Source organism: Puma concolor, chromosome A3 (assembly GCF_028749965.1).
Source record: "Puma concolor isolate L17-30 chromosome A3, mPumCon1.1.hap2, whole genome shotgun sequence".
Taxonomy (NCBI): domain Eukaryota; kingdom Metazoa; phylum Chordata; class Mammalia; order Carnivora; family Felidae; genus Puma; species Puma concolor.
The window spans coordinates 6362639-6473958 of NC_141669.1; the positions used below are offsets into that span (position 1 = coordinate 6362639).

Sequence of the window (111320 nt, forward strand, 5' to 3'; positions counted from 1 at the left end):
CCAATTAGGAGTGGTCGCTAACAGGGGTCTAGCTTCTTGCAACTACCAGGCCCCACCCCGGGGGGCGGGAACCTTCCAGCACCACATCCTTCCACATTCAAATACAAGGAAAAGCAGCCAGGGGGTGCTGTTGGCTCTGTGCCAGGAGGAAGAAAGTTCAAAGAATCCATAGCAACAGAAAGTTGGGCAGATTCTGGATGATCTGGGAGTCTTTGGATAGAAAAGAATTCTAGGGAAGGTGAAACATTATTCTTTTCCCATTTGTAACCTTGCTTAATTCTCCCTGCAATTTGCTCCACGTTAGAAATCTGTTAAATTTATTGGATGCACAGAAAGAACTGGCTAACTGAAAACCAACCTCCCCTAAAATCCTTCTAGGTGAGGTGTTATAATTTTAACAGACTTCTCTACCAGAAGGAAAACCACATACAAAGTAAATTTTAAAAGAGATGTCAACAAAAAGAACTAACTGCTGTTAACGTTGAAAACAAGATGAGTCACAGTATTTAACCTGCCACAGATAATCCACATCAAGTACCGAAGTAGAAAAGACTCCCACATGCTCACCAAAATGTTGGCTCTTTGTGCAGAGCAGAAACAGTTCACCTAACTCCCAGCCTCCCTTGTGGCTGAGTGCTACCACATGACTTAGGAAGGCCAACGGAAGTGGCCTGGCCTGGATGGAGCTCACTGCTGGTGTGCAGTCCTCCTCCCTCCTGGCCTGGATGGAGCTCACTGCTGGTGTGCAGTCCTCCTCCCTCTCTGCTCTCGCGTGTCCAAGGAACGTGGGAGATGGACAGAGGACTCTGAAGCCTTGGAACCTGGTGACGCCACAGATGAAGGGGCGTGAGTCTCCGAGGCTCTATGCCAACTTAGATGACAGTGAACTGTCACAGGAGTAAGAAGAAATAAACCTCAACGGTATTGAGTCCAGGAGATTTGGGGGTTGTTATAGCGGTTAGCCTACTTTCCTGAAAAAATCTTCAAACACATGATGGCCGGCTCGTGTATAAAGTATTCAGGATAGGATCCCAGAATAACATGCTCATTGTTGGTCACACTTAGGCCCCCCGAGACAGAGACACGGACGGCAGAGAGCGATGACGGGTGGCCAGGGAACACAGTAAAGAATCCTCCCGAAAGAAAGGCTGGAAGACCAAGCTGTAGTGGGTAAGCCTACATACCAGAGTCTCTGAGATGGCTCTCAGAGCAAGGTCCTCATTATAATGATGTGGTCCCACGGGGCTCAGAGAAAACACGTGCGTGCTAAGTTACACCTGAAAATATTTCCAACGTCCTAAAGTAAAATGTAGAATGAAGCATTTTAATCTGACTCCACAATGATGTTAATTTATACGATGGGCATCTCCACCAAGGGCTAAACAAAGGGCTTGAGAGGATTAAAAATACATCCACATGGAACTGCAGCCTAGCACCGTAAAGGGGTGGCGCTTATCAAGATGGGCTGTGGAGATCCTTCCCTGGGAGTCTTTAACAGAGCCTGGTGAAAATGTCCTGGCAGACTCCCAGAGTCACAAACAGAAAAGCCTAGGGGCCAGACGGGTAGCGGGCGGCATACAGGGAGGGGAGAGTGGGTGGGGGCTGCAAGGACCGCAGCACAAGCGGCGGCATAGAAGCAATTCCAATTCAGTTTTTTAATTATTTTTTTATGTTTATTTATTTTGGGGGGGGGGAGGGGCGGAGAGAGGGAGACAGAGGATCCGAAGCAGGCTCTGTGCTGACAGCACAGAGCCCGACGTGGGGCTCAAACTCACGAACCGTAAGATCATGACCTGAGCTGAAAGTCGGACACTTAACCAACTAAGCCACCCAGGCGCCCCCCAATTCAGTATTTTTAAGACAGTGTAGGATGTGTGGGCACTCTCCCAGGTTACGGCAGACTTTATTCACTCACGTCACAAGTGCTGACTGAATGTCCGCTGGCTGTCTGAAATCCAAGGTTTGGTCTAAAAGGTAATGAGGGTCTTTCCCGATCTGCTGCTCTAAGGAACGCTTTTTGGTAAAATAGGATGAATGTAGAACAATGTAAACACAACGGCAACAACAACAAAAACGACTTAAGACAAAAAAAAAAAAAAAAGAGTGAAAAGAACTCAGGTAAAAAGTAGAGGAAGAAAAACACAAAGAACTCAAAAAGAAAATAATTTTTTAAAAAACACAAAGAGTTTAATATGCATTAACCGTAACAATATGCTGTGTGTGAATTCTCAGAAGCATAGCTAAAAAGGTACTAGTGTCAGGAGCTATAATTTTGAAAATAACAATCTAACGTTTACTAGCTACTTGACCAAGAAGATGCTACGAGACATGAAATGTTAGGTTATGTTGAATCCATTCACATGCTTTTTGCTACACGTTTGGGCTCTTATCTAAAATTGCATAAATGGAACACTTCATTGAAACGACTTCAAATTTTACAACTGCTAGCCACAAAGAAAACTGGTGGAGGTGAGCCAGTCTCTCTTCTCCAGCGAGCGGGTGGCAGGATTACTGAGTGGTAATCGGTAGCGTCTTCGTTACCCCTTATGTTTGGCGAGGAGCCGACTGTGAGAAGCTACCCGAATTGCCACGAGATAGGGTCTACGGGCAGGACACTTAAGATCTAGAGCCCCTGTTGCCTTGAAAGAAAACAAGGTAAATCAGTACAAATTCCATGTTAGGATTAGAAAACGATAGCGGGAAATCGAGGCGATCTTACTTACTTCAAACAGGTTCTTGATTTGAATATGGAGCATACAGTGCCATATTCTTTTTTAAAAGTAAATTTTCATTTATTCCAGTTTCAATTATTCAGTTTAAGTATTATTTCATGTTTTGTTAAATCTCGGCAAAACTGAGAAAGGACTCCTGGTGTCTATCGCTAGCGTAAAGGGCACTACAAAAACTAGATTTAGCCTCCGAAAACGCAGGACCTAAGTGTGTTCTTGGTAAACAAATGACGGCTGATCATACTCCACAGGCACATTAAGAACAGTTTGTGTGCTTTAAAGCAATCCACTGCCTTTAGCGTACAATATTATGTAATTCATGTTTTTTCCAACTTTTGTCTTCACTCCAGTGAGATCAAATCATTGACATTTTTACTGACTTCTGACACAAGTCTGGAAATAATCTCCTCCCTCTCCATGCACCCTTTTATTCTTATAAATTCTTTGTTTTCTTAATGCCTCACTGTAACTGGAAATTCAGGATGGAGCTAATCATATAAGCCACCCAAGTTCCATTCAGGAAGTCCTCTCCACCCAAGTGAGACTAGGGCCGTGTTAATGAGCTCTTTCGGCCACCACGTGAACCTGGGCACATCACACTCGTGATGGTGTAAACCAAGGCTGTGCTTTACTAGGAGTTTTACTTTAAAAAGCTTTGGCCTCGTAGGGGACAGCGGATGCTTTCCAGCGATGGCTTTAAATGTGTCTTACTTAACCCAGTTTCTTAAAGCAGGAAGAATATAAATTCTCTAACTGGTGAGAATTGTTTGCAACCGCTGGCTTAAAACTAGTTGAATTTGAAAACTAATTTTTTACATACCTTAGTTTAAATTGGATCCTCTGAAGATGTATCTATCTCAAGGGCAGCGTTTTCTTCCTAGACATGAAAGGGTTTAAAATCATGTAAGATTTTAGCTTCTCTTTCTAGTTAATCAGTCTCAACCAAGGATTCTCAACCTTTCTGAAGTGATGAACCATTAAAAGATCATCCAGTGTGGGCTCACTGTTATATATAAATTTCTACATTTCAATTAATTTGCACAATGATGGCCTATGCTTGAAACTATGGGGTAGGGAAATGTAGGGGGCACCACAACCTGGAAATTAAAAATGCAATCATTTCAAATAGCCCACCCCAGGTGAGCCAGCCCTCAGCCCTACCCCAGGCAAGAAAGTTTCCCCGTTTCTCCCCTCCTGCCAGATGTCAGCGTACGTGTAGAAGGGCAGGTGGGAAGTAAAGGAGCGGAGACGTTCAGTCCCAAGTGTTTGCCAAAGAAGTTGATTTTATCGCACCTTCCCTTTCACCTGCTTTTCCCTCAGTGTCACTCATCCATAAAGTAAAGGGAAACAGTGCTGTCTAGTTCTCCCTTTTCTGGGTAGGTCTGTTGATTACCTCAAGAGTGAGCCAGGAATTCAGAGATTTTAAAATTGTAAGATACTTCTAAATAGGCTGAGAATTCCTGGTGTAACCAAAAACTATGAAGTCTTAAAACCTTTTAAGTTTAGTATTTTAGCCAGAAAAATAATTTCATTCAAACAATATTTCCTAATGGTTAGTATTTGTAAGAAAAAAAAAATCATGATTACAAATATATTTTACTGCAGCACTGCGACATGCAAATGATCTAAAAGAGTTCTCAAGTTGAGAATTTCAGCAAATAAATTTCTAAAATTATTTGGCTAGTCCACTAAAAGTATTGACTGCTATCTAAAACTCACATAAGTAAAAGAGAACACAAAAACAGATTTTCCTGTCAATTTTGGAAATGCTGGTTCAGTTCCAAACGCTTCAATCTCCCAGAATTTGGGAGCTGACTCTTAAACACTCAGCACTGTAAGAAGTATATTGAGAGAAAGCAATAGTTTGCTTCCATTTCCAGTCTCCTGCGGAACGGCTATGCCCCTGCATACCACTCCACACGTCCAAGGTGAATGGTCTGCCTTCACATTCTGCTACGTGAACAGAACTATCTGTGGCTTAAAGTGAAGGTAGAGTGGTTTATAAAATATGGTAAAACTCTAAATGATGCAGAATCGAAGGGACGAGCAAGATCAAAACACCAATTTTCTTATCATTTTCCACCCAGCTTAAAGCAGAGCTTCACATTTGTGAGAATCAGACTGAGCTGTATCTTATAGATACACACACACACACACACACACACACACACACAGACAGACAGACACACACACAGAGACACAGATTCAAAGGAATGATGGTATGACTCAATAACCCATCTGGTTTGTCAATTTCTGTTAAGAGTATGAAAAAGAAAACTTTTCCATAATGTTCACAGAACAATGAAATTGACATCTTCCCAGGACCTGGACAACCTAGTTCTTCCAGCTACAGAAACGCACAGTACAGAGTTGTGCTACTGGGCAGCAATGCTTCAGTAAAGCACCGTTCAGGCAACAGGGACCTAGGAGCCACGCTCTCTCCAGAAGACTCGTGGGGAGCCCAGAAGGTGTCTGCCAGATGTGCGACTGCTCCATGAACCTGAACGCCTTTCACAAACTTCGCACACATACGACAAAACAGACACACAAATTACTCTTTCATTTGTAATCAAAATGTGAATCATCACTGTAGTGAATAAAAATTCATGAGTCAGAATAACATGCAATTTTTTTTATTGTTTTCTAAATCTAGTGGTACACTTAACACTCTAGTAGTAACTTCACAAACAGCGTAAAGAACGTACTACAGTGATCTTAGGCTGCATTTACTCACCGGAAAAAGAACAAAATGTTGCCTCTGAAATAATTACGAATTATACAATATTGCAAACCAATAAGCACTATTAATACTAAAATGTTAACATTTCAATATATAATGTCAATAACATCCTGCCTTTTAAAAACTGGTTAAAAACATTTGTTAAAGTCATGCGAAATGAACACCTTAAGAAAATGTTAGGTTATACTTCCACATCAAGGCCATAAAACCCCCAAACAGCAACTATTTAGTGCAGTGACTGGTCAACTAAGTAATTTATTCAGTATATTAATAAAAATCTATTCAGTGAAAACCATCACAAATGCAACACTAAATTTGGGCAATGGCACACCTACGATCTATGATCTTATCTGTGACTGCGGATATACTGCCAAAATTAATTCTACATAAATAAGCTATGTCAAAACAACAACAAAAATACTCAATGCATGATGACAAGGTCCATTTCTTGTACGATACTTAAATGTGATCATTCTCTTAACCCCGCTAACAATAAATGGAAAATCTCACTGGTTTTATCTGCTTTTTACCCTTGTCTTGTTACGTTTTTAAACTTTTTAAAGAAGTGTATCCTTTTTTCTGGTCCTCCCCCTGCTCCCCGGGATTAGCATGCTAATTTAGGAATAGATGAAGTAGATACTTAATCTACACTCTGCCTGGAGAGAAGGCAGTAATTTAGTTTTACCTAATTAAATATTTCCTTGTCATCTGTCAAGTGACACCGACCTTTCTGACATAAGTATTTCCTCATTCTCTCGTTCCATGAATATTTATTAGTGCCTCTATATTACCCATGCCTCCCTGATTCTCCAGAGAAAGAATTCATGTTTCTCCCTCTCACCGCTAGGCTACGAAAAATTGGGCACACAACTGAAAAGAGTCACAGAAAAGACCAGCATGAGTCCTCAAGCAGGTGGATGGTGCTTGTAGCCAGGTCTGGGATTTGGAGGAGAGGGTCCAGGTCCTGGGGAGGTTCCTGGCCCCTCCCCGCAGGCCACTCTCCTAGCAGCTCATAAAGGTCTCGTCACTGGGGCTCCATTTTGAGCACTGTTCATCATCTTCTTATTAATTTTTAAAGCCCTTGTTAAACCATTTATCTATCATATAGAACACCGGTTCTCAATTTATAGAGCATTTACCTTTAGTCTCTGGGCTACTCCATAACCTATAAATTCTTGTCTCTTACCCTCTAAGAGCAAAAGTTGCTTCTGGTTCATCTAACGTCATGTCTTCCTTTGAATGTTTGATGAGGGGATGCTGTAGAAAAGGAGTCTCTAGCTTTCATTTTCTTTGGCAAACCACACCCTTTGTGTCTAATAAAATATTTCCGACCTATCTTTATACTTAGATCTTGTCACGAGAAATTTTATGGGGCTGTGTGCCAATGAAAGGTTCAATAACAACGGTGGGTTTTTAAGCTTCTAATTACAAAGACAGTGGAGGGTGAGTGATGAACCATCCTTTCTTACACTTTCCTCTGTGGTATAGTGTATGTTTCTTTCACCAAAGACCTTCCCATGCGTTAATTATTTGTGAGTGAAACGTACAAAGATGACATACATGGATGGATTCACTATAAAAACGGGTCAACTTTGTCACAGGGGTACAGTAATCCTACTCTGCTCTCGCTTGTTTTTCTTAAAGAATGCTTTCTCTTTCCTCTCCAAAGCCTGTGGTATCAGAGGAGGCCACTGCATGGAGCTCTGAAGAATCCTTGGAGAGTCTTGTGTAACTTGAACGCTGGCTTCGCTTATGCGTCATGCTTTTTAGGTTTTCATTCTGAAGAGCAGTTGGGTTGGAACTAGAACCGGGCCTCAGAATGACTTGGGAAGTCTCCCTCATTCCTTCCATTTCATCAAAACTCTGATTAGATCTGTTAGCTGGTGCACTGTTGTTGTTCAGAGTGACAGTACTGGGTGTTCGGTTCAGATTGTAGGGTTTCTGACACGCTGGCCAGTTTTCCTCAGGGCTGCTGGCTATCAAGCTACATTCGGAAGGGCTTTTCTTGTCTTCGGAACAAATGGACATCCGAGCTATGATTGGATCTTGCAGGCCACTCAAGCTGTGCGGTATTCCCCGTTTTCCACTGTGGCTATCATCTTCAAGCTCGATGAGATTCGCCTTTTCAAGCTGGGAATCATCAGCCCCTTCATTGTGAAGAGAGTGATTGGGAGAACTTTCGCTGGATCTGACTCCTGAATCGGATGAGTCCTTTTTGTCAAGGAGAGCATCTGACAAATATTCTTTCGCTTTAATGAAGGTTCTAATCGGCTCTGCAGTGTGTTCTGGAGACTTTGATACTCTCTCTACCTTCCCTTCAACTTTTTTATCTTTATCATCTTTGAGCAATGGAGTATTATCTGATTCTTCTGTTCCAGATTCATCTTCATCACTTGGAAGTTTCTGGTAGCGCAGTCCACCTCCCTTAAGCTTCAAATCTGTCTGGAAGAGACTTGACCTTTCTGAGGACTTCTTGCCTGGGAGAAGCTTACTGCCAGACTGGTCAGATTTCTCATCTTCTTCAGTGATAGGATCCAGGGGTGAGGCATCATTGGTGGAAACCCCTGATGAAGAATAATCTATAACATCTCCCCTCTTCATTAAAAATGACTTCCTTCCATCATCTTGCTTTGGTTCACTATCCTTCCCTTTTTCTGGTTCTAGATTAGAATGAATGGAGCCCCCTGATGAGCTCTGACCCAGATAATATGTGCTATGTGGAGAAGATCTGCCACTAATTGTTGTAGAACCTGTACCCCCTTCTAACTGAGACATCTGAGCAATATATTCTCTATAGGCATCTCTATACTCGGCCTGCACCTTATCAGTAAGCTTTGAAATTTCAATACTGGAATCCTGGGAATTGAGACTCGAAAGACTTGGGGTTCTGCGAGTTTGTGACTGTGAAGACAGAAAAAAATAAATTTAAGAATTCAAGTAAGCAAAAAAAAAAAATAAATAAAAAGGCATAAATATCAACTTAGGAAATATATATGTACACGCAGAATTTTTAGTGTCCTCAAAATACCAAATTCCTTTAAAAGAATTGTACATAACACAGTTTAATAAAAGCTGGGAACTTATGGATAATTTTACTGTTATTAGAAAGCTTTATATAATTTTAATAAAATTAGTTTATTATTAATCTTCTAAAGTATAATTAAAGGTTATATTAGCAAATAATCTTAGCATTTGTTTTTAGAACATCAAACTTTTAACTTTTATTTAAGGTAAAAATCACCTTCATTGATATAACATAAAAATTCCTCTTAGGGAAGACAAAGAAGATTAGGGTTAACATATATCTCAAAAACAAAATACTCAAGTCTTCAATGTATCTTAAAAAGAAACTTTCTCTGATGAGCACCGAGTGTTGTATGAAAGTGTTGAGTCACTATATTGTACACCTGTAACTAATATTACACTGAATGCTAGCTAACTGGAATTAAAAAAAAAATTTTAATAGGAAAAAAAGAATTATTTGCTAAATACCCTTGAAATTAAAAAAAAAAAGAACCTTTACCTAATTTGTATGACGTAAAGTTACTGCCAAATTTCAGTTAAGAAAATGTACTGTAAATGCCAAGCAATAACAATAATAATTTTAAAGGATTAAAGCATAGAGTGCAATAGAAAAGACAAACACAGGATCCAAATGAACAGAAATGGAAGCCATGAGGCCAACAGTCAGATCCCAGTAAACAGAGAAATGAGGTATTTTTAAAAGTTTGATTTCCAATGTGAAGTTTTAGGATTAGAATTGCTTTAGATCTCAGAAAAGCTAGTAAATAAGGAGTAAAGACTACAGATTAGGAAAAAGAGGAGGGAAATTGAAGAAAAAGAATCAAGGAAGTCTTAGAAGGGACAAGAGCAAAGGCTGGAGCCATGAAGCAGAAACAAGGAGAGGAGTCTTCAACAGGGAGGAAATGACCCATCTCCTTGAGAAGGGCCCCTGCCGGTGGATTGAGACCATAAGGAGAGCACCCTTCTCCGCTCTCACATGCGCACTGTGTCCACAAGGCTTCAGGAATCCATGAGGTCTAAACAACTCCCAAAAGAACGTCCTATGACGATGCCAGCTGTCTCTCACTCTCGGTCCCACAACGGTGTCCAGCGGGCCTTCCAGAGGCTCCATGACACGTGAGGCCACAAGAGATTTAATGCAGAAGCAGATATGGGGGTCTGGTTGCCTTCTGCTGAGCCAGGCATTAAAGAGATTTGCAAAACAATCCCATTTTCACTAAAGTTTGCTTTGTTTGGGAAATATTGTCATTTCGCATGAAAATGTTATTTATGTTAACATGTAATGTGTTTATTTTTAAATAAATTCATAAATATTTCTAAAGTTTCTCCGTTTTTATTTCTAACATGGTAAATACTGACAGACACAAGTCACATAAACAAAAGCTATCCGGGGTCTTGGGTAATTCTGAAAAGTGCAAAGCGACTCTGAGATTACGGCAAAGTTTGAGAGCCGCCGCATTAATGGGAAGGCCATGGGTTTCCAGGTCACGGTAGGAAATGCCAAGTATGGAAAAGCAGAGAATGAGGATCTCTTAAGGAATGCTAAAAGGAATTCCAGGGAAAAGAAAGGAAGCACTGTTGGTAGAAACACAGGGACAAAAGGGTCAAGTGTGAACACATCTTCTCATGAAAGAAGGGAATTTCTATCTCAGTCAGTACCCGGTTATAAGATGGTTTCCCAACATAAAGAAAAAGGTTCCGGTATATATTAAAAGATAACAGCAGCAGCAGCAACAGCAGCAGCAGCAACAACAACAACAACAAAATGTGTTTACTACCAGACTAAACCAAACCCTCTTAAAAATGGCAGACCTACCAGGTACTGCTTTTCCTAAATACACTCACTCCCTCTCAGAACGGCTTCTTGTGGTGGCTGTTTACTGCTTTTCCTCCCTGGCCTGTCCTCTCTTCTGCATCCTGCTCTGTTTTCGCCTAGTTTCTTTTTCTTATCTTCTCCTCACTCCATCGCATGTGTCTCTCACGGTCCTCTTTATTCCTGATTCTCACCTGGCCTCTCTCGGCTGAGAACACCGGAAAGTGGAACTCACCCATTGCTCACCTCAGATGACAGAAAGAAAACGAGGATCCCTACACACTGGGCATGTGTACTGAAAACCAAATTATGCTGTTCAAAGGGGTAATATGTGGCAATTTTCCAACAGAGATGTATCTTAGCCCCTGACTACTGACTTTCACAGGAAAATAGCAAGCGAAGCCTGAACTCTATCGACCAGCCCAACCAAAGTAGCCCGGTTCCCATTTACTCTCTATGCTGTTACCCTAGTGCACTGTTTTAACAGTTCTTACCCATTTCCAAAATGATCTTATTTCTCCTTTATTTTACTGACTGTCCCCTCCAGAAAAGTAGTTTCTTGAAAATAGGGAGCCCTCTGTCTTGTTCACCGAGGTACTCATTAAATATTTTCCGAATGACTACATCAACGCACCAAGATATTCTCAGTGAATTAAATATCGCCCTCCCTCTTCAGTAATGTGAAAAATGACATTTAATAAATACCTGCCAACTTAGATTACTGTGACGTGGGGCACCTTCATCTAGGCCAAGGGTATTCAGCTCCTCAAAGCTGAAGTTCAGTGTGTAGGGGGTCTGACTGGAAAGCTCAGTATGAGGCAGTTCGTTGTGGGAGGAGCGCCGAGCAGACTCGCCGTGGGGAACCGGGCCGCTGCTGTTCTCACTGAGTAAACGCGAGTCTTCGGGGACCGCTTGGTTTTCTGCACTTCTCATTTCTAGTACCTTAACGGAAGGAAAAAGAACATCAATATCCACACTGACAAATCACAGTTTAGGAGCTTTAAAAATTATTAAAAAAAAATAAAACACTATAAAGTTACTGTAATGAAAATGAAAAGGCAGACTTCTTGTGAGTTCCTAATGGATTTGAAATATATCTGCTTATCTTTCACTTCAATGACACTAAAAGAAGTAGTGGCAAAATCATCACGTGTACATCATGCGCTAATCTGGCCATTGTGTTATTATTACTTTAGTTTAAAATTTAACTTGACTCCGATGTTATTACTACTTTAGTTCAAAATTCAGTTTATATTGTGTTAACATTTAACAAACAGAATGCAACTGTTGTGTGCCAAAGAGAAGCAGAGCCAGAGAGTAGCTGATACGGTGAAACAGATTCTAATCAGCAACTATTGCAACCGGGGAAAAGAGAGCTCAAGACAGCACTGAGCCCAATCCGGAAAGCAGTGTGGACAAGCGAGGAGTGGGGTGGGGGTCGGCGGGTGGAAAATCTCTAAGAGGAAACACCAAGGTCAAGGGAATTCTGGCCAAACTAACTTGACAGGACTCTCCGAAAGGCAGGCCAGGGTGATCAGATATCATCTAGGGGGTGATGGGGAACGAGGGGTTTGATCGGGTACCAAAGGCTATCAGATAGCGCGGGTGGGAGTCCTTTCTAAACCGACTTCACGTGATCCTTGCTAACACTGGGCGATGCAGGCCTGGCAAGGACAGACACTGAGGCTGAGGCCTAGAGGCACAGAGAGCCTGGCTAGAGGCAGGTCAAAGAAAAAAGGTTTCGTCAGTGAAAGCGTGGAGAATTGGCAGGTTGCCTCTTCCCCAAATTTCCGAGTGAAATGTCCGAAAGACAAAGGTTACCACACACTGCTGTGGATATTCTGCCTACGAGAATACAGAAAAACAGCCGTTTAGGCCAGTGCTGATCAGCGCTTGCCTTATACACTACTGTAAATAATTCCATAAATATAAGATATCTTACCGTGCTTCTAAAAAGATGCCAGTCCCCAAAATTCATATTCATCTCTTTCTTCAGCTCATCAATGTTACACTGAGCTAACACACGGCCATTTATGTTTGCCTGAATGAAAACAAATGCAAGTAGAAAAACAAAGAAAATATGAGATATTCTGAAACAGTAGCGATTAAAACGTACCTTTCCACTAGCACTAAAAAAAGTCATTACAGACTAGAAAACACTGACCTAAAAAAGGTTATTAGCCTATGTAATAATATAATACACAAGCTGACTTTGATCAATATCCACCACTCCGTATTTTTGCCAAGTGTCTTAACACGCAAGTAATACAAATCACTCTTCAGGGACCAACCCGAGACCTAACCCTCCCAACTATTTCCCAAACTACCTACACCCTGTCATGAGCAATAAACACAAGTGTTAGTTCGTCTCTTCTAATCTTGTAACATATGAATACGAACCGCAGCTTCTGGGAGGGGCAGAGTCATCTGTCCTTGTTAGTGTGTCAGTCACAGACTAAGTTCCAAGTGAGGTAAGTTCTGACAAGCTTGTTTATCAGCTATGTTAGATAACTTCAGCCATGAAGAATGTCCACCCACTAATTTCCCAATTTATTGAATTCACAAAAAATGACTGTATCACATTGGGTCTCTGTAATTCTAGTTTCCCCCAAAGAACGGATGAAATTTTCTTTATTAATAATAGGTACCTTGGCTGATTTTACAAAATACAAAGCCTGGTTTTATTAACTGTGGTAAAATTACGGACTACTTGTGTTTAAAACCGACAGAATGAGGGCGCCTGGGTGACGCAGTCACTTGAGCGTCTGACTCCTGATCGCAGCTCAGGTCATGATCTCACGGTTCGTGGGATTGAGCCCAGCATGGGGCTCTGTGCTGACAGTGCAGAGCCTGCTTGGGATCCTCTCTCCCTCTCTCTGCCCCTCCTCTGCTCACTCAAGTTAATTGTGAAGACACAAGTGCACAGAGCAAGCCCATGACAGAGGTCCTGCTGCAGAAATGCAAAGCAGTTCGCAGCACTTAAAAAACCAGGGCTAAGATGGGCCTCAGAAGCCAGGGCTGTCAGTAAAGAGCTGAGTGGAAAGAAAATGCTGTCAAGATGGAAACAAAATTGCCCACGATTCAAGTTGGAGGCCTCATCCTCTCCTGATACTACCCAAGTGGCCCCGAGGAGAGAGTCAGGTTTGTACCTTGAGAAGGCAATGCTTGATGCTTTTGCAAACAGGCATCAGCACTAACTAGACCTGTAAGGAAACTGACATTATCTGAAACCTTTCCGACTAAACGTAAGTTAGGATTAGTAAAATGGTATCTCATTTTACATGCTCATCATTCTTTACAAAACTTTTTTAGATGCCATTCTTTCAAGTAGAGGCTTGTAACTAATGTTCTACTCTACTGTAGTAAAAGAAAAAGTGTAACTTAGTGCAAATATCCACTCTAACAGGGACGCAGGCTTGTATAATATGGGAAGCCTCCCCTGAATCCCAGGCATCACTGTCCACCTTTGCGGTGGCCGGGAGAGTAGGAAGAATAGGACATAGGAGGAATAAACTTCCTCATGCATGTGAGCCTCGCACACCAAACCTATGAGGGTTCATCAAATGGGACATACTCCTAAGTCCTATTAACACATAAAAGTGAGAACTTGGGGAAAATGAAGCAAGTGTGGTTTACTCTGATAATTATTAAGTCACAAATAATACAAAGAAAATATAACAGAACATTATATTGTTTAAATGTTCTGTGTTGCATATTGGAGACATGAGTTACTGTTTATCTAAATGTGAAGTTCCTCAGAGCTTTGTATTTCTCATCAAGGCATTTTTACTTATATTCGATCATTTAAAAAATAACATTGCGGGGCGCCTGGGTGGCTCAGCTGGTTAAGCATCTGACTTCAAATCAGGTCATGATCTCACAGTTAGTGCGTTCGAGCCCCGCGTCGGGCTCTGTGCTGACAGCTCGGAGCCTGGAGCCGGCTTCGGATTCTATGTCTCCCTCTCTCTCTGCCCCTCCCCTGCTTGTGCTCTGTCACTCTCTCTCTCTCTCTCTCTCTCTTAAAAATAAACATTAAAAAAAATTAAAACAATAACACTGTAATACAGCTACTGTCTTTTATCCACCTATAAACTAAGGACCAGTAGAGCAATTTTAGGATACAAAAGAGCGAGAATCACGTTTCCATTTGGAGCTTTCCCATTGCAACAGAGAATGCATCTTTGAGCTGCTGGAACTGAAGCGTTCATTGTCCACAGAGCCCGTCCCCGCACCCTCAGTCCTGCTTTGAGTCAGCAGGTCAGTGTGCACATCACCTTTTTGATTGTTGCACAATACTGAGGCAGCATACTCTGGTCCAGCCCCTCTATTTGCTTCAGTTTCTCACATACCGCATCCACATTCATTGAATTCAGTGATACCACTGCTCCTGAGGCTGGGCCTGACCCCTAGATAAGCCATGGAAAAATACATGTGTGAATAGCATTTCATGCCAGATGCATGTAGCGCATGACAGAGAAACTCTCATGAAGTTACATTAAGAAGTACTCCAATTAATAACAAATTTTCAAACGAAGGTTAAAAACAACAAATATGTGTAATATGGGAAAATGCCATTAGGGAACAGATTTAGCTACTGTTCTAGTTTAATGAGCAGCTTGTATTCTAGCAAATACAGCCTGATCAAAACGACTTTTCTATGAAGATAGAGCATTCCGTGAATGAAGCCTAGGCCAACTTCTCAAATGTTTACAGCCTGACCGCAGAAAAGTAGGGTACAGCCCTTAATCACAGGAAGGACAGGGGGTTAAAAAAAAGGAAAGAAAAAAAAGGAACAAAGAGGGAAAATTCAGATGACTGTATTATAAAAATACAAAAGGTAAATGTATGAAATAATTTTTTAAATGCCTATACTGAACAGCTTTAAATGTCTCTACATACTAGCTTGATAGTCTATGAGAGCTGAAGTTTTCACACCTTGACCAGATTTTACATCCAAGGAATTTAAAACTTCCCTTTAAGAATCTATACAATAAGCACGTAAATATAAAACAGAAATATTACTTCTTAACACAGGTAAAAGTAAATACAATCCATTAAAATGTGGTTTCATTTAAAAGAAAAATCACAATAATAAATAATTCTAGTACTTACTTAGAAGAAAAACAACTTCTGAATGTGGTGACGTACTAAAGAAGTGTTTGCCCTGTGGTCAATTATATATGGATCTCCTCAATTATAGGTGTGGACACTGAGGTCTAAACAGGTTAAGTTTTGACTTCAAAGTCACAGAACAAACAGCTAGTTAGTAGCAGATTTGTACCAGAACCCTAACTTATCAGGTCTTACAACTTCCTATTTCCCTTGTTCCAACGGACTATTTTTGAAGAATTTAAAGAAACTAGGGGGCACCTGGGTGGCTCAGTCGGTTAAGCGTCCGACTTCAGCTCAGGTCATGATCTCTCAGTTTGAGAGTTCAAGCCCCGAGTCGGGCTCTGTGCTGACAGCTCAGAGCCTGGAGCCTGCTTCGCATTCTGTGTCTCCTCCTGTCTCTGCCCCTCCTATGCTCATGCTCTGTCTCTCTCTCTCTCTCTGTCTCTTGATAATAAATAAACATTTAAAAATTTTTAAAAAAGAAAAAAATTTAAAGAAACTATAACCACAATAAAGAAAAGACAAACCAACTAGTATAGCAGATAAAGACAACGTTCAAATGATCTGCCCTGTATACCACTCAATCTAATTTAATAATATCCTATCCTCAAGGATGTGTAAACATATTTTCTACTGCCTCTTCTACCATTATCAGGACAAAAATACACGATAACACAGCCCAAACTGCCTATTAACCGGTTGCTAAACGTTATTTGTAATGTGAGAGCACATACACACAAACAGCATATACACAGCACATATCTTTATTATATATAAATATAGCTAGGGAATGAGACCATATTGAACAGGGAGTTGGAGTATTAATTTATGACAGTTAGGGAATCTCTGCAAGTTAACAAGTATGAGACGGACCCATAAAAGTTTGGAAGTTAATGACTTGGAATATACTGCACCAAACATGTTTACTCAGAGTTTGTTTTTAATTAAATGTAAATTTGAAACATGCATATATTATACGGTCCGAGGTACAACTGCTTCAAAAAATACTAACAGCAAAACACTAGTATTTCCATAATTTGGTTTTCCTATCTCTATACATAGTTCTATTTTCTGCCTGGATGAGTATAGCCAATATTCAACATGCTAATTATCCAATATCTACTATAGAAATTTAAAATGCTTTTTATGAATTCTTAATAACCATATTGGTTTTATCTTCCTTTCCTTTTAAACAGCTTTATCGAGATATAATTCACATACCATACAATTCTCCCTTTAAAAGTGGATGATTCAGTGGTTTTTACTATACTTGCATAGTTGTAAAACCATTACCACAATCCATTTTGCGACATTTTCATATCCCTAAAAAGAAATCCCTGTACCCGTTAGTAGTCATTCTCCACCCTTCAACATCCATTCCCAACCCCTGTCAACTACTAATCTTTCTGTCTCTAGACCTGCCTATCCAGGACTTTTTATATAAATGGAGCCACACAACATGTGACCCTTTGTGTCTGGCTTCCTTCAGTTAGGATCATGTTTTCAAGGTTCATCCGTGTCACGGCGTGCGTAGGCACTTTATTGTTTTTACTGGTGAATGACATTCATCTTTTAAATGGTCTTCATTGCTGCCTTCCAAACATTTTTATTCCTCAACCTGTCTCTTCTCTCTGGATGCATTTATGCTTTACATATTCTTGGTTCAAAAGTCACACCTTGATCAACAAAATAATTATCATAATGGATTATAACTTACTCTGTATAGAATGAGTCCTTACTGCTATAAAGGAACAACTGAATAAGTGAAATAATTAAGTGAAAATAAGTAACTGAATAAATAATTGAGGAATAAAAAGACAGCTTTTCCTAATAGAATTGAATTAATAATTGTAGAAGAAAGAAAGAGAAAGTTACCATTAAGAAAGCACCACAACAAGAGTGGTTGTATCTAAGATGCATCCATGTGTACTGAACTTAATGGGCAAAAGTATAAGTAGAAACAGGATATTTGCAGAGTATCAAAGTATCTCTCCCAAGATATTTATTCGTCAAAAAGGGGAAAATACAACTTTACAGTGTTGAGACCTGGCAGAGGCCGCCTTACCCAAGCGATTAAGGTTAGCATTAGCAACAGTAAGACTCCGGCCCAGCACAGACCCTCTAACAGGATGCGCTGAGAAGCATGGCACCACCCGTGTGGGTCTCTTACCAGAGACATATAACCTCCAGCTGACAAACCCAAACAGAGGGACAGTCTGTAAAATACCTGACTGGTATTCTTCAGAAGCGATAATCAAGGTCATGAAAGATAAGGAAGGACCAAGGAACTGTCACAGATCAGAGAACTCTAAGGAGAAATATAAACAAACACAACTAGATTGGCTCTTGGGCCAGAACAACGACATTAGTGGAAAACCGGTGAAATTCAAAGTCTGTAGGTAGTTAACAGTATCGTACCGATTTTAACTTCTGCTCTTAAACAGTATGCTACAGTCATGAAAGATGTTAACACGAAGGGAATACTATTTTTATACCTTTTCTTTAAGTCTAAAATTATTTTAAAGTAAAAAGTTTTTTTAATCCCCCCAAAACTCTATTTCTGACTATGCTAAAAAGGAAAAGTATCATAGACATGGAACAAATTAACTCTGTCAGCTCGGGGGGAAACGTAAACTTTTAGAGTATCTTATTTCCACAGAGAATCTGGGAGCTCAGCGATAGAGCAATGCTGATAGATAGCACTGTTGTCCTTCGAAAAAACAAAGTTCCACATAATTTTACTTTTATGTACCTTTAAAACGTTTGCATTTTATCAATTATTTTAAAACATAATTTCTGTATCACTGGGGATGATGCAGAAAATATACACTCTCTGAATGACTTTTAGAAGCTTTATAAGAAAAGATAAACACACACATGATCATAAGATCCCAAAGCCAGAGTCTGACTCCTGGTTATATGTAGGTAGGACTTTTTCAAGATGAGGAGTAAATTATCAATGAATTAAAATATGTTACATTGGAGAAATGGTAATTACCTGCCAGGTCTTTTCTAAAATAATCACATATAGGGGCGTGTGGGTGCTCAGTCAGTTAAGGATCCAACCCTTAATTTCCGCTCAGGTCGTGATCTCACAGGTTTGTGAGATCGAGCCCCATGTGGGGCTCCATGCTAACCGTGTGGAGCCTGCTTGAGATTCTCTCTTTCCCTCTCTCTCTGACCCTCCTCGCCGCACAGGTACAGGCATATGCGCTCTCTCTCCAAATAAATAAACATACATTTAAAATAATCACATATAATACAATTATTTTGAAACCAAATGAGTCTTAGTAATCAAAATAATGATTTTTGGATGGAAACCTCATAAAAGGACAAAGAGTACCAAAGTGATAAGGAAAAAGAGTACTTAATAATTCAACAGGTAAATGAATAGAAAACTAATTATATTACTTTGACAAAATACAGAATGGTAATATTCTAAAGTTTATCATGCATTCTTATTTGAAATATATCAGCTATCAGTCTGGAACAGATCATTTCACAACATATATCACAATTTATTTTTAAAAAATTTCTAATGCAGATATTTGAATACAAAAGATGTTAGTTTGTTTAAACTGTTAAATATAAACTTCAAAATGCACACAAGTCAGAATTTCTTTAGGGAAAAGTAAAGCTAACAAAACAGACTGAAATTGCCTTGATGCAACTATATTATCTTATATTGTAAGTAGATTAAAACTACACTCTGAAACACTATCGTTTTGGTAAATTTATTAAATAAGCTTAGAAGTGATTAGCCAGAATGAGTGCCATGCAAAGGCTAAAAGCGGCTATTAAAATAAACTCGGGCACTGAAATAAGCAGAGATGTATCAACAGCCCAGCGTGAGGGTGCCAATGGTTGCTTCTAATAGTCTAATAAGAAAAGTGAGTAAGAAGATTTCACTGAAAGTTTCTGTACCTGTCTTTGTTTGTTAAACCCAGAGTCACACGGCTTTAAGGAAGGAATAAAACAGAATGAAGGACACGAGCTTAAGTAAAACATCAAATAGGCACATGTAATAAACACAGGCAGCACGCTTGTCACCCCTCAGACACCTCTGCAGCAGCACCAGGCAAGGAACACACATGCGCAGTTGCACACACGCGCACACACGCACACACACAGGTTAGTGTGATGTCATTAACATGCTCTTGGTAACATTAAAACTGTACTCTCAGAACATATAGTCTTTCTATTAAAAGAATAAATCATGGGCCATACATTCAACAGGAGAACCAGGTAAATAAAATTTGCTGTGAAAAGTCAATATTCCTACCACCTACCAGTATAAAATTAATATTTAGATATTCTAATTAAAAACTGCAACTGAAGAGAACCACTTTACTAATAAGATTTAAGCACTTGGAATTCACGTGAGCACCTCATAAAATGAAATATTATGTAGCCACACTATGCTTAATGTTCAGAAATCTACTTTTCAGATTTGGGGTTTGTTTCACTGGGCATCTGGCACATGATCGATGCACTAAAATACCATTTGAAAAGAAAGCCTTAAGAGCCTTATGGCTCAAGAAATCCTAAACGTAAGGCAGAAAGTATCTGCATACTGTGATTAAGAGAACGATTTCAGTGATGTAGATTTTTTAAAACTTCCATTGAAAGCCGATGCCACTGTTACTGATTATTCTTCTATACCCACTAGGGTGGTAGTAAAAATTGTTAAATAGTGAAAATAATCTACAGATGACTGACAATACTGATTCAAAGTTAACTTACAACATTGTTTTAATAAAGGGCAGGGCCCTGCTAGCCTGATGTCAATGTTGTCCTTTTAACACATTCAGTATCTGCAACACCTAATGGGAATCTTTTCTTCTAATTTACATATCTACCTTATAAACAGGATTTTCAGAAAGTTACTATATATGTTAATTATACATAAATGTATTATATATTATATAACATATATATGTATATATATATATTGCTCATATATATATTGCGCATATATATTATATATTATATAACATATATATGTATATATATATATTGCGCATATATATATATATGCGCAATATATATATATACACATGGAGACTTGAAAAAAGAAATGCTAATGAAATTAGCTTAGTATAAGATACCCAAAACACAAAAGAAAGCTGTTGTTGACCTAGCTGGAAAATATAACTCACTCTTCAGATTGCATGAGAAATAATGAGGTGAGAGTTGACAGATAAGGCTTAACACTACATTTTAAGGGCAGCCTTTTAAAAAAAGTACCAAAAACTGCAATGAACACGATTTCATGTTTTAACTTCTAACCGTACACCAGAGTTTCAATGATATCATTACTGCAGTATATTTCAGTGGAAATATCTCCACCAATTTTGTGGCAGTTTATTAATTGCTTAGGGAAAGAAAGTTTTCTTGGGTCGAAGTCTGGCACAAAGACTTTGGAGCCTGAGGTGAATGCAATTTTTCACTATATTATTAAAGGAAAAATAAGTGAATACTTTTCCATACTGGAACAGAATAAAAATGCACTTCTAAATCACTTTACAAAGCAGGAATGACCCCGACAGAAGCCACTGAGAGGTGACAGGTGCCTGCACTCTACGTAAAACCTAAAACATGCCCACTCCTTACCCATGGCGTCTTTAGCTTTCTTGTCCAAGTCTGCTCCTGAACAATGAGAGACAGCTTGATTTGGACATATACTTGTTTGAAAACAGGTTTAAGTTCTAAGCCAGTGGTGGAAATAAAAATTATCTACTATCAAGCCCCATCTTTTTTTACTTTTTACTGAGTTACTCCCACTGGATCCAGTTTAATGAAAACCAAGACCTCATTTTTAATGCCTGTATTAATTCCACCATTTTCATCAATCTCTAACGGCACGCTGGAAATAAGGATACTGTTCTCGACACTGCCTTTGCAGTTCTGAAGCTCTTCACAATTATACTTTGTACTATTTATCTTCATGCCTTTTCAATGTGGTATAAAAGTGATCTAAATAAAGCTGTCTAAAGGTATCGAGTAAACCCTGTGGCAGAGAAGGCTGAGAAGGAATGACCTCAGAGTCCTGATAATTCCTGCGGCAGCCTTCAAACCTAGAAGCTCGATGCGGGTAGGAGTTCCATCAGTTTTCTTCACTGCTGCATCCCACTAGAATAGTGCCTGGGAGATGCTCAAGTTTGTGCAGCCAGTGAGTGATCACACAGGCATCGGTAGTAGTCCGTGCTAAATAATTCAAGGGAGGATAAAAGGGTAAAGAGAGGCTGTACCATTCCTTCTTTCGAAAGACTGCTTTTCAGTGAAATACAGCTTCCGCCACGAGCAGCATGCCTTAAATAAAAAGACTGAATACTCCTATGAGCAACCCGAAATACCGCAACAAAATGCCCCGAGGAGGCCTGGCATGAGATAAGCCCTCCCCTATTGGGTCCTTCCCTTCATGGTCCCAGGATGCTCGGATGCCACTATTTCCTAGTGGGAATCGGACTGAGAGAAAGTAAAGGCACCGAGTAAATTCCCTAGAAGGCTGTCAAAATCTAAAAGTATTCAGAGCACTCAACCCAGAAATCCTTCTAAATTCTAAGAAAACAAACTGATGGACACCTTTCGGGCCACAGAAGCATCAACAGATAAAAGACTGAGTTAATCTACACTGAATGGTGTATTTGTACACTGCTCCCACTATTGAGACACAGGTCATTTAATTTAACATGGAACAGTTTTAGTTTCTGAGTCTTTAAAGCTCCATGAAATTTGCCTTTGGTGTAGTAATAATAATCACTAAGTACTTAAAGTATGCTAAGGCTGAGTAATCCTTAAGTCAGACCTATGGGGTAGGCCTGCATTTTCCAGATGAGGAAGTTGGGTATCCAAGATGTTAAGTAGTTTGTCCAAGGCAAAGAGCTAACCACCAGGGTCTATTTGACTTAAGATCAAATACCTGGCTAAGTCATGCTTAGTATTAACAGGAGCAAAGAAGGCAGCATGTCTGAGGACTGGGTTGTGACACAGGCCACATGGATCCTCGTCATACATCTATCTGGCGCTCCCCTCCAGTAAACCTCAGGGAAATCTCCCAGACCCAGTCTTGAACGTTCTTCTGTACCATGAAGCCGAACGAGGCCACAGGGACTAGAGTTCTTGAGGATCCTCAAGAGGCAGGGTAAGTCCAAGGTGGGGACCAGAGTTCTGCTTTTATTGGTTTTAGGAACCAGAGTCCTGATTAATATTTCATTTCTGAAAAGAACTTCTCTGCCTTAAAAGCTCCTTTCTAGCTGTGATATTCTGGGGAACATATATCTTGGGTCCAATGTTAATTTTTTGCCCAGTTTTATAAGATTTGGCATATATTTTCTCTAGTATAAAATTATTTTTTAAAGTTAGCATAGAGTCTTGTATTTTACATCTTCACTTTTGTGAAACACTTGGACATACCAATAACCTGCCTGGTAAGTCCTTGACTGTCCTTCGCAAGCAAGCTATAATCATTACAGTGTTCCTTTAATGTGAGAAAACTCAATTGTTTTCATAAGGCTCTACTTTATAAAGGTTTATCAAAATTCCTTACGGTAAAAAAAGATGGGACCACTTACACTGAAAATCCCAGTTGGTTAACTCTTTACAGTCTTGCTTTATTGGTGGTATTCTATATTTATTTTTACTCATCATTCTGTGTCCGTAATGACAAGACAATTTGTCCCAAGATGTTTGTGTAGCTCCTGACTTATCTATAAGCGCCTCTTGTCATCACCTCCTGCATACAGGGGGACAGCTGAATGAGCAGACGGACTCAATCCACAGGCCTGTTATCTCAGAAATCTACCATTTTCTACTACAGGACTGGAAAGCCATATGAGCCATGAAGAGCTAGCTATTTTTTACATTAACTACTGCTATGTTGATTCAGCTCTAAAGATCCCAGACAAGGTTCCCATGTACAGATACTTCTCCACATTTCCACCACTGCTTTTAATTTGGCTTTGAACTACGTGTCTACTTTTACTAGTCTTCTACCAAACAAATTTTACATGCTATTGTCATTGTTAATTTCTTAAAAGCAAAAAAAGCGTGATAAGCATTTATTATTCACTGGGCCAATCACAAAACTACCTTTTAATGTTAAAAGAACAGCAAATAGTATGGTTATTTTACTAAACAAAGGCACTAACGTAGGCAGAGCACCTTTCTGCTTTGTTATTGGGTTTCTAAACACATCGCAAGAATTGCATTATTTCCCCTTCCCCAAAAACCCATTTCCAATTTGCTTGATGCTCCTTCACTGGTCCCTGAAAGAAACTACAGACATCTTTTAATTATAAGTCTTTGTCCACACACTCAAGCATGGGAATAGCGACTATTTCAGCATGTCTGTGTCATTAAGACCATCAAATTCTTCACAGTATCTGATTTTCATCAAAAGTTTGCTAAGGAATTTTAGCTTAGAGAATTGCATTACATGCACGAAGGTATGTATGAAAGGCTCTCTGACTAAACTAAAAGTCATTCTTGCATACAGTGGCAATGATCCACGGATAAAAGATTCCCCCAACACCCAAATAGAATTATAGTGGTTTATTGTGTCTATTATTCCTGGATAATTGGAGTCACTCAAACACTTCAGCTGAAACATTAATGACTTAAAAAGAATCATCAGCTCCTCAGTGAAAACACCAAGATGGTTCTTTCTCTTAGAGAAACCCCAAGAAACTCAAAGTTTCTCAAAGAAAAACTCAAAGAAAATTAAAGTTAAAGAACTATTGCCTACCCAAATGCATGTTTTAAGTTAAAAATTGTGGGTAAGCTCAGGATGTAGTATTTCCCCACATTAATTCTAACCGTCATGCCGCATTTTAGCACAGCTCTAGATTAAACTGATCATGTTTACACGGGCATAACATTCTGTAAATTAATCAGTAGACATTAAAATACAGAGTGGGTTCCTAAATTCCACACTGAGTAAATGAAGATTTTCAGGCTCATCACATTAAACAAATCTCTTATTAAATACAAAGTCTTGAATGAATGATAAATATATGAAATGATTTCCTATACAGTTTTTTAAAAGAAACTCGCTTTAAGGCGTTAGCCAAAAAAAGGTTTAAAAAATTCCAGTTATATAATGAACCACCTGCTTATCTAAAAATTTTATTTTAATAAATATACAGATAAAGAAAAATAGTACATTCACGCTAAGGTTTCACAAACTGTAGACACCTAGATTAAGAATGAGGCACTACAGATCCGTTTTGGTCTACACCATCTAGCTGATAATGTGCTTTTGTGCCCTCAAGGGGGATTTGGGAAACTTTCAGAAGTGTTCCATGCGTGCAGTACCAACTGCAGGCCGAAGAACACCGCCAGTCAAAGGTGAAAACAGCTCAATATCAAGGAACAAATACCACCAACTGACTGCTCCTGGTGGCTGCTGTAAAAAACAAAGCCCATCCTGGTGTCATTGAAAAAGGGGAAAAAGAGTTGAGTGAATAGAGGGTAAAGTTAAGCATTAGCTTTTAAATGAATCCGTGAGCTCTCATTATTAGTATTCAGCTACTCTACAGGAGCAGCCATCACAGCACAGAGGCAGAGTTAGGGAACTGCTGTCACCACAACTAAGACAGTCGTTCCTGCTGCAGAAGCGATGACAGGCCCGTGTTCCCAGCACAAGGCTACGCCGTTACCCTCAAGGAGTCTGTGGGTGAAGGAAGCCCCTCAGCAGCATCCTCCTTGATAACCTCCTAACAACACAAAACAAGAGTGTGGGTGAAAGGTGAGGGGGGCCGAGCCGTAGGGTGATGAATGAACATGGCACTAACACGACCACAGACAACACCGAAACCTGCGCGTGATTGGAGCGTCCCTCGGCGACACTTAAATTTTAAATCAACAGTTGAAGTTCTACGGCTTTTATCTTCTCACTTATAAAAATATGTTAACGGGAAATCTCTTTTTTTTTCCCATTGTTAAACTGACCATTAGGAACACCTGGTAATTTACAATGTATTTTGTTTTGGATTGGATTCAATCACACATTTGAATAATTCCCTATCCTATTTAATTTCTGCCATTAGATTAAAATGCTCCTCCAATATATCCTTGAACTTTTATACCATGGGGCTAGCATATATACGTGTACATGTGCATATATATACAGATACCATGTATGTATGTTTTCTTAAAAAGATATTAGAAATGAGCAGATGTAAAGGTTTAGTTTTTAAAGTTTTGGTAACAAACACTGCATTATAAGCCAGAAACTCTGGTTGTAAACAACTCAACATTTATTCACTGAGGCTGCTAGTCATTTTCCTTCCATAGACATTTACCAGAAATAAAAACAAAACACATTTTATGTTAGTAATAGCTTATGTGTCTTAACGCTATTTATTAAATAAGTTGCATTCTTTTGCTACAGAAAGGAAATAACCAAACTACTAGTGCTGTCTATGTGTCTTATTAGATTAATACTTTAGTTACCCTTTTTTATACTTACTAGGCCATTGCTTTGATCTCTGGGCAAATTCGTTTTTACTGATGGACGTGAGATGAGGTGTTGGGAGCCGCCAGGGTAATACCTTGGCGTGTAAAGGTAGGGGGCAAAGAATGGCTATGGAAAAAACACGTAACAAAAGAAGGGGATAAACAATTACAGAAATCAAAGTGTGATGAGATTTATCAAATGAAACTAACCAACAAAACACAACTCCAAATTTTGAATAATGCAAGTGACAAAACAAAAGAAAAAGTACCTTACTCACAGTCTGTCAGATATTAAACCCAAAGTTAAGACCAGTATTTAAAATTTCATATTGTTGATTTAATATAAGGTTTGTAAGCAACTGAAGTTTTGCACCTTACAATCTGACACAAGAGTCTCTTTTTAACATTTTTACGGGCTTCCATATGTCAGTTTCTAAGTGATTTACAAATATTAACTCACAATCTCTTTAAAAAAGCAGAATGGACTTTTAATAGAATACTGTTCTTTACAAAAAAAGATGAGCTTTAAGTAAGACCAAAAAAAACGTCTCAACGTATACAAGAACACCTAGCATGGATTCCAAGAATATTACTCCTAGAGCTTACTTTATATCCTATAGTTTAGAGTTTATCTCTTAAATAAGGTGTATTTATTAATGGGGAATCCATTGTTTAGTGAGATTTGTAACTACTGCCTTTATTTGTAGCCAACTTCACATAAACAGGAGACAGCAAATTATATGGGCTAAACATAAAGATTAAAACTCATTAAGCTTCATTACACTGAAATAACATCCTCCCCTACCTTTTAACTGCTGCCATTTAAGAAAATTGTTCTGCTTTTAACTTTTAGACTGGAAACCTCAGATAACTAGAACAAATAATAACTAGATCTAAAAACATGAGAAAATTTTAAGTGTTTTTAAAATGATAAAATGCTATTAAAGCATCACGTCAGCCTAGATGGCATGGTAAATTAAAAAAATAAATAAATTTCTTGGTTTCAAAACCTCAATTGTCATCGACCGATCAATGAGCCATTTTATGTGAAACTACAGCAGATTTTAAGACTGCTAAATAAAAAACCTGCATTTCAACACTGTTACCCCACAGTTAACTTTTGTAAACATGGACTACATTATAAAATGCTACTGATCTACCTTTTTCTCCCTGTCTGAATGAAAGAGTAGAATAACATTATTCACAGGACCTCTGTGAATAGTGCCCCTAATTACAGTTGAGCTTGAACAACACAGGGGTTAGGAGTGCTGACCCTCCGAGTAGTCAAAAGTCTACGCATAACTTTTGACTTCCCCAAAACTTAACTACTAATAGCCTACTGGTGACCAGAACAATCAAATAACACATATTTTGCATGTTGTATGCATTATATACTGTTTTCTTATAATAAAGTAAGCTAGAGAAAAAAGTCATAAGGAAGAGAAGATACATTTACAGTACTGTATTGTATTTATCAAAAAACAAAACGAAACAAAACACCAAAACCCTCTTGGTATAAGTGGATTCACACAGCTCAAACCCGTGTTGTTCAAGGGTCAACTGTACTTAGATGGCCAACATTTTTCAAAAACTGAAATTTTAATTTAAATTCTGGAACTCCTTCTTTGCCACATTTATTCTAAACTTCACTTTCTTCCTAGCTCACGTGGAATTTATTTAGGCATGCAGTTGTTGGCTCCTATGAATACTAGCCTCTATGTTTTTCTCAAATTAAACTAAAGAGGGAGACAACAAAAATAAGAAACTGTGACGGACCTTAGAGTATGGTTCCAGAAAGTACACAAGGAGGGTTCAATGCTCCCTTTTCCAGTAGGAAATCTTCGTATTTAAGATACTAAGGTGGGTGTAGCTTGGGCTACTAACCTTGACAGGGTCTGTACAGCACTGATACTTGTGCTTTCATCTTTTTAAGTAGAAAATTATCATATTTGTACTAAGTAAACAATTATACATGGCTGCCAAAACTTGAAATATAACTTTAGAAATGGGCCACCGGGCTGCTATTTGGCAATAACACCTGAATCCTACAAGCAGCATCTGCCATCATTATCTCACGCTTAAAAGCTGTAACACACATTAAATATGGGTTTACTAAACTACTGTGGAAATTCAAGTTCACCATTGTTATTAAATGCCAATGTAATTACACAAAACATAACAAATGCAGCATTTCTTTATGAACAAATAGAGAAACAGCTCCCTTCGTAGCACAGGACAGTCACTGATGACCCTGTGGAGTTCACTTTCTTACAAAAACAAAAAGCATCTCTAACATTCAGACTCCATTGAGATCTAGAACCCGTCCAAGTGAAAAATTCTTTTGATTTTTAAAAAATCATGTACTTTAAATTCCACCTTAACATTTTTCCTATTTTAAAGCTAAAGTGCCATTTCAAAACAATAATAGAATCCACAGCAGAAAACTTCTGATATTTCCCCCAAACAAGTTCTTAAAATTGAGGATTCCCAGCACTCTCTTACCCTGTTGTAGAATGGATGCTGGGGTCCTGTCATCCCACTGTAATAGCTGCTGTGAGGCTGTGGAGACACGACCCCACCTCCAAACGGTCCGTTGAAGGAAGTAGAAGAAGAACAGACAGACGGAGGCTGACTGTAGCCTGACGGTGGCCTTGGAGGAGCTTCGTGTAAAGGCAGCGGGGGGTATGCAAGTCCGCCGATATTAATCTGGTCCCTCGCAGCACGAACATCTAAAAGATTAAATGATACCCCAGAAGGCAAAAGAAAACAGGACTTTAGTAATTAGTCCAACTATCACCTCCTTCTTCGGTTACCAGACAGAGACATGCTTTTTTCACTTGCCAAGAATTCCAACTGGCTTAAAGGAGACAGGAAATCTTGGCTCGGAAAACCTTGTCCATAGTCATTCCAGAGAGGAAAAACCCAACTAGTTTGCATTAAAGCTTTTGTCACCATTTGAAAAGTCACCATCTGGATTCTTCTCTTCAGTTACCAGAGCAATAATTTTTTCTTTGACTTTTTAAGGTACTTGTGCTATTCTAACAATTGTTTATGATCCATTAAGTGTTACTATTAATAATTCACACCTGTCTGATATTAATAAATACAATGATCGCTAAGCTGTGGGCTTGCAAAGTATATGACTCATCCATCTCTGAACAACCACAACCAATTCCATGGCCACACAACACACCTTGACATCAGCCTTATAACTAGTACCTAAAAAAAGAATGTACAAGTAGTTTCAGGCTCTCTCTTCATAACTCCCGGAAAACTCAAAGGCGGGTCAGCAGTGCCACACCAAAGATAATGTGTCTCAGTAAAGATTTTGTGTGTGTGCATGTGCACGTAGTGGTGCCTCAAGGACAAGTGAAATTATTCTAAAACTTCAACGTCACTATCCTCAATTTCCAGTCCACAAATTTAAGTTAAAATTTAGATAACCATATTTTGCCCCCTTGGATAAAGACTCCTATATTAAGCTTGGTCACAGAAAAATTACAATGGGCTGACATCTTAATTTTTTTTTTTTACATTTATTTATTTTTAGAGACAGAGAGAAACAGAGCACAAGTGGGGGAGGGGCAGAGAGAGAAGACGACACGGAATCCGAAGCAGGCTCCAGGCTCTGAGCTGTCAGCACAGAGCTGGACGCAGGGCTCGAACTCACAAACCGTGAGATCATGCCCTGAGTCGAAGTCAGATGCCTAACCGACTGAGCTACCCAGGCGCCCCATAATGGGCTGACATCTTAAAATGGTGACTATATCTCAAAATTTGACTCTAAAGCAGTTAAGTCAGGTGTGTGGGTTCTCATGAAAAATATTAGAATAAAGTGAATTTAATAAATAACATTACTTAACATTTTCTAAGGAATGTCAAGATTCTTAATCCTCAATTCCACAAATTCTCCTGTGTAGTGCTTGGTTCAGTATTTCCTGGTATCTCATGGAGCAAGAGAAACTTACATCGCTAAGTTAGAAATGGGAAACATTTTGAGGACTTCAGATAAGAAAAATTAAACTTACTACCAATACCCACCTGCAATAATTTCCCGTAGTTTGGGGTCTAGGTTTACAGTGCATGGCAAAAAGGTTTTTACGTCTCGAGCCACAAGAACTGGGGTCCTTGAAGACAAGAACACTTCAAAGTTTCTTATATCTCCATCTATTTCAAGCAGTGGCTCAACATCTTTAGTTGTTGGAATATTCTTTGATATCCTTAAACCAGAAACAAATGGAAAAGGTCATTAATGTCACTATTAGAAAGGAAAATTCTACATGTAACTTAAAATCTATTCATAAAAATAAACATCACATTACACATCATAAAAAAATTTTAAGGACAAAAAAATTTGCAGTTACAAAATGACTAAACAAGTGTGAGGTCAGAATTAGAACGCCTTTGGCCACAGGCAGGACTCGGGCTAGGGAACAGGAAAGAAAGCAGGTTTTTCAGGCTCTTCACATGTGGATGAGGACCTTTCGGTGAAGGTCAAAGGAGTTACCATTTTACACACAGCAGAGCAAGCCTCAGACAAATGAGCCAGCCTGCCCAAAGCCATGCAACTGGGCAAGAGAAGTTGACCAGCTCTCAACCCCACATTTATTATGGAATACCACCGTCCTTAGCTTGCAAAGAAAAGAAGTAAATGGTAATTTTTAAATAAATTACATACACTAGAAAAAAGTTAGTACAGGTTTTTCCTGTTTCAAAAAAGGTTTTATTTTCTATTCCTTTACTGCTCAGACCCAATCCTGGGCTAGTAGCCAAATATTAAAAGCCATCCGAGGGAAAGCCCAGGGAACAAAATTAGCAAACAAGAAAAGACAGGGTGCTGGTGAGGACACAAGGACAAGGATTTTGTGTTAATGAGCCTCAGGGAGTCCCTTGCATGGACTCACGCACACCTGCACAAAACAGAAGAACCCTCTGATGGGATTACTTTTTAATAAATTAAAATGGCATTCAAACTGATCAGTGATATATTTTAAATGAAATGAAAAACCTAGGAGAATGGTTACAAAGACTCATTTGCAGAAGTGGCCAAGATTTCAGAGTTTAAACAGTTAAAAAGGTAGTTCATCTGTTTCAGGAGTGGAACATAAAATACTAAGAAGGGAAGCTAGAAAGATTTAGATAAAAACACACAGCTGACAAGTCACATGAAACAAATTAACTGAATTTTAATGCCAGCTCTGCTTAAACTTGAATGTGAACAGTGTTCTCAATATGATGAACAATACTGCTGTTCACAAGCCAACAGTCTACTGCTGGTTTCCAGATTGAAGTCTCGATTCTAACCTTTTGAGCTCAATACGTTAAACTCTTCCACTGAAAGAGATATTTATGTAAATGATAATCTTTTGGCAATGGGCCACTAAAATCATATGTGTCTTTATTTTTCAGATATTTTTCCAAAGGTTAGTATTTAAAGAATTTAAGTAACTTCACTTTTCAATTAAGAGTGAATTTGAATTTCCAGTATTATGAATCATGTGAATTAAAGTTGCCAGCAGTTAAATGGCCCACAGAAAGCATTATAAAGCCTCAGGCATCAATGAGCTCCTAGTAAGTTTAAATGTAATTTCTTTCTATGCTACCAATCTAGCAATACTTGTTAACGCCAACGGCAATGTAAGTTAAAGGCATTTTGATTACAAATGACAGTGGTTTATAGAAAGTCCGTATTAATTCCCTGGCAGAAATTACATAAGCCATTCAAATCACTTGCATTCAAAATGAGGTCTTAAATTACATGGGGGAAAAAAAATTTCTATTTTGAATCAAAATATAAACAGGTTCTAAAAGCATAATTTATGAAGAAGGCATGATTTGTCACACTTTATCTAAAAGTAGCTGCCTGATAATGTCATTATTTAATCCTAGAAGGTTAAAAAGAAGACAAAATTCCTTCAAAAACTTAGAGAACACTCTTAACTGCCTCACAATTTTATTACCTTAAGACAAATTCAACCCCTACTGGGCTCAAATACATTCGATCAGTGAATGCCCATTTATTAAATAACACTCTATGCACAGAGCACTTTTGAGATTCCGGGATGGAGATGGAACACAGACAGAAAACAGCTCCTCAGCACCACCGCCAATGGGTGTGAAACAAAAGATGAAGTGAAGTCCACATGTGTGGAAAGACCACTGAAAACCCAGAACGCCTCAGGAGCTAACTACGCTCTCTTGTTCGGTCTTGACCCAGCTAATTCCTACTCCCTCTTTGTCTCGACCCAAATCCCCGCCTCTTCAAGCAAGTCTTTCCCAAGAGCAGACCCTCGTAGCACATTTACTTTCCTGCACACCACATATCCCAACCGGAATTTGATAATCATTAGTGGAATTATTTTGTTGATGTCTATTCCCCTTCTAGACCGTAAGTTCCTTTAAAGCTTGGAAGAGGTTCAGTTTTGTTCACTATTGTATCTCCAGAGCCTAGAGCAGAATAGTGTCACATCACTTTTGCTTAATAAATATTTGTAGAACGAATACAAAGAAAAAATGCATTGTTCCCAAAGAGCTCTATTCTTCTGTAATAATTTTCACTGTAATTACACTTTCTGATATTGAAAAGAGATTTACACTTGGAAAAAAGCAGGTTGATCCACTTAAGAGTTCATTTTCGTACGTGGTGTGAAATGGGGGTCCAACTTCATTCTTTGGCACGTAGAGATCTAGTCGTCCCAGCACCATTTGTGGAAGAAACCATTCTTTCCCCCATGAAATGGGCTTGGCACCCTCGTCAAAGCTCAAGCAGCCCACAGATGTATCAGTGTATTTCTGAATGTTCAATTTTATTTCATTGGTCTATCTCCCCATTCTTAGGCCAGTGCCTCATTGTTTTGATCACCGTAGGTCTGTAGTAAGTTTTGAAATTGAGAAGTGTGAGTCCTCCAACTTTCTTCTTTTTCAAGAAGAATCTTTTCAAGATTGTTTTGGCTATTTGGGATGCTTTGCAATTTCATGTGAATCTGAGAATCAGGTTTCCATTTCTGCAAAACAAGGCTATTTTGGTAGGGATTGTATTAAATCTGTAGATCACTTTGGGTAGTTCTGACATCTTAATATTCAGTCTTCCCATTGATGAACATGAGATATATTTCCATTTAGATTTTTTTAGATCTTTAATTTAGCAATTCATAGTTTTCATTGTACAAGCTTTAACCTTGTTGGTTAAATTTATTCCTGGGCGTGGGGGCAGGGGCGCCTGGGTGGCTCAGTCGGTTGAGCGTCCAACTTCGGCTCAGGTCATGATCTCACAGTTTGTGGGTTTGAGCCCCACGTGGGGCTCTGTGCTGACAGCTCAGAGCCTGGAGCCTGCTTCGGATTCTGTGTCTCCCTCTCTCTCTGCCCCTCCCCTGCTCATGCTCTGTCTCTCTCTGTCTCTCAAAAATAAATAAACATTAAAAATATTTTTCTTAATTATTTCTGGGTATTTTATTCTTTTAGATGCAAGAGTAAATTTAATTGCTTTCTTCTTCTTCTTCTTCTTCTTCTTCTTCTTCTTCTGCTTCTGCTTCTGCTTCTTCTTTTTTAGTAGGCTCCACACCCAGTGTGGTGTCCAACACAGGGCTTGAACTCACAGACCCTGAGACCAAGACCTGAGCTGAGATCAAGAGTTGGATGCTTAACCAAGTGAGCCCCCAGGTACCCCTAGAATTGCTTTCTTAATTTCCTTTCAGATAGTTCACTGCAGAGGTACAGAAACACAAATGATATTGTGTTGATCTGTAGCCTGCAACTTTGTTGAACTTATTAGCTCTAGCAGCTTTCTTGTGGATTCCTTGAGATTTTCTATATACAGGATCACATCATTTGCGATTGGAGATAGTGTTATTTCTTCCTTTCCAATTTGGATCCTTTTCCTCCTGCTTTTTGTCCAATTGCACTCACTAGATCTTCCAGTATAATAGTGAACAGTGGTAGTGAAAGTGGGTGTCTGAGTCAGCTACAGGCTGCTATACCAAAATATCATAGACTGGGTGATTTAAAAAACATTTATTTCTTACAGTTCTTGGAGTATGGAAGTCTGAGATCATGGTGCCAGCAGTCAGGTTCTGATGAGAACCCTCTCCCTGGTTTGCAGCTAACGGTCTCTTCTTGTAAGGACACTAATCCCAGGACTCTACCCTCATGACCTCATCTGAACCTACTTACCTCCCAGAGCCCCCACCTCCAATATGATCACATTGAGGAATAGGGTTTCAACATATGAACTTGGGAGAGACACATGCAGCCCACAGCAGCAGGGGTCCTTATCACGTTCTGTCTTAGTGGGGAAACTTGCAGTGTTTCGCCATGGAGAATGAGGTTAGCAGTGGGTTTTTTTACAAACGCCTTTTCATGTTGAGTAAGCTCCTTTGTATTCTCAGTTTTCTATGTGTTTCTATTGTGAAAGGATGCTGGATTTTGTCAAATGCCTTTTCTGCGCCTACTGAATATTCTCTTGCAGTTCTTTTTATTCTTGTATGATTGGTGGTAGTACCGTCACTTTCTGATTTTAGTTATTTGTGTGTTCTTTTTTCCTTTGCCAGTGTAGTAGAAGGTTTGTCAATTTTGTCGATCTTTTTCAAAGAAACAACTTTTGGTTTGGTCATTTCTATAGTTATTCTAATCTTTTATCTCGGCTCTAATCTTTATTTTTTCCTTCCTTCTGCTAGCTTTGAAACCTTAAAAATGTGTTCTTTTTTCCCTAGTTAATCAAGGTATAAAGTTAAGCTATGAAGGTCTTTCTTCCTCCTTAACATCGGCATTTACGGCTATACATTTCCCTCTGAGGCACTGCCTTTGCTGCATCGCTTAAATTTCAATCACTCCTACGATTCTTATAAAAGTACCATGATAACAATTCCAGGAGTCACCTTTCATATCATATTGGAAAGGCCACTAGCCTAGGGCGTCTATAGCTAAAGTAACAAAAGTAGCAAAGTAACAGGAACTACAACTGCCCACAAGCACAAGGCTGTGTTGAGCCCAGTACACTCAGCGCAGCAAAGGGAAGAGGGGCGCCTGCATGCAGTGGTCAGAGCCCATTCTCAAAACAATAGTGCGGGGTCCAATGTTCTCATTAGCACCTACTTTTCAAAGCTTACAAAAGTAATGCTGCATCTTAAAGGCATCCTATTCGGTAACCGCACTAGAAAACAACAAAGCACTTGTGTATGTGGCACGGTGAATACGTAATCATGCCAAGCCTTCAGGTTTGTTAGTTTCTGGTTTCAAGCATTTAATGTGTTTGACTTATGTGTTTAAGGACGATCCAATTAGGATTATATAATGCTAACCGTGAAAGTACTTGTCTAAATTTCCAAATAAATCACTGGGAGAGCTAAACAATGTTACTCTTTTGCTTAGCAGAACACCTTCCTCTACATTTTAAAAAGATTATTTCCCACCGAAGGCATATATATTTTCAAGACAGTGTGTATTTCCTATCTGGTCAGAATATTAAGGCCCCCTATCTGGTCAGAATATTAAGGCCCAAGATTACTTTTTTACACTGGAAGAAACATGTAGTAATGTAATTTAAAGAAAATTTTAGGGGCGCCTGAGTGGCTCAGTCGGCTGAGCATCCGACTTCGGCTCAGGTTGTGATCTCATGGTTCATGAGTTCGAGTCCCACGTTGGGCTCTGTGCTGACAGCTCAGGGCCTGGATGGAGCCCGCTTCGGATTCTGTGTCTCCCTCTGTCTGCCCCTCCGCCGCTTGCACTCTGTCTCTCGCATTGTCTCAAAAATAAATAAACATTTAAAAAAATTTTTTTAAGTGCTCAATATGCGAACTCAGTAGACTATCATTAAGACTGCAATTTGCATAACTGCAGCTGGACTTCAGCTAGGACTCACATGGACAGCACAAGACACGACCTTGGTGGCAGAGATGCCACCACACCCAGGACCTCACGTGACACAGCTCCCCCTTATCCAAGTTACTTCTTTACAAGTCGGTGCTGCCGGCCACGTCTTGTTCATATGTTGCGGCCATCCTTGCTTCTTTCTTTGAGCTTGAATAGCAAATGTAGTCAGAAACTGAAAAATGAACTAGGACTAGAAATAAAGGAAAATTTTATGACCATAAAAATATCCTCGGGATAAGGGCACACTTATGAGCACTGAGAGTTGTGGAATCACTAAATTGTACACCTGTGGCTAATGTAACACTGTACATTAATTATAGTGGAATTTAAAAAATCTCCTTATCCCTTTTTTTTAAAGCATTGAATTATTTTGACACAGAAGCATTTACACTCGAAAAGAAACGCAGCTTAATACTCTCCAGCAAGGATTCCATTCGATCCAGTGATGAACAGCAGTGCGTTCAACAGCCAAGGAAATAGTATAACCAACGTCTGGGGTAAAAGTCTCCCTTTGAAGCTATTGTATAAACTTACTACCTATTTACGTGTTAGATGCTTTCCATTACAGGCTGTCATTTCTGGGAATACAGACCTACACTGCACCCCGGCTGGGCTCTGAAAGGATAGAACAGGGTACTTACTGTGGCACCTATCCTTAAATCCAGACTTCACCAGCTCAGGTTAAGTCAGAATAAGGCTATAATGTTTGACAAGTGAAAGTAACGAGATGAACTATTTAAAAGGTGTAACAAAATTAACTTAAGCGACCCCTGGGTGGCTCAGTCGGTTGAGCGGTTGAGCGTCCGGCTTCGGCTCAGGTCATGACCTCCTGGTTCGTGAATTCGAGCCCCGCGTCGGGCTCTGTGCTGACGGCTCAGTGCCTAGAGCCTGCTTTGGATTCTGTGTCTCCCTCTGTGTCTGCCCCTCCTCTGCTCATGCTCTGTTGCTCTCTGTCTCTCTCTCTCACACTAAGATAAATATTAAAAAAAAAAAAAAATTAATTTACTTGAAAGGCTGGGTCACTGGGTAACTGTGTGATTTGGGCCAAGTCCTGTAACCTCTCTCAATTCCAGTTTCCTTATTTCAGAGGGCTGAAGTAGATCTCTTCCATCTTGTGGACGGCCCTGTGGATGCTTCCCACACCCACCATGTGGGAGCTGTTCTCTCTCTCAAAGTAATGAAGGAAAGCCCTGGCCTATGCCGTCCCTTCCACATCTGAGCTCCCTTGGTTTTGGTGTAAAAATGACACCGGAAGCATAACTTAACTTGGCTTTAAGGTTGCAAGTTTAGTAACTACAGGGATGAGAAAGGATCGACAAACAGGAAGGGTAAAATACAAAAGCTCAAAGAGGTATCTGCACTGGCTCATGTACATTACAGATAAGGCACCGCCTTCATTTCTGTGTGTTGTGTAAGATGCTGTGAAGAACACACATGTAAATTACGTGTGTTCTTACATGTAATCTGACAGCAAAAATATATTCGAAGGTTATAAGGAATTGCGAAGAAAATTTTTTAAAGTACTAGTATTTGTTTTTCTTTTGTTTTTTTTTTTTAATTTTTTTTTCAACGTTTATTTATTTTTGGGACAGAGAGAGACAGAGCATGAGCAGGGGAGGGGCAGAGAGAGAGGGAGACACAGAATCTGAAGCAGGCTCCAGGCTCTGACCTGTCAGCACAGAGCCTGACGTGGGGCCCGAACTCACAGACTGCGAGATCATGACCTAAGCCAAAGTCAGACGCTCAACCGACTGAGCCACCCAGGCGCCCCTAAAGTACTAGTATTTGTATACGAACATCTACAGCCTGCCATTCTCTGAGCCAGGTGTTTTCTCTAGTTTACCTAATTTCCATCTCCCAAACATTCCATGAGGTACCATTTCAACTTTTAACATGAGGAAACCGAGCCTCAGAGATGTGAAGCAACTGGCCTGACGTCACCTCCGATGTAAGTGGCAGAGCTGGTGCCCATCCGGCCTGATTCAAAAGCCTGTGCCCCGTTCCCTGCACTGGCTCAAACTGGGGGCCACAGACAGGGTTCAGAGTTCTTAAGTAATGACTTACATATTTTTAACTCCTTAAAATATAAGGAGTTAAAGATAGAACACTGTTACATATTAAATTTTAATGCATTGAAGAAGACCAACATATAAGCCTCAGGTCATCCTGATTTTTTGTTTTAATTTTTTGCAGACTTTGAAATAAGGTTTTTCCTCCATTTTCAGGTGCAGATATAAATTCCTTTTTTTTTTTTTTTTAATTAATCCAGTCCAGCACTTTCCTCTTCATAAAGTTAGGCAAGCGAGTGCACTACTCCACCTGATGTGCCCAAGTCAGAGCGTAATAAACAGTTCAGAAATCAGTGCTAGTTTATGACATGACTCAGGTGACAGGACCTTGTCAGAGAAGCAGCACCCAGCACTTCAACCAATTAGAAGAAATGTGAGCAGCTGTCACATAAGCCTGGTGACCGACCGATGAAGCCAAATTAATTGAAAACATCCTGCCACTGCAAAGCACGTTTAAAAATTGGTAACATTTGAATCTACCTAGGATTCAGAATTTTCTTGATATTATATTACCAAACCTAAGTACAGAAACAAAGAGAGGTTTATGCCAAGGTAAGCATGCAGGGATCATCCACATGTTTCAATTAAAAAAAAAATTTTTAATGTTTATTTATTTTGACAGAGAGAGAGAGAGACAGAGCATGAGCAGGGGAGGGGCAGAGAGAGAGGGAGACACAGAATCTGAAGCAGGCTCCAGGCTCTGACCTGTTACATGTTTCAATTTTAATATGTTCTTCAGAACAGCTCATTTTTCTAACTGAATTTATTAGGAAACATTCTAATTTGAGTCAATTAATTTATATTCATTCTGCTTTATTTACCGGGGTTGTGCATAAGATTTAATTTGCAAAAAGGTTTCCACGGGGGGGGGGGGGGGGGGGGGAAGCCTGAGAAACCACGTACTACAGCCCAATGCCTACCCAGTTGCTGCCACGCAAGTGATCAGATAATACCAGTTCAGATGATAAAACAATAGTTTCAAGCTAGGGTAATAACAGAAGACTTCGGTAAAGAGGTTAAGAGAGGCAAAATAATTGCAACTGACTCAATATGAAAATACTATCTATCATAAAAATGTAAAGCCCATTGTCCCATATCAAGAGTTTGTACTAAGATGTATTAAAAAAATATTCTGATAAAAGTAAATGAGATCCGATTTTCATAGCTGCTTGAGGAACACTACTAATATTGGGAGGTGCTACCAAACAGTAAGAGATGTTCCTATTATTGTTTCCTTTTGGAATTCTTAAAGATTCTTCCATTAACCATCTAGAGGAAGCAAATGTTTTGAAATAAAACTCTGAAAAGGAGGTATACAGAATGAAGGTTCTGAAATCAAAGCTTGTCTATGAATATGCCTCAGATTAAAACAAAACCTTTAGGGGCGCCTGGGTGGCTCAGTCGGTTAAGCGGCTGACTTCAGCTCAGATCATGATCTCGCCGTCCGTGAGTTCGAGCCCCGTGTCAGGCTCTGTGCTGACAGCTCAGAGCCTGGAGCCTGTTTCCGATTCTGTGTCTCCCTCTCTCTGACCCTCCCCTGTTCATACTCTGTCTCTTCCTGTCTCAAAAATAAATAAAACGTTAAAAAAAATTTTTTTTTAAAAAACAAAACCTTTATTAGATAAGCTATCTTAAAGATTTAATGTTTAATAAGAATAGAACCCAAGTTCTACAATGTTTAGAATTTAATACTTTTAATCTAATACAAATCTTTGTAAAGACCAATTTTATTTATTTATATCTTTCAAATACTCCCCTTTTTTCATACCCACCCTTTTCACAAAAGCTCATTTAAAAGAATTTGAGGAGGAAAAGGTAGTACTAAACTTAATAAAGACTATGCCATAAAATCAGATAACCACTCATTTGCCTGTGATCAAGAGTCTCAGTACTTACGAACGTCCTGTGAAGCCATTTTTAAAAAACAGGCATGGAAATTAAACTTTAAAGTGTCAGATATTCATATTTAAACTTAAGTGCTTTCCTTGTTTTCCTGCTCTGGAAAGGGAAGAGCAAAATGAAGTAGGGCTTATTTCTTGGCTGAACATGCTAATAATGTCTCTAGTGAAATACTCCCCCCTTGTGGACTTCCTGGATATTGCTACCAGGAGCTGCTGGAGGCAGAGCTCTACAGCGGCCACTCCCTTTACCTGTTTCGGTTACCCAGCACTTTTGTTGTTTATTCTCCTATTTCAAAGAGTCTTAAAAATATTTTGACTTGAAGTTCTAAAATCATAAACGTCTGTTGAAAAAAATAACTTCATATAGATGATAGACAGACAAATAGACAGTCTGGTGGCAAATGTGAATCCTTCAGTAATCAGACTTGGGTGTTTTAAAATGTAAATGTGCATAATACTCGTACCGTATTATAATATAAATTATGTTAATATAATTATTACCTGCATAAGTAATATTTTTGTTTTACATATCAAAACATACACATTAGAGAAGTTGAGTTTTTTATTTCAGATTTCAAACATCCTCAGTTAATATACTTTTTTCATGTTGGAGTTAGAAATGCACAACTTTGGAACATTTAAAATTCTTTCTTTGTTCTTTTTATTTTTATTTTATTTCCATAAAATTACTGAACATGGCATCATGAGTTTAAATGAGAAACTATTTTTAAAATCAATTTTATCCTATTTAAAGCAAATGAAAAGCTACTGAAAAGCTACCTAAAAAAATTACAGCCACCTAATGCATATAAAAATGATATAAAGGCTTAAAAAACAGAGGTACCAGCTGTTTAAGTGTCAAATATCACAAGTGATTTTTTTAAGCATTCCCTACAGAACCTATTGCAGTTACTAGACACAATTAGAACTGAATAAAGCATTTATTTGGGGTTTTACATAAGTTGGTAAGAGTCCGCATTTTTTTAATAGAGCAGAAATTCAATCCTCTGGAAAATTTCCTATCTACCGTTGATACATAATAATATTCCCATTGATATATAATAAATAATTCTAAATACTCATTTGAAAATGAATAAAATATATCTGGAAATCAAAATAAAATTAGTATAGTTCTGTATTTGTAATTCTCTCAGATCTGCTGCCTTGCTATGTAGTTACAGATCATCTCCTGGCTTCCAGAAATAGGTCTGGGGAAGCTCCAGCAGTAGTAGCTGTGTGATCCCAAGTAACTCCCACTCTTCGCCTCCCAGAGTTAGCATTAAATTAAAAAATCCATGCAAACTGCTTAATCCAACGTGGGGCATATACTGAAGACTCAAGTAATACTAACCAGTACTTTTATTAGCATATGCCCAATACATAAAAGACTCCATAAATATTTGCCAATGAATGAACCCGATCAAAATGTTTAGCATAACAAAATTGGGAGTCCAGCTAACTCATAAGGCCTTTTTAACAACACTGACAATAGCCTGTTGGTAGGAGCTGAAGTGGGAGGGGCCTGTCTAAAGGTGGGCCAATATGAAGTAATTCCAAACCATGGCATTCATAAAAGGATTATAAATGCAAGAAACCTTAGAAATGTGGTGAACTCACAGTTACAAGGAAATGACTATGAAATACATTGTTTTGATTCTGTTGTATCACCCAACAAAAGGTGGAAACTACTAGGTACTGACTGAAATATGTAATTACCATTCAATTGCTATGTACTGAGAACTTACTATGTGCCTAACCCAGGGAACTACTAGTATAATAACAAAGGAAACATTTTACCCACATTTAGAACCAAAGATCAGGTGTCTTTATGAATAGTATTCTCTTCAAGATAAAATGTGGCTTCTCATTTACCACCTTCCCCTAATCCATACTTTGCTCGATCCAAATGTCATCATCATATTTCTTTATTCTCTCAGAAATAATCACTACTGCCTACTCTATACCAAGAACGTCTAAAGTGAGGAATTCAGCAAGGTTTAAGGAAGTTACAGTCGTGGAGTTAACAGTCTAGTTCAGGAAACAAATATTAAGGAGAAATGCAAATATTTATAGAAAGGTAACTATGTTAAGTGCTATGAAGGAACATACCAGTATATATGGAACACATCTAGTAAAATCTTGGAGAATGGGGTATGCCGGTCACAAAAGGATTCTTGAGGCTGTGGCATTTAAGATGTGACCAGAAGAATAAGGTGGGGGAGGAAGGATGGGCCACAGAGAAGTGCAGGTGGAAAGGTAAAAAGCAAGAGGGATAAAGCATGAGAATGGGCTGGAGAGCCAGGCTAGGCCTGTTCAGAACTCCAGATAAACTTGATGCTTGTACATTGAATTTGGACCAATTATTTTTTCTTTATCTGTAGAGCCCAAGTTGACACGCAATGACCATCATTTCCATCTTATAGTACTCATAGATCAAATTAATATTACTGTACAAGCAACTCATTAGTTGCCCTCTACACCACTGACCTATCAGCCAATGCTACAGAAACCACCTTTCATTCACTCTCAACCAGGGGCTTAAATGTGGGGCTTGAGGGACAAACCATGCAGCTGGCAAGTCCAAAGGAAAGAAGGTAATTTAAAAAATGATCCAAAAAGTAGGCTTCTAAGTCCAACATTTTACTAGAAAATAAAGAATAAAATCATCTTAAGAAACAAGAAATTATTACAACAGGAAAGACATACAGGGAAATTAGTCATAAATTAATGGAGATGTTTAGAGATAACCAGTTTTCTTCACTACACCGCAACAGACTGTCTACACATGTTGTTCACTTCTTAGCTTTCTCATTTTCATGGCACGCTGTTAAGTGCCATTCTCTATCATTCATTTCATCTTTACTGTGGGATCCCCACCTACTCTGCACAACTTCTCATTTACCCTAATGTTCCCACCAAGATCCACTCCCATCCCCTTCGCAACACAGGATTCTCAAAATACGCTCCCTTCGGTCAATAGGATTCCCTAACTTACGCCAAGTTACACTGATAGAGCCAAATAATAGGCACCTTAGAGCATACAGGGTACGGATACAATTTTTTCAAACCCCTGCAATGGATCTCCATTTTACTTAGGGTGAAAGCCAAAACCTTTACAACGATCTTCCACGTTCCACACCTTCCTGACCTCACCTCCCACCCCGTCGCTTTACTGAATCCTCTCGAGCCACACCAAATCCCTTGTCCTTGCTGTTACGGAAACATTCCAGGTACTCTCTGGTCTTACAACCTTTGTCCACACTGTTCCTTCTGCCCAGAAATGCTTTCCCTAGATATCTAGTTGGCCAATTCTCCTGCTTCCTTCAAGTCTTTGCTCAGCTTTTCCCTTCTCAACAAGAACTACCCTGAATAAAGTATTTACGTGATACATATTCAGGGAAAGTGTGTTTTGAGAAAAAAGATGGAAACAAAAATTATATACAAGACAGTAATTTAATAAATGTTGAATGGTGACAACATCAACACATGCAGAGAAGTCACATCATATCAAAAAGATAGAATTTCATTAAGATTCTACACTATATATAAAAAGCACCAAAAGTACCATGCATGAAACAGTGTTTGGCATAAATATTCCTAGTATCTCAAAATCAAAATTAGGAGAAATATCACCAGTACAAAGGATGTACTTTGTACTACAAAGGAGATGAGACAACTTCTTCACAAATCTAAACTATTATCCAGTTTTTCATGCTATTGAAATTCACGACTTAAATCCACATGCGACAGAAATAGACATGTGCATAATCTGGGTCACATGATGGAGGAGGGACAACAAATAATATAAAAGAAAGAGGAAGGAGGTCAGTGAGAGCTAAGGGAGGCAGGAGATAACCAGAAATGAGCAAGTTAAACTTAGGAAAATTTTGGCTGAGTATCAGGTATGAACATCATAAGATATGAGATTTTATTATGAAAAATGCCAAGTACAGAAACACCACTACCTGAATAATTTAAAGATGCTGAATTGAGCATAAAGGTATAAGTTAGATGCATACAGTGCCTACTCAGCAAATAGCTATTCCAATGAATGGAACATGGCTACCATTCTAAGGCTCTCAAAACTTGTTTTAAATAATTAAGAGTATGGCATTATCCTTATCACAAAACTATTCTGACCATATCATCCTGAGTAAAAGATTGCGTGAGTAGTGTCAAAACAAAAATTTAAAACATTACCTTCATGAAACTACTTAAATTGATCTTTTAAAAACTTCTATCATTGCTTAAAATGCTTACTGAAAAACACCAGAAATAAAGTTTTATACTAACATATTTCAATGGTTGTCTAAAACGTTGTAATAAAAAGTAGACAGAAAATCTTTATCTATAGTTTTTATTTTACTCCCTTTCTTCTTCCTAAATGTATGTTAACAAAAAAAACCCTCAAATGATCTAGACAAAAGCTTTTAGCTCAACACATAATTGCAAGAAAATTACAATAATTGTACCAATTAAAATAATCTTGAATGAACAGTATGTCATCTTAATGTTCCAATGGTTTATAGAGGGATCTACTTAATTAGCTGAAATTGCTTTCTAGTGTTAGTATCAAATGTCATTTGTTAAAAGTTGAACAATTTAGAAAATAATTTAACAAAGCAATTTTACCAAACACCAAGAACCAACATTTTCTTTTTCAGCTGAATAAAGAAGCAGATGTGTCATCAAATTGCTATAAAAATAAATGAGGCTTTTTATGGATTAAAAAATAAATTTTACTACTAGCGTTAAAAATACTATTTTCTGATTGTTTTTATCAAATCAGATTTCTTTAATAAAATAAATGAATATCAATTATATACTGCTGCTTTTGTCTGCTGTAAATAAAACTTTTTATTATTCAAATGACAAGCAATGGAATCAAAGAACTCAACTATGGGTAACTAGAAATAGTCAGCTAAATTATTCTAACATATTCCAATATATGATCTTTCAATATGTTAATCAAATTGTCTTCCTATAGTTTTTCATTCCAAATCATCTTAAAGTCAATTATTAAGTCAACTCCTTAATGAAGTCTCGAAGATTCTTACTACATTGTCTTTTTCTCTTTTCCTTAGACTAGCTACAAAATATTCTTTGTGTTTGTAGGCATATAAAACACACTTTTTTCTAAAAAAAAAAAAAAAAAAATCTAAAAATCCCCCGGAATCCAACCCATTAATGGATGGCAGGCCCACCTAGTGCTGAAGTCTAAAATAATGGATTAATTTAATAGCAAAACAAAGTTCTAATTATCTCATTACATCTCCAATATAGAATTGGAGATATATATTTACTTGAACAAAATATTCCCCCTACAAAAACTCACTCCAAGTTATTTTTATTATATGATGAAAAATACTCCATCAAAAACATTTCTTTGTGGGAATGCAAGCTGGTGCGGCCACTCTGGAAAACAGTATGGAGGTTCTTCAAAAAACTAAAAATAGAACTCCCCTACGACCCAGCAATTGCACTACTAGGCATTTATCCACGGGATACAGGTGTGCTGTTTCGAAGGGACACATGCACCCCCATGTTTATAGCAGCATGATCAACAATAGCCAAAGTATGGAAAGAGCCCAAATGTCCATTGATGGATGAATGGATAAAGAAGATATGGTATATATATGCAATGGAGTATTACTCGGCAATCAAAAAGAATAAAACCTTGCCATTTGCAACTACGTGGATGGACCTGGAGGGTATTATGCTAAGTGAAATTAGTCAGAGAAAGACAAAAATCATATGACTTCACTCACAGGAGGAGTTTAAGAGACAAAACAGATGAACCTAAGGGAAGGGAAACAATAATATAAAAACAGGGAGGGGGACAAAACAGAAGAGACTCATAAATATGGAGAACAAACTGAGGGTTACAGGAGGGGTTGTGGGAGGGGGGATGGGATAAACGGGTAAGGGGCACTTATCCCTCTTTTCTTATACAAACAGTATCATGTTGTACACTCTTACACATTTTGCTATTTTCACTTACTATATCCTAGAAATTCCTCCATGTAAATCACAGAGTTTTTCTTCATTCTTTCCTACAGTTACAAAATACCCTATCATGGTGCTTCAACCAATGTTCTTATGTAAATGTTTATTTATTTATTTTTGAGAAAAAGAGGGGGAAAAAACACAAGTGGGGGAAGGGCAGAGAGAGAGAGGGAGACACAGAATCCAAAGCAGTCTCGAGGCTCTGGCTGTCAGCACAGAGCCCGACATGGGGCTCGAACTCACAAACCGTGAGATCATGACCTGAGCTGAAGTCGGATGCTTAACCGACTGAGCCACCGAGGGGCCCCCCCAATGTTCTTATATAAATGCACACTTAAGTTGCACAACTTCTTGTTTGTGGAGGTGTACATTCAAAGTAAATGACTGCTGCATTGAAAGTAAATATACGGGTACTTGTTCACAACTGTACCTCCGGCATCCAGAAGCAGGACCCACAAATAATAAACACTTAATATATTTTTGTTGGATTGAACCGAAAGATAAATTTCTGAGGGCTTTAAAGACCTTTTATTCATTTGCACAACCCTCGTGCTTCCGTCTCCCGGGGACCCAGACTTTAACCACTCCCTACCTCCGTCACAGGACATGCAGAGGACCCAGTGGCTGGGGGCTTCAAGCCTGCAGCCGTTCAAATGTGAAAAGTTGATCAGTGTTTCTGTAATCCTGAGATACAGTGTACTTCTAAGCAATATACTCAACTAAAGGAAGACAAAGAGACTGACTTGAGTCCTCTTCTGTACCCAAACCAAAAACTGACATGAACTATATTTACTCTTTTACTGGGGGTGGGGTGCTGAAAAATGTAACAACTGTTTTTACGAAGGTAAAGGAAACTTGTAGAAAAAAAATAACGTATTACAGCAATGCCTGCTTAATAGATCCGTTGTCACTGCAGTAAATGAGACAATTTGTATCAACTATCTTACGTGTTAAATAGAATATTCGTATCTTGTGAAATTCTAGAAAGAAATGGAGAACACAGAAACGTAAAAACTTGAGACACCTCATCTTCATCATAAGATGTCAGTGCCTTACATACTCCAGACAACGCTGCAGCTGAAGAAAACACAGATGACCCTACCGTGTTGTGCGGGGCAGTACCCTTCGCACGTGACTCTGGAGCCAGGGACCCGGCTCTACCACTCAGTGGCTGTGAGACATTCGCTACGTGACTTGCCTTCTCTGGGCTTCAATTTTCTCATGTGTAAAACACGAACAATAACACTACTCCACAGACTGTGAGAATAAAAGGTGTCAAAACGCAAAGTGTTTAGAACAGTGGCGGGCACAGAAGCGCTCTGTGGACTCTGAGAGACCTGGACTGAAATACCTCTGCTACTCACGAGCTAAGCGACTTTGGGATGTTAAACTTTCCGAACCACAATCTTCCCTGTTGAGGACGTGGAGCCGCCCAGCCACCTGAGCTTCACAGAGCGTCGCGAGCACTAAGGCTCCTGGCGGAGAACCCGGCACTTGAGGAAGGAAGGCTGGAGACACAGACACCAAAAGGAGAAAATGCTCACGATGAGCAGTCTCTCCTCCTTCCATGAGGGCCCTGTGACACAAGCAGCTCTCCTGCGGCCACAAGTTCAAACTTCCCGAAACCAAATACGTGCTCCAGGAACAATACCGATTCAGACAGGCTCTAAGAACCCTGTTTCTAGTCCCTAAATGAAGGCTTATTCTTTCCTCAGACATATTTTTATTGACACACAAATAATCACCATTGCTCAAGGATAAGACGAAGTCCCAAAGGACTACCTGTCCATGCTAACTGGCGCTTTGGGTGAAAAATACACCAAGTGAAAAATAAACCCCATTACATTGGGATGAGTTGTTAGTAAGAAGTTAGAGAGTTTCCAAACTTAAATTTTAACTGTTTAACAATAACTGTGCTCATCTAGCCAACACTCGTTACACATTACACGACACCTGTTACGATGTAAAACTTACTCACGAAATAAAACAACTGTTTTACTGCACAACCAAGGGAAAAACCAATCTTGTGTCTTAGGGGAAGAAGATACTCTCTCAGATACCAGAGAGCAGATACGATTCCATGCCACTTCTCCACAGCCGGCAGTAATTATGTGTCACTGCCACCTACTGGAACACCTACTTGATACAGCACACGGTTTACACAACTACTTGAATTTAGTGTAAATTAAACAGCAAAAGCAGGAAGACCTCAAATCTGTACACTAACACTACAGCCATCCTCCATAAGCCTAAAGCTAGTTATTTACCTCAGAAAACATTAAATAAAATATCTACATGAACAATGGGGAAGAAAAACAAAGGAAAACTAACTGCATGCTGACAATACTTCAAGAAAAATTTTTTGTAACCTTAAAAGTTTTAATATATGAACTATACACTAAATGCTTCATTAGTGTTTCAATTATATTTAAAATAATCGTTTCAGTTATACCAAGATTTGTGAAACTGTATAGTTTCTTTCTACCACCTTTTTTCTAACAGATAGCTTACTTGAGCAGCTCTTGGAAACTCTGAAGGTATGTTCTGGTGAACAAAAAGGATTACAATTTCATTTGTGAATCTGACAAGAAATTGTCAACTCTTATATCTTTACATGCCTGACATTTCACTGAGCCTAAACTTCACGTCTTTCAAGAAAAAATTAATCAGGGGCGCCTGGGTGGCGCAGTCGGTTAAGCGTCCGACTTCAGCCAGGTCACGATCTCGCGGTCCGTGAGTTCGAGCCCCGCGTCAGGCTCTGGGCTGATGGCTCAGAGCCTGGAGTCTGTTTCCGATTCTGTGTCTCCCTCTCTCTCTCTGCCCCTCCCCCGTTCATGCTCTGTCTCTCTCTGTCCCAAAAATAAATAAACGTTGAAAAAAAAAAATTTAAAAAAAAAAAAAAAAAAGAAAAAATTAATCAATTTCTTATCAGAAGTAAAAACTTCAGAAGTACTTCAAATGACTGACTATAAAGGAACAATAAATTCCTTTATTGTTTAACGCAAAGAATGTTTTCCAGCCCGTATTCACAGTTTCAAAAACTCTCCAGACCCAAAACTGAAAATACCTGCACTAATGATTTGAAAATGGAACCTCCTTAGTATTCAATGAAGACTCTTAGAATAAAAAATAAAATGGAAACAAATAATAACATTTCACAGTTTGTATTTCATATGTATAAATACATAAAACTAATAGGACTATTAAACTTCTTTTACTGTGTAAGTTACACTGCAAAGGGGAGAATATACTCAACTACCTAAGTTATAAATTTTACATGAGATATATACCTGTGCTAATACAACTCCAAAATTATAATGGAATTAATGAGAATGGTTAGTTGAATCCAGAAGTATACATTTCATGTATATTATTTTGTATTCATTTTGCTTTATTTGCATTAACTTTTTTCTGAAAAGTCAAGTTATTCTAAGATAAAGTGAAACATAAAGAGGTCGGACAACGTACCTTTCATAGATGGTTTTCAGTGTCATTTGATCTGGAATCCCTTCAGTCTCTTCCAAATATAATATGAGCCATGAAGTTCGGTATGGCCACTGCTCAGTAAGATTGATCCAGCTAGCAAGCCTGTCCCAGTTGAAACTAATCTGATTGGCTCTCAGTAATCGCCCTTTAAAAAGTATGAAAACAGTTTTTTAAATTCACAGATGTGTAATATTATACTAAGCAAAACATTTAGCATATTCACAAATAATTTAAATCTTTAAACACTGCAATTTAATTTACACCACAAATTTCAACCTAGTATTTATATGGCTTCTGTAATCCAAAGAGCTGTACTGGAAAACTCCTAGGGATTAAACACAATTCTGTTTAATCCTAAAGTAATTTTTGCTGTGTCATTTGCCACCAGTGCTATATACTGCTTTGACCACATACCTGTAGGCAAAATCTTTCAGAACTATGTGTCAGTCTCAACAATCAGACAACAGAACATCAATGAACCCATGATGGACCTCATCCTCTAAAGAACTGTCTAAGTTGGTAGGTATATGACATAGTGTATTAAAAGGTGATCAGTTCTATGGGGTAAATTAATAAAGCAAGGAGTGTCAAAGAAAGAAGTGTAATTTTATCTAAGACGAAAAAGGAAGGTCTCGTTGAAAAGCTGACATTTAAGCAAAGAGTTAAGACAAGACAAGAAAGCCCATGATGCATCTCTCCAAAGAAAGATCATTACAGGCAGAAGCAGAAGCCCTTAGGCAGGAGCATGCCTGACATTTTCAGGGAACGGCAAAGAGGTCTGTTAGGGATGGAACAGGAGAGTAGAAGATAAGGTCAGAGGTCGGGAAAGAGGTGGAGAGAGAGAGATCAAAAGGGCCTTGTAAGAAACTGTAAGGACTTAAGATTTTTATTTTCAACAAAATGGAAACATAATAGAGTTCTTAGCAGAGAAACAAGATGATTGGTTTCTATTTCAAAAGGTCACTGTGGCCGCCACATGGAGAATAGACCACAGAGGAAAAAGTAGCAGCAGGGAGATGAGTTAGGCTACTGCTACAATTAATACAGATGAGACATAATGATGCGTTGGATAAGGGTAGTATGTTACAAATGGTGAGAAGTGGTCAGATTCTGGATTTAGTATGAAAATAGAGCTAAAGGGGCGCCTGGGTGGCGCAGTCGGTTAAGCGTCCGACTTCAGCCAGGTCACGATCTCGCGGTCCGTGAGTTCGAGCCCCGCGTCAGGCTCTGGGCTGATGGCTCAGAGCCTGGAGCCTGTTTCCGATTCTGTGTCTCCCTCTCTCTCTGCCCCTCCCCCGTTCATGCTCTGTCTCTCTCTCTCCCAAAAATAAATAAACGTTGAAAAAAAAAATTAAAAAAAAAAAAAAGAAAATAGAGCTAAAGAACATACTACAGATTGGAGGTGGTATATAGAAAAAACATATCAAGGGTTTTTTTTGCCCAAGGAACTGGAAAAAGAGTTGGATTAACTGAGATGGGAGTCTATGGGCAGATTAAGTTTGGGGCAGATGATCAAAAGTTCAATTTTGGACATATTAAGTATCAGACGAATATAAGACACCACTAGATATCAAGTAGGCAACTGGAAAGCAACAAGGATGAAGACATGCGTTTGAGAATCATATGTAGATGGTATATAAACCTTTGGGACTCCATGAGATCACCAAAGGAATTGGTTTAGATTGAAAAGCAAAGAAGCAATGACTGCACCAGGGGTATTCCAAAGCTAAATGGTAAGGGAAGATGAGGTTTTTATGGCACTTATTGTTACGTGACTTTTTATATCTTTCTGTCTTCGCCAATAAGTCAAGAACTTTACCTTGTTTGCTGCTTATCTCCATAATACCCAGGCCAATTTCTGGCATATCTAGACACTCACCATATATTTGTTAAATAAGTACATAAATATTATTGAGAATACACTAGAACATTTCCATTGTAGAACATAATCAACTTAATAAGGTTTGAGACCTCACTTAAAGGGATTTAATTACCAAAATTATTGTACATATATTAGACACAATCTCACTTGCAATTTAGTTCAGAGCATGTACCCCAACCTTAGCATAAAAGCAAATTCCAGTGTAACTATCGTAACAGAGTGAACACTAGCCAATATTACCAAGTACTATTCAATGTCATGCCAAGAAAGAAATACATACTTACAAACTAAATTATAAGTATTTACATTTACATGTAAGCATTAACATGGTGAAGAGCAGAATTCCTTGCAAAGAATTCAGTCACAGGGCAATAATCTTCAATTTTATTGTCAATATTTTTTATTTAAAATATCACTTGGGGGCACCTGGGTGGCTCATCAGTTAGGCATCTGACTCTTGATTTTGGCTTAGGTCATGATCTCACAGTTTGTGGGACGGAGCTCCACATCAGGCTCTGTACTGACAGCATGGAACCTGCTTGGGATTCTCTCTCTCTCTCTCTCTCTCTCTCTCTCTCTGCCCCTCTCCCACTTGCATGTGCACATGCACATACTCTCTCTCTCTCTCTCTCTCAAAATAAATAAACGTTTAAAATAAAATGTCATTTGAAAACTAAAACAATAGACACATGTAAAATCTGAATTTCAACATTTTAAATTATAATTTTTTTTTTTAATGTTTATTTATTTTTTGGGGACAGAGAGAGACAGAGCATGAACGGGGGAGGGGCAGAGAGAGAGGGAGACACAGAATCAGAAACAGGCTCCAGGCTCTGAGCCATCAGCCCAGAGCCCGACGCAGGGCTCGAACTCACGGACCGGGAGATCGTGACCTGGCTGAAGTCGGACGCTTAACCGACTGCGCCACCCAGGCGCCCCAACATTTTAAATTATAATTAAGACATCCCATGTTCATGGATTGGAAGACTTAATTTTGTTAAAATAGCAACATTACCCAAAGTCATCTACAGATTCAATGCAATCACTGTCAAAACTCCAATGACTTTTTTTTTTTTGCAGAAATAGAAAAATCCATCCTAAAATTCATATGGAATCTCAAGAGACACTGTAGAACCAAAACAATCCTTAAAAAGAAGTATGAAACTGGAGGACTCACACTTCCTTATTTCAAATCTTACTACAAAGCTACAGTAATGAAAACAATGTGGACTGGCATAAAGACAGGCATACAGACCAGTAGAATTGAATAGAATAGCCCAGAAATAAATCCTCATATGTATGGTCAAGTGATTTTTGACAAGGGTGCCAAGACCATTAGGTGGGGAAAGGACAGTCTTTTCAATAAATGGTGCTATGAAAACATGCAAAAGAATGAAGTTGAACCCTCTACCTAACACCATATATAAAAATTAACTCAAAAGGGATCAATGTAACTTAAAACAATAAAACACTTAGAAGAAAACATAGGTCAAAAACTTCTCAACATTGGATTTGGCAGTGATTTCTTGAATATGACACCAAAGGCATGCAAACAAAAAGCAGACAAACTGATCTTCATGAAAATTTTTAAATTTTGTATGTGAAAGGACACTATCCACAGGGGAAAATACAACCCACAGAATGGAAGAAAATAATTAAAAAACACATATCTGATAAGGGATCAATAGATCAATATCTACAATATACAGAGAACTCCTAAAACTCAACAATAAAAAACCTAAACAACCCAATTCAAAATGGACAAAGGATTTGAATAAACAATTCTCCGAAGAAGATATAGGAATGGCCAACAAGCATATGCAAAAATGTTCAACATTGTTAATTAGGGAAATGCAAATCCAAACTACAATGAGATACTACTTCTCATGTATTAGGATGGCTACTATCAAAAAAAAAAAAAAAAATAGAAAGAAACAAGTGCTAGCAAGGATGTAGAAAAATTGGAACCTTTGTGCATTGTTGGTGGGAATGTAAAATGGTACAGCCATGAAAACAAAATGAAGGTTCCTCAAAAAATTAAACATAGAAATACCATGTGACCCAGCAATTCTACTTCTGGGTATATATTCAAAAGAACTGAAGGCAGGGTCTCAAAAGATATTACGATATATTCATGTTCATAAGAGCATTATTCACAATAGCTAAAACATGGAAACATGGAAGCAACCTACATGTCCATCAACAGGTGAATGGATACGCCAAGATGTGGTATAGACATACAATGGAATATTATTCAGTCTTAAAAAGGACTCTACGTGCTACATGCGACAACATGGTGAACCTTAAAGGCGTTGTATTAAGTGAAATAAGCCAATCGCAAAAAGACAAATACTGTATGATTCCACGTATATGAGGTACTTCAGGTAGTCAAATTCTGTAGAGACAAAGAAAATAGTGGCCGCAAGGAGCTGGGGGAGGGAGGAAAGTGGGCAATTATATAACAGGTATAGAGTTTCAGTTTTGGAAAATAAAAACAATTACGAAGATGGATGGAGGTGATGGCTGCCCAAAAACATGAATGTATGTACCACCACCAAAGTGTACCCACAAAAATGGTCAGGACAGTAAATTGTTATATGTATTATATTTAACACAATAAAAAAGAAAATATAATTGAAAATAAAACAGAAGAGCAGCATACAAAATCTGAATGTCAACATTTAAATTATAAGTTGATTATATTCAGTCATACAAATTAGCATAAAATTACCTTCGTACAAAGAGAAAAATTAAACCTGAGGTGAAATAAAAATTTTTTAAATCAAGTTTTAAAAATAACAGTGCACAACTGATGATTGATTTGCATTGTCAAAATGTAATATAGGTTTTATTAGGTACACTCAATGCAAATGAAAGTGCTAGACAGCGGTGTAAACGTATGAACACAGTACACCCTTCTGTTTCTGAAACTGAATTGCTCTGCGAATGTGTTAAAGTTTATTACCTACCAGAAGACAGGAAGAAAAGTTACCTGTCACAGAAACAATATTAAGCAATCTTCTCATAGTCTGAGGACTTATGTCACTGAACCAGTCCTCAGTAACCAGCAGTTTCGTAAGATCGAAGGACATCTGCCGAGTGATGGTCCTCTGCATCTGCCTTCTTCGGTAAGTATCCTGAAGGAGTATATCACGAGGAGAATGAACCAATACTTGTCTGAGAACTTAAGGCCTTTCGAGAAATTAGTATATGTGTATGATGACAACAGAAATAATCCAAAGGGGAAGCTTGTACAGTAATAGTAGGCATTATTATTATTATTCTGAGGCAGAATCTTCACAGAACAGTTATAAAGTAATATCAGCAGCAACTGCATCAAATGCTGTGTGTTAGCTTCAGATGTATTTTGATTTATGGTTGTACAGTTACAGAAAATCAAATGCCTTACAGATTTGCAATAACCAGAATTATGTAAAGAGAATTCAATCAAACTTACAGAAGTTCCATCTTACTCAGAGTTCCTGTAGGAACCCGGAAATAATAAAGCAAACAACCTTCTGTCTAGTTTTAAGGATTCAGCATTTTCATGTTGAGGTAACGTGTGGCAACTACCTTCACATCTGCGTAAGAATTAAAGGCACCAAGGTGGGCAGAGTGGGGTAGAGAATCCCTTCTAATTCGAGGAGGAACGCGCACAACAGAAGCGAGCCCTCCTCTGAGGTCAGGAAACAAGGCAATGGTGGATGCGAGCACACGCAGCCCAGACGGCCAGACTCCCAGGAGACAAATTCAAAATGCTAAACTATACCCTCCTCTTAATTTGGTGCTATCAATTGTCATTCATGTTCATTTTGTATTCATACTTGTGTAGGGGAGAGACATGAAATCAAAACATCAAAATACCACTGAAGACACATTTTTTTCTATAAAATGTCCCAAACTGTGGATTTGGATTTTTCTCTTCAGAAAAAGAAAACGGTGCCAGCGCTAGCCCAGCTCAGCCATCCTTCAGCGGCACTATCGCTGTAAGTTACTGCAAGCGGACATCTTCCTGTGATACTCCCTCGATCTGTACAAAAGAGGGTTCTAGAAATGGGGCAGGACAGGGAAAACAAGAGCGTTCGAGGAGAAACCCAAGGTGGCCGGGCAGGACACAAAATCACTACGTGGGTGGAAAGAAAGGGTCACACGTCACAGACCCTTGGGAAGGAGGAAGGCCAAGAGGAGGAGCACGGGGCGCTTCCTCCCGGACAGCGATGGTGGCAACAAGCACCCGGGACGGACACAGCCTGATGTGGAACGAAACCCTGGAGGAGATCATCTGGGGAGCTTTCAAATCTCACTGAGAGATCCTGATTCCGCGGGCCGGAGGTCCGGAAGGGCAGCTGGGGACAGGTTAGGAGAGGACAGGGGCTGCTGCACGCTGCACAGCTGTGATGGGCTCCAGGGTCAGGCATTTCCTCAAAAACACCTGAAGCCGAAAGGAAACTCAATAATCCAATGTATCTGCCGAGCTGAATGCACTATCTACAGAAGATAATTTAAGCAGCATCACCCTAGTTCTATTTGAACAACAGCAGCACAAACATTTGGCTCAAAACAAATGGCATCTTACCCGTCTATTAAGGGCTGTCTTGCTACCAAGTTTAGTCATCTCTCCAAGGCTGTTTTGTGAAACTCTTCTGTCAGCATCTTCCTGTATCCCTTAAAGAATTTGTTGAGAGAGCATCATTTGTACCAAAATTCTGTTGTACGTGATATTTAAAGAGAAGTGAAATACTAACAATACTTTTCAAGGTAAAAGGCGAGTCACCACAAAAACTACATAACTACTTCAAACCCGAAGTACCTGAGGAACTTGATCTTTACCTGCAGTATCTGGGCACGGAATGTCCCCATTTGTTGTTGAAGTTACAAGAAATTTTCTTGCATTGCTCAGTCCACGACTATTAAGGAAAACGGGTAAATGAACTATATTGCGCATATAGTCGTGTCCGTTTATGTTTGAGTCACGAAGCACGCTATTCAGGTTCTGGTTAATTGCTTTTATAATAATATGTGGATCACTTGCAAAAATGGCAATGAATGGGCCTTTTGAAAACAGAACTCGGACCTGTGGTAGAAGAAATGTGTATTTATGACATAAATTTCATACTATCCAAAGTAACAAAAAGTCTCTTCCAGATCTATCCTTTAGTGACTATATTTTTAAATACTAATTGTTTATTAAAATATTATTCCATATGAAAACAAATTTCATTGAAGTCTTAATGTGATTTTTTACCATCTGACAATTTCTCACCATCTGACCGTGATAAAACCTTCAAAGAAAATAATTAACCCTGTCCTATTTTAAAATATTTATGGTCTACATAAAAGGAAAGAGCAACATACATGAGAAACAGTTGTGAAAACACATGAGGTGCTGGCCACACTGGCTCTCTCCGCAGTCATGCACCTCACAGAGCCACTGATGTGCCCTACTTTACCATAAACTACAAGTTCTGTGGGCTCCCTACTGTTGTCTCTGATTCTAACCGCAACTGGAGTCACACCATGGACTTTACAGCTACTCTCTTCATGGTCTCACACAGCCATTAGGCCAAAATTGTTTAAATCTGTTTGTGATGAAACACTGACTGGCTATGCTTCTACCCTAAAAAAAGGTTGTTTTTACAAAAGAAAAAGTACTATTCAAATTCCATTTGAGAAATTCACGAAGTCATTCAGCTGCTACGTATGTGACAATCAGGAGTTTGAAGATGACCACGACATACAGTATCCAGCATCTGGAGCACTTTGTCCTGCTCACAGGCATCTAGTCCGTCGATGATGACCACCAGCCTTGTCTGGTTCTGAGTGAAGCTGTCGATGGTCTTCGCCATCCTGGCCATCAATTCCACTTCACACTTAAGAACCTGCAGGAAAGAAAGGATAGAAGCACTGAAGTTATGAGAAATTTAAGCACATTTCTTAAAAACACTGATAGAAACTCACCTGACAGGAAGAAAAGAAATCCCAGGTCCTCGCTGCCAGTTGTGGCTCCACTGAAACTGCAGCGAGTGCCTCACAATTCATCAAGTGACTTTACATAAATTAGAGCATTTCACTCTTACAAGGGACATGGTCACATCCACTTTAAAAGGACAAACTGGGTTGAGTGACTTGCTTGCCAAGATCACATGCTCTGAAAGTCAAAAGACTAGGAACTGAATGCAAATTCAAAGGATTCACACTACACTTGGCTCCTGATAGCAAGTGACCTTGATGACAGGAAGGGGATACAGACATTGTACAAAGTCCCTTTTGGTTCTAAAAGTATGGTCCTATTTTATTTGTTTAATTATTTTATTAAAAAAAAATTTTTTTAATCAGGGAACCTGGGTGGCTCAGTCGGTTGAGCGTCCAACTTCAGCTCAGGTCATGATCTCACAGTTTGTGGGTTTGAGCCCCACGTGGGGCTCTGTGCTGACAGCTCAGAGCCCGGAGCCTGTTTCAGATTCTGTGTCTCCCTCTCTCTCTGCCCCTCCCCGACTGGTGTATGCACATATTCTCCCTCAAAAATAAATAAATAAATACATACGTACGTGAATTTTTTTTTTAATTTCTTTTTGAGAGAGTGAATTCGTGCAAGCACATGAGCCAGGGAGGGGCAGAGAGAGGCAGGGGACAGAGGATCCCGAGCAGGCTCTGCACTGACAGCACAGAGCCCAGTGTGGGGCTTGTACTCATGAACCATGAGATCGTGACCTAAGCTGAAGTCAGACACTGAACTGACTGAGCCACCCAGGCGCCCCTTTATTTTCTATGTTTTAGTGGTGCTTGCTTCCTCTACCAGGCTCTGGGGAGCCCATATCATCAGGCAGGACACTTGTTACTATTGGGCAGGTGACCTGTAGAGCAATCTCCTAACTCCTAGGAGTATCTTATACAAGTCTATTTTATAAAAATCTGTATTGTTTTCATTTTTTCCACTTTAAATGTACATTTCCATAGGGCAAATCAGGAATAAACCTAAAAACAAGTGCACCACTGTGACCCTTAGAGAGCCCACTCCCTAAAGCCCCACCATCATGGTTAGGGGAGCACACTCACACTACAATTACCTTCTAATGACCCATGAGTGCTTTACCTTCATGAATCCTTCACTTTTCAGCTTGTGCAGTTTGGAGGCAGCATTATGGAGGCGTTTCCTTTGAGAATTCAGGAGAGAGTCCAGCACCTGCCACCACGTACGACAGTTCAGCACGAGGGCCAACCCCACTATCGACGCAATAGATATGAGGACGGCATTCACCGTCAGATGTTTTGGGTCAACTCTGAAGATAGCCAGGAGGGTAATTCCAGCAATAATGCAGCCAAAGATAAAAAGGAAGATGACAAAAGATGGGAGGCAACACGTTTTTTTCCATTTCTTTTTGCCTGCAAGACAACAGACGGTTTTAACAATTATTTACACACCAAGTGTCTAGGAAGTCCTAACCATTACAGTCATGGCATAGGGATTTCTGATGTTCATTCATGTTTTCACGGAAATGCCCTGAACACTCATCCCATCCTCAACCCCGACACACACACAAAGACGTAGGAGGGACGTCCTACCCTGTGTATCTTCAGTCTTGAATACTCGAAAGAGCCTGGTTGCCAAAAAGCCAAACTCTCTCTCACAAGCATCCGACAGAGTCGCGATCATTTCAGCCATCGATGTTTCTCCGCCTACACTGGACAGCCTGTTGTAATCTGTAAACAAAAACCTTGGGGGGAAAAGGGGAATAAACTGTTACTCAGGTATCTAAAGAAACAAATAACTTCCACATACATCATCTCTGTATCACTTACCCTACATTTTCTTAATGTCCCTTTTAAAATACTGTGTTCAAAATTCTGAGGAGGGGGGCGCCTGGGTGGCTCAGTCGGTTAAGCGTCCGACTTCGGCTCAGGTCATGACCTCCTGGTTCATGAGTTCGAGCCCCGCGTCCGGCTCTGTGCTGACAGCTCGGAGCCCGGGGCCTGCTTCGGATTCTGTGTCTCCCTCTCTCTCTGCCCCTCCCCCGTTCTCTCTCTCTCTCTCTCTCTCTCTCTCTCAAAAATAAATAAAAAATAAACATTACAAAAAATTTTTTTAATAAAATAAAGTTCTGAGGAGGAAAAAGGACTTGTAATTAGGGATCGACCACTTCTAACATCTTACATACTTGTCCCAGGAAAAGGCAATAACCAAAGCTAAATGTAGCAGAGTTATAGGACGTTAATTCTCACTGAAAGCAGCAGGGTAGCAAGAGGCGACAGAGTTCCGACAAAGCATCAGACGTCTGTCTCAACAGGTCACGGGCACGCTGACTGAAAAGGACGCAGCCAAAAGAGCTGCCCAAACAAAGTGTGCTAAGTGCCAACAGAGAGATCAGAAAGTGGAGAGAACCCTACAGTTGTTAAGAATTAAATGCCATTTCGAAACTCAAGTTTTAGAATGCTTTATTTACAGCTTAAACGTCTCCCAGGGATTTAAAAATAAGTTGTAAAATATGCTTTTCACAGTTGTTCTTTGAAATAACTGAGTTGTTTGCCTCCTGACCCTCTGGGTGGATATGATTTCTGTATCTGTTCCTTTCTCCCCTGCCATCCCTAAATTAAATGTCCATCTCAACACAGTAGATAAGCAGTGCTTTCAAATACAATCTAAGACCCCACTGTACTATACTGTGTGACCTTGTTTTATGCTATTTTAATTGTTCAGACTTTAAAAAAAATACCATCTCATTAATTTAAAATATATTTTCTGTAAAAATGTTTCCCCCAATTATTTCATTCTACTCTGTATGTTTTCTTAACTTTTTAATTTTACCTTTTCATCTATAAATCCTTCTCCTAATACCTAATCATATATGCTAATTACACATAAGTTTTTGCCTTTATTTTTGTCTCTTATATTCATAGCTTCAATGTTTCATCTGGGTTGGCCCAATTATTTTCCTCTTAGATTACACATTTTATCTTAAAATAATTTTAAAATTCTTAATCATTTCATATACATTTAAATATTCTGCTGATTCCTATTGAATTCCTTTGGCTTTCAATTCTGTACTTTGTTTTTCACTTGACGTTCCCCTGGAGCCTTCCACTTTTCCTTTATTCTTGACATACATGTTTTCCACCATTTCTGAACTGTTCTCTCATGCATTTCCTATTTGATAGTAATAACTTTAGACAGGCAAGTCAATATATTTCCACAGGCGAGAAAAGAGCTGCTCAGAGAGCGTGCTGTGTTGCCACGGTTACGTGCTAAAGCAAGGGGATGCCAGGACCCATCCTAGGTCCTGCACTCTCTTCAAAGTGTCCCCAAAGGATGGAAAAGGTGTCATAAACGGTGGGGGGGGGGGAGGGGGGGAAGGGGAAAGGTTTATACTCTGAAAAAATTTGCTAAATCAAAGTTAACCAGGTTTTTTTAGGATAAAAGGTCTCCGATCCTTTTATGTACAAGAGGAAGGTACGACATGAAGTGTCTCTCAAACCCACTCAACCAGGACATGTTGTTTTATTTCTCACATAAAAAATTCACGAAACCAATGTTTTTTGGAACGTACGCTGAGAGATGAGGCATTTTTGCTCAAACACTTCATTTTTGCTTCATCTTATCCAAAGCTACTTTCATCACGGGACCAACTCACCTCACAGGTAAAGCTCTCGTGGTTTGCTCCGGCAGCTCAGGCGGGTTCACAAACATCAACTTGAGGAGCAGCTCCAAGTAGCCGATGTGTCTCGCCAATCTGGTGCTGAGGACCCAGGCCCAATTCCAACTCTCTCCTTCCCTCCGGCCACCAAAGTAAATGACGACTAAAAAGTAAACGATTAAGCAATTATTTGACAGTCATTACTCAAGCAGCCTCTTTTCTCAAACTGTCAAATATCAAGCAACGGGAGGTAGGCGTACATGACTTTCCCTGGTGCCAGGCTATCTCCTAGCCTCCTCAAAGGAGTCCTCAACCGAGTAACCGACATAGAGAAGGTACGTGAAAAACGGAAAAGTAAACTCACTCAAATATGACGTAAGAAACACAATCAGAAAGAGAATGCCTTAAACAGAAACATATCACTTAGTTCAGACTCAAATGTACATGACTTGGGGTTTATCATTTTTTTACACCACCGGCTCCTCTGACAGGGAATCTATTTCCTCTTTTACAACTGATGATATCCCCCAAGAACAGGACTACGTTTTATTTACTTTGTTTTTAGATAAAATAAAGATCACAGTCATGATCAAAATGCCCGAGAGCATGCCAAGTGACGGCTATGAAGACTCGCTTTCAAACAAGACTTAAAAACAGTAATTCATTAACATATTAAAAAGCGAGTGTAACAAATTATAGTTCTGCTTCAATATTAACGAGCGCTCCACCAGCGTTTCCAGCTACTCCGGCCAGGTGGTGGACAATGTTCCTCTGGGCCAACTTCTAAAATAGCAAAAAGATCCCTTTTCTCACTTAATTATGAAAATCACTTAGAGGAGGGATATAGATAATATTTAAGAACTATAGATAATATTTTATATTTTATAAACATAGATATATTTAAGAGATACAGATACTCTTTTAAATAAAACAATGAGTTTTGACATTGTCTCTATTTTTGGGAAAAAAACAAAAAGCAAAAACTTACTAAAAAATATATATAAGAGAGCCAAGAAGCTCAATGATATTGCTATTCCAAGATTCAGGTCAACTGTAAAAGCAAACAGTAAACCGAGCCCTCCACAGAGCAGCAAAGTCAGAAATACTATAAGCCAGGAAAACTGAAAAAGGGGCTCGATCTGTTGTCCGGCAAAAGTCTTCATTTCATCTGAAAGAGAAATAAGAAGGCCTCAGTCCTGTTTTGTTTAAGAAATGCAACTTTTTTTTCCTCCAGGTTTTTACTTAAATCCAGTTAGTCAACATGCAGTGTGATATTAGCTTCAGGTGTAGTTTTTTTCTTTCCCTCCAAGTTTTTTAAGAAATACAACTTCAAACTGAATTTGAAATGTTCACATTTTCAGTATAGACATATATCGGGCACTTACTAAACCCCTATATAGAGTGCTGCTACTTAACCATTTTAGCCAAAGTTCTCCTCAGATAAGCCTCCAAGCCTCCTTCCCTAGGGGCACACCCACCCTGGTCTCACCTGCTCTCCTGCTGCACACTGACGGTACACACATCCTTTCATATATTCCCATTTGTCAAGATTTTGTTGATATTTATTTTTTGTGGTTTGTATTACATAAGCAACAAGGTATTATTTCCATGCCCAAAACTGAAAACATTACTTTGCTATGTGTCTTCAAACTACACATCATGACCCTTCCTCTCTCCTCCTCACCCCTTCTCCCTCCAATCACATTTAAGAATCAAGGTGTGTGCGGAGCCCAAATGAGCCCTAAACAAGTCATTCCTTCCACAAAACCTGGTAAAAAATTAATAGGTAATACTGAAACCTGCCCTTGAGGAATGAGTAAGATTTTGCCAATCAAAAGGCTGGTGGGGGCCGGTGGGGGGGGGGGTGGGGTTGTCTATGAAGCTCCTAACAGAGGGAACAACCCAGGAAAAGTGAAGACTTCTTGCAAGAGCAACAGCCCTTGTGACTGTGCCCACAGCACGGGGCCCCACGAGAGGCAGTGCTGGTGGGCGTGCCATGCTAACTGACAAGTTTAAGACGGGCTCTGAATAGGACGATTATAAATACCACATGCAGGGACGCCTGCCTGGCTGGCTCAGTGGGGGAAACAGGCAACTCTTGATCTCGGGGTCGTGAGTTCAAGCCCCAAGTGGGGCATGGAGCTTACTTAATAAAAATAAAAATAACAATAAATAGCACATGCAGAAAATCTGCTACCAAGGGGTCTTAAGCGTATTATAACACAACTGGATTTTGTTTTAGGAAGAGAAATCAAATGATCGTGTGCAGGATCAACTGGAGGGCAACAAAACGTTCAATGTAGTAAACTGTGTGACACACACACCCATACATAAAAATCTATTTTGTCTTTACTTCAGAAAAAACACCGAAGGAAACCTCACTATACATACAGACTTTGTACAAGCATGCCCTTTACCTTCTAGTTTCTTGAGTAAGAAGGATTTGCCACTTCCCCACTGTGCATACAGCCCCACACAGATGGGCGGCTGCATGGTAGGCTCACTGAGAATGTCTGCCAGGGCACTGCTATACAAGTCGTAACCGAGCATGTCACCGTCGGTCTCAGTAGGAGACAAGTGTCCTGTAATTATAAACACACCATTTCCTTACATTAAAAACAGACACTACCACTAGAAAGCAACATTAAGTCTCATTTATCGATTATTGATTTCATTAGGAAAAAAGCCTTATTTTAAATGGTTAGACCTGTGTAATAGGTTCAAAGGTACTAATTCTTAAAAACCGTATTTCATTGAACTTAAGATACCTACCTGCTTACTGTAAGATGCATCATCTGAGGGTTGATGGGGGGTGGGAGGGAGGGAAGGGTGGGTGATGGGTATTGAGGAGGGCACCTTTTGGGATGAGCACTGGGTGTTGTATGGAAACCAATTTGACAATAAATTTCATAGATTGAAAAAAAAAAGATGCATCATTATCATGTACAACTAAGAAAGAAAAACGTGTTGCCAAATTATGACACAATGCTCTCTCATCCATCAATTGTAAGACACATTTCAATTTCAGAGATGTTAAAATGGGGAACAATGTACATTTTAGAATCAATAAAATGATTAAAACACAAACTAGCACATAGGAATAAATTTAATATGTGCAATACCTATAGAAAGAAGCTATTAAAAGTCACTGAAGAATACAGTAATCCGAGAAAGAGAGACATCGTATGGCTCCAGGCAGAAAGGTTCGATGACTTCAAGACAGCAATTCTCACCAAATTAATTTATCACTTTGAGACAATTCCAATCAAAATCCCACAGAAATTTTTGAAAAATTGAAAAGTCAGAACACGTAAGTATAGCTAAGAAAAAATATTAAAAGACTACCAGAGAAAGAGTAGTTGTTTCTGGAGAATAAAAAATACACGACAAAGCTATAACAATTAGAGCACCGTAGAGCTAAGTGGCATTTCAAACCAGTGGACGAGGGAGGAATTAGCAAGTGATGCTGGGAGAGGCGAACCATCTATTTTTTATTTTTTATTTATTTTTACTTTTTTATATAATTTATTGTCAAATTGGCTTCCATACAACACCCAGTGCTCATCCCAACAAGCGCCCTCCTCCACGCCCATCACCCACTTTCCCCTCTCCCCCACCCCCCATCCACCCTCAGTTTGTTGTCAGTATTTAAGAGTCTCTTATGGTTTGCCTCCCTCCCTCTCTGTTTGTAACTTTTTTTCCCCCTTCCTTCCCCCATGGTCTTCTGTTAAGTTTCTCAAGTTCCACATGAGTGAAAACATATGGGATCTGTCTTTTTCTGACTGACTTATTTCACTTAGCATAATACCCTACAGTTCCATCCATGTTGCTGTAAATGGCAGAATTTCATTCTTTCTCATTGCCAAGTAGTATTCCATTGTACATATAAACCACATCTTCTGTATCCATTCGTCAGTTGATGGACATTTAGGCTCTTTCCATAATTTGGCTATTGTTGAAAGTGCTGCTATAAATATTGGGGTACAAGTGCCCCTCTGCATCAGCACTCCTGTATCCCTTGGGTAAATTCCTAGCAGTGCTATTGCTGGGTCTTAGGGTAGATCTATTTTTAATTTTTTGAAGAACCTCCACACCGTTTTCCAGAGCGGCTGCGGCAGTTTGCATTCAAACCAACAGTGCATGAGCCATCTATTTTTTAAAAAATAAAATGAAAACTCTATACATCTCATACCTCATAAAAGTAAGTTTTTGAAATATTAAAATATTAAATGCAAAAGGTGAAACCATAAAAATGCTAGAAGAAGATATAGGGTAAAAATGTTTTAAATCAGTGCATGGAAAAGGCCTTTCTCAATATAATACTGAGGCCAGAACTGCAGGAAAAGACTGACAAATACACTACAAAACTGCGTAACTGTTAGATGAGGAATAAAAACCCCATCACTATAAACAAGGAAGAAGCTGGGAGAGGGGTGCAGCATATAGGATGGACCCAGGGTCAATATCTATATCACACAAAGACACTTAAAACCAATTTTTAAAAACTATCAAAAACTCAAGAGGAAAGTAGGCAAAGGATACAAAGAGGAAAATGGCAAAACTACGAATGGCCTATGAACATAAGAAAAGATTTCAATCTCACTAATCATTTTATACTGCAAATTACAGGAGATTCTTTTCTCTCATTGATCTGATTAGCATAGACTAAGGAGGCTGGAGATATCTAGCATTCGCAAGGTTATGGGGAACTGCACGATATGGCCTGAGGCAGAAGAAATTGTTATAACCATATGAAAAGTCTACCAACACTGTGAGCCTCCACTGACTTGCCAATTCTACTTCGGGGCGTTTATTCTAAGAAAATAATCCTAAAAATAAAAGTTAATGGATATGTGTACAAAGATGTTTACTGTAGCTTTTAATATATATACATTAGCTTTTAAATATAGTTAATTATTTAAAACTTTTATAATATGGGTATGACCCAATTATTACTTTTTAAGGCTGTATATGTAGCATAAAACATTTTTAGAAATGTATAGAAAATCCTGTTAAGTCATTCAAACAGTTATGAATTAAGAGATAGGGGACAATGGGAAATTTATACTTTCTACTATATTTGTATCTTTATTCTAGAAATTTAATGTGTGTGCATTATTATAATTAGAAAACAATATTTTAGGGGCGCCTGGGTGGCTTAGTCAGTTAAGCGTCTGACTTCACTCACATCATGATCTCACGGTCCGTGGGCTCAAGCCCCGTGTTGGGCTCTGTGCTGACAGCTCAGAGACTGGAGCCTGCTTCAGATTCTCTGTCTCTCTCTCTGCCCTTCACCGTTTGTGTTCTGTCTCTCTCTCTCTCTCTCTCAAAATAAATAAAAATATTTTTTTAAAAAGTATTTTAAAATACAAGAACTCAATACAATAGAATCATACGTAAAAACAGTATCTAAGTAAGAAGCTCAACTACAAGGTGGTGGGATTCTACTATCTCCTGCTTGTTTCTCTTAATTCTAGTAGAAAATTGTTCCATATTTCAAAACACCACATATGAATGATTATATGTGCATGCACTTTCTTTTCAATCAAAAACTATTTTAGTACAATATTCAAACCATTATGCTAGATGTTACAGAGGACATAAAGATAAGAAGAGATAGTTCCTATCCTGAAGAACTTAGAATCTGAAGGGAGAAAATTCTAATAAAATAAAAGGCCAGGTATAGTAAGTATTAAAAAAGGAAACATAAAAATGCTTAAGTATTCAAACTAGGAAAAACTTTGCCTGGTGAGGCAGATCAGTTAAAACGTCACTGAGAAGGGGAGAAATGACAGGAGCCTTGGAGAAAGAAGACTGACAGGTAAGGGACGTTCCTGGGAATGGAGAGGACAGACCTGTGGCAGGCAGAACACGAGCAAACACGGGGAACTCTAAGCGGTCAGGCTGCACGGAAAACAGGGCATGTTTTGGTAAAAACACGAAGTGCGCCTAGGAGAACAGGGAGATTTTTAGAAAAGCAGGCTAGACTTTCAGAGGTCTTAAACGTTGACTGCTGACTCTGGATGTACTCGATGTAGACACTGCAGGACAATGCAGAAGAGCTTTAGGCAGGAAGGAGTATTTTTCCACAGCAAAGTAATAGCTTCCTCAACTTTCACAATCTCCAGTGAAGTGATAAATGCCAAACTGCTATGGGCCCCTTAACTTTCATGTAACATTCATTTTTTCAAAGCTCAGTCAGGAACAAAACCCAATACTTACTGGCTCCGAATATCTGAGTTAAAATACTTTTTTGATGGCTACAGTCAATGTTGTAGGGAGTCTCGCCTGCTTTGTTGGGCCTATAAAGTAACCTTCCATCTTTGGGATTTCTTAAAAGAAGTTCTGCCAGTTTGCGACTCCTCCCACGGATAGCAATATGCAAAGGCGTGTCTCCTTTCTGTAAAATAGGCAGGAAACTTGAACTTTCATGTATTTTCCATGTAACACATACAGAGTAACAATTTTCATGTTTTGTAAAATAATGAAAAATCTGAACTTCTCCTGTTTTTCAGACAGAGTGAATAAATCTGAATTTTTATCTCTACCTTCTCTGTAATTTCTTTCTCTAGCTCCCTACCTAGCTCTTCTTGGGTAGTCTTTCTCCCACAGCCCTGGAGAACGAAGTCATTCTTCTCCCCTCCCCTCAACCCACTGAGAGAGAAGCAACAGGCTCTCTTCGCCGATCCGCTACCAGCCTTCATCCAAACATTTATTCGTCCACAACGTCCTTCACTTTCCTCAACTAATTTCTACCCTATCGCACAACTTTCTTCTGCATTTGTCTGGAAAGCTTCACAGCCTATACTGATACCCCATCTAACACGAGTGATCTCACCTGCTCCCATGCCCTTTGCCAACCAGCCTCCATCATGTTAAGCCCTCAACTCTGTCCTCCAGTTCTCTCCCTTGGAGCCCTACCATACTCTCTGCGCCCTTCTCCGGCCAGTGCAACCTCTCCTGCTCTCCTCCCTACATCAGCCCATCAACCTACCTTCTTCCCGTATTAGAATCTCTAATCACATTTGTACTCACATCCAACACTCATGAAAACGTGTAAAAACAAACAAACAAAACAAAACAAAAACCTTAGGTCCGTGATGTGTTCTCCCACTTTTTACTTCACAAACACCATCTCTTAAAGACGTTGATCCAGTTAACAAATGACATTCTCAGTTCTCGTCAACCCTGATCTCTCTAGAAACACTAAATGAAAATGACCTGCAGTATTCTTCCTATAGCTTCTATGGCACAACCTTGTCTTGATTTTGACTTTCATCTTCTGCTTTGGGTCTCCTTCTTCCATTTCTAGATTCTCTTTCTACATCCTAAACACATGGCACAATAACTATGTTCTGAACTCACTCCATGTAAGTAAGGTACCAGCTGGGCACTTGGGGGGTTGGAAGACAAAATAGTCCCTGATCTTAAACAGCTGACAACATAACAGGAAAAATCAGATAAATATCCAAACTATAAAACTAAGTAGGATGTGACACACTCCGTAAGTAAAGTTTTGACCTCAGGTTTGATCTTTCTTCCCATTGATGACCTTAGTCACACCCATGCAATTCTTATCTCTTGGTAACTAACTGCCAAATTCTGACCACTAGTCTTGATTTCTTGCCCAAATTCTAGTCCTATACTTCCCAATGCCTACTGGTCATGGCGTCCTGAATGTCTTATCGGCCCTCAAACCAAACACATCTGCATCAGATTTCATCATTTTATTTCCCCACCTGAACCCCATTTCTTATCCCCAAATCTGTGAGAAGGTAGAAATATCATTTGTGTCACTTCTGCCAGACACAAGGTTTCTGAAAATTCAGGGAAGACAGGGAAGATATTAACACCTGCAGCCAATGTGCAGAAGAAAAACTGAGATCTCTGATAGGCTAGGTGGAAATAGCATTAGTCTTCATTCTTAGTGTATCTTTATGAAATCCTCTACGAAGAGCCAGGATCAAGACTTTTACAGGTTTGTACTCCAAATTCTAGCACACCACCACCTTACCCATCCTCAGTAAGTGTGTGCTGAATGAGTGAACAACCGCCCCAAGTATCACGTGTGCCTGTCACAAGTGTGTGCTGACTCGAGGCAGGGCACACACAAGGATGTCGAGACCGAGAACTTCAGGAAATCTATTAGTGAGTATGCAACAAATATTTGTAAATGGCATGTTACAGAATTAATGAGGCCATGTGGAATCTTAAAGGGCACTTAATCCAGTGGGTTCCTTATTGTAAATTAGGGAATCAGAGCCAGAAACAAGTAACAGCAGAATGAGAAAAACAGCCAATACAGGAAGTTTTCTATAAACCTAAATATATTCAATTTCAAAATCTCTTCTTTGACTTTCTGTCATTCCTAATTTTCAACATTAAAGTTTCCTTCCTTTTATATGACATTATATAAATGTGGTAATGATGGGTGGGAAGATTTTTTGTTATGTTTTTCCTGAAACAGTGGTGTTTTCTTGATAAAATAAAATACTAATACATATTGATTCTGTGTTTTTTTTGTTTGTTTGTTTAATTGTCTCATGAATAATAGGAAGATAAACTTCAGTCTATTATGGATTAGGAGAGCCCAAATCATATCATACATTTAGATGGAAAAATTTATAATATCTCTTACTTTGTACAGAAATCAATTCACTCGTTTTATGGGAGGGAATCAGTTGAAAGTAGAAAAGAACTCCATTTAAAATGAAAACAAACTCAAACTGGGGATTAATTCTATATAAAGTATTAAGCAATTTCAAGTTAAATTTACTATGGGGGCACTTGATGAGGGCACCTGGGTGGCTCGGTCGGTGAAGCATCCGACTTCAGCTCAGGTCATGAACTTGCGGTTCATGAGTTCAAGCTCCGCATCGGGTGCAGCACTGACAGCTCAGAGCCTGGAGCCTGCTTTGGATTCTCTGTCTCCCTCTTTCTCTGTTCCTTCTCCACTCGCGCGCGCGCTCTCTCTCTCTCTCTCTCTCTCTCTCTCTCAAAAATAAGTAAAGAGTAAAAGGAAACAAACTATGGGGGCGCCTGGATGGCTTAGTCAGTTAAGTGTCCGACTCCTGATTTCAGTTCAGGTCATGATCTCACGGTTTGTGGAATTGAGCCCTGCATCGGGCTCTGTGCTGACAGTGTGGAGCCTGCTTGGGATTCTCTCTCTCCCTCACTCTCTGCCTCTCACTCTCTCAAAATAAATAAATAAACTTTAAAAAACTACCAACATTTCTCTAAAAGAATTATGGTGAGGACGCAGCAGCACCTGTTACCTCCTGTTAGTGGACATAAATGCCAGCCTGCTCTGAGCCTATTTTCTCCAGCCCCTTAAATTCTTTCCTCCTGTTTATCTGCAACCAGGCTCTACATCGGATGACGTCCTCCTCGGATGGTGGTCGGCAGCAGCTCACCAGAACCGGCATGAGCAATGGAAGGAAAATCTGAAGCGGCCTCTTTAACAGCACACTAGGTCTGCCCACTCTGCAGCACGCTATCAGAACAGCCAAGAAGAGATCACGGCACCAAAACCCCAAAGAGATATCCCTAGCAAGTAACCTCTCCCTCCGCAAAATGAAACCAGCCCCCCTCTAAGTCCAGCAACTATTTAGGTCAGGCTAGCAACAGCCTTCCAAAGAGCGTTCTCTGCGCAGATGTCTTACCTTATCCACGGCCGATACTTTAGCTCCTTTATCTAGCAACAGCTCCACTACCTCGATATTTCTCATCTTGGTGGCTTTTATAAGCGGTGTTTCACCATCCTGCAGGCACAGATAAGAAGTTTTGCCAGATTAACAGCGTTACTCCTACGTGTTTAAAGTCATGTAAATGCACATGTAAGAATTCAACTGTCTGACTATGGTACCAGACCATATCGCCAATGCCCTCAAAAAAACATAGCCATAGAAACTAGTAAGAAAACTGCCTTTCACCACCAATCATTTGTATCGAAATCATCTGGTGTCACTCAGAGACATGGGAATGGGAATATGGCCCAGCGACTCGTCAGCCATTTCTGGCGACAGTGCCCTGCCCCTCACTGATGTGGCCGTACCCCAGGCTCCACCACTGACATCTGGGCAGCACCGCCAGAGACTACGTCCCGTTCTCACCATCTTCCCAACTGACCCACAGCTCAGCCAGTGTCCAGGCCCGCCAGTGTCTAGATTTTCCAGAAATCTTTACCAGCGTCACTTCAGATCTCTATGCACCTAAGGACCCGTGTGTAACAGGGATAACAATTTGATACAAACAGCATGCGTCTGGAAAACCTCAAAAAAGTTCATGATTTTTTTCAAAATCAAATTGAGGGAAATAAGAAGAGACCATACATAGCTCAGCGTTGAATTAGGAAAACAGAAGCTTGGTCAGAACCCACATAAGGTCACAGTGGTTGTCACATAGGTCCAAAAAAAAAAGATTATCTAGGAGCCACCCATAAATCAAAAGGTAACCCAGGAAACTTTCTGTCCTAGGGCACTGATGTTACCAAAATCAGGACAGAAAGAGGCTGGTCCCAATCCGCAGCAGATAAAATAGAAGTATAAGGGTAGTAACTCCAAAGTGTGTTTATTCACTAGGAAGGCCTGCCACCTCAATCCAGAATTCCAGATATATTTCCCCATGGAAAACTATTACACATAAAGCCAAATACAGTCGCTAAAGTCTTATCAAGTTTTATATTTTTCACATGATTTAAGTAAAATAGACTAAAGCAACTGGTTTGGGGAACCAAGAACCACCCACGTTGGTCTTTTAAAAGGAAATAAGATCTGCATTCCAAACAAGAGCATAAAAGGATTGAGGAAATGACCTGTCTACAATTTGTGAATAGCTGATATTGTATTTTCTGAAAGTGTTTAATTAAAAAGTAACAAATTACACACTGTATTTTCCTGTGAATACACAACTTCCGAAAGGATATAAAATTACTGCCTAATTTGATATAGACTATTGCCAGTAAAATCAGCATAATTCTAACATCAAACACCGATGACTGAAAAAAATCAGCAAACATTCTGCACTGGGTCTTGATACCTTTGTGCATATTTCAGTGTCAGGATTGCACTGTAAGATATCTCTCACCATCGTCGCATTTCCTTTCTCTACAGCCCAATATAAAGCAGTTTTGTTGTCCTACAAAATAGAAAAAAATCATCACTTCATATAAGATACAATATTGGGAAACTGCTACTTGTAAACATAAAACATCATTTTTAACATTTCTGCCAGAAAGCATTAAGAGATCTTACCAACAAACAGGAAAGAATATCAACCCTTATCTGTTCAGCAGCTAAGAAGTAGTCTTTCACTTGCTCATTTTCTTGAATTTTCTCATCCTATTATTCCACTGTCCTTGCCTGAAATACCAGTCTTCCTTTTCTCTACCTATCTAAATCCAACCCATCTTTCAAATCTTACTCAAATTCTACCTGCTCTCAAAAGCCTTAATGCCCTCTTTCCCCAAGACTCTTACACTTGAACCTTTCATTAAGCAATCAATCATGTACCATCTTCTATCAAAAGGCATCACTTTATATGTTTATGCAAAACACAAAAACATAAACAAAACAAAGTAAAACCTCCCTAAAATATGGTGTTTCTTACAGCCAAGGATTCCACGTTAAGTCCCTCACAGCATTTGGCATAATATTTTATTAGTTTGATTTAAAAATGGAGGGGTGCTTGGGCGGCTCAGTTAAGGGTCTGACTTCGGCTCAGGTCATGATCTCACAGTTTGTGGGTTCAAGCCCCACATTGGGCTCTGTGCTGACAGCTCAGAGCCTGGAGCCTGCCTCGGATTCTGTATTTCCCTCTCTCTCTCTCTGCCTCTCACCCACTCATGCTCTGTCTCTCAAAAATAAATGGTAAAAAAAAAATTTTAATGGATTTGGGGGCACCCAGGTGGCTCAGTTGGTTAAGCATCAGACTCTTGATTTTGGCTCAGATCATGATCTCACGGCTGGAGAGATCAAGCTCCAAGTCAGGCTCTGCGTTGACAGTGTGGAGCCTGCTTGGGATCCCCTCTCTCTCTCTCTCTCTCTCTCTCTCTCTCTCTCTCTCTCTCTCTCCCTCCCTCCCTCCCTCCCTCCCTCTTTCTCTCTCAAAATAAGTAAATAAATAAACATTTTTTTAATGGATTTGGATACAAGGAAAAACTGAGCAGAAGTGTAGACTGTCCAACAACAAAATGGGTTAAGTACAGATTTTTTTAACCTAAATCTCTTAAAATATTGGCTAAATTCACAACTTTAGGGGAGCTTTTACCTAGCATTAGTAATTTGTAATTTGTAGCTCTGTGAGCTATGGCTTAAGCAAAGTCCACAGGCACTATCAAGTGGTCCTAGGAAAGGCAAACAGAACAGGGAAGGAGAAGAGAAACCGCAAGAATAGAAGAACAACATATGGAGGGAAAAGGCAGAACAGAGGGAAAGTACTAAACAGAATAAATAAATTACATGCATTCAAAGTACCAGCAACTGTTTCGTAAACTACTAATTTCAGGATTGAATATATTTACACATTAATAAAAGAGGCGTGTTTGAAAAATATGAGCTTCTAACATGCTCTAATGTCATCTAATATGACGTTAATGGAGAAATTCTGTAAGAATGGCAGTGAAACTTAATATAGGCATCCATTAAATATCATAGGGTCTAGATGTTTATCTTCATAGAAAAATTAGAAGAATGACATTAGGATCAGTCGACACGTACAACTAATTATGCTCAGAGGTAGCAGCAGAGATAACACACACACACACACACACACACCTGTCCTCTAATGTCGATATCAGCATATTTCTGGAGAAGTGCTCGAACGATTTCTACATGACCACCTCTGACAGCACCAATCAACACGGTATCTCCACTCTGAAAAGACAAAAAAAAAAGGCAAACTGACAAGAACAAATAAACACTGCTTTGAAGTTAAGGTTCATCGTATACTAACAGATATTGCTCTGAAAATTTCTTGGATAAAAGAGTAACTCAAGAGAAAAATTTTAGTTAACTAATATTAACACCTAATATTAAGGGCCCTGAGAGCAAGAGAAGGTTATACCTCAAAATGAGGACTCTGAAATTCCAGGACAAAAGTTGAGAAAGACAAGTCACCCAGAACGATAAGCCATTCTCTTTGAAGAAGACCTCCCATTCTAAGTGTAAATTAAATAAAATGACACCATAGCTGTCAACGAACCAAATGAACACTTAGAAATGACATAATACAAAATTGTTGGAGTAATTCTATGTGACAAAAGTCATGGGTTGTAAAAAAGGGATTTGTAGGGCGAGGGCCATCAGTGGGTCTATAACCGACCACATTTAATTAAGGGAGAGGCCGGTTCCCAGACCAGTATCTACATTCTAGGCAATTTGGCATTACAGGCTAACAGTGCCTAAGACTGACTCATTCCCCACGATGAGGCTTAGATGAAGTTCATTACCTCATAAAGACATCTCTTTGCCCTGAAATTATATTCACCAAGCAACGATCAGTATTAATTATACCCTTCTACTACTTCAAATGTAAAATGGCTATTTTGGCAATGGGCAGAATTTTTTTTTTTTTTTTTTTTTTTTTACTCTAAATTACGTATCAGTTGCAGGGATTTGAGTTGGGTGAGTCTATGGGCTGTGGCTCATCTCAATCCTTAGTGGGCCTCAATGGGCTATAAATCAAGATGCAGGTCCTTGAGGATTACAGACTTCAGCGCCCTGTGGAGTAGTATCTTTACAACATTAAAAGCAGAAACAAACCCAAGGCAAACCAACTTTAGGTGAGAATGTTAGCATTAATATGGCTCCAGACTAGTAAATTAATAAAACGTTGTAAATATTTCATTGCTTACTGTGTGCCATGTACTGTTCTAGGTACTGGGAAACAAGACAAACAAGGTCCCAGCTCTAGAAGAACTGACAGGCTACAGGAGACAAACAGACAACAGACAATACACACAAACAAACAAACAATCAGACAAATGCCATGCAAATAAATTAAAATAACAGTGATATGATAGAAAGTGACTGGACAGCTACTTTGGATTGGGTCACTGGAGAAGATCTTTCTGAGGAACTCATAGTTAAGCTGAGGTCGGAATGACAAGGAGGAGACAGCTACACAGTGATCATGATGATCAGCATTCCCAACAGAGCATAGCTGGTGCAGAGGTCCCAGAGCAACAACAAGATCGCGTGTTCAAGAAAGGGAAGAACGTTAATATGCCTGCAACCTATTAAAACAGGGTTGAAGTGTTGCAAAACGAGGACAGAGAGTCAGGCAAGGACAATGTCTTATGGTGTTCACAAACCAAAGAAGTAACATTTATCCTAAGTGCAAGAGAAGCCGTGGATGGCTTTAAATAAAGGAGTACACATGAGATTTGTTGCTTTAGAGGTCACTCTGAGCACAGCATGGAGAATACATTAGAGACAAAAGAGAACCCGGTTAAGGTGCTGTTGCTGTAACAAGGGAAGACGGTGGCTGAGACTCGGGAGGTACTAGGGGAAATGGAAGGAAGCAGACACGTACAGGATGCACTCTGCAGGTAGGACCAAGGGGACTCACTGAAGAATCAGATGTGGCAGGTGAGGAAGAGAAGCCAAGGCTACTGTGGAGAACTTGGGGCTTTAACAACAGGGTGAATGGGGACACCGTTTCCTGAGCTGGAGGCGGGAGGAAAAGCAGGCTTGGGATGAACCAAACAAACAAGTCATCTGCTTTGCCCTAAGTCTTAAAAGCCCAGCAGACATTCAAGCAGAGTTCAAGCAGAGTTGGATATACAAGTGTAGAGTTCTGAGAAGAGGGTAGAGCAAGAGTACAATTTTGAAAATTTTAAGTGAAAAAGGTGGTACCCGAAAACTTGGGGAAGTGAGTAACACCAGCCACGAACAACACGACAGTAATATACATCAAGGACAGTTACCGTACATGTGATATTTTCAGTAACAATATTATTTGACAAAGATTAAAAAGAACACCTTCCACAAAGATTGAATAGTTGTTAACTCCTCAGTTCTAAAGGCCGAAATAAAATTTATCTTAAAACAAATGCATGACATACATGAAGAATCCTGAAAGGTGTGAGAAGCTAAGGTAATCTTCCATCATGTTACCACTAGACGACCAATCTGAAATAGGTAACCTACCCTATCAGGTATGTTCACGTATGTTCCAGCATCGAGCAGATCCTGTACAATCTCCGTATGACCCTCCTTTGATGCAATCATCAAAGCTGTATTTCCATCCTTATCTGTTAAATTTACATTTGGATTTCTTTTCAAAATTTCCTTCACTGACTGAGTGTAGCCTCCTTTTACTGCCACAATCAGTGCAGTCATTGAATTCTAAAACAAAATGAAAACAAGCCCAAGAAATCAGTACATTCTAGAAAACATAACTTATGCAATAATCATAAAACTGGTATTTTCAAAAAGATAGTCTATCATTAACAGTTATTTCTGATAATAAAATGCCAATATAAATAACCAATCACATACCAAAATTGGTCAGGAAGCATATTTTCTGTTTTTGAAGATACATTAATTCTCGAGTCAAGAGGACTGTTATGACATTCAATTCTTCAAATGATAATCTGACATTGGCTTTGCTGACAATGAACAGACCCTCTCACTATATAATGAGATGAGATGGGATGATTCAAAATTAAGCACATTCTAGGGGCGCCTGGGTGGCGCAGTCGGTTAAGCGTCCGACTTCAGCCAGGTCACGATCTCGCGGTCCGTGAGTTCGAGCCCCGCGTCGGGCTCTGGGCTGATGGCTCAGAGCCTGGAGCCTGTTTCCGATTCTGTGTCTCCCTCTCTCTCTGCCCCTCCCCCGTTCATGCTCTGTCTCTCTCTGTCCCAAAAATGAATAAACGTTGAAAAAAAAAAAATTAAAAAAAAAAAAAAAAAAAAAAAAACAAAATTAAGCACATTCTAAATTAAATAATCCAAAATAAGGTTAATTGGGCTTCAAACAAAGAATTGTTTATAATAAAACCTATATGAAAAACTGAAGTGAAATTCATTGAAGACAATGAACTGATAGCTATAGGATATTTCAATAAAGTGTAATACATTCTCCTTTCACAGTGACCTAGAAACCACATTTTTCAAAAATGGTCTTATTTTTAGTGGTTTTTTTAAAAGCTGCACGTATAGTTTATAACAGTAAATCATCTGATGGAAGAAACTGACCCGTTACCAAAAGTATTAAAATTGTTTCTTGAGAAATTGATCTATATTGAGACATCATGTAATTTCCTTATAGAAATATTTCAGTTATTAGACCAGCCCCTAAAACTAAGTCATAGTTGTTTCACATATTAAAATAGAATAGCCTTTTAAAATTCTTTAAGTCAAAAATCATAGAAATAGCCACTCTTCCACTTGATAAACTGTGCAGAAAAAAGGAGAGTGAAAGGTATGAATTTCACGTAAGAATCACACTCTTTCTTGACACAGCACTGAAAAGATCAGCAAGTAGTAGCATCCGCCAATATGGAAAATAGGAGCAACCGGCTGATATCATGTCAAGAAGTCAAGTGTGATACACAGTTCACTTTTGTTACACTGCAGCCAGAGATTTGGTGGTATGTCTCCTCAGAATACTCCATGATCCATCTCACATAATACTTCATTTTGCAAATAATAGTCTGTATTAATCATTTCTTACGCATAAATATAATTTCCTTTAACTATATTCTCAAAATTTCAAGGGAAAAGAAATTTGTCGGGCCTCTCCAGTATCTCCAGCACATTTGGCACAGGGCTGCATGCACAGCAGGTGCTCAATAAGGAATTAATACCTGCTAGTCGGAATAATGTACTGAACCAGCTTTTAGGTGTTCTAGGTTTTGACCACCAATTTCTGACATTTTTAAATCTACTGGAGAAGGAAAACAAGCCACAGCTCAAAATTATCCAAAAACTTACAATATTATTTTAAATTTTTAAGGAAAAGGTATTTTAACAGAACATAACTTTTTTCCACAATTAATAGTATTTCAAACTATTTGACTTAAAGAGTATTTCAATATGAATTCAATCAAGAGTAAGACTACTGAAAGATGTTCTTTAGAGTTTTAGCCTCCTAAAATTTACATGCATTAGCAATGGTTCCTTAAGGGGCATATATTTATAACATATCATATCTACAATATATTTGTCAAGATAATAGAAAAAAATGCTTGTTTGTCTACATATTATTTAACAACTGTAGGGAAAATTTTCTAGGCATATACTTAGAAAAAATATTCTCTCCCTTCAAACTAAAAACAAACACGAGGGACTAAACAGAAAAGATACTTACAGCTCCTTCTTGATCAACATCAGCTCCCATGGCCAATAAATGTTTTACACATTCTAAATGACCCTTCCGTGCAGCCCAAACCAGAGGAGTAGTTCCATACTAAAATAATAATAATAATAATAATAAATTTAAAATTATTATCAGATCTGTAGTAAAAGAGACAAATTCTCAACATGAATTTTGATAAAAATCATACTTTGAGTATTCTTAAATTACTGTTTATAGAAATTATAATTTTAATCCTAGATAAATCTTATTTTTCCCACTTTCTCTCTCCTGAAGAGATGATTAACCACTTTATGAAATTTCTTTTACCCAACTTTAACTTTCATAATTAGTGACAATTTTTCCATCATAATGTCATACAGCCTCTAATTTTCAACAAGCTTTCAGTGCTTCCTGTATCTTGTGAAATACAATTTAAAGTTCAACAGTATGACTACAGGCAAAAATAGTAACAACCAAATGACAAACGATTCTAAGTACTTCTGAGGCCCAGAGAAGTTTTGGCTTAAAGTCACAAAGCTACTAAGAGGTACAGTAAGACGCAGGACCCAAACAAGCTTGGCTTCAGTCCGTGCTCTAAGCCACCAATCCCAAATCAGCCTCTGAACTTGATAAAATAAACTCTAGCCTAGAAACTGCACTTATTAAAAGCACCTTCTGCTGGAACGTGATTCAAAAGACATCAGAGAATATATATTATTCATAAAAACAATGCTGTATCTTTGGGGAGCCTGCCAATCAAGAGACACATGAATATCCACAGTGATCTTTAACTACATGAGACCAGAGATTAAAATAAACATGTAATAAATGCCTGCTTTCTATAACAGCTCTGTCCAAAACTTTCTGTGCTGATGGAAATGCTCTATAATTCTGCACTGGCCAATACAGTAGCCACTAGTCTCATACGGCTATTGAGCACTTGAAATGTAGCAAATATGACTGAGGAACTTTGTTTTTATATTTTCTGTGTTTAGTACATATATGGGGCACTGCACACAGTAGGTACTAAACATTTTCTCAAAATGTTAGACTGACAGACTAGGTAGCATAATACCTGATTTTGGAGGGGCTTTGAATGCCAGGTCCCATAAAGCATTTTTCAATAGGTCAGAAGGAGAAATTAAAGCTTTCACCATCACATTAAAGTGTCAATCAGAAAACATCAATAGGGGCGCCTGGGTGGCTCAATCGGTTGAGTGTCCAACTTCGGCTCAGGTCATGATCTCGCAGTTTGTGGGTTTGAGCCCCATGTCAGGCTCTGTGCCGATAGCTCAGAGCCTGGAGCCTGCTTCCGATTCTGTCTCCCTCTCTCTCTCTGCCCCTCCCACCCCCCATGTTCTGTCTCTCAAAAATAAATAAGCACACAAGCGGGGTAAGGGGCAGAGAGAGGAGAGGCACAGAATCCAAAGCAGACTCCAGGCTCTGAGCTATCAGTACAGAGCCCAACAAAGGGCTCGAACCCACAAACCATGAGATCATGCCCCAAGCCAAAGTTGGATGCTTAACCGAATGAGCCACCCAGGCAAACCCCAAATACAAGATTTTTAAGTGCCATATTATAAGTATTTGCCATAGTCTCTTTACGGTCCTTGTTAAGCTATAATTTAAGATAATACTTTTTTAAAAATGAGCACAACCTGCATAAAGTGTATAAAATACATCAATCTTAAATTGTACTACTTGACGATTTTTTTTTACATACGTGTGCACCCAAACAAGTACCATCCAGATTAAGAAAAGGACAATTTCTGACATTCCCCTCAGGTTAAGCAATACTATCTGACTTAAATTTATGCTCAAAATGTATTCCAATTATCAAAAATGTCTGATTAATACTATTTTCCTGTATTTCACTGAACTGTTATTAATTTGAAAAGAATACAGTTAGCCACAATGTATCAAGTTCTAATTAAATAAATACTTGTTAAATGTTTGCGATGACGATTAAGGATTTAAAAAATGAACAGAACAAAATTCTGGGAAGCTTTCTGAAGTGGATGGCAAATGAGCAGATGTGAAGGATGAACAGAAAGTAAAGCACAGGAGGAGAAGGCTCCCCACGCTCAAAGGGCACATGCAAAGGCATGGAAGGACCAAGAACACACGAACTGAGGCACCCACATCCTTTGGCCACGTGCAGGCAAGGCAGCTATAGGGCTCAGAAGGCAGAGAGAGGACAAGGCCTATCTTCCCACATCACACCAGGGATCGGTGTCTTTAGCATTTTAAGCATGAGAGAGAGAGAGAGAGAAAACTAAACCTGACTTTTAGAAAAACCACTCTGGCAACAATACAGAAAGCAGACAGAACTGAAGTCACAATAGAAAATTTCAAAAAATGAAAACAGGGAATCATCCCTATTTTCCAGAGAATGATGAATGTGATGTAAAAAAATCAACGGAGGGACACTCAGAAGGTAGTAGTTACAAGGGATCTGCCTGTGACATACCTGACTATATAAAACACATTCATAAACACAATGAGAAGATTCATCAGCGCAATCTCATGCGATCATATAAAGAAACCTATACTCAGACATGCTGCGCGGACATAACGCGGACCGGAACCCGGAAAGGTCTTGCTGACCTACCTTATCCGAGCAGTTAACTTTAGCGCCATTTTGCAGTAGAAGATGCACTATATCCGCATGGCCTCTCCCTGCTGCCCAAATAATGGGGTAAACACTGTACTGCTGGGAGACAGGTAGGTGGGGATGTAAGTAGACAGGAAAAAAGATGAGGAGGGAGCGGGCAAGAGAGAGGAGGAAAGAAAAATCTTTTAGGTGGATATTTACAACACACATGTGCTAAGAAAAGTAAATAACAAAGGGAGTAATACAAAGTAATAACTTAAAAAAATCAAGTTACAGATCATTCTCTACTTAAAAAACAGTCATAAAACATAATCATCAAATAAAATGCACTCAACCTTAAATACATACATATTATGAACATATTTATTTTTACAGATTAATACATTTAATGTGATTTCTAGCCAACAGGCAAGACTAGTAAGAGAAATGTGAAACTATTCTTATATAATCCTTCCATTAACTTGAATAAGTTTCTCTTTTTTTCAGCTTTATTCAGGTATAATTGACAAAATCACAAGATAGTTAAAGAGTACATGATGTGACATACATGTATATAGTACAAAATATAGACAATTTCTCAATCTGCAGTCTGAGACCCAGTCTCAAGTAGAGTAGTGATGCATGTATTACCATTTAAAGAAATGTATAGAAAAATGGTATGGAGATAGATAGATACACACACACACACACACACACACACACACACACACACACATACATACACACACATATATAAACACCCCTTTAAATAAGTTTAGATTAAGAATGCATACCCACAGAAAACAGGTAAGATGACTTAAGGATTTTGAAATCCTAAATTAACATTTAAGCTCTAAGAGCTGCCTTTTTGTTGATAAGAACTGAGCGACAAGCTTAGCTTGAGAAAAAAATTCTCATTGTGCTTTGAAATCACATCCTGCATTATTATCTTTAGTAAGATCTAGATCATTTCCATCGAATATGAAGTCTAAAACGTAACCAGTCTTAAGTGTTCCCTAAGAGAACTTCCCACTTGTGTCACAGTGACATTTTTGCTAATGCTCACCAAACCAGTGACGCTCGGATTGGCGCCATGAGAAAGCAGCAAGTCGACCACTTCGGTGCGGCCTTTGTAACATGCCCACATGAGAGCAGTCCATCCTCCCTAAGGAAAAAAAAGAGGGGAAGCGGGTGGAAAGAAAACTTTTGTGATCACTTCCAAGCACAAAAATGGCATTAATGAAGTGCCTCCTTTGAATATTTTTCTCTAAAACCATTGTTTTACGAAGGCACTACTATGTAGTTTGAAACTCCCAAGCTCCCCGGAGAAATATACAATAGTATCAGAAATAAGTCAAATCTCTTAATTCCAGAAATTATTACTCCAACTTTTGACTCTATCATGGAAACTGAAATAGAGAATATTCATATTGAATTCTTCCACATTTCCAAGTTTTGTTTTGGCTCCTTAAAAATTTTGCTTCAGAACACTTTATATGTCCCTATATATTCTCCTTGTAGGAGCCTAGAGTTTTTCTAGAGAGGAATTCCAGCAATCATATTTGGCTCCTGCATTTAAACACATACTATAGGGGCGCCGGGGTGGCTCAGTCAGTTGAGTGTCTGACTCTTGATTTCAGCTCAGGTCATGATCTCATGGTTCATGAAATCGAGCCCCACATCAGACTCTATGCTGACAGTGTGGAGCCTGCTTGGAATTCTCTCTCTCCCTCTCTCTCTGCTCCTCCTCTGCTCGTGTGCACGCACACACTCACTCTCTCTCTCTCTCTCTCTCTCTCTTTCAGAATAAGTAAATAAAAACTTAACAATAAACACGACCTATAAATCCCAGATCATTACGGCACCTCTTCCTAAAAAAGACAGGACGCTAAGGTAATGATCTGTAGATCATGATATCCAGGGGCGAAGTCATCAAGTATGAATTACCAGGATGATAACTTTCTATTTTCTAAACTACAGGAGCAATTTTCTTTTCTACTGTTTTTTATTTTAAGCAATTTTCTCTTCAGCTAGAACACAACTCAGTAAAAGAGACCAATGTAATCAAATTATACTAAGAAATGAATGTTTTGTCTTTGAACCGGCATTTAAATCCACATTTGGTTTTGAGAATATAAATCACTTAATCCTTCTCTGATTCTCTTTCATCATCACTAAAAAGGAGATTAAAAAAAATACTTGCCCTAATCTAGAAAAGGCACAATTGTAGAAAGGGAAAACAGATCAGCAGTGGCCAGGGGCTGAGGAGGGGGTGGAGGGGAATTATAAAGGGGCAGCATGGGGGTACTGTTAGCGGTGAAACGGCTCTGTTTAAAATGTGGCGGTAGACGTACACATGATGCACTTGTCCAGACCCGTAGAACTGTACAGCACAAGAGGGAATTGTACTGTATGCAAATTTTTCAAAAATCAACCAGAACGTGGAGAGAAAAAATAGAATACAGACTGGGCCAAATGAATCTAACTATATTACAAATGAATCACATAATCACATAACTACTTAGAAGCTAACCGTAGGTAACTTTGGAAAGCAATGTTTTGACTGAATACTGTAATGTTAAAAACAGAAAGAACTATGCACAGACACTGTACTAAGTAGGCAAACCTCTTTCTCTCAGAGTATCGATTAGAAATTCTGTAGCTACTTTAATTTGTATCCTAGAGTTGAACAAATAAGTGAATACATTGTGCAGATAATAGGGCCAGATTTCTCATTATCAGAGAAGGGTTACAAATTAAGGAAAGGGAAAAGTCTATAATGAATTTGGTTGGCAGTATTAACCTGGTCTCTTTAAAAAAAGATACATCCCCCCACACACCCAAATAGATATAGAAATAGATGCATGTATATGCAAGAATTAGCATAAAGACATCTATCTTCTATGTCTATCCATTGAGAAGGACTATAAGCAGTGACACCCCAGTAATAACAAGCATACCTAACACCAAGATATTGGTTTCTCAATACCATTTTCCAATAAAAGAAAACGGGCTTCCATGGAAAACTGATTGATTCCAGAGCTAATAATCAGGAAAATAAGCCAGGAAAAATACAAGATGAACCTGAGCCTGAAGCATCTTGCGATGCCGGAAAATAAGGACAGCACATGTTAAAAGGGTATAGAAGCTTCCATGGCCAAAGTTGGAACAACCTGAGCAGGAAAACAGGTACAGAACCAAATTATAAACTGGAGAACAAAATAAATATTCATCAGGGGCGCCTGGGTTGCTCGGTCGGTTAGGCACGTCCAGCTCTTGATTTCAGCTCAGCTCACGATCTCAGTCTGTGGGTTCCAGCCCCCTTGGGATTCTCTCTCTCGTCTCCTCCCCAGCTTGCGCTCTGTCTCTTTCAAAATAAATAAACACTTAAAAATAAATAAATAAATATTCATCAGACCATATATATCCATAGATAGGTAACTACATACAGATACGGGGGGGGGGGGGGGGGCGGGGGCCGCGGGGCAGGGTGTGCAGGGGAGAGAAACAACTCTTCCTTACGGAAGAATTCCAATTGATCAATGTACAGAGAATGAGGGGAGTAGGAAAATCACCATTATAACACCACATTAATAACTGCTGCATGCAAGATATACTGATAGATGTTAAAACAAATGAGTGAAAGTTTAATCAAAAGCAGTATCTTCTCCAACATATTTAGCAATTACAAAGGGGAAAATAGTAACCTGGCAGACACTACCTTAACCAAGAGACCAAGGTCAACTTCACCAGTGACAAACTCTGCTAGCATGTACCTAGATGCACGGAGAAGGGAATATGGTCTCTATGGTATCCTTCCCCAGCAAAGTATAATCTCAACCTAATCATGAGAAGCATCAGACAAATCTAAATTGAGAGAGATTCTAAAGATGCCACAGGAGTGATCTTCCAAAGTGTCAAGGTCATAAAAGACAAGGAAAGGCTGACAATTTAGCTCAAATTATAGAGCTGAGTATTTAGTCAAGTTTCACATATACCAGTATTTCAATCTTTAAAATGCCTTCCCAGAACTGTTTGAATATCATGCTCTCATTTTAATTTGTATAATGTCACCCTATGCAAGCATCTAGGAGATTAACATTTAATCCTGAGATAACGATACCCAAATTTGCAAATGAAAAGATCAGAACCGAATACCTACAGCAGTAGCTGTAGTTCAGTGCCCACAAAGGTCCTCTCAAGGAAAAACCCTCACTAGATTCCCAGATGTTACACCCCGGAGTTCTTCCTGAACCCCAGCAGCGCCTGGCGGTCGCCCTCCTCTCCTTACACAAGTCCCAAGGACTCTGCCTTCCCTCATGGCTCAGCTGCTGCCACCCACCCGATCCTGTCACATTTCGGTCCCTCGATACTAACTACTCAGGGAGACAAGGTCCTCAGTTTTCCCAACTTTTGGCATTTGAAAGCCAAACGCAAAGACCCTTTAGATATGTTAAAACAAGTTGTGGTGATTACTTAGGGGAAATAAAAAATATGGAGAACTAAAAAAGCTTAAGATAATTTTGTGCAATCTTGCTAAGTTTGACACATTCAATAACATGTACTCTATAGTTCCTCACTCCCTGCTAATAAACAGGGCAGCAGCGATAGAGGAGAAAGCCTTTGGAGTAAGGCAGACCTGGGTTCAAACCTCGGCCTGACTTCTTTGGGCACAGGGCACTTCTTCCAGTTTCAATTTCCTGAACTATATCCATTGAGAACAAAAGGAATTCCCAGCCCATGGGATTGTTCTGAGAAGTCAACTCACCATAGAGAAGCTAACGCGTATAAAGGGACCAGGCACAGAATGGGAACCTAATATTAATCCATGTGATAAACAGGTTTGGTGCCTTTAACAAGATATTGAGAACTAGGAAACCCCATGAGTTTCCCTTCTACTTTATATGTCAGTAAGATGAGAAGACCACACTTTATTCCTGCCTGCCATACCCATTCTCTGCCTGGGTTACTGACATCATGGAATTCTCTCCCTAAACTTTTAAATTTTTTTTTTCAACATTTATTTATTTTTGGGACAGAGAGAGACAGAGCATGAACGGGGGAGGGGCAGAGAGAGGGAGACACAGAATCTGAAACAGGCTCCAGGCTCCGAGCTGTCAGCACAGAGCCCGACGCGGGGCTCGAACTCACGGACCGCGAGATCGTGACCTGAGCTGAAGTCGGCCGCCCAACCGACTGAGCCACCCAGGCGCCCCTCTCTCCCTAAACTTTTAGAGCAATATACTTCAAGTCCTTTTCAGAAATAAGCAGGATAAAAATGGTTCTGTATCTTTATATAAAAATAAGTATCCCACCCACTTCATTAAGTGTGAGAATACAACTAAGCTTATGGAAGTAAACACACCATGTAAATTATCATAGTAAGCGTAAGACAGCAGAATGCTGCGGTTTCTTAAAAACTCAGACCGCCTGCACTTCACATTATTAGCAAAGTAATGCACGTTTTAGACACCACGGCAGATCAATTCCTTCCTCTCTTCCACTACTAAAGCTAACTTTGGAAAAGGCTTAACATTTTGCAGGATAAATAGGCTAGAAATGATCTCTTTCTTCATCTTTATGCTTTAAACAGATGCCAAGATCCAGTAAGAGCTCAGATAATAAAGAATCACATCTTGTTAAACTTGTAATGTGTATAGATGGCATGGCCGAACACAATTACATTTTTAAAATAAATTTATAAATATTATTCTGGAAATTATCACTTTGAACTGAAAATATTTATAAGACTATACTGTCCCTCTTGAAGTTCCTCTTTAAAGGAAACAATTCTTTCACATTTGTTTCAAAACATTGTTACATTGAAAGTCAATGAGTTGTTTTTAATAATATTTTAGAATTTTAAACTCTGAAATAAACCAAGAATAACAATAACTAAGAATACTCTAAAAGAGGTTCATTGTATCACCTGGGCTTTAACACATTCCTGAGAGTCATTTCAGTGCCCAGCCCCAGACCCTAAGAACGTTATTATAATAGCACCTCCTGCACGAGAAGCCAAGGTCCCAGACATGTCTACTACTGGTAATAAGACTCCGGCTAATGAAACGTACCATAGCCCTCACACATACCATGTCGCGGTGCTCCAAGTTGACCCCACATTTCAGCAGTTCCTCCACAATGTGCACGTGCCCTTCCTTTGATGCCGAGATCAGCGCTGTCCAGTTATCCTGGAACACACAGTACAAACATTACCATTTCAAAACCAAAAAACAAAAATCCAAAGTGAGGAAAAATAAGTTCGACTTCACATACCAAATGATCATACCAAATTGACATGATGTGACCCCACTGTGAACTAGTCTAAAACAACACCGCAGCATAAGCTCTGGCAAGAAGTTATCCGTCTGCCTGCATGACCGCAGTGTGTCAAGTGCTCTCACAGCTGCTTGCTCTTGTCACTGGCCTTCTAACCACACTCTGAGGTTTCGTGGAAAAAGGAAAGATGACTATCAAAACTTCACAGCTAATCCTTGTGGCTAGCAACCATTGCTACAAGTTGAAACTAAAGAGCTTGTCATCAGATTTAAGAGCACGTTCACAGGCTATTAAACTAACGCAATCCCACATGATGGATTTAGAAACTATGTGATAAAGAACTACTGTCCTTTGTTTTCAAATAAGGCTACAAGCGCCCAGGTATATGTGCTCCCTGTTCAGCCAGGGCCATCTGGGTATAAAAAACAGGAAGTGCTGAGACCTTTCACCGAAAATAAAAATTCCTCTCCTGTATCCCCCCTCTAACAAGCAGACTTGGGTGGGATAGGAGGCAAAGTTAAGACAGATCTGAAAGCACAACCGTAACCTACTAATTCTGAATCCCTTCTCAAAAACAAAGAGCAAAGTTATGGAAAAGACAAGAACAACAAAGAAGTAGATTATTTTAATATATACCAAATCTTCCAGATTGCAATTAGCTCCATTCTTAATTAATTCTTTCACTATTTCCAAGTTGCCTTGTTCAGCAGCTATCATCAGTGGAGTCTGGCCACACTAGAGAATATAAAAGACACAGAGAGCTTTTCAAGATGCTGTACTTGAACTGAAATGCCACAGTTAAATATACCCTGCGTATCACAATGGTATGTCAAACATTGTTTACAGAATTTCTTAAGTTTACAAACACCTTTGAAATCTTAAGTTTCCAGTTGACTAATAACATAAAAGTCAAAGAGAAAACAAAACGGTTTTTTTTACTACAGCATTAGTAGTCTACTTTGATGCTAAATTTCATTCAAAATAAATAAACATGAGGGGAACCTGGGTGGCTCAGTCAGTTAAGCGTCTGACCTTGGCTCAGATCATGATCCCATGGTTCGTGAGTTCGAGCCCCACAATGGGCTCTGCACTGACAGTGGAGCCTGCTTGGGATTCTTTCTCTCTCTCTCTCTCTCTGTCTCTTTCTCTCTTCCTCTCTCTCTCTCTGCCCCTCACTTGTGCTTTCTCTCTCAAAATAAATAAACTTAAAAAACAAATAAGTCAACATGAATAATACTAGGCTCTGAAAAGTAATCACCACAATGTATATAAAAATCTTCGCATTCGGGGCACATGAGTGGCTCAATTAGTTAAGCATCCAACTTTGGCCTGGGTCATGATCTCACCGTTCCCGAGTTTGAGCCCCGTGTCGGGCTCTGTGCTGACAGCTCAGCACCTGGACCCTATTTCAGATTCTGTGTCTCCCTCTCTTTCTCTGCCTCTCCCTCACTCACGCGGTCTCTCTCTCTCTCTCTCTCTCAAAAATAAACATTTTTTAAAAAACTCTTAGCATATTTATGGTAACCAAATTCTCTAACTATAGCAGATAGAATATGATACAGAATGTGGTTTTAATATATTTAAGATGTTTGTTAAGGGCAAAGGGGAGGAAAGTAAAATAATAAATAAAAACAATCTAGGTGCTATATATATAATATACATAAACAGTTTTTTTAAGACCTCCCTTCTAATCTTAATTCATTAAACTAAAGCTTCTGCTCATTACACCACAGTTGCCCAGCCTGTGTGCCTAGAATAAGACACAGTAATAAGGGACAGTACTTCCTGAGCCCTGAGACAGCGTGGCAGGGCCCGGGCAGCCAGATCCGGGGATGGGTTCGCCTCCAGCAGCAAGACTCACCTACAGCAAGGGCAACGCACACACTGGCACCTTCTGTAAGGGCCACGGTGTGAAACAGGTTAGCGGCTCTGGGCTAACGGTGACGGTACTAAAGGTATTACCACATACTTAAGGTATACGAGAAAAGATTTACACCAAAAATTAAGTTCAAGTAGATAAATATGTATCTAAGCATCTATTTACTATGTGTATATCAGTGGGGGGTGGGGGAATAGCCGTGATTTTTAAAATGCTGATATGACATCGTTTCTCTGCTTAAAATCCTCAGTGGTTTCCTGTTGCTCTTTTGGATCAGAACCAAAATACTGACAGTGGCTGTGGCAGGACTACCTCAAAACCTATTCTGGGCCATTCCCTCCTCACCAACAAACCCGTAAGCTCTTTCCCACCTCTGGACCCTCACACAAAGTTTTCCCTCTGTCCCACCCAATTAACTACCAAGAATAAAGTCGCGGCTGTTTCTAAGTTACTCTCTCTCCACAACTGTAGTTAGAAGATTGGTTAAGCAAGAACTAATAGAATAAACAAATGTTTTGTTATAAGGCCCAGCTTATAAGGTCACATCAGCTCTTGGGTCAAACATCAACCCCTCAGGGAAGCCTTACCAACTCCTCTAGTCTTCCTTTACTATACTAATCCTTGTTTGTAATTACTTACATTTGTGGGATTAACACCTGATTATTTATCCTTTCTCTTAAAGGCTCTAAACTCCACGAGAGTAAGAAGCATGTCTGTTCTTTTATTTAATACTATATCCCCCCCCCCCCAAAAAAGAGAGGCAAACCAGGAAACAGACTCAACTATAGACAACAATCTGATAGTTACAGGAGTGGAGGGGATGGGGGATGGGTCAGGCGGGTGATTGGGGGGATGCGCCTGGGTGATTGGGGAGGCGCCTGGGTGACTGGGGGGCACCTGGGTGATTGGGGAGTGCCTGGGTGATTGGGAGTGCCTGGGTGATTGGGGAGTGCCTGGGTGATTGGGGGGCGCCTGTGTGACTGGGGGGGGCGCCTGGGTGATTGGAGGGGCGCCTGTGTGACTGGGGGGGGCGCCTGGGTGACTGGGGGGGCGCCTGGGTGATTGGGGGGGCGCCTGGGTGACGGGGGGGGCGCCTGGGTGATTGGGGGGCGCCTGGGTGATTGGCAGACACCTGAGACACCTAGTGGCTCAGTCAGCTAGGCATTTGACTCCTGGTTTTGGCTCAAGTCACAGTCTCACGGTTCCATGAGTTCAAGCCCGCATTGGGCTCTGTGCTGGCGGTGCAGAGCCTGCTTAGGATTGTCTCCCTCTCTGTCTCTGCCCCTCCCCTGCTTGTTCTCTCTCTCTCTCTCTCTCTCTCTCTCTCTCTCATTTTTTTAAAAAACAAGCGAATAATTACAGTAATTGGCAAAAATGCAACAGATGCTATTATAAGAAGAACATAAGAGTTAAACACAAATATTGGTTTAAACAAAGCACACACGTAAAGTGCATTAAACACAGACATTCTTATAGAACAACGGATACTAAATTACATGTCATTCAACCAAAGTCATTAGGGAATGAGGTATTATCCACAAACAGATTTTCCAGGTGAAAAAGTTGATCCTTTAAACATTAAATTTGATTATATATTGTATCATAGCCATTAATTTATAAAGCAATGCACACATTACTTACTACTTATTAAACAGATTACCTTTACACATCATGTTTACAATTCTGAGTCACAACTACAGACATCAATCATCACACCCAGCTTGCCTCTGTCAGCTCTAACCTCTTTGACCAACTTTCTGCAGCACCCTTCTCCCTTCTAATCAACCAGGATAAAAAGTGAGACAACAAAGTCATTGGTACAATATATAAATTAAAGCCAATTAACCCTGAATCTATGGCCCTAAGGATATATGAATTTTACATCAGAATTTTCAGATTAGTAACTCCAGAGATTCAGAAGTTTTTTGTTTACTTTTGGGAGTCACAGTCACGTCAGATAGTTCACAGAGACAGGTGCTTCTAGCATATGAGGGGAAAAAATAACGTAGATGTGTAAAAATACCTATAACACAAACACGAAAGATGATATAAATGTGATTAACTAGAAACACGCCAGACGAAAGACTTGAATAGTCGTTAGTTTCTCTTGCAGAAACTATTAGTTGTCTCCCAATATCGAGTGACGGGATTGTGTTAGGGGTGGCAACGTGCTCAGCTTAAAAACAAAACCAAAAACAAAATGCCCACGTAGTTCAGCCTGGCTTGCAGCCGGAATGATCCCAGGACACTGCCCCGGCTAAGTGGCCCAGGCCGGCCCGGGAACCAGACAAGCTCGGCCGGCCTGTCTCTGGGCTTCTTGCCTCACGAGACACAATGCCGGCGTTGTGACGGCCAACGCGCAGTGACCAGCACACAGTGAGGAGTGGACAGAAGGGCAGAAGGAGCCTGGGAAGATCTCCTGAAGCCGTCATATCAACCTTGGCATGGTTCCTCCGGCTTATCATCGCGTGAGAAAAATAAGACCTCAAGTTGATGGAGACATGGTTGTAGGAGCTGTCGCACGCAGTCCAAAGCGATCCTTAACTGATACACCTTTGACAACTACACCACTCAAAAAGATAAATTATTTACCAAAAAGGTTGCCGTGAAGTTATTACATTCTAAAAGATAGAAGAAAAGTGACCTTATAAGCTGGGCCTTATAACAAAACGTTCGTTTATTCTATTAGTTCTTGCTTAACCAATCTTCTAACTACAGTTGTGGAGAGAGAGTAACTTAAAACAGCCGTGACTTTATCCTTCCATTTTTAAATGAATCACTAAAGGCCCTTTCCATACCTAATCCCACGCATCCCAGCAAACCCCAAGCCCACTGCTTTCCAAACTACATGGGATCACTTGTTCACATAACCCTTACTCCACTTACGATGACCTCAAGCCGGAACACATTAGAACAGAACGCTGCACCAAGGGACGTTCCCCCGACAGGTCACCATACTTTATCTCAGCTCCCCAGAAGACTACAGTGCAAAAACACTTCCTACTCAGGATCCCTTTTTGTTGTTCCCAAATCCTAGGTAGTCCTACTTGAATTTATTTAGGTGTACCAGACCTCAATCACCAGTGCCCTTTAAAGCACATCTTGGGAGAATATATACTTCTTCCAATAATTGTAATGAAACTAAAACATTTTTAAATTCTTTGAAATTTGCCTCAGAGCCTATTTCTAAGCACATAACAAAATCCACTCCTTGAATTGACAGTCCCACTTCATTTTCTTGGAGAATACTGTCCCACCTCAGCACTAAAATCTTATACCAAGAAGACCTCAGAGAAACTTTCTGTTCTTTTCTAAAAATAAAAGCCCATCACTACTTTACAAAGGGTGAAGACCTGCCATCACTGAGAATGTTCACAGGCTGAGATTTATCTAGTTTACAAATAAAGCAGAAAGAAAAGGTGGCAGGAAATTAGCATTTACTGATGGCAGCCAATTGTATGCTAAATACAGAAATTTCCCCCACATTATTTTATTTTATTTTAAGGTTTATTTATTTGGGGGGGGGGGGTGAGGGAGAGGAGAGAGACAGACAGACAGAATCCCAAGCAGGCTCCACGCCATCAGCACAGAGCCCAACACTGGGCTTGAACTCACAAACCACAAGATCATGACCTGAGCCAAAATCAGGAGGCAGATGCTTAACCGACTGAGCCGCCCAGGCATCCCACACAGGCTAAGTTCTTCTTGCTTTTTGTTTTTAAAGTAGGTTCTACAACCCAGTATGGAGCCCAACATGAGGCTAGAACTCACGACCTTGAGATCAAGACCTGAACTGAGATCAAGAGCCAGTGGCTTAACTGTATTTTATTGATTTGAGACCTTTTCAAAACTGATAACCAAAACACATTAACATAAGGTAATTACATACTTTTAGGGGCAACAAAGAAGAGAGGAAATCCACACAACTTTATAGAATTCTATAAAATTTAAATTTTATAAACACTTGTAGAAGCAAAATACAATAAAAGGACTTGAGAAAGCTACTTTGTCTCCATCACTCACGCTGAGCCATAGTTTAACAATCCAGGTTGTTTCAAATCATTATTTTAAAACTCAAATTTGAATGGATACAATACTACACTAGATATAAATACTATTAATATCAGTTAAATGCTACCTCATGCATGATGTCAACTTAAGCTCTATACCAAATATGCTTAATTCTTTACACGAATTAGATTAATAAAATTTTGTGCTCATTGATGTGCTATATTTGTCCTTGCATGTGAGGCTATTTTTTCAGTATTCCCATAGAAAATGTCTATGAAGTAATACTTACTATTTTTAAACTATAATCATTTTATTATTCCAAGTATGTTAATATATACTAATTAAAATGACCACTTTTGTAAGTAATTCTTTTTATTTTTTAAATATATTTTTAAGTTGATTTATTTATTTTGAGAGAGAGACAAGAGTGAGGGAGGGGCAGAGGGAGAGGCAGAGAGAGAGATCCCAAGAGGGCTCTGCACACTCAGTGTGGAGCCCAACGTGGGGCTCGAACCCACAAACTGCAAGATCATGACCTGAACCAAAATCAAGAGTTGGACGCTTAACCGACTGAGCCACCCAGGTGTCCCTAAGTAATTCTTTCATAACAGTGAACAATCTCCAATTATAAATTTTCTCTTATCTGTTTAGAACAATTATTGACAATGCACAATCACAGAGGAGTTACCTACCCAAAACATACTGTGTTCAATATAGAAACACTGAATGTATCAGTACATCATTGGATGAACTTATTCTGAAAACTCAAAGAATGGCAACAGAGCATAAACAGATTATGATCTGAAATCAAATAGAACAGAGTTCAAATTTGGGTTCTATCAGGTAATATCTTGGATAGGAAACTGAGGGATTAAGTCCTTTACCTGTAAATCAAGATAAGTATCAGCATTATTCTTTTATTTATTATTATTTTGCAATGTTTATTTATTTTTGAGAGAGAGAGAGAGAGACAGCACAAGCAGGGGAAGGACAGAGAGAGAGGGGGACACAAAATCTGAAACAGGCTCCAGGCTCTGAGATGTCAGCACAGAACCCAACATGGGGCTCGAACTCACAAACTTCAAGATCATGACCTGAGCCAAAGTCGGACACTTAATCAAATGAGCTACCCAGGGGCCCCTCAGCATGAGCTGATTCAATAAAAACACTAACTATCACAAGGTTATTGCAGTAACAAAATTTTTTTGTTAAGATTTCCTTATGAGAGCTAACATTTAATGAAATTTAGGTACCCTATGTCAAAAATAATCATAGTCATAAACTAATAACTGTTGATTCAACAGCTTTAAAAACATTTATAATATTTGCATATTCATGTTCATAGCAGCGCTATTTAGGCAATAGCCAGGAGGAAGAAAAATCCCAAAAGTCCATCAATACATAAATGCATAAACAAAATGTGGTATATACGTACAACTGAATGTTACTCAGCTTTAAAAAGGAAAGAAATGTTGTCACACGCTACAACATGATTGCACCTTGAGGATATTATGCTAAGTGAAATAAACCAGTCACAAAAAGACAAATTCTGTATGATTCCACTTTTATGAGGTACAAAGAGCAGTCAAGTTCCTAGAAACAGAAGTAGAGGAGTAGCTGCCAGGGGCTGGGGAGAGAAAGAAATAGGGAGTTGGCGCTTCAAGTACTTTTAACAATCTCACCAAGGTTAAGAACTTCCTATTTCTTACATTTTTCCTTGGCACAACGCCTTGTACACAGTAGTCGGTAGTCAACCAATGTTTGTTCAAGGATTTTAATTTCAGAAACTTGGTCTTACCTCGTTTCTCTCATCTACATCTTTGCATTTTTCTAGAAGAGCTTTCAGGGCAGGAATGTTTTCCTCTTCTACATAATTTATTACACTCTGTGATATCAGAACTGACATTTTCACGAAAAGTTGTAGTTCTCTTTATTGCAAAACCTGTCAAAAGCAGATTAGATAAAACACATATATTGATTGGGAAAGCACAGATGTGACTGAGGGGAAAAAAAAAACTAATTTACTGCTAACTATATTATCATTCTTCGCCTTACATTTGTACAAGTAGACCTCCACCTGCAGGAGCGAAGGCCCCACAGCCCAGCTGTCAAAACGCCCACCCCACCCTTGCCAAGACTCACACACAACTCGGGCTCAACTCATCCGAGTCCCGAACTCCACACTCATCCCCCCGGCCGTCCTCATCACCTCCCCTACACAAAAGGAAGTGTTCCACGTCTCCTCCACCTCAGGAACTGGCAGCTCCAGCTCTGTTCCTCCACGGAATTCTCTCTGCCTTGTCTCACCCTCTCTGCTCCACATTCAGTCTATTAGCAAATCCTTTTGGCTCTACCTATAAAACATATTTCACATCCAACCACTACTCACCACCTCCATCACAACCACCCTGGTCCAAGCCACTGTGACTTCTCATCTAGATCCTAACTGTTCTCCTTCCTTCCGTTCGCCTTCCTCACAATCGATCCTCCGCGAGGCAACCACAGCGATCGTCTGAAAACATAAGTCTGACCAGAGCTTCTTAATGCATAACATGCATCGGCATCACCTAGACAGTCTGTAAAACACAGATGCCTGGGCTTCGTCCCCAGAGTCTGACTTGGTAGCTGTGGGTGCAGCCCCTGAGTCTGTATCTTTAACAAGGTCCCGGCAGCCACTGCTGCTGACTGAAGAACCACACCTGGCAGAGCACTGAGTCAGATTACATCCTTCTTTGCTCAAAGCCTTCCAATGGCTTCGCCAGGAACTCAAATCACGGGTGTTACTTTGGTCTCGATGACTCTGAGTGACCTCATCTCCCACCACTCTCCCTTATCCATTTCATTGCCTGAAGAGGTCAAGCGCTGTGCCACCCCAGGGATTCTGTCTGCCTAAATCTCTTCCACCGAAATGCACATGGCTCCCTCCCTCACTTCCTTCAATCACCTTGTTAGGAAAGTCTAATCTGGCCATGTGATGTGAAATAGTAACAACCTCACACATACTCCACAGGGGTCCCCACAGTCCCACCTCCTTGCCCTCCTTTATTTCTCAGCGGCCCTTACCACCATTGGAAATACGACATATTGTGTGTTTATTGTCCATCTACCATTACTAGAATGTAAATGCAAAAAAAGTAGGCACGATGTTGTATCCAGTTGGACATCCAAATACAAATAAACAAATCTCAACCCATACCTTACACAAAATGCATATACTAAAATTGACCTAAATATCTAAAAAACACAAAACTTCTAGAAGATAATATAGACTATTCTGGATTAAACAAAGATTTCTTTGATATAACACTAAAAGCATAGTTCTCAAAAAAAGAAAATCATTAAATCAGTTCACCGAAATTACAAACTTTTTCTCTAAGAGAATACCATTACCTGGGACTAGTGATGTCTTTTTTCCTTCCATTCCCCCCCCCCCCCCCCCCCCGCCTTGAACAATGTCAATTACTGGTATTCCACACTTGTCCCCTCATCGTACTTTATAGCTCCTGACTTCTCGAGTTTCACGCGTTCAAAGACCGACAGGAATCATGCCCCAGGATGGCTCTACCCCGAGCTTTACTCATACCTGATTTCTATGATGAGATTTAGAACCTGAGAGCTGAAATTCAAATGAGTTTTGGGACTCTGAGTTAAAGGTGAACTGAGACTTTGGGGGCCCTTGGGATAGGTTGATGTGTTTTGCATGTGGGATGGAAGTCTATCTTTGGGGACCAGAAGACAAACTATTCCACTATATGATTCCATTTATATGACATTCTGAAAAAGGAAAACTATATGGACAGAAAATAGAACAGAGGTTGTCAGAGTCTAAGGGGGGAGAATGAGGTGACTACATTGGGGTACAAGAGCATTTGGAGAGTTCTTGGACTATTCTATATTCTGATTGTGGTGGTAGTCACATGATTATATGCATGTGTCAAAATTCAAAACTGGACACTAAAAAGGTAAATAATATTGGTGTAAATTGTACCTCAATAATACCTTATTTTTTTAAAAATCCTCAAAGTTAAGTAACTTCATTCCTCAGAATCAATTCTAAAAACACAAAAAACATGGACAAAGATTTTAAATACAACACAATTTTATTCATAAGAACAAAAACTCAGATATGGGAGATTACATAAATTATGATATGGTCACACAGTGGAATCAGATAGAGTCGTCGACATGTTTCCAAAAAAATATACTAACGAAAAAAAATGTTCGTGATATATTTAGTGGCAGAAAAAAAACTACAACAAAAAACCAAAAAAACTATACAACATCTCAACTATTTTAAATATATACATTTTAAAGTACTGAAATGAAACAGATCAAATGGTGATGGCATTAATGTAAATTTTATTTTCTTTAGAAACTTTATTTCCTAATGCTTATCCCCTCTCCAGGAAGTATAATTGACATACAATACCCTATTAGTTTCAAGTGTACGTTGTTATCTCCATCTGTCACTACACAAAGCTATTACAATACTATTGACTCTACTGACTGTACTCCCGAGGCCGTACATTACATCCCCTAGAATATGATATTTTACCACTGCAAACCAGTGAGAGAAATTTTTTGAAGTCATCGCCAATATCCAACGCCTCCATTTGTTCTCACATCTTCTAGGATCGAGGCTAAAACCCCACTCAACCCCACAGCCCAGCCAAGCTGAAGCACTCAGAGTTGCCCCCACCTGCGTCCTGCTCCACACACCCCTCCCTTTTGCTCAACTTACTCCCTCCATTTTGAACACTATCCTCACATCCACCCTTTCAAAGCACTGACTGCTCTCTTCAGTGTGCAACAGTTACCATTTTCAGTCTAATGTACTTCCCAACATCTGAGATCGGCCAACCCCACTCTCAGTGCCCTAGTTCAGGGCCTTCACCATATATGCTAATCAAGACTCCTGAGGGTACAAGAGACAAATTTAACCCAGCTTCAGCCAAACAGGAGATTTATTTTAAGGACACTGATTTATTTCCCATAAGCACACTGTGGGAAAGGTGGGTGTCCCTGGACCTCAAATGCCAGGAGAATTCTCATTCTCTATTATAGACCAACTTTTTCTACACAAGTGGAAAAATGGCTGCCAAGAGCTATCTAGGCCCAAATCAGGTTCTCAAATCAGACAAAGCAGATGGTGGTTTGTTCCCAGATTCAAAAGTCCCAGCTTGGATCAAGTGCCAACCAGAACCAATTAACTATGGTCACAGGGTTGGGAGGGGGTTACAAGGTCACATAGTATTGGCACTGTTTTCAGAAAAGAGAAAACTGTTATAATCTAGGCACTTGTCCTAAAAATTCCTACTGCACCATCTCTCACCTGGATCAATGTGATAGTCCCCCAACTTAAGTCTCCTGTCTCCAGTCTTCCCCTACCTCAACCAAACTGCCACAGCGAAGCAAGAGGGATCTAAAATAACTTCTTTTTAAAATCCTTCTGTTAGTTCCCCATAAATTCATGCCGGGAGAACAAAAGATGGTGGTTTTATTACTCACGAGTCATTCAAGGAATTGAAGCCCCTGAAGCCTTTAAACGCCATTGTAAATATTCACTATTCAATTCTACGATTCCTATGGAAAACTCTGCTCTATGCAGAGCAGTGAGAACTCATACACGCATTCCTGGATTATGATGGTGAAGACAGGTAGATCCTTCACAGTCTGGCCACATCTGACCATTGCAGCCCCACCTCTGTCTCCCCTTCCAGACCCATCCCTCCCACCCTCTACCCAAACCTGCTTCCCCACTCCCAGGTCCAGGCAGACTAATCTACTAATCTGACCGCCCCACACTTTCTTTTTGCTAGGCCTCCGCACCCATATCCCCCTGAGTTTAGAAAGCCCATCCTCCACAGATATGCCCAGACAGTTTCTACTCGTCTTCTGGACGTGGCTCTAACGTTATCTTTTTCTGGAAGCCTCCACTGGCTGGCTGCTTACTCTGAGTTGGGCCAGTGCCCTGACTCTCCGACTCCACACTCTGTGCATACACCTAAATTTAGACTGCTTATATACCATTTTACTCACCCTTGTCCACAGCTCTAAACTCCAAGTTCTTGCAAGAATCACCTGGTATCTAACACAATGCTCATAAAATTGGGGCCGAGAAAGAGAAAAGCAGCCCCTGGCGGTCAGGAACTGGCCTGGCACACACAGCCTGACCCTGGTACTGTCATGTGAAGATAAACACGGACAGCCAAGTGACTGTGTAGCGTATACCCAAGAAACAATGAATAGCATGGCGGGGGCGGGGGGGGGGGGAGTTTTAAGTAAAAGTGAGAGCTAAGACACGTAAGATCCTCCATATTTGACCTTTTCACCTACCAAAATATCGAGAAGAGAGATTCGGGATGTAAGATCAAAGAAACCATGCGACTGGAGATTTTTTTTTTTTGAAATCTTTGAAAACTCAAAGATGATTAGATGCCAAGCATAGGTGGCTGGAGGAGGGTGCAGCCATTAACAAAAAGAGGGAAGAGGGAACTCGGAAGTGGGGGGAAGGGTGGAGTCAGGAGTTCTCTCTGCAGGGTAGTGCCCCCCTCCCTCCTCACCACTCCCGCCCTGGGGTGCCTTGGCAGGCTGAATTTGAGGTGCTCCAAGAAGAGCTGGGTTGGATAATCCACCGGGCACTGGGAAAAACAGATCTGGAAATCATTCACACAAAGAATGCCAAACAAGGATTCTCATCCTTGCGTCCACCGGAGTGACTTGGTAAGTGGGCCAGATGCACGTATTCCTTGGCTTCTCCCCCAGAGAATCCCATTGGGTAGATCTGGGGTGGCCCAGAACCGACATTTTAACAAGCACCCCAGAATGATTTTCATGAGCGTGTCCGTGCTACTAAAGCTCCAGAACAAAGAACGCAGTCTTGCCCGCAGAATTTATCAACCTTGACTCTCCATCAACTCCCCTAAGGTGCTTTAATTTTTTTAGACGTTTGGTCCTCCGTGTTGCCCAAGTATGGGCAATGCCAAGACGTCAGAATCACCCCCGCCCCCCATAATCGGAAGGGGTGATTCCAGAGCCACACCCCAGGCCAGCGGTAAGGCTAGCAAAACCACATTTTTAGCCAGCGCCCCTAGCGGCCGGCAGAGACGCTTCCCTAAACGGTTATTAGTAAGAAAACACTGCTCATCGGTTTAAACCCCTGTGTCAACAACGACTTGAAAGAAAAATAACCCAATATTGCTGGCTGGCAAGGAAATCGCTTCCCTAGAAATAAATCCCAGACGCGTCGCAATCAATGGCTTCCTGGTATTCTGCCAGGCAGATAAAGGCCCACACAGGACAATGGAGCAATGAAGCCCGCTAAGAAAGCAAGGGAAGAAAACCAACCACCCCGCCCTTGGAAGCCCGGGGAGAGAAATCTGGAACGCCTGCGGTAACGGTACCAGCGACGGCGGGTCCCCCAGTGGAGGCCGTGCCAGCTGGACAAAAGAAAAACAATGGTTTCGCTCAGGTTCCCCGCCCCCAGCCAAGCACCGCTCCGCCGGCCGGCGGACTGACCACCGCGGACACCAAGTCCCAGACCTTCCCGGCGCTCCAGCCGGCCGGACCCCGAGCCCCCCCCCCCGCCCCCACCCCGGCTCCCAGCCGCGACCCCCCCCCACCCCCGGCCCGGCCCTCTCCCCGCCCGGCCGCGGCCCTTCCTCACAGGGCCTCCCCCCTCCCCCCCACGCCCGGCCGCGGGCCCTCCGCGCTCGGCCTCGCCCCCTCCCCACCCACCTCCCTCCTCACCCGGCCGCGGGCCCCTCCACACCCGGCCTCGCCCCCTCCTCACCAGGCCGCGGGCCCTCCGCACGCGGCGTCGCCCGGCGAGACACCCGGCCTCGCCCCCTCCCCGCTGGGCCTCGCCCCCACCTGCTCGCCCCAGTCATCCCGCGAAGCCGACCACCGCACTGACCGTCTCATAACGCGGCCCGAGGACCGCGCCTACAGCTCGAACGGAAAGGACCCGCTTTGCCGCGGGCGCTGTCAGAGGACGGGAAAGGGAGAGACGGCGGCTTTCAGCGCTTCGCCCTCAACAAACCCGGCGGCCATTTTCCTCCATCTCCGCGAGCTGACAGATCACGTGGCAGCGGGTGACGGGGCGGGGCGGAAGGTGGCCACGCCCCCCCCGGCGGGCTGGGGGGCCAGTCCCGAAGGCTGCGGGGCGCGCGCGGGCGGGTGGGTGTGGTGCAGGGTCAGCGAATCACCGCGCCCAGCGGCCCTCCGCCCCCTCCCTCTGGCCTCCAAAGGGGTGCAATTTGACAAGCGCCGCGGGCAATATTTTCTTCCTCGTCGGTGTCGCTCTTCCGATTATCGTTCACTCACTCCTAATCCCTATTCACCATTGTAATCAAATTGTACGCAGAGTAACTTAAACCCAATTATACTTTCAGAAGACATCTCTAAGGCGTTGCGAACGAAGGCCTGCTCAAGCCCCTTCCTCGGGAACCCACAGGAGAGGTGTCAGCCCCGTGGAGCGCCTGTGGGATCTGCACTCCTGGTCTTCCAGAGAGCCCACCGCCTCCCTCCCCGGCTCCCCAGACCCCTGGCCAGCCCGGGCCGTCCACCCAGTCTCTGCTGAAGGTACCTCGGTCTTTCCCGAGGCCAGAGCGATTGACAGCTTTCAACTCACTTCTCACTGTTTCACTCGGTTCCAGACTCCTTCCTGGAAGTGTTCCCCTCTCTGGGCTTCTATGACTCTCATTCTGCTAGTTTTCCTCCCATTCCTCTGGCTGCACCTGTCAGATTCGACCTCCCTTAAATTGCTGGTGTTTCCAGAGTTCAGCGCAAAGCTCGACTCTTCACCGTCCTCCTCCAGGACTGCTCCTGTCTGGGGACCTGGCGCCTGTCGCCCAGCCACCGAGACCGAGACCGGAATTGGGAAGTCTTTTTATAACCTCTCCCTCCCCTTCCCAATAACATCCCATCAGCCTCTTCATCAACCCCCATCAGTCTAAAGGCTGCTGAAGCTCCCCTCCAGGGCTATCCCCAGAGCCCCAACTCTCTCCCTGCCTCTGCTGGTGCCCTGCTAACTGGTTCTCCAGCAGATTGCTCCCTCAGGTCACTGCTTTGCCTAAACTCCTCAGCAGCCTTCCATTTCCAGAAAATAGATTCCCAAAAAGTACTTAACATGCAAGACTCCTCGGGGGGCGGGCCCCTGACCCACTTCTAACCCCTGCTCCACCCACTAGTTTCCGCCTATCCTGCCCCCACCTCCAGGCTGGCAAGTATTGACAGTTCCTGGAACAATGGGCCTGACTCTTCCTCATTTCCATTCTTTTCCCAGGACGGTCTTCCCTGCCTCTTGCCCAGCTGCTTCCAAGAGATGAATTCCTTTTTCTAAGATACCATTTAAGTAGTCCCCAGTTTTGTATAGCTTCCTGGAAGACTTCAAGCAGAGCTGGCCAGTCCGTCTTCGGTATCCATAGGGCCTAGTAGGTACTCAGCATGTGTTAAAGCATTTTTAACCTGTTTACCTGTCTTCTCCCACTATAAGGTTCAGTACATCCTTATTCCGCACCAACCCCCTTGCCCTGTTTGGAACAGTGTCTGGCCTTAACAAACCACTGAGGAAGAAACCACACTATCTACAACGCTGCCAAATTATTTGGGGGTGCTCCCTCCTGGTCTCATGCATGTCCCAGCAACATCTGATGGAGCCATACTCCTTGTTGGCTTTTTCTAGAAGTTGCCAGCTTGATCCACGGAGAAATGTTTTCAATGGTTCCCAGCCTTGGCACACCAGACGCATCCGTGGACCTTCTTAAAAACTAAGAGCAGGGGCGCCTGGGTGACTCCGTCGGTTGAGCGTCCGACTTCAGCTCAGGTCACGATCTCACGGTTCGTGAGTTCGAGCCCCGCAACAGGCTCTGGGCTGACGGCTCAGAGCCTGGAGCCTGCTTCCGATTCTGTGTCTCCCTCTCTCTCTGCCCCTCCCCCATTCATGCTCTGTCTCTCTCTGTCTCAAAAATAAATAAACATTAAAAAAAAAATTTAAAAAAAAAAAAGAAAAACTAAGAGCACACTTGGGGACTTAAAAAAACATCTCCCCAGCTGATCCCAATGACATACCATTCTCAGACTTGGGTTTGAGTCCCATCGTGTCCAAATCAGTGATTTCAATATGAACATACTGTTTTAATGTCAAGTGATTTTTTGAAGGCCTACACAGGATAGCAGGTGACATTTTAGTAACCCCTGATTGTGACAGTGACATGGGAATAGGAATTTGTGGTTTGACAAGAATCGGTAGCCCCAGAAAGGCAGCCTGGGCTCGAAACACAATGAATTGAGTAGTCAGCCAGGCATTTGACAGATGTTCTGGAGGAGTTTGCGCACACAAAGAGAAAACGTGGCTTACGTATCAGAAAACGGGCCAAGAGGCACTGAAGATCTCACTGAAGTGTTGGCCAGGGAGATGATGACTCAGGAAGGCAGGGTTCTTGAATCATGCGCCTCCCCCAGGAGCTCCCCCGCCTGTGTAATCCCCACGGCACCACCACGCGCCCCAGCCCCTTCACCCCATAATTTCTGGAAGCGCAACGGGCCTGCCCGGTTAGCACAACCACCCCTTCCAACAAGCTGGCGTTAGACAGGCCTCAGCTTCTGTATCAGCTGAGCTCTGCCCACCCAGCAGGTGTCAGCCGGGCTGAGTGCCAGTGAACCGCCTCTCCAGAACACCTCTCTGGGGGATACTGGAATATACAACAGCAAGCAAGGTACGGGAGGTGGGGCAGGAAGCTCTGGTCCTCCAGCTTAGGTGGTCCCAAGCACCCATGCACTGCTGTGGGGATTTCTCAGTTAAGAGCCTGGCAAATCCCATTCTAGAAGTGCGACGTTCAGTCCCAGACGCCAGAAAGACAATTGCCAATGCTACCTGAATGCCCCCCCCTTCCTCTTTCACCCCCCCCCAAAAAAAAACCCTGAAGATACTCAGTGTACAAGTGGTTCTTTTAGGAATCGTTTTTAAAACAGTCCATATAACAGCCTGGAAAGAAGCTACTGGAAATAGGCTTTACTCCGGCCCAAATTTTAGTGGAGGATGAGAGGAAGGTCAGATGACAGCAAGGAAAGCAGAGAGAGAGAAGAGAGAAGCACTGAGGGAAATGAAAGATCTTGCCAGCTAGGGTTCCTCCTCCCTTGCAGATCTGACCTGGGGAAGGGAGAACCTTAAATTCAGGAGTTTTAGTATTATCCAGGCCATGCATTTAATTACCAAAATGAGAATCTTTAAACCAAAAGTGAACAGATAGTTTTATGATCTAAGAGGGAGGAGAAAATTATTTTTTTTTAAAGTTCATTTATTTATTTTGAGAGCGAGCGAGAGAGAGAACGCATATGGGCGCATAGCAGGGGAGGGGCGGAGAGAGAAGAAGAAAGGATCCCGAGCGGGCTCCACACTGTCAGCATAGAGCCCAGTGCAGGGCTCCAACCCTTGAACTGTTAGATCATGACCTGAGCCGAAATCGGGAGTCAGACGCTTAACCAGCTGAGCCACCCAGGCGCCCCAAGGAGGAAAATTGTTAAGTGATGAGCCCTACTGGATATTTCATCAGCTCCCAGGGATGGGGAGCGAGGCGTAGCTGTAGAGTTTGTGCAGGTGCGGTTCTGAGGAAAAGAGAGTTATTTCATAATCCCGCCATATCCCATTCTCCTCTATCAACACAATCGTTACATTTAGGAAATTACATCTGTTTTGATAATAAATATGCCCTAACTCATGCCAAATGTCGTTTATTCCTTTCGTGCTTAGGGATTCTAATACTCCCACCTTGCTTCAATGTAACTGTTGCAAAATAGAACTGAAATTCCTTCTCCTCTGTTTTCTTTCCAGCCTCTCTCTTTTTCCACTTTCCTTGATCTTTTTGCAGTTTATACAGCTTGCCTGAATCTTTCTGGCAAACCCACCCGAAGGCTTTCCTGCTTCCGCAGAAACACGTCAATCACTCTAAGAGCCCGGCCTCTCTACGTGTCCTGTGCCATTACGTGCAAGGAAAACTATGAGGTATCGTTCCACCCCTCACCACCCTCTCCATCAACACTGTGATTTCAATCACCCTTCCATCTTTTTTAACAGTATCAGCATATCGGCATGAGGATCTCAGCAGCCCAATCTCCTTACATGGCTTCAGTTTCATTTTAGATCACATTTTCCATAGAAATCTTAAGAAGTTATACACACTATGTTGCTTTTAAAACGGCCTTCCTTTGGGGCGCCTCTTGGTTTCAGCTCAGGTCATGATCTCATGGTTTGTGAGTTCAAGCCCCACGCCTAGGCCCTGCACTGACAGCTTTGCAGGCTGCTTGGGATTCTGTCTCCCTGTCTCTCTGTCCCTCCCCGACCCTCTCAAAAGAAATAAATAAACATCTTAGACTGCTTTCCAGGGGTGCCTGGGTGGCTCAGTCGGTTAGGTGTCCGACTTCAGCTCAAACCATGATCTCACGGTTCGTGGGTTCAAGCCCCTGTGCTGACAGCTCAGAGCCTGGAGCCTGCTTCAGATTCTATGTGTCCCTCTCTCTCTGCCCCTCCCCTGCTTGCGCTTTATCTCTCTCTCTCTCTCTCAAAAATGAATAAACATTAAAAATTTTTTTTTAATTTTTTTAACTGCTTTCCTTTGATTATAAAAGGAGCATGTGTTCATTATGAAGAATTTGGAAAATGCAAAAAACCTGAAGAGGTATCTCTCCCAATCTCACCACAGAGAATTCTTTAACTTTCTAAATAGATTTGAAACAAAAACTTTATTGACCAAAGTTATTACCTGTTTTTTTGTAAGTTATCATTTATTTTGAGAGAAAGAGAGAAAGAGCACACACGCAAGCAGAGGGGCAGAGAGAATCCCAAGCAGGCTCCATGCTGTTAGCACAGAGCCCAACATGGGGCTCGATCCCACGAACCATGAGATCATGACCTGAGCTGAAATCAAGAGTTGGACACTCAACCAACTGAGCCACCCAGGTGGCCCAACCAAAGTTGTTGCTTTAAACATCCATTACTGAAAAGGAGAGGGGATAATAGGGATGCTGTTGAGATGTCATTTTTTTTTTTTGCCTTAATTAATGATGGTGTCACTGTCACTTCTGTTAGTATCTTTGCCAGCTTCCTCCCTGACTAATTAGTATGTTCCCTCTACATTAAAACACACACACACACACACACACACACACACACACACACACACAGAAGAAAGTCTCTTTCACCCTCAGATGCACCAGAAAGAAAAGGAATATTCTGGAACACAGCATTAAGAACAGAAATGAGAGGCAGTGCTGAGGGGCAAATGTAAAACCCTGTGTACAGATGGAGTGGGGACAGAGGGAGAGACAGACAGAAAGAGGGACAGAACTGGAGGAAAGAAAGTTAGAACAGAGTTCATTATCAGTTCATATGAAAAAGACTTTGAGTTTTAGTTGTTTGCAGGGCGACTAAAGTCAAACAAGAAAATTAGCAATTCAGGAAACAATAAATGTTGGTGAGGATGCAGAGAAAGGGGAATCCCTTCGCAGTGCTGGTGGGAATGCAAACTGGAAAACAGTATGGAGGTTCCTCAAAAAATTAAAAATGGAGCTACCCCACAACCCAGCAATTGCACTCCTAGGTATTTATACAAAGGATACAAAAATAGTGATTCGAAGGGGCACGTGCACCCCAATGTTTACAGCAGCACTTTCAACAATAGCCAAAGTATAGAAAGAGTCCAAATGCCCATCGACCAATGAATGGATAAAGATGTGGTATATATATTCGATGGAATATTACTCAGTGATCAAAAAAAAAAAAAAAAAAGAAATCTTGCCATTTGCTACAATGTGGATGCAACTAGAGATATATTATGCTAAGTGAAATCAATCAGTCCGAGAAAGATAAATATCACATGATTTCCCTCAGGTGTGGAATTTAAGAAACAAAACAGATGAAATAGGGGAAAGGAAGGAAAAATAAGATAAAAAGGGAGAGGGAGGCAAACCATCAGAGTCTCTTAAATACAGAGAACAAACTGAGGGTTTCTGGAGAGGCGTTGGGTAGGAGGATGGGCTAAATGGGCAAGGGGCATTAAGGAGGGCACTTCCGGGATGAGCACTGGGTGTTCTATGTAAGTGATGAATCCCTAAATTCTATTCCTGAAACCATTACTACACTATAGGTTAACTAACTTGGATTTAAATAAAATTTAAAAATTATAAAAAAAAAAAAAAATAAAGCCAAACTAGGCTACCAGCAGGGCACATCTTCATGTTACCAATCTAATAAGTCTACTTAAAGGGGCAACAGGAAGAAGAGAAGAGAGAATTCAAGGATGTGGTTAATCTGCAGATGAAATAAGCCGTACGTTCACTGAAACCCACTCCAGCCCATAAAAACAGAAAAGAAGTGGTCCAATTACATTTATCAGTGTGCTCGAGGCAGTAAGGGAGTGAGTCACTGTACTTCTCTTCTATTCTGGTGCACAGTCTTTTCCTGAAAGTAACTTTCCTCCAGGGGCACAGGTAGGCCATAAACATATAAAATTAATTAAAACTTTTATTAACTTTTATCAAGAATAACGAAAAGCAGACAATAGAATGATTCAAAATACCTCCAATATAAGGAAACGGCCCAAATGACTATCATCTGACTTTCTGAATCAGTTTGCTCAAAGAGAAACTGACTAATAACGAAGAACTATGGAATTTTATTCCAATAATCATGTGCTCCTGACATTTTATTCCATTAGGAATTTCGACCCATAAACCACAATGTGAGTAGGTATTTTTGGTGGTGCTTTTTGGTGGAAATTCCTGTACAAATGGCTAAACAATCCAAACTTCATGCTGCCACAGTGATTGCCTGGAAGTTTCTCTCATCTAGAAGATAGCGTTTCAGTATATTTATGTTTGCCAAATCATCTCTGTTTTCATCAGTATTGGAAGAGGAAAACTTGCTATCCCCATGCCGCTCTGTACGGCCTCTCTTCCACACCCTCCCTCCTCCCCCGAAACTGCACTGTCCCGGAATTTATGGCACATTGTTAGTAAAATATCCCCTATTTCCTCAATTGCTTCCCTTCGACATTTGCTCTAATGAAAACCCTTCTCTCTCTTGAGATCATACCTGTCCTTGCAGACATCTTAAGTGTTAGCTGGTTTCCCTCTCTCATCACTGACCCTGGAGATGAGGAAGGTGCCCTCCTTCCTCCTCATTGTCACCTGCAAAAAATTGTCTCTGCTTCCTTCCTAAAACCCTAGGGTTTAGAAGCTCATGCCATCCCTCCTTGCTGCTGACACCTACAGACTCCCCTGGGTCACTCCCTACTGAAAAAAATTAGAACCTGATTATTGTCACTCTCTACACCACATGATCCTTGATGATTTCAATATCCTTACAGAAGAACCTGCCCACACTCTGGCTTCCCAGGTCCCTGGCCTGCCTTCCAACAAAGATCTTGTCTGCCGTTCTAAGTCAGGCCGCCAGGGGGCGTGCTTCGGAGCCTGTTACTCCCCCAGGTATACAGGTTCCATCTGTTCTGACACCACCTTGCACTTTTTCCATGACCTTAGCCCACGTTCTTACTTCTGGTCTGTAATCAGTACTGGAGCATTGCTACAGTTAAAGTACTGTCCTAAAAGCACAGGGATTTTGATGAATTCTATGTTGTATGATCCAGAAAAAAAAAAATTCTAGTGCATGATAGTGCATTGGTAACTCTATGCTAAATCACTGACAGACTCTAAATCTCAGTGATTTAGCATAGAGTTACCAATGCACTATTACACACACACACACACACACACACACACACACGTGTGTGTATGTACATATAAGCTTTTTATTTTAGAATAGTTTTTTTTCAAGTTTTAATTAATTTACTTAAGTAATCTCTACCCCCAACATGGGGCTCACACCCACGACCCTGAGATTAAGAGTCCCCACATACCCCACATGCTTCCCCAACTGTTAACATCTTATCTTAGTACATTTGTCATAACTATAAACCAATGCTGACACATTATCATTAACTAAAGCCCACACTTGATTCAGATTTCCTTAGCCCTAATGTCCTTTTCTGTCCCAGAATCCCACGCAGGATATGTGACATTTAGTCGTCGTGTCTCCTTAGGCTCTCTTGACTGTGACAATTTCTTAGACCTTTCTTATTTTTGACGACCTTGGCAGTTTTGAAGAATACTGGTCTGGTAGTTCGTAGAATGTCTCTCCACTACGATGTGCCTGCTGTTTTTGTCTTGAATAAATTTTGACCGGAGAGAACTTCCTTTTTGACCAGGTGTAGATCTTCCGCTTACAATTTTACACGTCTAAGGATGGGAAGAACATTTCAAATACTAGCACGGCAAGCCGGGAATGCTGGCTTCAGGCAGCTCCCCGGCTCACGCCTCAGCCCAGAGAGAAGTGGCTCATGTCTGAACGCTTAGTCCTCATCATTCTGTCTGGCACGTAATATTAGCTTATCGAACATTTCCTGACTAGTGACAACGAGGCTGTATCCTGATGATGAAACCAGAGTTAGCTAGGCAGCACAGGTCGGGGCGGTGTGGTATGAAGGGGAATCCTGGGTAAAGGGAACAGCAGGTACACAGGCTAGGAGGCAGGAGAGAGAGATTGGAGGAAGTATAATTATCCAACAAGGCTGAAGCATAACAAAGGTGAGTGTCTCAGTCGATGGGGCTTTTAACAAAATACCGTAGACCGTAGACCGGGTGGCTTATAAGCAACAGAAACTTCCTTCTCATAGTTCTGTAGGTTGGAAGTTTAAGATCAGGATGCCAGTGAGGTCAAGTTCCGGCGAGAGGCCCTCCTGCATGTTGCAGTCTGCTGACTTTTCACTGTGTCCTCCACGATGGAAGGGGCCAGGGAGCTCTCTGGGGTCTCTTTAATAAGGGCACTGATCCCATTTTGAGGACCCCACCCTCATGACCTAAGGCCCCACCTCCTAACACCATCACCTCCGGGTTAGGATTTCAACGTAAATCTCATGGGGGACACCTTCAGTGTGTATCGGGAGGGGCGCGAATCAGGAGAGAAAAGCACAGCGCAGGATAAGCGGGGGTTGGATCGTAGAATGTATGCCATACTTAAGAGTTTGAATTTATCATAAAGGTTTCGGGGAACAGCTTCCTTTTCGAGGAACATAAAACATGTGTTGATGTTACAAAGACGGCCCAAGGCTGCGCTCTAGAGGGCGGATTGGAGGAAGGCCTGCCTGGACGGTGCAAGATCAGCAAGGTTACCACCTAGGTGGGAAATGGGGAGGCTGGGGCCGCGGGGAGTCAACTGCGCAGGAGGTAGCACACGCGGAAGTTGCAGACATGTGGCGGTGGGTAAGGAAAGCTACGGGTTGTGCACGCGTTCCTGACTTGGGTAGCCAGGGAAACGTCTGTGATAGTGAATGGGACAGGCGTTACGAGAGGAATCACAAGTTTCGGGTGATGAAACTGGGTGATGGATTTGGAGGTCCTACATTTGAGGTGCCTGTGATTTTGAGGTGGGAGTTGCATGCATATTGGCCAGATGCGGGAGAAGGAGGGAGGGAGAGGAAGCTGGGAGACAGACCTGCCCAGGAGGCGGGACAGGCACTGAGGAACTAGAGTAAACAAGGGTGTAAACGGGGGAACAGGGTGTGGTATCTCAGCAGACAGAGATCAGCCAGAGGCAGAAGCAAGAGGATAGAAGGTGAGAGATCTTGGGGCGCCTGGGTAGCTCAGTGGGGTAAGCGTCTGACTCTTGGTTTCAGCTCAGGTCATGATCTCACAGTGCACGAGTTCAAGCCCTGTGTTGGGCTCTGCGCTGACAGTGTGGAGCCTGCGTGGGATTCTCTCTCCCCCCGCCAGAAAATAAATAAATAAACTTAAAAAAAAACAAAACAAAAAAACGCAAGAGATCTCAAGAAGAGACTGGTCAGCAGAGCCCAATGCTGCAAAGATCATGTGATACAAAAATGGAAAACCAACTACCACAGTCAGCAACAGAGATCCAAAATGACCCTCACATGGTGTTCAGCAGAGGGTTGGGAACGAGTGAGGAAACACAGGTCCTATGTTGACTGCTCTTTTAAGCTTTATTGTAAAGGCTGTGGATTATGGGATGGTTTTCCAGTACTTGTGTGTTTTTTTTTGTTTTTGGGGGGGATGGAAGCAGCAGCTCAATCCTGAGGCAATGTGTTTATAACATTCTTCCTGAGAGCAGGCGACTCATGCATTTAAAAGGTGTGGGGTGACAAACAGGAACTCAGCTTTCCTGAGGGGCTGGTGGTCCAGTTGGCCAGCTGGAGGGGCCTCGTGGTCTCAGGAGCCCTCGGTCTCCAGGTGGGGTGCGGTGGCCTTCCCCACTGACGGTAGCTCAGATCTTAGGTTCGTCTCGTCACAGTACTCTCTTACCCACCCCACGAAAAAGGACGGCAACCAGTGAATGGCATCCGTCTCCTGGGCACAGTGCACCCCGCTCAGCCCTGGCCGGCAGATCTGGGCCTGCCCTCGGCTGGTGGCGAGTCTCAGCCTATGCTAATGGATGCCAACGGAATTGCTCTGCAGGACGTGAGCACAAAAC

The 111320-nt window shown here is 40.5% G+C and overlaps 1 protein-coding gene and 1 long non-coding RNA gene across 11 annotated transcripts; one reads left to right on the forward strand and one right to left on the reverse strand.

Moving 5' to 3' along the window:
* Positions 1-5346: 5346 nt before the first annotated feature.
* KIDINS220 (kinase D interacting substrate 220) lies at positions 5347-100858 on the reverse strand. Of its 9 annotated transcripts, none has more exons than XM_086699961.1 (32): positions 100695-100858; positions 94578-94721; positions 87526-87624; positions 86703-86801; positions 81677-81775; positions 80629-80727; positions 78030-78128; positions 75866-76063; positions 73490-73588; positions 71754-71852; positions 70379-70477; positions 66939-67116; positions 63134-63298; positions 61705-61884; positions 60714-60879; positions 58651-58802; positions 58181-58470; positions 56826-56966; positions 55918-56161; positions 55664-55752; positions 54080-54224; positions 49188-49350; positions 29918-30096; positions 28379-28605; positions 25890-26003; positions 25078-25134; positions 21032-21067; positions 19343-19375; positions 14581-14712; positions 12249-12347; positions 11012-11248; positions 5347-8370 (listed from the first exon to the last, which is right to left on the reverse strand). In XM_086699961.1, exons 2-32 carry the CDS (start codon positions 94683-94685, stop codon positions 7108-7110), a joined length of 5388 nt encoding a protein of 1795 aa, XP_086556087.1. In that variant the 5' UTR covers positions 94686-94721; positions 100695-100858; the 3' UTR covers positions 5347-7107. The 9 variants fall into 9 exon arrangements, with proteins under 9 accessions (XP_086556087.1, XP_086556085.1, XP_086556086.1 ...); XM_086699959.1 differs by having other exon boundaries at positions 80629-80730; XM_086699960.1 differs by having other exon boundaries at positions 80629-80730; positions 100652-100858.
* Positions 100859-100981: 123 nt separating this feature from the next.
* LOC147582210 (uncharacterized) lies at positions 100982-105112 on the forward strand. Of its 2 annotated transcripts, none has more exons than XR_015248670.1 (3): positions 100982-101362; positions 102066-102213; positions 104650-105112. It is a non-coding gene; the product is annotated as an uncharacterized LOC147582210 (long non-coding RNA). The 2 variants fall into 2 exon arrangements; XR_015248671.1 differs by lacking the exon at positions 100982-101362 and having other exon boundaries at positions 101593-102213; positions 104650-104783; positions 104856-105112.
* Positions 105113-111320: the final 6208 nt, after the last annotated feature.

Coding starts and splice junctions, on each gene's coding strand:
- KIDINS220 (XM_086699959.1), bottom strand. CDS start 94,685: ATGTCAGTTCTGATATCACAGAGTGTAATAAATTATGTAGAAGAGGAA. Junction 78,129..80,628: donor AAGTTAACTGCTCGGATAAG/GTAGGTCAGCAA, acceptor TTATTATTTTAG/TATGGAACTACTCCTCTGGT. Junction 58,803..60,713: donor ACGAGAGCTTTACCTGTGAG/GTGAGTTGGTCC, acceptor TTTCCCCCCAAG/GTTTTTGTTTACAGATTACA.